The sequence below is a fragment of the Sinohyriopsis cumingii genome, chromosome 17, assembly GCF_028554795.1.
Source record: "Sinohyriopsis cumingii isolate HCF-2022 chromosome 17, ASM2855479v2, whole genome shotgun sequence".
NCBI classification, from domain to species: domain Eukaryota; kingdom Metazoa; phylum Mollusca; class Bivalvia; order Unionida; family Unionidae; genus Sinohyriopsis; species Sinohyriopsis cumingii.
In genome coordinates, this window is record NC_142977.1 from 97917429 (window position 1) to 98061607 (window position 144179).

Sequence of the window (144179 nt, forward strand, 5' to 3'; positions counted from 1 at the left end):
TCCATCACATTACGTATGAAACTGAACTACACTAATTTTTGCCATCCGTCGTGGAACCATCGGGGCTTGAGTAAAACCATCGCTGTATTTTAATGGATGCCCATGACAAGGTATCACTCCTGCTGATCACCATCTATCAGTCTGTGCAAATATCCATTACACAATGTACTAAGCTTAACAAAAGACAAAATACTTGTATAATATTTTTCGGTGTGGTCACTATGTTAAGCCTGCTGGACACAATTGGTGTATATTATTAACAACTATTATGCGCATTTATGTGGAATAGGAAAATCTCACATGACATATCATAACTTGTTGACAGGAACGAAGCTATATTGAGTTATTAACCAAAGTGTGATTTTCCTATCCATTGTCAGTACACATGGCGAATTGTTTATCTTACATTCTGGGGAAAAGTTGTAGAGAATAGGGTGTCAATTGGTACAGATGCAAGAATTTAAGGATAAAGTATCCATTGAACAATTTTGGACTTTAGAAAAAGTGTACAAGATCTTTTTGTTTATACTGAAGCTCAGAATTTTGGTTACAACACAAATCAACTGTAGACGACTAGCCAAGAATATTATGCCATGTGAGTGATGTTGTCCTAAAAACAAGTCAGAATTAGCAATGTGCCAATGAAAACGCTGTCGGGACATTATGTGAGGTAGGTGAACAGCTACGTGTTATATCAGTCCATTCAATACATATGCATTAGCACATGTATGTCACAGATATTGAATACATCACAATTTGTGTGTGTTTTTGAGTAATTTGTGTGTTGTGTTAATATAAATAATTTAATTTTCAAATTATTCTAAAATAATGTCTGTATAATTAAATTCATGTGTATTTACAGTCCTATGAACCATTGTTATTATTTGCTATTATATATTGTGCTACTCTACATTTATCTCTGCTAATGTATCAGTGTTGTGTGAGAACATTGATCCATGTTGTGTGAGAACAATGATCCACGTACAACAGCGAGAACATTTATCCAAATGCCAAAGGAGTTCTAAATTTAACACTTCCCAACTAGTGTTTGGATCAAAAGCTTAATTTTCTATTGACCAAATATTTTTGTAAAACATTCCATGAATCTTTTACTGATGAATAAATGACTAAATGTGTTTGCGTCAACTTATTTACTCTGTCATGTTGTTGACCTAGTGATGTACCCTAAGCCATACATCAAACTCATAGTCCATGAGACAGTCTTAGAGCAGGACAAAACAGGGGAGATAATGGTATGCGACTAGCATTCTAGTAAGTCACGTTTCAATTTCGTGCCTCACCAATGGCTAAATTACGGGTGGTTTACTTTGCAAACAGTGCAAGTCTGTCAGATATAGTTGGTTTAGGTCAATCCAAAGTGTCTTTTATCAACAACTGCTTAAATAGCTCTAACTGAATCATATATGTAAAATATATTTTCGTTCTTCTATCAACAGTGAAAAAATATTCAAAAGATGAACAGATTTCTGTCAAAACAATATTTATTAAATATGATGATAAAACTCATGTTTTTTCATATACAATATGTTCGAAGACCACCTCAAATTACATGGTAAGATCAGCGTTTTCTTGTCAATGTAAACAAACTAAAGGGAATTCCCTTGAAATTGAGCAATATTGCAGAGGGTCATAATGGTTTCGTTCTCAATGAGAAAGACTATCCAAGTCTGCCTTTGATGGCAAGAGACTGCACTTGACAGCATAAACGGGGAAAAACGTCACCACATATGTACTTGCTACTAAACTTTATGATGCAAAGACTCCATTATGCTCATCCATATACCATAGGTAACAGCTGCCAATCCTCGAAGGAAATGCCAGAATTATATTTTAAGTAAATCTTCTTAAACACATCAAAACAATATTTTCATGAAGATGTCAATGACTGTATCCAAATGTTTTATGCTATATATTTTTAAGCATCACTTGCATTTGGCTTCAGTGCAATTTAAAGTTCGTTTTCACCATCTTCCAATGAATCTGATTTCTTTGTATGTCCATTGGTGAAGGGAGTCAAACACTGATCCTCCTCTGTGGTTGCACTTGGGGTCATCGGAATGTACATAGGAGTCGATTCATTTGTTTCTTTCTCTTGCTGTTCATGTTTTTGAGAATATATGCTGCCCTTCCCACTTGACCTTAAAGAATGGGCACTCGGTATCTTTCTCAATGCTCCTTTTAAATGGCCAAGTACCTGAAAACAAATTATAGAACTATAAAAACATGATAAAATGCTACAAGTCAGCACTATTTCATGCCAGACTCTTCTTCATAAAACTGTATTCAACATTTCCAGTAATAAATCTTTCTCCTGACTGAAATCTTGCAGAAATGTTGAAACACACACTTTTGATAGGTCAACATATTGTTGAGCAAAATCTGGAGTCGAATTGAGTTTTGTTACGGAGCAGCCCGGTCCATCAGCGACTTTTCTGTTGCATGCTTGAAATGACCTTGGTTAGAAGCATTTGAAACTTCACTATCAAAACAATACCTTTTGTACAATACCTTTGGTACTTTGGTATGAAAAACAGTTTTCATTGGTTTTCTTACTGGAAGACAGATTAGTAATGTGCATTTACAGTATCCAATCATTTTGTCTGTCAGAAAACCTAGTAAAAGACGAATAAAAGTCTTGAAAAAAGTTACTGAAAAGTTTATCTAAAGGCTCATAATCTGCATCCAAGGTTCCGATATGCTAACCCTACCTATGCCTTGGTTGATCGATCGGATATTTGAGTGCTTTGTTCTACAGATAACAACTGGATTTCATAGTTGCCTTCCTTAGCATGTAATGCCAACCAACCAATAGCATGTGCAACAGCAGTGTTTAGTACATTGGCTGAAAATGGTGGAAGGAATTGACTTCAACAGGATACTTTTTAAGTTTAACATTGAAAGTATGACTGCATACCAGAGATAAGCCATTACAGGTGTATTTGAGGGAAAGCATCTATTTGTACAAACACAGATTGGCAGTAAAAATTGCTTATTTATGAGTCCATTCCAGTTGTGTGCTCTCCTTCTCGATCATGCAGGAACAGTGTTCAAATTTGAACAACTTGATTTTGAAATGAAATTCACAGACCTAAATAACTGAAATATTTAATCGATCCACCAAGTTGTAGATTTGGTTAACATACTGGAACCTTGGCTAATGAAGATACAGTTTTTAATTTAATCCATCGAAGCCAAAGGAAACAATATAATTTTGCACAAGTGAAATGGAGAAATGTAATAGACTATACCTCACACTTTTATTTCCAGTTAATAGAACTATCATAAATCATAGTATCAATTAATGGCACAATAGTAACAAAACTTATCTGTCAATGGACAGCGTGTCTGCCTGCCCTACCGAGAATGTGCCATCATCCGTTAAAAGTCTTTAGTGAGATATCACTAATCGGCTGATTACTGGATTCTGCAAAGTGGTGTATTGCAGAGAGCAATTACAGGACAGGAAAATCATCAAAGTAAATCCGAGTTTTGGACTCGAACTCAGACATAACTAAATAGTAATATCGGTATGTTGTCAACTATGCAAATGGCAAATCTTGCCTTTCATCTGCACTTTGTACTTCTTCAAAACAAGATACAAAAAACCCAACTGATAGCTGGTGTTCTATCTCCAATTTGGTATCTCACATTTGGGAGAAAGATATCCGAAGACTAAAAAATATGCGTGGAAAAACTCTGTCTCAAACTTGAAACTTCCCAACTCTGAACAGATCCTGTACTACCAGTTCTATCAGAGCGGACATAATTAGACCCGTTCCTTCAGCAAATTTATCTATCTATCTATCTATCTATCATCTATCTAGCGTTCTATCTGTCCATCTGTCCATTCCATCCATCTGTCCATCCATCATGTACCTAAAGTTTGTCCAATTTCTGATGTAATGAGGAGGCATGGTGCAACACTTAAACTCTGCGGATTAATTATTTCATTCCCTAAGCTCTGAAGAAAACAAAAATGAAATCATCCATGGACTTCCAGCATTTGGTACTTAGGCTTGAAGCAGAAACATTTGTCCGTTTCTTTTACACTGCAGCACAAAACTCATTTTGTTACGTAAGGAAGCATGGCATTGTTCTCATGCATGAGGTAAAAAGCTAATTTTTTCAGTGCAAAAAGACTAGAATTTCAAGATAAGACAAGTTCTGATTATAAGTTGTGTGTAGGTATTCTACTAGTGGAAATCTGCAAAACTGACCCAGAAATCGGTGGCAAAGTGTAACGAGTACTCCTGATATCAATATTCTACTATATCATACAATAACTTTTTTTTAACATCACCAGTACTGATAACAACGCTAATAACACCTGTCCACTTCAAGTTTTAGGAATTCAAAGGAACTGACATAAAGAAGGGACTATAGAGGGATATAGTAAACAAATGGGGCAACAGCAGGGAGTTAACAATTAGCATTCATAATGTTAAGAGCAATTGTTGCTCTCTATTGACAGACCACGGAGCACGGACCACACACACACACACACACACACACACACACACACACACATATATATATATAAAGATAATTGCTATTACATCAGAGGGGAAGTTTCATGTTTGGAGGAAATCAGAAGAAATTGGAGTGGTTGTTGTCTGGTTGGCTCAAAACGAAAATTACTATAGCATAATCAACAATTACATTGCTTGCCTCTACAAAGCTATCAGTAGTCTCCATTGGCCACTGTAAACATTATTATGCAAAATAACTTCATACTAAAGTGACCCTGACAACAAACTTTTGGTGAGAAGACATAAAATAATGACATCAAAGCATATATACAATAAAGAGTTATAAAAACTGGAAATAAGTTTTGTTTTCTTTTCTTAAAATAATTGTCCTTAAAAATGAAAGTAATATAACTGCAAGTCAAAGGTCCCTAAGTCTCTGTTTACATGTCTCTGCCAGCATGCTGTTCTGTGCACGAAACATTTGCATGCATTGTTCACTACAATCTACATCTCTCGACTGTTAGCTACCTTCACTTAATGCCATTTGCTCAGTCCATACAAATTTTCTAGGATAAACATTTAAAACTTAAAATGGAACCAACATTAGTGAATTGTGAAATATGGGTCATGATAACCTACTTTTGTGATGAGTCTCATGTGCATCAATATGCTTCCTCACCAAAGTTTCATGACTCTAAGTATAACAGTTGTATTCTGGATGCAAGAAAACCTAGTGTGTAAAGAGATAAATGCACCCTCATTTCATCCTACTGTGTTATACCCACCAGTCATGGCAAATTATTATATCCAAGGAGGGTATATGTATATGTATGTACATGTGTGTGTGTGTGTGTGTGTGTGTGTTTCCATCCTTATTGTACCAGTGTGTCCTATAATTCATACCTTATCACTGTATTCCAAATTCCCAACAACTAATGCTCGACAACACTATTAGGATCTGTGTTTACGAACATGAAAGAGTTTGTCTTGATGAAATAGTAGATTGATGTTGCACATGAATAAATTTGTTTGAATGAAACAGGGAACTTGTGTGTGTGTCTTCACTTCCATTTTACTCTTTTAGTTTATCTAACAAAGTGCTTATAACACATGGCTTACCTCTCCATTGAAGAAGCAAAATATCAATGCAACAACAGCTCCCTGTAAAAATAATAATAATAATAATAATGATAATAATAAATAATAATAATAATAAATAATAATAATATTAATAATAATAATCATAAAATAATAACAATAATAATAATAATAAATAATAATAATAATAATAATAAAAATATAAAAAATAATAATAATAAAAATAAAAACAGTTAAAGGAATTCTGTCGTTAACGTTCTTCCTCTTCTTCATGATGATAATACCATTCAACAATTTAAATGGATAGCAAGACTTAAATACATTACTTTATCGTATCTACATAAACTGGTATATAATCTGTTTTTCTGAAAAATAGTTGTAAAATTATCCTTAAGATCATTGTTAGTAACGGGAAATCACATAAGTGTTTTAATAATCATTTTAAATTCATATATGTAGTTACAAGGTTTAAATTATTCAGCCCCTCTCGTTTGTGACAAAAGAATTTAAACTGCCAATTGAGTGAAACTTCATTCATTCATACTGAATTAGAATCCATCCTTATTATACTACAGTGTCCTACATTTCATACCTCATCATTCTGTTAAAACATGAAAGAGTTTGTCTGAATGAAATAGGGGACTCATGCTGCTAATAAAAAAATCTGTATGAATGAAACAGTGGACTTGTGCTGCATATGAATGAATTTGTTTGAATGAAACAGTGGACTTGTGCTGCATATAAATGAATTTGTTTGAATGAAACAGTGGACTTGTGCTGCATATGAATGAATTTGTTTGAATGAAACAGTGGACTTGTGCTGCATATGATAGAATTTGTTTGAATGAAACAGTGGACTTGTGCTGCATATGAATGAATTTGTTTGAATGAAACAGTGGACTTGTGCTGCATATGAATGAATTTGTTTGAATGAAACAGTGGACTTGTGCTGCATATGAACAAATTTGTTTGAATGAAACAGTGGACTTGTGCTGCATATGAATGAATTTGTTTGAATGAAACAGTGGACTTGTGCTGCATATGAATGAATTTGTTTGAATGAAACAGTGGACTTGTGCTGCATATGAACAAATTTGTTTGAATGAAACAGTGGACTTGTGCTGCATATGAATGAATTTGTTTGAATGAAACAGTGGACTTGTGCTGCATATGAATGAATTTGTTTGAATGAAACAGTGGACTTGTGCTGCATATGAATGAATTTGTTTGAATGAAACAGTGGACTTGTGCTGCATATGAACAAATTTGTTTGAATGAAACAGTGGACTTGTGCTGCATATGAATGAATTTGTTTGAATGAAACAGTGGACTTGTGCTGCATATGAATGAATTTGTTTGAATGAAATAGTGGACTTGTGCTGCATATGAATGAATTTGTTTGAATGAAACAGTGGACTTGTGCTGCATATGAATGAATTTGTTTGAATGAAACAGTGGACTTGTGCTGCATATGAATGAATTTGTTTTTATTGATACAGGGGATTCCAAGTGCAGATGAACAAACATGCTTTCAATGAATCACGGGACTTAAGTTGAACGTGAACAAATGTTTTTGTTTTCAATGAAACAGAGGATTCAATTAAACTGGGAAATTGGAGACCTTGTAATATTAATAAACCCATGATTACCTTTATTTATCATACATATACTGGAGGAGTTTACAGAGAATCTTGGAGTATTTTGGCTCATTTTATATCATAATCTTTCGTTTTTCAAAACAAAAAAAAGAGTTGTTAAAGGGATATGATATTTAGAGCTTTATGTGCTTTTCTGGATGAACAGTTTTATCTTAAGCACCCATATGTGCCAGAGTAGCAAATTCTGTCCAAAAACATTAAATCAACGCTGACATCACTGGAGTTTGTCCTTCCCATGTGATTGCATAACTATATGATGTATTTGGCACCTAAATACCAATTTTAAATAAAACATGCAAACAGCAATGTTCATGAAAATATAAATAACAGAGTATTAGAAAAAATGTCAATCTGGTGTCCTTAGTAAGTTCTCAAATATCGTAATTATATACCAAACAAACTAAATTCATGTCTGTCTATTGAAATTTCAGTTGCAAATCACTGGACTTTTAACACCAACAACTTGTACAAAGTATACTGCAGTCATTTGGAATGTTTCAGTTTATAACATGATTCCCTGTTCACCCTAAGAATCTCTATAAAATGGTGTATGGGGAAACGGTATGGACTTTATAGTCATGGTGCACTGAGCATTGTCGGTTACAGAGTATATATTTTGGAAGGTTTGTTTAAATTACTTATAGAAAGGATGTTAAGTTCAATTCATACATTTAGATAGGCATTTCAAAAGGTCGCCTTTGCCTCAAAATTTAATTATTATTATTGTTATTATAATTACTGTTATTGTAGTAGTAGTAGCAGTAACGTGCCTTTGTATTTTGAAGAATACTTGCAATTATTTCATACACAAACTCTGCAGATTTCTCATCTGGTCGATAAATCACTACAAATTGCTGTAATCCAAACAAGGGGACCAGTAAAAATGTGGCCTTCATAGCTTTTCTGAAATGAAATTAAGAGACATAAATAAATAACATCTACATCTGTTTACTTAAAACATACTCAGATACCCTACGATATGGAGTTAAAGAAATTGTTTTCTCACCTGCTTTTCAACTGATTTTTGTAATACTTCCAAATCACAGCAAATGAATGTGCGATTAAACATTATTAAATAAACCTTTTATTGCAGGTTATCTAGTCACATTAAATGTTATTAAATAAACAAGTACGTTATTCAGTCAGATTAAAAGATATTAAGTATACATCTAATTATAGGTTATTCAGTTTCATACTATGTGTAACTGCTAATATTTCACTTCATTGGGTTTTGATTAACTGGGAACATGTTGCATGTTCCGAGTTTTACGCTGTTTGCACTTCTACACTCCCAAGATCAAAGTTTGCAGCTCCATCATGGATCAGACTGCACCATCTTGCAAGATGTTCCCAGGACTCGGTAAATGCTGAAGTTGTTGGAGTCTTTGAACCACTTATTTTCACCTCCCTGACAAGCAACCTCCATCTTGTCACAGTAGCTCTTCTTTAGTAGCAGTTTATCAGACATCCTTATATGTCGAACTTTCGAAATTCTTTCTGGGATTTCCTTACTGATAAATTTCCCCTGAGCCTGCACATTACGTTATTTAATGCAGAAGATGAGCTGCAACTACAATATCTTTTAGGTAAAAGGTTACCATCAGGAGTAATCGACAAAGAAAACTCCAAGCTATTCGTCCTGTATGCAGCATACTTTGTCATACAGTGTGCAGCTATCTTCTGTAAATAAGGTACTGAAACTTGCAACTTATGAGTTGACGAACACTTTGTTGATTGATATTGTGTAAGAATTTGTATTCCAATATAGAACATTTTTTTTTTTTTATTTTTTTTTTTTTTTTTTATATTTATTGATTGTATTTAGATGATTTATTCTTATATCATGTAATCTTCCATGGAAGGAAATAAAGATGATGATGATGATGACCTCCCTGACAAGCAACCTCCATCTTGTCACAGTAGCTCTTCTTTAGTAGCAGTTTATCAGACATCCTGGTGATGTGGCCTGTCTATATCATCTCTGATTTCATCTGTGGCTTGTGGGTGCTTGGAATGCCTGCCCATTCTGAGAACCTCAGTGTCCTGGACCTTACCCTGCTATCATATCCTCAGGCAGCCAAGTCGGCAACACTTTGGTTTTGTAAACCTTCAGTTCCAATAATGTTTGCACTTAGTCAGTCAAAGGCTACACATGCTTTAGCAATTCTGGCATTGGTCTCATTCATCACTGATGTGGACTGCACATAGCAGTGTACTATTGAGATAGGTACATTTCTCCACTAACTAGAGGGTTTGGCCATTTACTGTGATGACATGCTCCATGTAGGACTTTCCTAGTGCAGGTTGGATCATCAGTTCTGTCTCCTCAATACCGTATGTGTGACCAAACATTGTCACAAGCTAAAGAGAAATGGTCCATAGTCTGTTACATGTCACTTTTAATCTCAATTTGGTATTTAGGAAACAGTAGTCAGCAAAGTAAAGATCAAGAAAAACCACTTCTTGTAACTTCGTCTTTTCCCATAGCTTCTTGGGTTGAAGTGTCTGATGTTGATCCTATTGTTACAGTCACAATCACATCAATAAGCATGGCAGAGAATGTCACCCTGAAGAGGGATGGCTGGGATCGAAGACTTGCTTGACCACCCTGATGACTGGGAATGGTTTAGATAACTTACCATCATCTACGATCCAAGTGAACAAGTCATCATGGAGTTACCAAACTATGATCTTCAAGAGGACCCCACACTGGCCTGGTAAAAGGTTTATATCAGGTCAACAAATGTCATGGAGATGTCAGAGTTCTTTTACTGGCATTTCTTCTGGAGTTGACGAGCTGCAAACACAATGTTTATACTACCTCATTCTTTCTGAAGCCACATCGACACTCAGGCATGAGCCCATGATCAGTGTGATGCACAAGATGGCTCAGCATAATTCTGCTCAATTACTTTCTCAGCTTCAGTCAGCGTGGAAAGATCAGCATTTCAGGCAATTCCCAAACTGCCTACTCTTCACTGACAGATGACTGTTGCTTGAAAATGTTGTATTCTTTAGCTCATCTTTGTAACATCTTTTCTTTGTGGTGCTATCAGTACTCAGCATTGGAGATATCCCTGATGACTGTGTAACACAGCTTGTCTTCAAAGAATCATCTGTTCAGGATCGAATCTCATCTGCCTTGCTGCTCAGCCATGACTCTTGCAACTCTCTGAGTTTGCAATGAAGAGTCCTCTTAGACAGTGAAACGCTGTCCTATAAACAGACCTTGCCAATGCTTTTGATGAGTAGTCTTCATGTTTATATGTGGTGGGACCATAGACCTTGCCAATGCTTTTGATGAGTAGTCTTCATGTTTATGTGTGGTGGGACCATAGACCTTGCCAATGCTTTTGATGAGTAGTCTTCATGTTTATGTGTGGTGGGACCATAGACCTTGCCAATGCTTTTGATGAATAGTCTCTGCATGTACACATTGCTCTCATCAATCCAGTCTTCATGTTTATGTGTGGTGGGACCATAGATCTTGCTAATGCTTTTGATGAATAGTCTCTGCATGTACACATTGCTCTCATCAATCCAGTCTTCATGTTTATGTGTGGTGGGACCACAGACCTTGCCAATGCTTTTGATGAATAGTCTCTGCATGTACACATTGCTCTCATCAATCCAGTCTTCATGTTTATGTGTGGTGGGACCATAGACCTTGCCAATGCTTTTGATGAATAGTCTCTGCATGTACGCTTTGCTCTCATCAAATCAGTCTTCATGTTTATGTGTGGTGGGATGATAGACCTTGCCAATGCTTTTGATGAATAGGCTCTGCATGTACACATTGCTCTCATCAAACCAGTCTTCATGTTTATGTGTGGTGGGACCACAGACCCTGACAATGCTTTTGATGAATAGTCTCTGCACGTACAAATTGCTCTCATCAATCCAGTCTTCATGTTTATGTGTGGTGGGACCAAGAGTTTTAAATGCAGCTGAGTACACAAAGCCTAGTTTTCCTTGATGCTCTCGGTGTTTCCATCAATTGCTCCTAATCAGCTGAAGAAGTTTTTTTTCTAAGAAATTCCTGTTGCACATTCTACTGTTTTAATTGAAGACATTAAGCTTTGGTAAGCTTTTTTCCTTGTGGTCATCTGCTAGACTAATACCAGATACTGGACTTGGAGACTGTTAGTATGTGGTATTAGTTGAGTATTCTGCATTTCTATTGGCCACTGTCACTTGGACATCCATCCCGTCTCCTTAAGCTGATGTAGTCAACAAGATGCTAGTGCTTGGAGCACAGGTGCATTTACAATGTTTTGCTGTGATTTGGCAGATAGAAGACAGATCTGTGTTGGTGATTAAGAGTCGTGAGTTGTATACTATGGTGTACTATACTACTCTCATGTTTTTTTCAGTGGGGAAGTCCACTGTTATTGCATTTGATAAAGCCATGTTTGCCGCTGATGCCTGGCCATGTCTGGTAACGTGCACCAATTCCAGCATTTAAGTTATCAAGGGTGATGAGCTTGTCTGCCTTCGGCACTTATGCGATAACAGACACCACGTTTTTATAAAATGTGTTCATGATTTCTGGATTGGTCATGGTGGGTACATAAGCGCTGATGATTGTCATTTTCCAGACAGTGCAAGTCTCATTTGCATGAGTCTGTCATTCAGAAATTTGTAAGCTTGCTGACTATATACGATCTGATGGTAAAGCCAACACATGATTCATTTTGCTCTCTTCAGACAAAGGTGTAGTCAACGTGTATTTATGTACTAACTACTCATAAGTCAGTAAAAAACCAGCAATAGTATATACTTATGTAATTACAAACTGGTGATGATATACACCATATGTATTGACTATTCATAAGATAGTTATAACCTAGTAATGGCATACTCTATATGTATTGACTTCTAATAAGACAGTAATAAACTAGCAATGATATATACTATATGTAATGACTATTTAAATGTATTCATAAGATAGCTGTAATTTAACGATGGCATACACTATATGTATTGACTTCTAATAAGACAGTAAACAATTAGCAATGGCATACACTATATGTATTGACTTCTAATATGACAGTAAACAATTAGCGATGGCATCCACTATATGTATTTACTTCTAATAAGACAGTATTAAACAATTAGCAATGGCATCCACTATATGTATTGACTTCTAATAAGACAGTAAACAATTAGCGATGGCATCCACTATATGTATTGACTTCTAATAAGACAGTAAACAATTAGCGATGGCATACACTATATGTATTGACTTCTAATAAGACAGTAAACAATTAGCGAGGCATACACTATATGTATTGACTTCTAATAAGACAGTAAACAATTAGCGATGGCATACACTATATGTATTGACTTCTAATAAGACAGTAAACAATTAGCAATGGCATACACTATATGTATTGACTTCTAATAAGACAGTAAAAAATTAGCAATGGCATACACTATATGTATTGACTTTTAATAAGACAGTAAAAACTTAGTGACTGTATATTCTGTATATATTGATTGACTATAGTCAATCACTCATGAGACAGAAACAAGCAACTGTAAACACCATGTATTGATTATACATATAAAGATAATTACAAGCAAGCTATGATGTACACTGTTTATTGACTACACTATATATATTAACTCCTCATATGACAACAACACATTGTTGTATATACTTCATATAATTATTACTCAGAACAGTTAACAGTAGTGTGCAACCTACATCTCTTGACTGATGCAGGGTCTTGAAATCACTGATTATATTACACATGTCTAGCCCCGTTCACCAAATACTGTACAAAAATCTTAGTCTCCTTTGCCCATAAATTTCCACACCTTTCGTGAAAACCGTTAACAAATCTAGTCTCTTTTGCCATTAAATTTCCACAAGCCTAAAACACCTTTAGTGAAAACTGTTCACAAATGTAGCCTCCTTCGCCCATTAATTTAAACAAGTCTAGCACAGTGATCTTCACCATAAGGTCACTAGATATTTAAGGATCAGGTGACTCCATGTCTTAGCAATTTCTAATTTCGATTCCAGCTGTGATGTTAAGACCGCAATAAATACCAAGTAGATACATGTCAAAAGTGTTGACAGACTCCTTCACATTCAAGCCACAAAATGTCGTCCATCTTGTGTAGTACTATTGTAGTTATGCAGTGTACACAGTATTACCTCAGCAGCGATGAATTTATGTCTATACTAACCTTGCTAACAGAGCAATGTGAATAACACTAAAGATAGTATCAGGCAGTCTGCCATATGTACTGATCCTAATAGAACTTTTTCTCAAGCAACAAATACACATTCAGCATAGTTAGATTCAATTTTTTTTGGTAAGTGAAGAAGAATCCACAAGTTTAAATAATTATAATACTAACAGGTTTTTACTGATGTCATCCTTAGTAGTCTCCCTTGTATTATATTCTAACCTAGCTGTCTCAGAGTCATTAACTAAATTATTATAGTCCTTGTAGCAATATGTATATTGCAAGAGACAGATATGTATTGAAATATAAAGTAATTTAGCAATAGAAACAATATTAAACAACTGACCCAAGAGTTCATGCACTTGTTCACTTGCCTAATAGCCAAATGGCAGAGAAAACTTTGTCAACAAATATGTGTATGTGGGATCGTTTCTTTGAAATTTTTTCTAATACTGTTAATTGCATATGATATGAAAATTCGTTTCAAGGTATATTGTTTTATCTTCATTCACATTCGAAGGTACATGAGTATGATTTGTCAAATACTGATGTTTTGTGACAAAGCTGGTCAAATTCTGATAAGCGGGTTTCATTTTCAAGTTGTCTAATGTTGTTCTAGTTTCAGTAATGGTGGTCATATTTTATGGTGGGCCGTCATTATTGTTAGGACATTCAAAGGTTCTTAATGATGAAACCTTTCTATCGAATCTGGTCAAATTCTATTTAGGGATTTTGAAGAAGATTTTGCTTTAAGTTCTTTTTCTATATTAGTAATTGCTGCCACACTTGTATCCAATCAAAGCTCTCTGCACTTGGATACTCCATATCTAACTGAGTTGAACTTTGGAAAAACCCATAAATAGCAAATAGCAGAACATGACCTTTAAGCTGATGCTATCAGATCTACATGTAGGGCAGTGGAGATCTGATTTTAATTAGACTGCATGCGGTCTGACTCTTTGTTCTCTTGCTGATGTTCAATGACTGTATTGATAAGGATGTGATTTTCTACAACTGCTCTGGTGGCCTAGTTGTGGAAGGTCATAGGTTCGAACCCCAGCTGAATCATACTAAAGACTTATAAAAATGGTAGTAACAGCTGCCTCGCTTGGTGCTCAGCATTAAGAGGTTAGTGTTAGGACATGTCAGGATAATGTGACTGGGTGGGACATCATGTGATATATGTCTGTGGCATGATGTCCAAGTGCTAGACATCACAGACTACCACTGCAGACATCATAGCGATATGACTGAAAAATGTGATTTTGTTTCATTCTTCATTTCCACTGATTTGAATCTCTTTAAAAGTATCCTTTTTAAATATTGCAAGTCAGTCCTGGGTACATTTTCAAACTGATTATAGGACTTGTACGACATGAGAGTGACTGTCAGTCACCAGCCAGTGTTGTAATAAAATGATTACAACAGTCCTTTCTTGTTCACAGTAGATCACTGACTACTGTATATGTAGTGCTAATCTTTATATAGTGAAAATAATTTGGTGTCATGAGATACTGTCAGAGCCACATACTGTGTCCATGTCTGTCTGTCTGTCAATCTGTACTGATTTTTTTTTAATTTACCGCAGAACGTGGCTTCTTACCTGTAATTACTTGGCTCATTCGGATGACTTTGTATCTGAGTTAGAAGGATTCTTAAAATGTTGACTAGAAATACGAGATTTGCCTGAAAGTAGAAAGAAAATATACAACTAAAATTGATTGAAGACTGTATTATGACAATCTGATAAGTTAGTTTGATTCTGTGAATCCTTTGCTTGGTTGATTTTTAGTGTGTTAATGGGTTGTCTATGAAATTGGCACATGGAGTAATGTAAATGTTTTAATAGTTTTGGGGTTTTTTTTCTCCTAAAATTAAAACGTTAAAACCATCTCATATGTAAAAACAACACCAAAAGAAATTTTCGGTGATCAAAATATCTTGTCAAATATGAAAATTCTTCGTAAACAGTATAGTCTGTAATTGTTTTATTTTCATTTTTCCTTCCTTCCTTTCTTTTCTTGCTTGTTTCATGTTGTAAGTGTCTATGAATCGTGCTTTGAGAAGCTCAGCATGAAAGATACCAAAGATAGTGAATGTCATTAACAGTTCTAGCTCACATATTTAGTTTGCCTTTGATAATTATGTTTTTTTTTCGGATGATCATATCCTTATCACTGATATGAACTCAGGATACAATGACTCTGCTCAGATTCCATGGACTATGCTCAAATTCCATGGACACTGCTCAAATTCCGTGGACTATGCTCAAATTTCATGGACTCTGCTCATATTCTGCAGACTGCTCAGATTCCAAAGACTCTGCTCAAATTCCACAGACTATGTTCAGATTCTGCAGACTCTGCTCAAATTCTATGGATTATGCTTAGATTCCACAGATTATGCTTAAATTTCACTCGGATTACATTCGAAACATGACAGTGTGCCTGTCAAAGGCAAATCCAACTTTTGGAAACATCTGGAATTAAATTTAAATAAACGTCATTTTATTTTGTTATTTACTAGCATAATGTTAATGTTTTATGTACATGTACTCCTTTGTAAGGCCATAAATCATATCTATTCTAAGTTGTTTTCTGTTTGAATTTTATGTAATTTCTGTAATCCACTAAATATTTTCTCATTTCTTGAGCCGGTGTGTTTTATTTTGTCCCAGGTTATTAGTATCCCACTTATATTTTCCCTGCCTATTATATAGATTGCGTAGCTTTTCCAGTTGTAGGCTTGAGTGTTGACACTTCCTATTTTTATTCAACATGCTTTGTAATGTCAGCACTTCGCCTTTTACTGGCTTTCAGCAATAGTGTAAACTTAATCATTCTCCTTCAGGAACAGTTTTTAGATGACAACTTATATGACAGCTTAGAACATAGCAAATTCATCTACTCTAAGTGTAAGGTACTGAAGGGCTGCGATTTACTTTTGAAAATTATGCACACACACATGGAAGTGATGACTTTTCCATATGCATGGACGACTCATTAATGTATAGATTATAGCATGGGGAATCTGTGATGGTTTATAAAATGAACAAATACCCTAGGAAAATGTAGCAAATTTAAATGACTAAAGTTACATTGTTAGTGACAGATCAAAACAAGGAAAAATCAGCACAATTACTAGAAAAAATATGAAAATCACAGCATATTCAAAAAAGAGTGAGATTTTGGTGAACTCTTAAAATATTTAAGCCACAATGAAAAACAAATATATCAACTCCTAAATCAAAATTATTGATGATAACTCATCAAAAATAAGATCTAGTTCTCTGAACTGTTGCACGGAGAACCTTGTCACATTTAACCCATTTTATCAACCATACTGCTGGGTTGTATTTATTCTTATTTTTTCATGATTATTTATCCAGTAAAAGATTAAATAAAACTCCAGCATATGTAATTCCTGTTCAAATCTCTGTACCCTATGAGAGGGAACAACTGAATTTTGACATATTTCTCCTTTTTTTCTCTGTCTTTCCTTGCCTTTCTTTCTTTCTCGTTGGTAGTTCAAGTGACTATGTCAAATTCAAAATGGCTCCTCTGTCTGTATAATTGTCTCCCCTCTCCCACTCTGTCTGTATGTCTGTCTGTCTCTCTCCATGTCTTTAATATGGTGGTGCCAAAACATGCAACATGGCTCCCATTAGACTGAAGCTAAAAGTAATAATATTCCAAAAGTGCAATGGAATTTAGCAGAGACAGAAATCGGAACATTTTATTACAATGGCAGAAAATAAATAAAAGACTTAAATTCCTCAACAGACACAGAATTTCCCTATTAGTAAAATAAACCCCTGAATATTCTACAAATATATCACTAAGACTGAAAGTAATACTGAAGTTACAAAATGGACACGGAATTCAGCATTCTTAAATATCCCAGATAATTTAAAAAATGGCCGTAACTAAAAGTAACATTAAAATTCCAGTACAACATGGAATTTGAAAGAACTAAAAACTATAGAGTATTATGTTACAAATATGGCTGTAATTCAAAGTAATGCCAAATTTGTCTTGGAATTGTAGCAGAGACCAAAAACTTGAATATTTTTAACATAAACGACCAAGTCTAAAATTAATGCTAAACTTATGAAAGTGACACAGAATTCAGTGGAGACTAAAAACAACCAGAATATTGAACTTAAAACAAAAAGCACAGACAAAGAGAAATACTAAAATTATGATAGTCATATTTGAAAATTTTGTAAAAAGAATTCAGAAATCCAAAAATTATTTTTAAAAATGTACAGATAAATTTAACAAATGTAAAACAAAAAAAGTTTTAAAATATTAAAACATGTTTATTCACCAATCAAAAATTAAATAATTAGAAAAAGAAATATAGCAGACAATCAATCTTTTTTAATGTCAAAAAAAGAAAAAATTATTTTAAACAAATAAAAACAAAAGCATAAAAGAAAAAACCACAATCCAGAAAGCAAAACAATATAACAAAATAATTAAAATGTGAACAATTAAGTAAAAATTAAATGGTATTTCTTAAAATTACTAAAATAAAAAAGGATATAAAACAAGAAACAAAATAAAATCAAAGCCAAAGTTTCAAAACTAATTTTTTTTTTAACTTTATACAAATTCAAGATTCATTTTATTAATTTTATGAAATTAAAAGAAAATTTACAAAACTGGCAAGACTTAAAAACCTGTTTTGTTTGTATTTGTGTTGTTAGATAGTGTGTGTATGTGTGTGTGTGTGATTTGGATCTTTAGCGTAGCTTTAATAATTTTTCAGGCATATTGTTATGATCTCTGCAGTGTGGCAGTTTAAAGTGATGGCTAGCACTGGGGCATGTAGCATCATCTTACATTATGTGTGCCAAGCGAGGCAGCTGCTAGTACCATTTTTATAAGTCTCTGGTATGGCTTGGCTGGGGTTCAAACCAATAACCTCCCACATCCAAAGCAGATGCTCTGAGCACTTAGGCAACCAGAGTGGTCTTGTTGGAAAGCAAGTGTGAAGTGTGTGTGCATTTGTCAGAAAGTGTGTGTGTTTGTCAGTAAGTGTGTGTGTGTTTGTCAGTAAGTTGGTGTAATTTATCCTCACTTAATCTTATTATTATTATTCTTATACTTCTTGTTTTCATGCCACTACTTTGTTCATACAAATTTGTTTCTTTGTTAGTAATGATGTATGTTTCTTTTTCCATAGGCAGGTGTGAGTGACACTCACCCATCCCCTTTCCATTCTGATTTGTCTGTATGGGTGGGTTCTGGATTGCGATTATGCGCATTAATTAATTATCTCATATATCTCCTTTACCTCGTCTCTTTTCTTGGTATATACGTCTGTTTTCTTTAAGAACATGTGTGGGTGCATGAGGATTATGTGTTTTGAATCATAACTGTCCATATTATTTACATCCCTTTACACAGGTGTTCAAATATAGGTGCAAGTGTTGGTGAGTAAAGATGAGCATTGGTTTTCAAATTTTGAATTTTGTTATTTCAAAATTTCGTGTATCTTTATGTTTCAGTTTTTATTTTTAATAATTGTATCAATATTTTTCATACATTTTTATTTCATAACTGTATGTCATATTTTTAAATTTCTTTTAATATGTTTTCTTTAAAAAAGATTGTTTACATTTTGTCTCAATTTGATAAAATTTGTTCTGATTTTTGTAAATTTTTGTTTTACAAATTTTGTCAATGTAATTTTTATTTGAACTATTTAAGAAAGCTTATTTAATTTTAAATATGTTTAAGTTTATAACTTGTATTTTAAAAATTTTCTTTAATCATTAAGCTTCTGCTCTTTATTTATATTTTCAATATTTTGCTTTAATTTTCGAAATATTTTGTTTCCTTTCTATCTTTGTAATTTTGTTCATGTAGCATGTACATTTGTAAAATAAAACATTTGTTGTTCATCAACATTTTTAATTGTATGTTTTCTAATTTTAATCCTCATTTTTTGTAAAGCAAATAAATAAAAATTCTTTTGTAATTTAAGACTATTTTGTTTTCATTTAAAATTGATATTACTTTTTCCATTTTTTTCTTCAGTTTAATTTTTTTACCTCCAACTGCAATTTTAATATTTTAGTTTGAGTTTAATTGTTGCTTTTATAATTTGTCAATTGTTTTTTTTTTTAATTTTTAAACCTACTTAAGAGTTTTTGTTTTTGGTCTTTAAGGCATTACTTTTGTCTGCCCCATTTCCATCATAACATTTTTTGTTTTTGTTACTATTCTCTAAATTCCATGTCAGTTTTGTAATTTTGCAATGCTTGCAGTAAGTGTCATTTTCTAAAATACTTCAGGAAATGAATTCTTAGTTTTGGCTAAATTCCATGTCAGGTTCATAATGCTAGCATTGGTTTAGTCATGGCCACATTTTTATCATAATATCCTGGATTATTAAGTCTTAAATGAGTATTGTTTCATTTCAGAATGTTAGTAAAAGATTTAGGCCATTTTAATCAAATATTCAAGCTTTATATTCTGGTCTGCACTAAATTCATTTTAGTGTTTGTCATTTTAGTATTCCTTTTAGTGTAGGCCATATTGTTTTATATGATATTCTGGGTGTTTTAGTTTCAGGTAAATTCAGTGAGAATTTCAGTATTAATTATACATTTAGTCTCACCATTTAAAAACAATATTATGCAGTTTCGTTTCCCTGAGTCTGCTTAATTTTGTGTCAGTTTTGTAATTACTGAATTGTTTCTTAAGTCTTGGCCATATCTTTAAAACAATTAGTCATGGTGTTTCTGTAGACTCTTCGGTAAATTCTGTTTCTATTTAAAAATTTAATTAAAACAACTTTATCACATTTAGCAAATATTTCAGGTTTATCATTTAGGCTCCTCTAAATTCCGTGTCTAGTACATCTTTAGTTTTGGTCTAATGGCAACTATGTCGGGTATATGGACCTCACCTTGTAAAATTTACCCTTCATCTGCCATAAAGCCACATTATAGACTCCACTTTGAATTTCTGCTGGTAATATGAACTTTTAATATAAAGTCTATGGGCACCCTTGTTGCTTTATATCACCATGGTATTAAGGATATGTGTTTAATTACCATTAAGTGTATTAGATCCACATAGGGACCCACAATGTTAAATTTTCATTACATCCCATTTTGTCCCATTTCTTGCTAAATGTTAGCTCATATTAAATATCCCAAATCATATCATCAGCTTATTAAACTTGTGCACATTTTTAACATTAAATTCCCTTTTCTACCCCATAGATGCTAAAATTTCCATATTAAATCCAATGTTACTACTGTAAATGGGCCCACTATCACCCCACCCCCATAATGGCTCCCATAACTGACATACCATACGCTCATAATAGTCCTACCTTAATTTCTGTTTGCAAATCATGCTTAAAACTTTGATACGGCCCAATTCTGCTATTATTCAGCTCCACATTGGTGATTGTTATCGCCAGTGCTATTATGACACATATTCGATGCTACCAACTAGACAGAAGTTCTGGTCATGAAGGTAAACAAGAAAATGATGTCTGGCAGACACAGATCTGCTGTCGCATGATGTACATACAAGTAGATTCATTTTTCATGTTGTATTTTTGGGTACCATTTCTGAGCTTTTCCTCAATTATTTATTTATTTTAATAAGTCAGCATACATTTTTTAAAGGAATGTATAACTTACCCCTATACAAAGCAGCTTTGGAACATATATAATCCATTCCAAATGTTCTGCATTGTACACCCAGCAGCTAGAATAAGAATAAAAAGAAAAACTAAATATCTCACGTAATCTGTGTGATTACCAAATTAACAAAATAATTTTGTTTTGTTTAAATAATCAAAATTAATCACAGATACCAAAATTGTTGTTTCAATTATGCTCATCCTAAACTAACTCTTAAAATATATAAATTGTACCATGTACAGAATACATGTTATTGTTTTGATTTTGGATTAGGCTCGATGGTCATACAAATTTGCTTGACTTCAACTCTTACTGAAAAATATTATGACAGGTCAAAAGATGCATTGCTATATTTTGCGTAATATCTTCAGGTGTGAGGAAAAAGTTGTTGTTTTTGTTGTTGTTGTTGGGTTTAACACCATTTTTCAGCACAGGCTATATACATGGTGGCCAGTATAACTGGTGGAGGAAGAACCCTTGAAAACCCCAGGAAGAACCACTGACCCACGAGAAGCTACTGGCAAGCTTTCTCTCATACCCACGTTAGCTGAGCCTGAGACTCAAACCCACACAGACAGAGATGAGATGGCAGTGAACCGGAACAGTAAGCGCTTTAGACCACTTGGGGCCCCAGGGTGGTATGTCTTAATCGAAATGTTGAATAAAGTTTTAAGATGAAGGAATTAAAGATAGTAGAAAGAATAAAAAATATATTAATATTTTCAAAGCATTGTACCTGGAAGTCATTTTCTCACATGCCTATATGTATGGTGGCATTTTCCAGTTTAGAATATCGGTATGGTGCACATGACCTTTATCCCAACTCAAGAACTATTTGGACCTTCTACTGTGAGCATAGTGCACACAAAGTAGGAAAAACATACCAATTTCAATAATCAAAGATAAACATTAATTACAACACATTTATGTACTGACATGAGCAGTGGTTGAAGTTAAGTCATGCATTAAGGACGTTTCGCACTGACCAACATTGCTATATACATGTATATGACATCTTTAGATGAATTTCAAGTTGGAAAAGTCATTGTTGTAATTGTTCTATTTTAAAATTTACAATCTCATTATTTTTCTGAAGAATAATTCAATTTCAATTCTAGATAAAAGATGAATTGAGGACTATTTCAACATTTTCTGTCTTCCTTTTTTTTTACCTGTTCTCATTAGTATAATTGTGCAAGCTATCTTCAGCATGTATTTTGTATACTGTGTATTACTATTACCATAGTCATACTGTTCTTTAAAAGGTAAAAGAAGTTTCATTGTCACTTAAGACATAAACTAAATATTTCAATTTTTATTTTTTACACTTTGTCTTTGGGTAAAAAAAATTCAAAGGGTGTTTTGCTGTTTGAAAGTTTCGCAATATGCTGTGTTGACTTTGACTTTCATTTTTCATTCTGAAATATAAGAAAAGAATCCTTGATTCTCCTTCAGTGAAGGCAGGGAAAATATTTCTCAACCCGAGTAATAAACCAATTTCTAGGAGCAGATGTAACGTATAATATTCAGAAGGTATTTGATAGGATTAGCTTCATAAAAAAGGAACATCCTAATTTCTTAACATAGTGAATTCTTTTCATATTTTTAGGTTACTTGTTTAATGATTTGAGATGGGAATAAGTCTTTGCATTGGATCATGTTTTATATTGCATGGCGCTAAGTAATAATAGTCATACCATAGTGTGTATCACTCGTGTCCAATCACACAACACACTGTTCATTGAAATGAACATTGAGAAACAATTCACGTTTGGTTGTACTCAAAGGTTTGAATATTATCCGAATGAAAGCTTGATCCAAAATATGCAGGTCAACTATATGACAGTATCTCACAGATAAAAATCATTATTTGAAAATACAATCACTTCACCAGCATGGGTTACAAAAAGTATTATTAAAGCAAGTTATTGGTGTGTATACTACTTACCAGCAAACATCAATGCCCATTTGTATTAAATATAACTACAGATGCCAAGCAAATAGAAGCCCAGATGGTGGATAAACACAACCAGCAGTGAGCAGTAAAGTCATTGTTTAAACTTACCGACAGGACATCAGAGACAAAGGTTATTTGTATTACAAAGCAAGCCGACCTAGGAAGCCAATTTTGGATACTTTTAAACTGATTTTTTTAAAAAGGATATCAATACAAAGGCTATTTTATTACAAAGCAAGCTGACATTGAAAGCCAACTTTGGATTCTTTTAAGTGTGCCGATTTTTTTTATATATATACAAAGCCAGCAGAGATATGGAACCTAACTTTGGTTCCTTTTCACCAGTATTGCTGGGAATCTTGAAAATAAATTGAAACAATGGAAGTATTTTGAAAGTGACACAAATAGTGCTTTATGCACAGATGTCGATGACCCATGACCACCCAGAAGGTCTGGAGAAAATAAAATCATGTGATGAATTCGTGAAGGCCAGAAGAGAAGCAGATGATTTCACTGACAATATGATCATTAACATGGAGAAAATTCTAGTGTACTTTGATTGCATTCATGGACAGATTGATGTTAAGATGGAGGTTAAAAGTGTGAGAATTAACAAGACTGGTGCAGATTTTTAAAAAATCTGACTTTAGTCCTTGCAGGTTCCACTTCAGGAGTTACCTCTAACGATAATTTTTCATGGCATGAGAAAGCTATAAAAAAATATGTGTGCACCAAAAGAATGGATTATACATGTTTTGACAAGAAGGGTTGTTTTGACAAGATGCTGCTGCTGCAGTGGATTAACGAGTTTAATCTCAAGTGCATAGTTTTAAAAATATAAAAATAAAATTTCCGTTGGAGTGCATTTTTCGACAAATAATTTCCAAATGATTGAAAACATGTCCCAGAACTTATGACTGGAAAAAACAATTGTCCCAGAACATGCAGTGCACCAAGAGTTACTTTAAAAATTAATTCATCGTGTCCCAACAAATATGGTGTCCCAACATATATGGTAAATACTTACTCTACATTGTAACGTTCATCAGTTGACCGAACTGCAGCGTACACAGCAACTGGAACTGATGACAATGCTGCAGAGAAAATATAATAATAATAATAATAATAATAATAATAATATAATAATAATAATAATAATAATAATAATAGAAACACGAATGTCATTCTTAATGAAACCCACATAAATATTAATGAAACCAACATAAAAAATCAGGGTTGGATCCAGAGAGATCTTTTAATGGGAGATATGGCTAAGTATAAAATCATGCATGGGCAACTGGATGAGGACCCTGAACTAAACAAATAATATTAAGAAGAGGGAATGGCAAAAATAAAGGAAAATTTTACTTGCTTAGCAGGTAGGATTTGGGGTTTGGGGCAAAGTTAAGATCCCTTGTTCCCCCACTCTCCATCTTAGTTAATCTAGTACCATTAAAATTATGGCATGGTTGCAAGTATGTTGTTGTTGTAGGGCTTAATGCCATTTTTCAGCACTAGATAGGCTATACATGGCGGCCAGTATTAATGGTGGAGGAAGAACCCGGAAAAACCCCGGAAAGAACCACCGACCCACGAGAAGCTACTGGCAAGCTTTCTCACATAACCACATTAGCCGAATCCGAGACTCGAACCGACGCAGACAGAGGTGAGATGGCAGTGATCCGTAACGGTCAGCGCTTTAGACCACTCGGCCACTCGGGGCCCCCTGCAAGTATGTAGTGAAGATATTCAGAGTTTTGGATCACCTTTATTATAGTTTCATCTACTTAAGAGAATGATGTAAAAGTTTTGTTATTAAGTATTTTAAAACAGCAACAGAAAAAATAAGGAAAAAAAAAAACATTTATCAACACAGGCCTTAAAAATAGATACTGAAAAGAGATCTTTCATTTTGGATACTAGAAGTAATCAGGGATGATTGTTTTTATTTACTTTCTTTCCTCAAAAGGAGATTCACCTAAACTACATCGTTTCTGTACCATTTGTTCCCCCCTACAGCTGTATTTCTAATTCCTAAAAATTCTCCATTACTCTTCTTTCCTCTTATAGTTATGGTCATTATTTTCCCAAGAAGTTAATCAATATAAATGCAAAAACATTTCTGAATCACTTTCTTTATTGTTTTTGGACCATTTTCCCCTGCTACAGTGCTTAACAAATGTGGTATGATTCTGGATAACTGTTTATTGCTATTGTGTGTGAACTAATCTTCCAAATATGGCATTGGGCAAATAAATCTGTAAAAATACTGTATCACTATTTTATTATATTCTTGGATCACTTACCCCTTCTTCTGTGTTTGACAATAAATGCAAAGACACTGTACAGTAGAACCTGTCTTGAAAGACCTCTTTTGCAAAAACATTATGGTCTGTCAAGAAAGGTGGACTCTCATAAGAGGTAACAATGCTATACAATTATTAAATTTGTGCACTGACAGTGTGGTCTCTCAAGACAAGTGGCCTCACATAGCAGTAGTCATTCAAGATAGGTTTTAATGTATCACATTTCTTTAATATTAAAAGACCACTTTTCTATGCAAAATTTTTAAACAAGGAAAAACAGAACAAATTAACGATCATGAAATTGACAAAAATGTTAAAAATTACAGGTTCACATTTCCTTATTATTAAATTCCTCTACTACTTTTCTCAAGATATTGCAAAGTTATATGAAGTTTACACAGCTACACTAGATCGGGGGATTAGCCATCTTCCAATGACTCTTTTAAAACTATTTTATTTCTATATGAAATTTTTAAACAACTGGATATCTGTATCACTTTTTCTATTGTTTGTCTGGATCACTTTTGTTTTCTGTATTTTCAAAAAGCACTGACACATGGAGAAATATCCATGTCAATTCCAGGCCTACACACTTTTCCTTTTCTGTATTGCTATATTTAAAAAAATTCTGAAAATGGCAAAAATGAAAACTTTTTTAAAAAAGTGATATTTTTTTTACTCCAGTGAAATATCAAGATTATTTTTCTCTGAAAATTCTGTAAGTTATTGCCTAGCTTAAAATAAATAGTATCAATAAATAATTTTACAAGATATGTTATATTTCATGTTTTCTATCAGCATGTCCAATTAGGTCAATGCTGAAATTACTTACCATGACAGTACTTAAGTTTTTAATTTTTTTTCCAATTCTTTGTAACAATGATCCTTTAGCAATGTAAAATTTACAAACAGAAACTTCTGTATATTTAAAATAACTGCATTTAAGTTTAAAATTAAAAATGACCCTTCATCGTTATGTTATATTGTTTTCATTTGGTGTGTGAAATTCTTCATTAAAATGAATTTACTTTGATCTTTTCCCTAAACCAGGCCAAAAAATTAACTAGTTTCCAAAACTTCCATTGCCTGCACTATTGATATCAAAGTGTTTAGTTTCTGTTGAAGAGAGTGCAGATACGCACTTCTCGCATTAAGCTTGTGGCAGATTGAGCCCAATTTTTACTTCGTTGTTTAAATTTTTGTTTTGTTTTCCTTCTAAACTGTCTCCAAACTGGGGCTTTTTACAGACAGCAAAGTGATCAAAAAAAGCAGATAAAGAATTCCATTTTTTTTTTCTTCTTCAGAATCTATCATTAGGATTATTCATCATCATGATCTCATTTAATTAGAGATGTTCGTCTCTGTCTCATTTTAACTGCAATAAACCATTGGTACTATGCTTATGGATTAGTCACTACTTACTGGTGGTGGTGTCAATGAAAATTGAGGGACACAGAAATTGCACGTTTCCATTTAATTTCTTATACACACAATGCCATATCCTCTCAGTAGACCATTCATTTGAGAGAGGAAAATACCATATCCTTCCAAAACTTACAGCAGTCTACAGTAAACATTGATGAAACCCTCTGGTAAGAAGCGATACATTGTGTTACTCTTTGATACTGTTTCAATTTAGACTACATCAGTTAATTTCTTTGTTTTCAAAAAAGTAAGAAACTGGTATGCAATGACCTCTTTAATATGTGTGCTAAAAAAAAAAAAGTGCAGACAACGATGATGATGATGATCATCATCATCATTATCATTAAGCAAATGATGATGATTGTTATTATTTTTTCTATTAAAATTGTTGTTGCTGTTATTGTTATTATTATATATGATGATGACTACAGCCAAGATGTCAACTCACCCCACCCACTCAGATAGTACGGCAAAAGGCTTCCAGGAGCTTCAAAGGCATGCACAATCAATCGATGTAGATAATAGCCCTCACAGAACATCCACATAACGTTGGCTGTGCTAAAGTACCTTGTCAGACTGTACAGAAGCCTACAGCCAACCTACAATAAACATCTTTGGTAATGACATGAAAATAAATATAGTATTTTAATATCTTCAGTCCAAGATAGCTAATTTTTCAACATGTTAGACAGTGCCAGAAAATTAATTAGCTGTAAATGCTATCTTCTTTTGTATAAAAAAAGAGTGAAAATACCAGATCTTTATTTCAAGAACTTCAACAAATTCAGAAGAAGAAAAAAATTCTGAAATAACTGCAATTGTCAAAGCATTAACTGTAATGATACATACAAAATTAAATATTTTAAGTTAGTCCAAGAATAATTATATCATGTGCGAAATGTATGTTACAACAGTGAAATTTTGAAAACTCCATCTTCTCATCTAGCTTTACATAAGAGGGATAATTAGGGACTGAGGGCATGATGCCATAAGGTTAAGGTAGACCACTCTGATCGGGCTCTCACATTTCACAGATTAAACAAATTAAACATGGCTGCAAGTGCTTTATGCAGGAGTTTTGCATTTTTATCATAATTTTTTATGACAACACTCATGGAGTTTTGCATTTTTACCATAATTTTTGTTATCACAACACTCACGGAGTTTTCATGCATAATCGTCAGCTCCTTCTCATTATCTAGGCGGTCTTTATAGACAATGAAATCCCACAGTATGTCTACGACTCCTGACAGTAACAGGGAGAGGAAGAGTGAAAGGTGCAGTCGTATTCTCTTCTGCACAAACAGCTGCCTGCAATGACAAATTACTATATGTATGTATGTATGTATGTGTGTGTGTGTGTGTGTGTATATATATATATATATATATATATATATATATATATATATATATATATATATATATATATCTGTGTGTGTGTGTGTGTGTGTGTGTGCATTGTTGGCATAAAACTTAAAAACTAAACATTAATATAACCAGCATTCTCCTCCTCTTTTGATATTTAGTGAATAGCTGTTTGGTGATTTCAACCCAAGTCTTTTCTGATCAGCTCTCAACAAATGTGGGACCAATAATGGAGAAACCCCTTGGAGCTTCAAATGATTCTTCAAAATATTAAAACAGCTGTCGAAATATTGTTTGTGATTATAGAAAAATTTTCATCTGTATACTGAAGGTCTTCATTCACTGCCACATTCACAGTAGCCAATACCCACGCTATCGTAGACAATGGTCCTCCAGAATATGTGTCATCTTTCATTGATTTGTGACCATCATTAAAACGAAAAATCCACCTAAAAATGCTAAGATATGACCGAGATTTTCATCAGGTATCAGTACAATAACACATGGATTTTACAATATGCTCTTTGCTGCTAAACAGTATTGTTCTCCTTCTCCCCCAGGTTTACGCCACTGCCATGTACCTATGGCACATCACATGCATGTATCTGCAGGTGTCTTGTGTGCTGCACCTGCAGATAATTAGTAGTGTCATCATGGCAGTTTAGGATATTCTTTTTTCTTTCTAGGCTACAGCCTCTATCCCCCCCCCCCAACTTTTCTTATATAGCAAGCAGGCCACACACGTTGTGCAACCCATGGATTTTTAACATCAGTAATGTATGATAGATAAAGTGGCCCCAAAAAGCAACTAAAGTCATACAGTGAAACAGAGCAGTGACCTGCAAACAGCCCATGACAAATTGTTTTTTTAAAATATATTTTATGTACTCGACTTTATTTTATCAAAATCTGCAAATGCACAGTTTCTTATCTGTGCTCTGAGTTGTTGATTTTCCTTTTTGGCCAACACAGTCTCAAACTCAGCCATGCAAATTATTTTATTCTTGATTGCTACTGAGATAGTTTATTGATCATGTTGAGACTACTTTGTACTGCTGCAAGTTGTTCTGAATAAACACATATTCGTGAATGTAATCCTGTCGAAATTAATTTGCTAGCACCACAAGAGACACCGGTTACTATCGATATAGCCCCAACAATAATTCTGATTGGTGCACCTATGATGGTTATCATGGTTGCAACTCCAGTCACACCAAGAGAAACAGTTGTTGCTTCAGCAAGCTGACAAAGAGCATATACAACCAAACAAGCGCATTTATATATGATCAACATTGTTCTCTCGACCATTTTTTCTACAGCTGTTGCTCCGCTTCAATTATCTTGTCATATTAGTAAAATTGAAGATCCTTCATAGTTCTTTTATTAATAATACAATCCATTAGTACAGTTACACAACAGGCAGAACCTGTTCTGACTCATCATGCCCAGGTATCACGAGCACACGCAATTCTAACTAATTACTATTTTTACTGGCACAACTTTCAAATTTTGTTTTTAAAATCTGAAGAATATTTAAATTTTCAACAATTCTACATTATGGGGATCTAGCATTCTTTTCATTTAAACATATACTGGTTGCATCCGTGCCTGGTGTATTAAACAAATAATGTAGTGTTATATTGGACATAATGTTATATTTGTTCTATGTATTGTCTTGCCAGTATATGTTTACAGTGAACAGCCTGCTAGACTGTGCATTACTATGTGTAATAGAATACGTTTGTAGAGGTCTACTCAAAACACCCTGCAGCATGTATATGTAAGTAAGTAGATCAGTGGAGTGAGGGAAAGAATAAAAGTGTTCACCATAACAGCACGTCCATTGCATTCTGGCGTGCATTTCCTGACAGCCCTTAACGACGCAGCTTTTGCAATCGTTGGAGCCGCTGCTGCTACCAACGCTACAATCGCTGCAACGAATGGAAATATTCCACCGGTCTTTTGCAACTGTAACTCTGACTTTAAAATTTTTAGAACTACTGAGGTGTTATTGTGTTTGGCCGTATTAAGCTGGGCAAGATTTATTTGTGTCAACCACACGGGGATATTTCCACTCAACTTTTTTGTTGAAGAAAATTTCAATGTCACGCCACAATTTTCTTTCTTTAAATTGCGTTTCTTTTTTTTTTCCCCAGCTGGTTTTCACTAAGCCCGACCTTCATTTCGTGATAAGACATCATTATTTAAATAGGTAACATGTTTAGTTATGAATATTTCACAGGTGCATCTAGGACCCTCATTCGATCACCAACACCCACCAGCAACACAGTCTTGTCAGAAAATGTCACAGCATAACATCTGTAATTAACACCGCCAGAGGTAGCTACACATGTATAAAAATACATCTCAGCAATGGGCTGTCTGAACAATTCCAAGTGTTCTAATTAAATTTAATAAACAAAGTACAGTGTACAAAAGTCCTGTTGGGAGATTTGCAAACCAGTGTCAACTTTATTTTATGTCGGACCATATACGACTATATACGACCAAAGATTGTGGTATGCACGTGTAATACGAGGAGTGGCTTCTGCATAATGAAGCTGAAAGTTCCAGATGACCTTTAACCTCCCTCCCCAAAAAAACTTCGTCACTCCTAAGGTGTCAAATATCATCTCAATATGCCCTTGGCTATTATCTCGAGTTGCATTTTGAAACGCCACCAACACGTGTTTTGTTACAGTGAACCACGTTGTGTAATTATAGTACAAGAAAAAATGTTGAGTAAATCGCAGGATTCATCAGACGTGAGCGAGGAGAGTTACATAAGTTACTTTTCTGATGATATGAGCAAATGTTCTAGCTGTAATGATGAAATTATCCAAGAGTACATCAAGTAAACAAATGTTTCTTGGTATTATATAACAATGACATCTACGTAATGAACGTTACATATTTTACTAATTGTTTCCAGCGAACTCGAACAAACAAAATCTACTATGTTGCAACTGTAGATTCTACACCTATAAAAGAACATCCTTACAAGATAAATTCTCTCATGCAGCAATATTTGAAAAAGAAAATTGAATATTTATTGGAAAATGGTTTTATTGAACCAAGCAAAAGTAACAGGTGTTAATCATGTATTCTAATGCTGACATCTGATAATACTTTCCATGACTATAGAAAAGTGAAAAGTGTCACGACAACAGATTAATTTCTAGTACAAAGAATTGATTACTGTATTGACAGAATTGGAACTGGAAAATATGTCATCAAGTTAATCAGGATAAAATGCTTCTGGCAGATCCCACTTACGGACAGAGCAAAATAAATTTCAGCCTTTGCAACTCCAGATGGACTCGACCAATATAAATGCCATTTTGTATGAAAACTTCTCCCTCAACATTCGAGCTTTTAATGAATATGGTATAGAGAAGGACTGCATGAAGACTATGAGGAAATTCTTTGTTCAGCTGAGTGAGGCAAATCTGACAATTAATTTATGTCAAGCTAGTTATGACGACATTTTAAAGACATATTGTGGGACACGGTCAAGTTAAGTCTGCAGAAGTTAAGGATAAAGCTACCTTTGAATTCCCAGTACCTATCAGTACAAGAAGTGCAAGAAAAGCTGACATATTTGCTATATTAAATGCGTTTGAAAATGAACAAAATAGTTGTCGTATTACAATTGAGGACAAAACAGTCGTTGGGATGAACAAAAGCGTATTGCATCTGCTATTGCTGCTGAAGCTGCTGACTGAAAGTTTTGAAGTTTCATACGCGTAGCGGTGAATTAGAAATCACGTGGCAGTTATTCCAGACATATTCAAACCACGCAAAGACGCTCGACAACTATTAATAAATATGATTCATATATAGACGTTGCATGCATGTATTTAACATCCAACAACTGCTTGACGATCATGTCCTTTACTGTAGTGGGATCAGGGATCAGAGAAAAACCGCAGCAGACAATAATGGCACAAAGATGAAAAACACATTTTTAAAGCTACTACACTGCAACGAAAGATAACAGCTCCGCATATTATCTACGTGGACTTTGAATGTCTCAACGTTTTTTGCCGATGGTTCTACCAACCAGGACCTGAACAATGAAACAAATAATACATCACAAATTGCTGCTTTTGTTATGCATTAGTTAGGTAGGTAAACTGGGCCACCGATATTGTATTGTGGCCTTGATTCAGTTGAGGGGTTTATTAAATCGAATAAAGTTACGGCGAAACGGATTCGACAACAGCTCTATTCACTCGCGATCATTATTTTGATCCGCAATAAAATCTGTCCCCTTTCTGCAGCCACTCATTGCTGGATCTGTGATGGTCCATTTACTTCCATAGCAACTGGAAGTTCTTGTAACAAAGTCCGTGACCATTGTCACATCACTAGCGCGTACAGAATAGCTGCACACGAAGTATGTATTCAGCAAGTGAGAATTTACCCAAATGGAACAAAAATCCCAGTAGTGCTTCATAACCTGCATGGGTATGATGACCACTTAACCATTAAATTTTATTCTAAACCACATGGAAAAATACATAATGTTTAGGTTCGGATATTACAATTCATCGATTCGTTACAGTTTCTGAATTTAACCTTGGAGAAGTTAGTGAGCAACCTAACGAAAGAAAACTTCGCAATCACTCATAGGCATTGTGCCCAAGGCAATAGCGCTCCCAGCAATAGTGACCTGTTAACGAGAAAATGTGTGTATCCTTGCGAGTACATGTGGGACTCGGACAAGTTTGATAAAACTCATTTGCCACCGATTGAAGCGTTTAATCCATCGTTGTCACGTGAATGTATTTCAGTAAAAGATTATGAACACGCAAACAAAAGTTTGGTCCACATTCGAATGCAAAACCATGGGTGAATATCGCCATCTGTACTCACGCACTGATGTGTTGTTGTTCGCTGACGTGCTTGAGAAATTTTATTATTCTGCCATGCACGTATGCATGTTATATCCAGCACATTAGTTCTTATCCTTGGGAATGGCAAGGGATACGATGTTGTCAAAAACCAAAATCTAGTTGAAATTGTTCACCGACATTGACCAGAATCTGTTTATTTAGTGAACACTTCCTGGCGGAATTTCTATAATGAGTCACATATACGCTCGCACAAACAGCACAAACGCGGAAAGATATTACCCCCCACCCCAACAGTTCCAGCATGTACCAAGATACCAATAATGTTTAGGTATGAGCAATGGTGCAGTCGTTTCCTGTTTGCGGGTTTCAGTGGATTGATCTTGGATACAATGACGTACAAAAACATGACTACAACAGCAACAGTGACCACGTATTCATTTTTTGAAGCTGATCTAGAATATCCGGAACATTTACATGCTGTAAACAGCAACTATCGGTTCACCCCCGGAAGCTTTGTCGGTGCCTGGTACGTGGTTGTCGCCGTATCAGTGCGAAATCTTTCATGAATCCGGAAGTAAATTTACTGAATGCACCGAGCTTGTACCAAGACTATGGACCAAGCACAAAGTATACACTGCACGCGAGCAATACACATATGTGTGTCACGGATCCATCGAGTGCCTGAATTTTGCCAGCATGGTTGGATGGCCCCATACATTCAGATGAATACGGATCTGCGCACAGCGGCCATACATGTGTTTGAGAAAGATTTAAACCCATAAAGAATGCTGTGTTCAGAAAAACCTATGGTGAATCTGCGCAAAAGAATTCGAGTCGATCTTGTCCGTAAGAGTGAACAAGACTAACTTCAATGGCTAAATAATGACCCAGGATTTGATTGTAGGAAGATATTTGACGGTGGACATACTGCTATTCATAGTAAGAAATCGAACCTGAAGCTCGAGAAACCAATCAATCTTGGATTGCCCGTGCTAGGTTCGTCGAAGGTGCTCATGTTCGAGTTTTATTATGACAAGATCAAACCATTTTACCAGGATCAGATCAAGATGTGGTACACCGACAGTGATTCGCTATCGATGCATATCACAGCCAATGATGTGTACGCGGACATGGCTGAATCAAGTTTAGTAAATGAATTTTGATACCAATGATTATCCGAAAGAACATCCGTCGTTTAGGAACACTAGTAACAAGTAGAAAGGTTGTTGGAAAGTTCAAAGACGAATGCTTGGGTAAACCAATCAAAGAGTATGTGGGACTTTGACCTAAATGTATTCAATCGTGGTTGGACCCAAAACATTAAGAAAGCCAAAGATGTTCCCCGGTTTATTGTGCAGAAGGTTATCCGGCACGATATGCATGTGGAATGTCATCAAGACCGACGTGAATTCGCACACACGGCAAATATGATACAGTCTCATAAATATCGCATTGGTGTTTACCGATGCACCAAGGTACGTTTGTCACTGCTTGATACCAAGCTATGGATACTCACCACTTATATGTTTGGCCATCGTGCTATTGTGAAATAACTTACAGCCGTTGCATGTTATCGTAATACACTAGTGCATCAGAATAAATCTTAGTTGCAGTTCTGTATTCACTGTAAGGACTTGCAATGCCTCTCGCACAAAAGTCCTGCTAGAGGTCTTCGCCTCCCATAGTTGGACCGCTTGTTCATTAATAGGCCCCAAATGGCAATGGGTCAGTAGCACGACGTTGAACACCTTCTATGCTGAAATAACCGTTCCGCAAGTGTGCTATTAAATCATTCTATAACAGCCTGGGCCCCGTGCAAATTAGTATGTCCAACACAAACTCGCACAGGTGTTTCATTTGCAGCGCAGCAACAAATTCCAGAAATTCTTTACCAGGATCCACTTGCAAGAATCGATGCCATTTTAATGGCAAATGTCTATAAATGCGCTAGAGTGCATCTATGATACTTGCAGAATCTTTTGGCATCAACGACTCTGCTTCTCTGTATCTCCTTGTAACATCAACAATGATTATCACGTACTTGCAGGTGTGCACTCAACCTTGTCGATCAATGAGATGATCATATGGAAGAAATGAGATCAGCCTTATGAACTTCACTAGGTGTTTGGACATCAAATCAACCACCTGAACATTTTCTTGGCATTGGTACTCACATTTGTTACAGCGCTTGCTTGGCCAACTATGCTCTATCAACCCCATGATTGAGTTTTTCCATGCTTGATAACGTTTCCACGGCTGCTTCACCTCTACAGTACACACGCGGAATGTATTATATACACTGAAAATATCCGGATGTGTGTGTCCATGTTTCTTTCTATTGATTCAATTTCCTTTAAATGAGTGGACTTTTGTCCAAGAGAGGTAAAACCTCCTGAAACAAACTTGGCATTGATACCTCATTTGAAGATCCATCTGCCAATTCATTGGATTAGTCTCATTCGAGTCATGGATAATACCCATATGAGCACACTGACGTGCCGGAATATCTTTGATCCTTGGTACGCAAGGTCATGTCGGTAATATTCAGCATCAACACGATTTACTGGTACTTCACCATGCTTTGGCTGTTTGTTGGAATCAGGTGTTATATCAAGCCGTGTACCGGGCTCATATTAAATTTATACAGGGAGGTGTTTTTACCAGGATATTTACTCCATGGTGTTCCGGGTCGCTTTGTTCATGCAGCAGAAACATCAGCGTCAACATTTATTAAAACCTCGACCTTGCGAGTCCACGGCTTTTCCTGACAGACCTGGAACGTAAACTTCTTTGCTCCACATCGGACACCAGTTCCCTTTATTGCTGTTCGTCCAGCATTGTGTTTGAACTCGTATTGGATTTGCGGTACACCTTTTTGTGTGGCATCGCACATAATATAAAGACTTACTGTATTATTCAATGGAATCCCGAAAAAGAAAACGAACTAAATATGTTAACGATTTTGCTGCCATGGACTTTCTCGTACAGGCATCATCTAAACCATCCATGCCTAGTGATGTATTCCCAAACTTAGTTCAAGCACTGGTCATTGTCCCTTTTGGATCAGGAGAATCCCAACTGTTGCTGAATATGATTTACGATGGTTGAAGTAGTATCAATGATCAACCGTGTTATTATGTTTTAAAAGATTTTCAAATCGCGTTGAGTGATAATGGATCATTTAGAAACTTCAACTGTGGATTTTTTTTTCTACTATTGATGAAGCACCTACTATTGGCAATTTGGATGCAAACGAAAACAATCATGTAGTGTACGACGATGTGATCACTTATCCCCAAATCAATCCCAACAAATATTTTTACGAGGTCGACACAAAACAGAGATGTGATTTATCTGACTCAAAGATGTGCACATGTGCCTAAAGTAATTAGTTATAACTGTATCATTTTGATGATATTTCGTGGCGCTGATGCGCATGGTCTTGCAAACTGAAATATTAATTGGACTTGAAAATCTATAATCAGATGCAATTAGTTGTTGTAAATACAACCCAGAGGGTTACCTCGATGATCACAATCTCATCAACAAAACCAGAATTCAGTGTAAATTTTTTTGCACCTGTTACCGAAGTGAAATCACGTACATGTGAAACTGCTCTAGCGTGGCTGAGTGTTTATTACAGTAAGCCTAATATCCGATTACACCCGTTTGGTGGTCTGCCCGTAAATAACACATCTCTGTTTTCACCTCATACCATACTTGGTGTATGGTATAACTTCCTACAGGTACCTATGATATTACCTCAATCAATGATGAGGTCCGACGAAGAATTTCGGTGTTGACCTGGTAAAGACTCTAAAATGTATATACATGAACATGAACCCACACACAGCTCCATCATCGCAATTGAATATCTACACTATTTAGTTCAAACAGGATAGTCATCGATGAGAACAGTTCTTGGTTGTCACAAATATATTCCCAAAACTCAATGATTGTGTGGGACTGAATATCATATTGTTCCTGACATGGTCCGAATTATCTCAGCAACACAGACCAATTTTGCATGTGAAGCCATCAGTGGTAGTTATAAAAGCAGGTCTTAATCACACGCTTAGGTTCAAAACTGTTTGGGTTTTCACCAACATTCGAACCAGGTGATCTCATATCGATTACTTCCGGCTGCACCAGTATATTTTTCATGTCATATTAATTGGTTGACACATATTCGTTTTACTCTTGCGGATCAAGACGGGTACACTACAGATCTGCGTGATGAAATAATGATGATATTAGTGTACATCAGAGATTGATCTGATATTTAATATACTAACAGTCATACGTGAACGTGTGAGACACGAGCGTGTTGTATACGTGAGCCTGTTTACGCGAATTATTATGGAACTGGCCTCGGTCAAGTTGTTCGTGAATTGTTTACAGGCGCCCCAAAGGTGCTTGCAGGATTGTCTTCACGTGCTGCACCAATCGCCAAACAATTTGCAATGCAAGTTGTTGATAGCAGCAAAAACGTGGATATGGACCGGATGAAAATAGTGGGATTACAAGCGGATCAGTCACTTCGTGATTGACTACAACGATTAGTACTCAAACACGATCCAAAGCATTTACGATACCATCAACATAAACTACGCCGGCTGCGGTTGGTAACATTATTAAGGAAGCAGCGCACCAACGACTGTAAGATTCTGTGATTGCAATGGGAAGTGGATTACGGTTGAGAGCGTGAGTGGAGTAGAGATACAATGTTAGTTTTGCCCGTTACTGTTCTGCAACACTGTATGACTAGCTGCGTGCTTGGGCCACTTCACTTTAATGGATTATTTATGCTAATAATCCACGGGGTTCACAACGGGTCTGGTTTGCTTGCTAAACAAAAGTGAGAGTCATGGAGATAGAGGCTGTGACTCAGAAAAGTAATACAAATCCAAAACCGCAGTAATGACACTGCATCATTTTACAAAAAGTTATTTTATTGCCAGGTTCAATGAAACAAAAATGTTATGAGAAAATCTAAAAAACTTTTCAAATATCCTTCATATTTAAAAAAACCCACTAACATCCAAGTTTATCATTTCTGGAACAAAACCGTAGCCACCAGAGTGGTAGGAAGCAAATGTTTACGGGTAGCGAACATATTATCATTTCAAAAGCTCATTAGGCCTTACGGCCGAATAAGCTAATAATAATAATAATAATAATAATAACAATAATAGGTTCCGAGTGACCTGAAGAAATCTAAAGACATAAGCAATTAATTCCCATTCCAACCTATATTTCATGTGTCCAAAAAATAAACCCTTTTGCAAACTCAAAAAGTGACTACCAATATATACGCTGAAATTAAAGTAGAGCTTTAATAAGAATCGGTGCCAGTTTATGATACTTTTGCAGGTAGCAAGGCAATTTTGTTTGTGACTATCAAAGAGTTTTTATACCTTCTCTGTAAAATAGATAACCCTGGAGGGCATACGTATTATTGACAAATCTGGTCAAACTGGTACTGTACTTTGAAATCATGCTTCCATAAACAGGTACTTTTAAATCATATTCCATTAAACAGGTACTTTTAAATCATATTTCCATAAAACAGGTACTTTTAAATCATGTTTCCATTAAACAGCTCCTTTTAAATCATATTTCCATTAATCAGATAATTTTAAATCTTGTTTCCATTAAAATCGTACTTTTAAATCATGTTTCCATTAAACATGTACTTTTAAATCTTGTTTCCATTAAAATGGTACTTTTAAATCATGTTTCCATTAAACATGTACTTTTTAATCATGTTTCCATTAAACATGTACTTTTAAATCATGTTCCTATTAAACAGGTACTTTTAAATCATAATTCCTTTTGGTAGAGGTGAAAGCGGAGCCAGAGTCAACAAAGGTATTGTAGGTGTATGACCTTGATTCCGATTGTTGTTGTTGTTGGTGGTGTTTTGTGTTGGATTTTTAACGTAGCTTTAACAATGTTTCAGTCATATCACTACCATGTCTGCAGTGTGGCAGTTCATAGTGATGTCCAGCAGACATGTAGCATGATGTTCCACCCAGTCATAATATCTTGACAACAGGCCCACCAGTCCATGCACTAACCTCTTAATGCTGAACGCAAACTGAGGCAACTGTAAGCACCATTTTTATAAGGCTTTGGTATGACTGGGCTGAAGATTGAACCAAAGATCTTCCGCATCCGAGGCGGACGCTCTAACCACTTGGCCACCGGAGCGATGATTCCGATTGTACACTGAATCGCATTCTATACTATAGTGTCTGCACTATCACCCAGATAACTTCTTTTCTTCCATTGATAATGGAGATATATACACTATCTTACATTACAGTCTGAGAATACAATACCCCAGCACCTGTTATCATCCACACGTTTAATCGAAATAAACTGTTATAACGGTCTATATGATTTCTAAACGTGAAATCTCACTTTATTAAAGTTTCTGGTTTACATTTTAAGTGGATAAAATGTCACGGTTTTCTCCCCACCCCGGCCTATCTTTAATACAACTGATTTATCATGTCTTCTGGTACTGATCTATGTTACTTGTTAAACGCTATGTCATCGTAATTGAGAGCATATTTGCGATCACGACGATCGTAATAAAGCCAATTGTGAATTGTTGACGCCGAATTAGTCATGCACTACATCCCAACAGTCCCCGTTTATAACCTCTGGTAACCCCAATAATATCAAATTGTTCCGTCTTTGTTGTGCTTCAAGGTTAATTGATTTATAAGCCAATGTTTTGATTTTATTGGAGTTTACGTCGGCCATATCACTAGTTGCACGTGCAACATGCTCCTCAGCAGTGATCCGTTTGTCGGCATTTTTGTGTTCATGGAAATAAACAAAAATCATTCAGTTGTGAATGACAACAATAATCGGGACAAGGTTGAGTGTACTAACTCTCCTAAATTTCTTTTCTTATTAGTGTTTCCTATAAGAAGCGAAAGTCTCCTTGAAAAAACAGCTCACTGTACAATTACTGAGTGTAAGATGATAATGTGCTGCATGTGTACAAGCAAAACGCCAGTAAATATCGGGGTAACTTTTCACTAACGTTCTTTATAACACGTAACATAAAAAGGTGAGAAAGGCATGTATACTTATGTATAATTATTTCATTAAAAAGGCATATATTATTATTTTATTAAAAAGGCATGTATTATTATTTCATTAAAAAGGCATGTATTTATCTCATTAAGTCTTAAAGATAATAAATCAAACTTCTTAGGATATGTGTGGTTCTTTGCTTGGCAAAGGTGAATTCTCTTAACATATCAAACTCTACTAAGGTCATTCAGGGGCCCCGAGTGGTCTAAAGCGCCCTCTGTCACGGATCACTGCCATCTCACCTGTGTCTGGGTGGGTTCGAGTCTCGGGCTCGGCCAATGTGGATATGTGAGAAACCTTGTCGGCAGCTTCTCGTGGGTCGGTCGTTCTCTCCGGGGTTTTCCTGGTTTCTTCCTCCAACATTAATACTGGCCGCCATCTTGTGCTGAAAAATGGCGTTAAACCCTATAACAACAACAACTAAGGTCATTCATCCTCAAACAATCACCGCAACTGCGGGGGCAAAGTGACCAAGCCCTGTGGGGGCACAAAATTTCTATCACAAAACCTTTTTTATTGGGAGAGGGTCTCAGAATTATATTTGGTCGGGCGGGGTGAGGGGAGGGAAAGATTTTCTTGATATGTCAATGACAACCGTAAAAGGCTTTCAATGATCTAGGTGGTACGGTAAACATGGAATGATCGCATAATCCAATTCTAAATAGGCTATTTCACACAGACCAGCAAATACGTACAGATATATCGTCTTTGACAACTTCTATAAAATATGAAATGATTGTTTGCTGGCACCTAACGTTCAAACATTTGCATCTAACAATAAAAATTAGACTCATGCATCAAAGAAAAAAAAATACAGATGGAATTAAAAAAAGACGTACCTTATTCTAAGGAAAATAATGCAGGCTGGAATGAGCAATAAAATGGTGAAGATGTTACAGGCAAAACTGACGTACAGAACCGTACTGTAATCCTGTAAAACAAGAAAGAGATTTATAGTAAACATTGGACAAGAAGTGTCCCAAGAGTGTATGACGCCACTCGTCTGTTCTTAATGTTTTTGAAAAACTCTAATATATAGGTAACGGTACATTTGCTCACATATAGCATGGATTTTGACTAATGCCACAAACATAATATATTCGCAAAAAAACAATCTGGCAAAATATTTATCGCAAAGCGGATATTTTACAATGATACATATGTAACATTTAAAACGTTGAAGACATCGTGACCTACATTACCACAAAAACAAATCACATACTGATTAGGTTATGAAATTTCTGTTCTGCCCACTCCCACCCCTTTAAAGCAAAATCATACGGAACAATCTAGGCGCAGTTTAGAGGTAATATGCAGTCAAAATTAAATGGTAATGAGTGTAATTGAAGATCAGATTGCGCAGGATACATATCTCGCTGACACCGATATTAAAATACCATAAACTTCGTACCCTTCCAAGATATAATACAGAATATCATTAATATCGTAACACTTCACGAGGGATATCATATAGAACATCAAGAACACCATTCCCCTCCATGTGACGTATCATTCAGAATATCTGAAACATCATGCCCTTATATTTGACGTATCATTTAGAATATCAAAAACACCATACCCTTCCATGTTACGTATCGTATAGGATACTTATCGTACTTATCGTATATCACAAACATTATGCCCATCGACGAGACGTATCATAGATAATATTCCAAATATCATACCTTTTCATGCGATGTATCATACAAAATATCATGAACAACATACACTTCCATCAGATGCCATATATAATATCATAAATATAATACTCTTCCATGGGATATGTCATACAGAATATTATAAACATCATATTCGTCCATGAGACATGTCACACAAAATATCATAAATATCACATTCTCCCATGCGACATGTTTTACAGAATATCAAAACATAATACTCTTCCATGAGACATGTCATACAGAATATCATAAACAAAATACTCTTCCACGAGACATGTTATACAGAATATCATAAACATCACTCTTCCATGCGACATGTTATACAGAATATCATAAACATCATACTCTTCCATGTGACATGTCATACAGAATATCATAAACATAATACTCTTCCATGAGGCATGTTATACAGAATATCATAACATCACTGTTCCATGTGACATGTCATACAGAATATCATAAATATCATACTCTTCCATGTTAAATGTCATACATAATATCATAAACATAATATTCTTCCATAAGACATGTCATACAGAATATCATAAACATCATACTCTTCCATGTGACATGTCATACATAATATCATAAACATAATATTCTTCCATAAGACATGTCATACAGAATATCATAAACATCACTCTTCCATGCGACATGTCATACAGAATATCATATATATCATATTCTTCTGATGGGAATGACCGCTCCGGTGGCCTAGTGGTTACAGCGTCCGCCTCGGATGCGGGAGGTCGTGGGTTCGATCCCTGGCTGAGTCATACCAAAGACTTACAAAAATGGTACTACCAGCTGCCTCGCTTCGCGCTCAGCATTAAGAGGTTAGAGTTAGGACTAGTCGGCCTGGTGTCAGGATAATGTGACTGGGTGGGACATCATGCTACATGTCTGAGGCATGATGCCCCAGTGCTGGACATCGCTATAAACTGTCACACTGTAGACATCGTAGCGATATGACTGAAAAATTGTTAAAGCTGCATTAAAAATCCAAATCACACACACACACACACACACACACACACACACACACACACTTCCGATGGGAGTTGACCCAGATTGGCCGCACGGTGTAAAACGCTTGACTTTACCAATCACTGTCATCATTTGAGTATTGGGCTTGGCCTCATTGTCCCAAAATGCTACCTTGATGTGATATTTGATCACTTCAATATTATTCATATTTCCTAAATGCTCCTATGCAATTTATTTAGAATCAGAGACTTACGGAGAGACGTTGGGTACAGTTCTCTACAAACAAATTCTACCTGTCATCATTGCTATCTTATGTAGTAAAACAACACTATCTAATTTAAGCGTATAGTCCACCTCGGATGTGTCAGGTCGCGGGTTTGAGCCCCGGGCGAGTCATATCAAAGTTATATCAAAATGGTACTAATAGCTGCCTCGCTTGGCGCTCAGCGTTAAGAAGTTAATGTTAGACTGGTCGGCCCAGTGTCAGGATAATGTGACGTGTGGGATATCAAGCTACATGTCTTTGTACTAGATATCACTATAAACTACCACACTGCAGAAACTGTGGCAATATAAATTAATAAATTGTTAAAGCTATGTTCAAAAATCCAAATTACATGCAAATTAAGCGTATGAGATGAATTTTGAAAATACCTCTTTGATTACACATCCCGTATAATTCGTCCATTCATTCTTTGTGAGAGGATTCTTGTACCACGTGCCATTCTCTGTGCATTCTTTGTAAGCATATTCTAAAACGAAATAATAATAATAATAATAATAATAATAATAATAATAATAATAAATAAATAAATAAATAAAGTCCATTCAACAGTAACTTTCATTCCTAATATAAATGCAAATTTTGTGCAGATGTTCGTCATCATTATAAATGGCATTATCATCAGTAGCAACTAAAGTAGAAATGGTAGATATAACGGGCATTAACATCCGTGGCATTTAAAACAGAAATGTTGATTATAAAGGACATTAACATCAATGACATTTACAACAGAAATGTTTATTATAAAGGTCATTAACATCAGTAGCATTTAAAGTATAAATGGTAATTATAAAGGGCATTAACATCAGTGGCATATAAAGTAGAAATAGTAATTATAAAGGGCTAAAACATATGGAACATTTAAAGTAGAAATGGTGATTGTAAAGGGCATTAACATCGATGACATTTACAATAGAAATGGTGATTATAAAGGACATTAACATCCGCGGCATTCAAAGTAGAAATGGTAATTATAAAGGGCATTAACATCAGTGGCATCTAAAGTAGAAATGCTGATTATAAAGGGCTATAACATATGAAGCATTTAAAGTAGAAATGTAGATTATAAAGGGCATTAACGTCAATGGCATTTAAAGTAGAAATGTTGACTATAAAGGGCATTAACATCAGTGGCATTTAAAGTAGGAATGGTGGATATAAAGGTCTTTAACATCATTGTGGCATTTAAAGTAGAAGTGTTGATTATAAATGGCATTAACACCTTGATATTTAGAGTAGGCATGGTGATTATAATGGGCATTAACATCGGTGGCATCTAAAGTAGAATGTTGATTATAAAGGGCATTAACATCAGTGCCATTTAAATAAAAAATGTGATTATAAAGGGCATTAACATATGGGGCATTTAAAGCAGAAATGGTGATTATAAAGGTCATTAACATCAGTGGCATCTAAAATAGAAATGATGATTATAGAGAACATTAACACCTGTGTCATTTAGAATAGAAATGGTGATTATAAAAGGCATTAACACCAGTGTCATTTAGAATAGAAATGGTGATTATAAAGGGCAATAACATTAGTGTCATTTCAAGTAGAGTACGATAGTGACAATATAAATGGCCAATTCTGAACATAATGTAAGAACCAAGCATTTAAAATGAAAGAAAACATACTTGTCTGCTTGATCCTATTTAAACAGACTTAAATACTCGTTCAACATATGCAATCAAACTCTTGTGGAAAAAAAAGAAACCATGGAAACTATAAAGGACTCCACACATAAATTAACTCAGGGGTCTCAAACACGCGGCCCGCCAAGCCGTATCCTGTGGCCCGCAAAATGATTGGTGTCACAAGGTGTCATGAGATGTAGGTGTGGTATGGCCCCTATGCTATCGGGAATGCCCTCATGCAACCCTCGGGGTGGTTTGTGTTTGAGACCCCTGTACTAACTTGTCTATTGGTATTACCGTACTTGCTCCTCTAAGATATTACTAATTTTGTGCGCTCTCTCTCTATAAAACCCAATCCATTGAATGGCACATTCTAATTGACGATAAAAATGGTTTCTAGAGCCCTGTTTTGAAGACAAAGACAGGAAATATTCTACTAATTGAAACTGTTCATTTATCCATCCCGCAGTGCGTAGGCAGCTATATATATATATATATATATATATATATATATATATATATATATATATATATATATATATATATATATATATATATATATATATATATATATATATAATTGACTTTTCTTAATGATTATATGTTATGTGTCTCTGTAGTGTGTACTTGACCTTTGTTCAAAAATCAAGTGAATTTATTTTGTAAATAACATAATACAATGCTAAATATTTATCTAAGAGTGGATTAAATATTCAGATCATTAATTTTACTTAACTTGTAGGTTTCGATTTTTCTATTACCAAGTTTAAGAGCAAAAAGTCATTATAAATTGCACAGGGGAAAATAAAAATTTCAAAAACATAACAGAAACTTACAGTATTGTGAATTGGACCAAAAATAATTCTAAAACTTCTACCACAAGTCCAAAGTATAAAGTGTTACGAATGAATTCTGGTGGTGTTCGAACGAATTCCAATCTTGAATGTGCTGATGTACCAGTAGTCCTGAATGTGCCTCTTTGATAACAGTCTTGATGTTCACAGCGACATAATCATGAAAGTCTTTAAATGAATTCACAAAAATCCCTAATCATGTCAATGAGCACTTTGTAATTCCAAAGAAATAAATAATTTTTAAATAAATGATTCCAATCAAATTATAATTTAACACAATTAAAAGACTGATGTCAATATAGGAATGAAGAATTATTAACCTCTTTTTTATATACAGACTGTCACCTGACTTATGACACAAGAAAATGCTCAGGACCAGGTAATTTCCAATGGAATTTTCCATCGAATTCGTAAACAAGGTCAAGACTGTTTACATAAATTTGTGAATGAACCTGACAATCATCAGGTAGACCACAGACTTTCCCATGGAAGAACCAAGGCACTTTACTCTAATACAAGTAAGCATGCTGTTTTTACAAACAATCATTATCTTAAAGTATAATCTACACTTAATAATAAAAGTTAGTTATATAATGTGTCGTTTACAAATGGCCCTTACAATCATGGACAATAGTTGAACATGCTATACATATATACATACCTGTAAACCACGCCAACTCCTGGCCTTATACACATTTTTCAGTTTGCTTTCGCTTTCGTTTATATATTCATTCTGTTTAAACTGGCTTTGTGGCATTGTTCGGTTTTCGAATGAAATGCACTTATGTGACAGAGAATTATAAAATTTTCCCAAATAAATCAATGTAGTTGCAATGATACTATGAGCCTTTTTGGATTACATCTTTTGTTTATATATTGCTTATGTTTATTATGTTGATAAATTGATTTATCATCTGTTCGTTTGAAATAACCTTTGACATTTAAACTTTTTTTTGCCATTTCCTCTTGAATTTTGGGAATATATCATTAAAGTTAAACGAAAATAAAACTCCACTGTAAAGAAACTTCAACATGGATTCAGATTTTATTTTGAACATCAAACAAGACATTGCGGAAGAAATTCTAGAAAAGCTGACAGAATTCAAGAATGTGATTTAGAACGCCAATATATCGACAAAGGTTAATCTTTAAGTTTGATTTCTCAATGGTACAGACTTCTTTATTTTGCTGTTATGGCATAAAGACTTGGATCTTCATTTACATGTAGTTTACAGAAAACCATTTTTAACTTAAACAATTTTGAAAAGTCAGTGAAACAGAATTCATCACAGATTATGCAGTAAGAAGGAATTACTGGAAACCAAATTTAAGAATCCTACAGACAATAACACAAGGGAGACTCTATGGCCCGAACAGTGAAAATAACAGACTGATTCCTGCTATTTGAGTGCAAAATAAAATTCAACCGCGATTTAAAGTCAAGAAAGAGTGATCGGATTTAAGCTTAAGCAAGGTGCCCTAGCTTGATAATATGCTGAAAGGAATTTGCATGGAAAATATATGGCAGCCTTCAAAGTGGGCAACATGACGAGTTTCGATTTTGAGGGATTAACGCCATTTTTCAGCACTTGATAGGCTATACAACATCAACATTTTCAATGCCATTTCTATGTTTTTGCTATCACTCAAAAGCTTGTAGGGTTCTATCAGCATTCATCATATAGTGAGTGTTCTGATCCATTAGAATTGCAGGTCCGCTACCCTATTACATGCAGACACTAAAAGGGCCAGCATTCTCAAAGCCTATACAGCTACATTTTTGCGACAGTTCAGAAGCAATGGCCTTAGTGTTGCTATTCGACGCGCATATTTGTGTGTGATTTGTGTGTGATTTAGAATTTTTTATCGTAGCTTTAACAATTTTTCAGTCATATCCATACGATGTCTGCAGTGTGGCAGTTTATGGTGATGTCTAGCACTGGGGCATCATGCCGCAGACATGTAGCATGATGTCCCACCCAGTCACATTATCCTGACACCAACCTCTTAATAATGAGCGCCAAGCGAGGCAGCTGTTTGTGCCATTTTTGTAAGTCTTTGGTATGACTCGGCCGGGGATTGAACCCACTACCTCCCGCATCCGAGGCGGACGCTCTAACCACTAGGCCACAGGAGCGGTTCGCGCATATTTAGTATTATATATGTACTGTCTGTTAGTTTAAAAATCAAGGCAAAGGTTGGATATATATATATATATATATATATATATATATATATATATATATATATATATATATATATATATATATATATATGTATGTATAATAAGTTGAAAAAGAACCGATCTAAGAAAAAGAACCGCTCCGGTGGCCTAGTGCTTCGCACACTCTTGATGATGTTGCAGCAGTGTTGATCAGTCCCGACCCGTTGGTTGTATTCAGCTGCTCATTTCCTCACGCTTTATTCCCAGTGCTTGAACCGTCACACTGAGGTTTCTTCCTGTTATTCCTGGTGCAACGAGTAGACAGACCGACTGAGCAGGCAACCCTCTAATTCCCAGCTTTACCGACTACAACCAAGTACTCCATCCAACCTGTTGAGGGTTTCTATCAGTTCGACATACCTAGCCGCTTTTCTTTCACGAATTTCCACGTATCTTCACTCACAAGAAACCATCAACTAATGGTCACAATCTTTTACCTCTACTCTGAGTAAACCGCCATATCCGAACTGAGACATCTAGACGATTTCCGTAATAAAACATAATTTCATTTCCAAAATCCACACGCATCTCCCAACTCATTGATTTGTGGAGGATTCCACTCCTTTCCGATGACGTTTCTCCCTCTTTGACAAAGCTGATGAATTCTGACGTAGTGATTGGTACTTGTCTTTTCTTCTTTCTCTCCATCTCTCGGAGGACCAGGTCATGTCTCCATCTGATGCGGCTTTTGTGTTAGTGCAGTCTGATATGCTGCCATGATTTGCTCTAGGCTACCTCTTTTACTAGAGAGGCCACGGAGGGTTCTCGACGAGACCTCAACTGTGCAAGTTTACGAGAGATCGCGAAAGATGACGTACTGATCTAAGCAGAAACTTGATCCCAAGAGTTTTGCAATTCCAGATATCGGACCACATTAGTTTCCTCTCTGGCGGTGATCACTTGGTCCATTCAACTTGGCTTCCCTGCTGCACAATCTTCGATCGTTGACTTTCTTCCTCTACTTTCCGTTGCGTGTCCTGTATTATTGACCTTCACCTGACCGATTAGAGATCACTATAAACTGTCACAACGCAGATATCCTAGCGATATGACTGAAAAATTGCTAAAGCTACGTTAAAAAATCAGACACACAGACACACAAGCCTAATTGCAGGTTTTATTCGGATTTATTAAAACAGTGTAAAATAAGGCATGTGGTTTTCATTACATGGTTTAAGAACCTAATCCGGAACCGCGTGGTGATCATATTCCTTCTGATGCACGCGAATTTAAGAGAAGAAGGGAAAAAAAACGCTTTTAAGATTCAGATTGTAGCACTAAAAACGACCTAGATAATGTGATTATAGACGGAAATGCTGGTAGATTTTTTTCAAAGGTCATGAGGAAAAATAATAAGGAGGATACGTGTTCCCTGTTGATATTGTAAATCAACATACTATCAAAAAAATGACCTTGAACTAAAAACAACAATGTAAAGAAAATAAAAAGAAAGATATTCGTAAAGAACAGCATTCAACTAACCAGCTTATTTAAATGGCTTTTACAAAGTTGGGATGCTTAAGAAGAACAAATACATCGTCATTTAACAGAAATAAAACACTGTGGAGAAAATATTAATACAATTGGGTCAAAATTAGGGACATATAGTATTAGGTGAAACACTGAAATGACGATTCAAAGAAAAATGTGGCCACTATTTCTGCAGGTATTTCTATTATAGCAACAACTCTTGGCCTAACCATACTAAATTTTGTAAAATTAGTAACGATGGCATACGTACTGTTTGCATGTTCGTTGATAACTTCAAAAGCGGTTTGAGAAATATTGCAGAATATTTGTTTAACAAAGGTAAACAACAACAACAACAAAAAAAAAAAACAGTAGATAAAGAATATCATCATTTTCCTCTACTACTTTTTAGATGGCCACAGTTATTATTCAGGTTGTTTTCATCGTTTTAGTCATTGCCATCTTCGCTGTCTGCCATTTGACAAATTATTTTAGACTTTGTATAGTCCGATTATCTGTAAGATATTTAGTGTTTTCCCAATCATGATATTAGCAGTCACAATTAGGAGAAATATTCAGGTTATTGTTGTTGTTTGAGTTTAATGCCATTTTTCAGCTCAAGATAGGCTTTACATGGCAGACCAGTATACTGGCGGAGGCAGAGTCCAGGAAAACCACGGTAATAACAATCGATCCATGGGAAGCCACTGGCAAGCTTTCTCACATACCCACATTCGCGCCGAGCCAGAGATTCGAACCCACGCGGACAGAGGCGAGATGGCATTGATCGGTAAAGGCGATGGCTTTCGAACATTCGGAACCCTTCAAGTTATTACACGCCATGTTAAATTATTTTAGATCTATTTCGTGGTGCGCTGAATTAAATGCTTCGTCATCAGATAAAGATATCGAGCATTCAGACGACGCTATGAATGAAACTTGCATATTTATTTTCCTAACTACCATATAGTTTTATGTGATACAAGTCAGTATGGTATTCTGCACCTCGATGTTGCCATCCACACTGCCCATTTCTTTTATATTGCCCAAAAATGATTACACCGAGGAAAATTCATACCTCGCAAACTGGCGAAGTACACAAGCTAAAAATAAACTGAAGACAGGGTCATATGAAGTAACAAATATTCGGCCTCGTATTCCTGCTTACAAAATTACATACTTAAATCTTCTAAAACATACCTATGATATCCTATTACACTTTGCTGTAAAGAGTCGTACAAAGGAGTTAACCCTGTGACCGTTGCGACAATGTTATGGTTCGCTTATTTTTCTAGGTCAGCACGATTTTATTTTCTGATATCCTATCGGTATATTAGAGTTTCGGATGTAACAGTAGTACAATAAAGCAGTTTTGTACTTATATCTATTTATATCCACCTGTCTGTTTTTGTATCAGTTTACTTCGTTTCCTTTCCCTCCTATCATTGTTCCATTCTATTTGTCGGCTTTCGGGTGTGTTCATTGCTATCAACACGCACCGAGCTGAGCTACCAGAAAATATAACGAAATGTAATGTACACCAAGTCTTTGACGGGTTAAATCCTCCGCTAACTTTAAACAATAAGTCAGTAACGTCACTATTATTATTATTATTATTATTATTATCATTATTATTATCATTATTATTATTATTATCATTATTATTTCCATCAACAAGATAGACATATTAGTTTAACTTAGATAGGTAGTACAAATCAACCTCCTTACTTGTGACCGCTTTCATCTTCACTGTGGACCAGCAGCCTACAGTAAAGCATAACGTCCACGCTCTTCCCGGGTACATACATAAAAAAGTGTCATTCCAAATAATATTCACGCTCAAGGGAATTGATCCAAATTCTAAAACCGTATCTAAGAGAATTTTGTCATGTCTGATGTTATGATGTCTGAAGTCCCTATCTAAAACTGTGCTAGCTCGCACGTTCGGACGATCAAGGCCACATAATCCCCATATTTTCTTCGAAAATCGCAAGATAAAAAATATCAGCTATTTATAACCGTACAATAATAGCCAACACTGCCTTAAACACGTCTCTTATAATAACTGTCTTACAACGAAAGCTTCATGAAGATTTAAAAAAAACCACAAAAACAAAGTAGCTGGAAATTAAACCTCCACTTAGCAACTCTGTGATTCATTATTTCCATGTCTCCGGGATCGTTTGAGACATGTGTGATGTTTGACTGCATAGAACACTTTTACGGGAAATATCGTCCGAAGTAAAACCTTTATTCAAACAAGCCAAACAAAAGCATTCAAAAATTTAGGCGTATTTCAAAGCCTTTCAAGTAATCATAAGAACATTAACCACACACACACACACACACACACACACACACACACACACACACACATATATATATATATATATATATATATATATATATATATATATATATATATATATATATATATATATATATATATATATATGGCAAATTTCAGCTCCAGTAAGCGGTCAACATAAAATATAATGAGAAAACATAACTGTTTTATGCGATGATTTTGACATAGTCATATGTTAAACGTCAGAATGGGGAATACAGAAATTAATTACACTCTGTGTCCTTTACACTGTCCTTGTTCAGCCGGAACAGGATAATTTTTCACAGGAGTTGACAGCCATGGCATTTTGATGTCACAACCTGTCCCAAAATGAAAACATTCTTTTCCATTACTTTCCCATACAATTGTGAAATTCAGTGCAAATAAGCAATCCTTTGCTTTGAAGAGTTGTTCCTGTGAGTAGATGCCAGTGGCAACAAACAGCGTCGCTTATCACTCGTGCAGTATTTTTAAAACCCTTACTACATGTAAAATATATATATATATATATATATATATATATATATATATATATATATATATATATATACCGCTCCGGTGGCCTAGTGGTTAGAGCGTCCGCCTCGGAAGCGGAAGATCGTGGGTTCCATCCCCGGCCGAGTCATACCAGAGACTTATAAAAACGGTACTAACAGTTGCCTCGCTTGGCGCTCATCATTAAGAAGTTAGTGTTAGGACTGGTGGGCCTGGTGTCAGGATAATGTAACTGGATGGGACATCATGCTACATGTCTGCGGCGTGATGCCCCAGTGCTAGACATCACTACAAACTGTCACACTGCAGACATCGTAGCAATATGTCTGAAAAATTGTTAAAGCTACGTTAAAAATCCAAATCACACACACACACACACACACACACACACATACACACACACATGTACAAAATATTTAGATCTTGCCCACACAGATTTTAACGCCAATATGTAAGATCAATGTAATAAAGATTTTTACAATGTCTAAGACCAAAGTAATGCAGATTTTTACGACAATATGTAAGACCCATGTAATGCAGATTTTTTACGACAATATATAAGAACAATGTAATGCAGATTTTTACATGTAATATCCATGTAATTCAGATTTTAAATCAAAAATGTAATGTCGACTGCGTAACAAGTTTTAACTGATTCAACACATCATAAACATCTCTAATGTCTGCGTGATGAGTGTCGTAGATTTAAAACTTAGTTGGTCCCTTGTGTAACTCTTTTTCATAATCTCTTATTTACATTTTCAATTCCTCTCATACCCAAGCGTTATTATAAAATGAGTAACTGACATGTTTTCAAGGAAGCAATCTCCGTGCCAATCGGAATACCGCTGGCTCTTTTCCGTTTTAGTTAAGACGACTGCAGGAAACTGCAATACATTTTCATTTGCTGTCCCGTTTTATGTCTTATTCAAAGGTAAGAATTGTAGATCACAGCAAAGACTTCAAGCAACTTTCATTTTATATCTCGCCAGCAGGCCTAAAATGTATGTGCATGGGGGGAGGGGGAGGGATGAAGAGGGTATCCCCTTGATTTTGCCCCCCCCCCCCGTAAAAATTCCGGCTGACTCTCAGGGTTTTTTTGTTAGAGTGACACTGAGACAACACACCAGACAGTTGATTGGCTTTGGTTGATTGGTTGGTTGGATGGACTGTTGATTGGTTGGTTGGATGAATGTTGATTGGTTGGTTGGATGGATGGTTGATTGCTTTTCAACCGCACTTTAACGCATTATTAGCTATACCATCAAAACTACTACACCTAAGCGCGTGCTAAGGCTTAAGTCCATACTTTGGTCATTGCACCATATATTTTTGGCCATATGACTTCAAATGGACACAACAAATAGTAACCATTGCAGTTATTTTTTAAAAGGTAACATTACCTAAACAGCATTACGGGTTATTCGTAATGTCTTAAAAATAAAAAATAAAAAACTGTCGCTAGATCCAATAAATTATGTTTGTTAGTGTCTAAAACCAAAACGTGTCCAAGTCCTAAACACTGAATTGAGTTTTGAATTGAACCTTTTAGTCGTAAAAGTTGAGATTACTCACCCATAACATCAATGGGTATTGTGGTTTGAATACATGACCACTATGTTTTGTAGACATCTTCTATTGGGCATTTACACTTATTGTGTTTCAAAATGGCTTTGAAATCTGACCTAGTCAAATATGAGTGACGTTTTTGCAATTAATAAAGGAAAATAAATAAAAAAAATAAACAGTTTGTTAGCCAGTGCTGAGTGAATGAGTGAAGACTTTGCAATTAATAAAGGAAAATAAAGTGATAAATAAACAATTTGTTTAAATGGTAGTTTATTAAATATTCTTTATTTATTATCAATTAACAAAGTGTAATTTAGGTACTACTAACGATCATAGGTAATTGTAATGCATACTTTCTGGTGTGCTTGAACTTATTGGGACAAACCACATGGTGTAATGACCAAAGTGTGGACAAAAGCATAAAAATAAAAAAGTGATTCCCCTCCTCACCATCATAACAAAATATGGTCGCAAAGAAAGTAAATGTATCTTTCTGGTCATGATTGTAAATTCTTCCATTAACCTGTGAAGACTGTTCTACAATATCTATGCAAGAAAGATGCAGATTTCAGGTAGATATGCATTCCAAAAGGAAATACCAGTACCAAAAGTGTAAACGCTTTGTCCTATAATTATATACTTGCAGAGGCAAGACTTTATTTATTTCTAACATTTTAAACAGAAATTAGTTTACGTGTTAAGATCCAGCCCAATCTAAACGTACTTAACACACAAAGATGATTGGCAAAGACGAGATGCTACAACGCAGTTATTGCTATGGGAAACTAACTTAATGTTTATAACGCTAACTTAAGATCTCACATGATATTGAATAATATTAATATGATAATTAATATATATGAATGCCATAAAAACTGTGATTATTGCGTTTCTCTGTCATTCCTTTATGTTCTGACAGGGTTGACGTTATGCCCTCTTGTGACGTCAACTCTAGTCAAACAGCAGAACTTCATTAGCTGCGTAAGTGTGTGGTTATTGTGGTGTTAAAAATCTTTTCTCTATTTATGTGGAATTTAATAAAATAATATAGTCATTGATCTATCAAGAATAACGTTAATGCAAGGGACGCTGCGTGCAAACATTTTCCGGAGCACTTGGAACAAATTTCGAACCTTCGTGATCAAACTCTTTTCTTGTAATTCGACAAACGATTGCACACAGCAAACAGTGCATAGCTCTCTCTCTCTCTCTCTCTCTCTCTCTCTCTCTCTCTCTCTCTATATATATATATATATATATATATATATATATATATATATATATATATGCGTGTGTGTGTGTGTGTGTGTGTGTGTGTCTGATCGCTAGAAAATTACAACCATCCAATTCATCATATCATCGTTTTCACCACAACCACTTCCATCATCGTCGTAATCGTCATCATTATTATTGTTCTTGTTACTGTTCTTGTTTGGCCTCCAGTACTATTGCTGCTGCGCCATTACTACTGCTACTGATGATATCACAACAACAACAATTACTATTATTAATACTACGTGAAGCAGATACAACTAAATACTCGGTGAAGATGTATAACCCTCTTCTCTGAGTACATGTTGTCCCCTATTAAACAAATATTATTCAGATCACGACAAGTAACTCCATCAGCTTATTTAAAATCAGATGATAAGGTGTGGTCATTTTTTATACTAACAAATTAAACTGATAACATAAAATGTAATAATATTACAGAGGAAGAAGTGTTGCAGCATATCAAGTCTCTAAAAACAAAAAAATCACCAGGCATTGATTGCATATCGAATGAACACTTAAAGTATGGTGGAAAATATTTAATCAGACATTTAACTGCCCTTTTTAATTACATGATCCAGTATGAGTATTTGCCTAATGTATATAGATGTGGGATGATTATACCGATATACAAACAAAATGGTAAAGATAAAAAGGATCCAGTGAATTATCGTGGTATAACATTGACATCTTGTCTGGGAAAATTGTTTGAAAAAATATTGATGACTAGAATTCAAAAGTATTTAGACAAAATAAGCTTTCCACATCCTTATCAATTTGGATTTCGTAAGGAGGCTGGATCTATCTCCGCTGCTTTTACTCTTCAAGAATGTTTGATGTACTTTAATAATCATAACTCTAATGTATATGCTGTTTTTCTGGATAACGAAAAGGCATTCGATAGACTGTGGCATTGTGGACTATTAAAAAAACTAAAAATATTAGGAATTAATGCAAAAATATGGAGAATAATCGCCCATTCCTACACACAGTCAAGTGCCTGTGTAGCGTGTAGAGGATGTATATCTAACACATTTCCATTACGGAGAGGCGTTGGTCAAGGGCGTGTAATGTCGGCTTTTTTATTTCTCGTGTACATAAATGACCTATTGAATGAGCTAGTAATGACTAATTGCGGGATAACAGTGAATCAGATGAACATACCTGGCATGCTTTTGGCAGACGACACTACTCTACTAAGCTCTACGCTGAATGGATTGCAAATACTCGTGAATACAGCTTATCAGTATGCACAGAAGTGGAAATTGAAATATAACTCTAACAAGAGTAATTGGATGATATTTAGTAAAAGAAAGGAAGTGTACTCATCAAATGGAATTACTCTGGGATCACAGAATATTCCTAGAGCAAAAAAAGTGAAATATGCAGGAGTTACCTTTTCGCAATCAATGAAAACTAATGATCGTATAATCTATTCCTACGATAAAGCTAAACGTGTAACAAACTCACTATACTCAACTGGATTAAATGCAAATGGAATGAATCCTATAGTCTCTGTGAAAGTCTGGGAAAGAGTTATATTGCCATCTGCTTTGTATGGCTCAGAACTCTGGTTTAATATGTCATATCAGGGCATTGAATCAATGGAGAAAATACAACGATATTTCGCCCGGAGAGTACAAGGTTTCCCTCAAAGATCGCCTACTGGATCTACGACATCGTGCTTGGGGATGATATCAATGGAAGCTCGCATAGATAAGCAAAAACTCGTATTCCTTGGTCGCATGTGTAGAACATCAGCAAATTTAACGGCTAAAAAGGTTTTCCTCTGGGCTGTTGGAAATTTTATTTTTGACCCCCAACATAGCTACAACTCTTTTATATATGATGTAAATACTGTACTAAAAAAGTATGATTTAGAAGACTATCTCAACGACTTTATTTTCACTGGAAAATTTCCAGACAAAATAACATGGAAAAACTTAATTGGGACAAGAATACAGATATTAGAGGAGAGAAAACATGAAATGAGTATCAGAAATCCATCAGAGGGATTTGGTAGATTTTTAAAAATTAATCCAGGATTAAAAATGCATCATCTATGGAAAATAGCTTACACTGACTCAAGCAGAAAAATGGAATATGGGACATTAATTCGTATTGGAGGAATGCAAGCAAGACCTGGACTGTGTCCCCTATGTGGCAAAATGAGTCATGACCGTATTTTGCACATTTCGATGAATTGTGCCTTAACCTCAGACGACAGAAACCACTTGATGGAAAGTCTATTTTCGTATATGCCTCCAGTGATTTACCGTGATTTCTGTGATCAGATCGATGATGTTATACTGATTATACTACTTGGTGGTTTAAATGACATATCAGAACGTTTAGAACTTGAGGCATGGATAAATATGATCAGACTATCTACCAAGTATTTCATTAAGATAAAGGATATTATATATTCGATTCAATAGAGAACTCACTCAAAATATAAGGAAAGAAATACTTGTACTGGATTGCAAAGAGAGTAGGAAACTATTTTTGTTGTGAGGATACATTTTCAAATGTTTTATCGTATATATATATCTATCTAGATTAGTAATGATTTTAATTTATTTATTCGTTTGCTATTGGAAATAATTCAATAAGTAACGAATCTACTATTTTTGTGATTCTATGTATTTAAATGCATTTCTTTTTTGTCTTAAAATCTTCAGAAAATGGAGGAATAAAAGAATATCATCATCATCATCTCTCTCTCTCTCTCTCTCTCTCTCTCTCTCTCTCTCTCTATATATATATATATATATATATATATATATATATATATATATATATATATATATATATATATATATATATATATGCGTGTGTGTGTGTGTGTGTGTGTGTGTGTCTGATCGCTAGAAAATTACAACCATCCAATTCATCATATCATCGTTTTCACCACAACCACTTCCATCATCGTCGTAATCGTCATCATTATTATTGTTCTTGTTACTGTTCTTGTTTGGCCTCCAGTACTATTGCTGCTGCGCCATTACTACTGCTACTGATGATATCACAACAACAACAATTACTATTATTAATACTACGTGAAGCAGATACAACTAAATACTCGGTGAAGATGTATAACCCTCTTCTCTGAGTACATGTTGTCCCCTATTAAACAAATATTATTCAGATCACGACAAGTAACTCCATCAGCTTATTTAAAATCAGATGATAAGGTGTGGTCATTTTTTATACTAACAAATTAAACAGACCCTGAAGTCACAGTCTTGGAACCTTTGTGACTGGATTTTCTCATTACCATTACATCTGTCCAACCTTTGTCAGGTGTTAATTACAATCGGAACGAAAAGAAATGATAAAGGTGGCGCTCTACATTTTCGTATTTTGCATAGGGTTTGAATTTTAAAGAAAAACAATTTCCCCGGATTTCCTCATTGGTTATACTGGCTATTTAAAAACGATCTTGCATATCTTAGGTGTTGTTCAAAGAACCTTTAATTCCCTTTCGTTTGGTATTTGATTGATGGGTGTAATATGGGTTATAGTTATAAAGTATACAGCTTGGCCTTACTCAAGATGTGCACCTTTCAAAAAAGTGCTAGTTCCACTTGGTCATTTTCACTTCCTAAACTTTCTTTTATACATTTTATATATTTTGTAATTCATTCATTGCACTTTCAGAAGCTGGTGTTGTCTAGTCTGGCAAAATTCATTTTCCCTATTTTAATAGCTGCTACGGATAGTGTACTTTAGACTAATTCAGGCTGCTTTTTAGCACAAGGAAGCAGACATGTTAGCAGTGTGCTTAGATCATGTACAATTTCCAAAAGTACAATATCCAAAGAAATGTCAGCCACATTACTTTAAAGTAGCATAGAGGTATGCCAAAATTCTCTCCCCTGTGCATGTTTTAAACGCAAACAACTTCACCTTACATACGTCGCTCTCTCAAAAGTATATCATAACTGGTGAGCGCCCCCTTAAAGAGAACATATGTATTAATATTGTATGATTTACTTTTGATTGCATAGCTGAAACATTTAATGTCGCAAGCACCATAACAGTCCTTTTGAATAATTCTCCTGTATTCCCCCCGCCCACAGAACAGTATTTATTAGTGTCAGAGTCTCTAACAAGTCCACCCCACCCCCAGCCCCGATAAAAAGTGAGATATTTCAAAAATGCACATTACATTTTGTCAACATAGCAACCAATGCTATGTTTAAAGACATGAACATAAAACTAGCCAGAATTATTCCTGAGATGTCAACAATAAATTTTACAGTTTGAAAGGGGATGGAACAGATGAGGTTCATAAAGGTGAAAAGTCAAAGGGTAAAATATTTGCCTATTCTTTAATATGGATGAAGAGAATTTGCTTTTTCATCATTTATTTTTTAAATTTCATTACAAATAAATGAAAAGAAACATTTGTACTCTACACTTCTTTTACTTAGTGCAACATTTTTAAAATTAAGTTGACACTATTCCTATATTCTAAGACTTCTAATTTCCACATAATTAAGGTCACTACTCACACAAATATACCTCATGGCAAATTATGTAAGCAAGAGCAAAATGAGCACAATTATCTTATTTTCATGATTAACATCAATATTAATGTACCATTTTATTCAGAACATCATACATAATGATATTAAAATAAGACAAATAATTGCATATATTTTTATATTTCTTTTAAGGTGGCGCACTACAATTTCGAGTTTTTCGACGTTAAAATTTTAAAGAAAAAGAATTTCCACGGATTTCCTCAGTGGTTATACTGGCTGTTTAAAAATGATCTTGTATATTTAGGTATAGTTCAAGAACCTTCAATTCCCTTTATTTTGGTGTATAATTGATGGGTGCAATATGGGTTATAGAGTATACAGCTTGGCCTTACTCCAGATGTGCACCTTTCAACAAAGTGCTAGCTCCACCTGGTCATTTTCACTTCCTGAACTTCAGAGGTAAATTGTTTTCAAAAAGAAGCCGATAACTTTTGCGTTACATTTTATATATTTGGTAATTCATTCATTGCACTTTCAGAAGCTAGTATTGTCTAGCCTGGCAAAATTAATTTTTCCTATTTTAATAGCTGCTACGGATAGTGTACTTTAGACTAATTCAGGCTGACTTTTTTAGCACAAGGGAGCAGTCATTTTAGTTAGCAGTGTGCTTAGATCATGTACCATTTCCATAAGCACAATATCCAAAGAAATGTCAGCCATATTATGTCAAAGTACCATAGAGGTACCCCAACATTTTCTCCACTATGCATGTTTTAAATGCAAACAACTTCACATTACATACATCACTCTCTCAAAAGTAAATAATAGCTGGAGAGCGCCCCCAAATGAAATCACAGAAACAAATAAGAAAATAAGACAAATTAAGCTGAGGGTGTTCCGAAAGAGGAAACAATTAGCTTTTTATAATACCGGCAGGCGCACAAATTACCGGAAATAAAGGCACGATAGCACAGATTCTGACTCTGTGAAGGTCAGGTATGTTAAACACTGTAACTGTCAAAATTACTTGAAATTTCAGCACTAATCACCAGGAACAGAAATGGGTGATCCATAACATCAAGTCATTGCTATAAAAAAATCCAGACAGGTATCGTAAACCTCCGATGTTAGAATCTTATGTTACGTGTTTTGGCTATAATAAACAGTAACAAAACAAAGAGCGAAAACAACAAGCTTTACAAAATTTAACAAATAATTTATTTCCCTAGAAAAACACTGTAAAATGAAAAAGAACTTCCAGTTTTTAACAATCAAATCGAAAAATAAACCAAGAATAATCCACGAATTAAATTTTAGAAGTCCCAGTAATGAAATGATCTAATGAATTCAAATTGAAATCACGACGAAGAATCCAAAATGGAGGGCGATGACGTATACTGCAGGCAGTATGGTGTTATATTGTCTACGGTTCCTTATTATTCCACATTCAATAATATTCCGGTGTTTGAATTTCCGAATAAAATTTAAATAAATGTATTTTTCCAAGAATTCTGTGTGAGCACTCAAATATTTCCAGGGAAAAGAATGAATCTTTTAGAATCCAAACAATTGGAATAACAATTATAATGTAATTCCCAAACTGATTATAAACACACACTTTCCAGTCTAAAGAAACAGACACAACTAAGAAATATCTCTATAAACAAAGGTTATGCAGTAACCTGGAACGCAAAATACATTCCCGGATGAGGGTCAACTCTCCAGAATTTTCGAGAAGTATTTACGTCTAAAAGCATGTAATCCCAGTATGACCTAGATAAAAAAAACAATCATTGTACTCTAAGAATAAGATAAAATTAAAAAGATGTTTACTTCTCTCACTGATTTCTAAAAGAAGGTCGGGAACTAGGTCAGCTTTAGGTGTTTACAACTGAAGAGTCAAGGTGAAACTGTTTTTTTTTTTCTCTGAGAAAATATCGTTTTCCTAGATACCAAAACTACATTACTTTTACATGTAAATAAATTAAAAATAAAGATTTTAAAACTTAAAAACAATTAAATCAAATCAAATATAAATTAAATCAAATATACGTAACACTTCCCCCATAAAGAAAAAGAGAGATTTATATGGTAAAACTTTCTTTTTACTATATATTAATAATACATGAAGTTAAAAAGAACTCTAATGAATTACAGTGTACATTAAATAATGCATTGTTAAACACGGGAGAGTGCGTCTGCTATTAAATTATCTTTTCACCTGATGCGCCTGATGTCAATATTATATTCCTGTAACAACAAACTCCTTAATAGTCTTTGATTTTTATTTATCATCTTGCCGATGACAGTAAGGGGGTTGTGGTCACTAAACACAATCATCGAAGAAGGAGCTGAACTAATGTAAACTTCAAAATGTTGTAATGCCAATATCAAAGCCAAACATTCCTTCTCGATTGTTGAATAATTTCTTTGGTGCTTATTTAATCTCTTAGGAAAAAGCACACTGGATGATCAATACCATTTTTGTCTTCCTAAATCATAACTGATCCAACCCCAACATCATTTGCTTGAACAGACAGATTAAATGATCGGCTGAAATTTGGAGCTGAAAGAACTGGCGCGCGTTTAAGAATGGCATTTAAATTGTCAAAAACCTCCTGACATTGCTCAGTCCAAAGGAACTTGTTTTTCTAACTCAATAAATTTATCCGGGGTTCAGCAATTATATAAAAATTGGAACCAAATTTCCGATAGTATCCAGCCACACCTAAAAATCGCATCGGTTGCTTTTTATTTACAGGCACAGGGAATTTAGAGATAGCCTAGATATTAGCACCTATATGTTTAACTTGTACATGTCCCACGATATGTCCTAGAAAGGTTATACTAGCACGACAGAACTCACTTTTGGATAAATTAATTGTCAAACTTGCATCCGTGAGTCTGTCAAATAATTTCCTAATTGTTCTTAAATGTTCTTTCCAGGTATCGTTGTAGATGATGCCATCATCGACGTAAGCATCACAATTGTCTAGACCAGAGGTAATCATATTCATGAGACATTATTATTATTTAACTCGTCCGTTTTTGTTCTTAACTTTGTAAGGGCCGTAATATCTAAACAGAAGAAAATTTGAAGAATGAGCAAGAGATACAGAAATCTATTACCAGACTCAAATGTTCTCTCCATTGTAGTTTTGTCAAGCCATAATTTTACTTTTAACTTGAATTGCTGGATGCCAAATTCAAGCATAATTGGCTGGAAAGTTTCAGACATAAAATTTGATCCTTGACCCAATTGTACAGATTTGGGAAAGCCAAATTGATTATAAAAAAAACTGTATCAAAGTTTTAATATTCCTGAAAGGAACTGCCTTTAGAAACCTTGCTGACGCACACATAATGGTAAACAGGTATTGGTTACCTGACTTCGTATGAGGTAAGGGACCAACACAATCAACCATAATTTTACTAAATGGTTCGTCAAAGGCAGGAATAGGTTGTAGATGGGGCCTTGGGTATTTCCATATTGGGTTTTCATACCTTTTGACAAGTATAACAAGATATACAGTAATTACCAACATCACGTTTGATTTTTGCCCAAAAAACGTGACTCAACATCTTGTGATAAGTCTTATTAATCCCTAAATGACCAGTCAAAGGAGTTTCATGGGACATACTAAGTATTTCCTGTCTGTAAGGTTTTGGAACTACAATTTGATAGTTTACTGACCACTCATCACCAGCAGGTACCTCGGGAGGTCTAAATTTTCTCACAAGAATTCCATTTTTAACGAAATAACAGACAGGGACATCATTGGTTTCAGTTTTACTAATGACCCTTTGAAACAAACAGGAGATCTCAGGTTCTTTTTCCTGTTCGACGACAAGTAATTGTCGTTTGTCACCATGATTATAATAAATAGAATGAGTCGTTAAAAGAGGATCCCTGTGATCAATTTCTTTTTGACCCAAACAAGGAGTGAAATTGACCTCATCAAAAACCTGACCAATACATGTGTCCGCTAAAGGAATAATTTTCTTATCAACATCATTCTCAAGAGCTTTCTTGGCCATAGCTCTGGTAACTGCACAAGCAGGAAATAAATCTGGGAATTCTTTTCCAACTGGACCGACTTTCTGATCCAAGCAACGCTTGTCAGTTACAACAGTTACAAGTAGAATAACCACAACCTTGTCTCCAGCTAGGTCGTTGCCTAGTAATAAATAATTGCCCTCAACGGGTAAAACAAATACTGTGTCGACTGTCACGGGTCCTCAGACTAAGTCTGATGACAAATTTACACAATGGAGAGGAACATTAACAGACCCGCACTCTACTCTTTGAATAAGAACTCTCTCAGTAGAAGAAGACTTCTCAGAAAAATGCAAAGTACCTGACAAAAAAAGACTCCGAGAAGCTCCTGTGTCCCTTAAAATTTTAATAGGAATATGATTGGCCGAATCACCCAAGAGTGATATAGAACCCTGCGATATGAATGGTTCATAATTCTCCATAATCAAATCAGGCTGGGGTTTATTAGACCCAACGATTATATTGCTTTCAATACATGGCAGTGACCTTGACCTCTTAGAAATAAGAGCATTTGGAATAGGTCTGTCTTGATTCTGATGCCTATTTTTCAATTTGTAGCAATCAGAAATAACGTGTCCTTTTTTTCTTGCAATAGGTACACGTAGGAAGAGACAATGATCTTTGATCAAGCTTATCTGAAGCTTGATTTTTAAAAGGTGTGCCAGTCTGAGATTTAGAAGAGCTTGTATTAGGCTGAAATACTTTTCTGCCAGAAAACTGTTGAGTGGAAGTCTTATTTACAAAAGGAACTTTATGAGTTAAAGAATACTCATCAGCAGCACGAGCAGCATTTTCCAAGGTTTCGATCTGATGATGCTCGTCAAGATAAGTGTTAATGTTACTGTGGACACAGTTCTTGAACTCTTCAAGTAATACAAGTTGTTTGAGACTTGTTCAACTTTCTTGGCTAAGCATCACCTATCAAATAACTGCTCTTCTTCTATAGCAAATTCGACATAAGTTTGTCCTGCCTCTTTTCTATAGTTTCTGAATTTTTGTCGATAAGCTTCAGGGACTAGCTCATAACCCCTTAAGATGCATTCTTTAACCACATTATAGTCACCAATTTGGTGAATTAATAGTGAATTATAAATATCACTAGCCTTACCAGTGAGTACACATTGTAATAATTGAGTCTAATGCTCCCTTGGCCATTTCAAATTTTCAGCAATTTTTTCAAAATAAGGAAAGTATATGTCTACATCTTTTTTTCTCAAAATGGTGGCACTAAGCTAATATTCTTTGCAACATATAAACTTAAGTTTGTGTTTGAAGTGTGAATATGCATTTCACTTGCCAGCTCCATTTCTTTTATTCTAAATTGATATTCCCTCCCTTCCTTCTCTCTTTGCATTTGCTTCTCTCTCTCTCTCTCTCCCTCTCTCTCTCTCTCTCTCTCTCTCTCTCTCTCTCTCTTCCTTATCTTATTGCAATTGCATTTGATGTTTTTGTAATTGCATTTCTTTATTTCTCTCTTCCGCTTGTAAATGCATTTCTATTTGTTTTTTTTCTCTCTTATTTTCAGTTTGTAAATGCATTTTTTTTGTTTTTTTCTTTTCGTAATAACAGTTGTTCTTTCTCTTTTTACAATTGCAACTGCAATTGTTTTTCTTCTTTATCTTTCTGAAGTTCCAGCTTCCTCAACTCCAATTCCATCTTGTATTTTAGTTTTAATTCCTTTACTTTTATGCCATGGTCTGATACAGACTTATTGATCGAAACCAAAGCACTTTTATCCAAAACATTCTTTTCTACCAAGTACTGGACCACACTATTTTCAATTCTTGCTTCGTTAAGGAAGCTTTTACCTCAGAAAGATCATATTTTCGGGCAAGTCGAATTAATTCATCTTTTTTGAAAAGTTTTAATTGGTGCTGGGTAGGACTTGAAATAAAGATTTCCACTTTTGATGACAGTTTAGAAAAAGCTTGCAGATTTCAAAAACTTGGTGAATTCAAATTTTAAAAACGGTTTTCTGAAATATTTAGCCAAAATCCATAAATCCGAGGACGAGCGCCCAGTTCTTACCTTACGAGTTTAGGTTCTAATAAACAGTACCAAATGAAATAGTGAAAACAAAAAGTTTTAAAACACTTAACAAATAATTTATTTCTCTGGGAAAACACTGGAAAAAAATATATAAGAACTTAGGGTTTTTAAGAATCAAATCCAAAAATAATCTAAGAATAATCCACGAGTTAATTTTTAGAAGTCCTAGTAATGACAAGTTCAATGGATTCAAGTTCGAGTCCCGACGAAGGATCCAAAATGGAGGGCGTGACGTATGTTGAAGTCAGTATGGTGTTGTATCGTCTACAGTTCTTTTTTATTCCACAGTCAATAATACTCCAGTGTTTGAATTTCCGAATAAAATTTCAAAAATTGTCATTGTCCAAGAATTCTGTAAGAGCACTCAAATATTTCCAGGAAAAAGAATGAATTTTTTAGAATTCAACCAATTTGAATAAAAGTTATAACGTAAATCCCAAACTGGTTACAAACACACACTTTCCAGTGCAAAGAAAACGCACAAAACAGAAGTATCTCTATAAACGAAGGTTATACAGTAACTTGAAACGCGAAACAGATTCCCGGATGAGGGTCAACTCTCCAGAATTTTCGAGAAGTATATACGTCTAAAAACACTTAGTGCCAGTATGACCCTAACAAAAACCAATCATTTTACTCTAAAAATAAGATAAAATAACATGTTGTTTACTTCTCTGACTGATTTCTAAATCAAGGTCGGGAACTAAGCCAGCGTTAGATGTTTACAATTGAAGAGTCAAGTCAAACACTTTTCGAGAAAACATCGAGTTCCTAGTAAACAAAACTACATTATTTTGTCATGTAATGAAATGAAAAATAAAAATATTTAAAAATTTACAAACAATTCAATTAAATCAAATATAAATTAAATATACGTAACAAAACATACAAAGAGAGAAATAAATAGATCCGGTTATAGATAGATGATTAATATTATGCCCCGGAAGCACTTGAAAAATAACAAAAATGTGCATAATATCTGGAAGAGAACAAAATATTGCTAACTGGATATAAATTGAAAACATGATGAGTGTTTAAGTTCAAACGTGGCTATTATATTCACAGCAAGATGAAAAATGGAAGCATTATCAAATTTTGCTACTGTTAATTACGGCACAATAAACCCCTACGACCGCCTGTATGATCGGAGGACCAATAGTTAACAGCCTAGCATTTACAGAAAGCATATACCTGTTTAAATTCCTAACGGGGTTGATGAAGAACAAATCAGAATCGACAAGTGTTTTGAGGATAAAACATTGGAGACTTTAATTACTATTTGAATGTAAGACTGATAGGTTTGGTAACTCAGTATTTGAAACACATGACAACGGTATGCATGCTTTAAAAAATAAACCAAAACTTCAACAACAAACACAACCGAAAATTAAATATTTTTCAATCTTTAAATAAGTAAATCAAATATGAATACTTTTCATTGCTACTTTAATGGTACTGACGTGAATGTTGCTTGCAGGTTTTTCTGGACTTTTTTAGCACAATAAACAGCGAGTGGAGCAGAGTTAAATACCTCAATCAAAAACATTGTTGTATCGCTCAAACACTCAGGAGAGAGACAGAGAGAGAGAGAGAGAGAGAGAGAGAGAGAGAGAGAGAGAGTTAAAGACAACTTCATCTCAGATCATACAGAAAGACTGCAGACAGTGAGCATGAAATTTTCAGAACTCGGTGAGGAGAGCAGGTCTGCCAAATATGGTTTATTTCCAGGGCTTACAACACTTTACAGTGATCATTAATTTGTCCTCGAGGAGACACATGTCAACTATTTATTCACTGATACTCATTGCATCCTGCGTGGTTTGAGTAGTGCTCACCATATCAGACTACACAGATGCAGTCTAAAAGTAGCAAAAGACGCTATCATTTTCAAATCGAAATTGAATTTTAAAAAATTGATGCTCGCAAAATATATATCTCTTTCGTTTTAGATGGTCAGGTTAACATTCAAAAGAAAAAAGAAACTCATTTTATACTTTAGACATGTGCGGTGTATTTGTATTAACATTAAAGTACAATCCTTTGTGTTGTAACTAAAGACATTACTAGCAGTACATTTTTTGAGACGGAATTCAAGGGTTATCATCTTTCACGTCGTTATCATCTTTCACATCGTTATCATCTTTCCAATTTTACCGGTCACGGACGCATTTTATAAATAAAAATGTGATCGTTCTATACCCAAAACATAAATCGGATGAATGGTTTCAACTACTGGTTGAAATCCACCAAATTTATGAATGCGAGAATCATGATGACATAAACAGAAAACAACGCACTTAACTCATCTAACTTTAAGTAGGAGACATTTTAAAATATATGCATGGGTGATCATATAGAAGTACAACTCAGTCATAACAATTTCAGAGAGAATACGCGGTTTATTGATTCTGTTTGAGAGCAATGGAAGCGATGTTTTGATGAAAATCATTTAATTTCAGATTAAATGAAATTGGAGGCTGTATATATTTTGAAACATAATAAATTAAACAATCTTTTGATGAGGTTTGAGTTGTCCTTGCAATTCAAGGTAGTGTATGTTTATGTTGTCAATGGAAATGCTCTTGTTATCATACAATGGCAAAGCTACTTTGTTAAATGACATGCCATACATGTATGATTGCATGAACCGAGCAAATTATCTTGTAATTTTCATAAACGTAAAGATATCTACAAATCAAATCGTTCTTATTCTATCATTAACATGCCATACTTCCTGTACACACAAACTCTAAAATCTTGACTGAATTAAATGCAGATTCGTCGTTTTTTTGGTAAGATTATGAATTCATCATTTGAATCAATTTTAAATGTCTCCACGAATTGACGACTGCAATAACGTGACAGCATATGAACGAATAGTGGGATGTATCTGGGATGTCTGAAATTCGAATGACAGTTTCCATCTGCAGGGCCTCTGTACTTGTCTGTTGAATGATCACGGTTTTAAACAATATTTCTATTATTATTATTATTATTATTAGTAGTAGTAGTAGTAGTATCTTTCTTTCAAATATGCATGACATGTACTGGCTGGCTTAAAATGTTTTCCACTTTCAAATGTTAATTTATTTTACAGAGGTACGTCTCTCCATTATGTTTGCTTAGCAGCAATGAGACCAACATGGAAAACTCTGTTATGGCAACACAATGGTAATTTTCAATTCCATCAAACGGAATCAACATATCAGCATGCCTATCATTGTTTCCCCGTCACTCTAAGGGCCCTAATATGTTAATTTCAACTATTTCATACATATTCCTTGAAATGTTCTATTCGAGTTCAGTTTGTGTGATGCACTGTAATGTTATTAAACATCTCTCAAACGAATCACTATCTAAACAGTGTTTTTATGCCCTATCTACGCTGCCCTCAGTGTATTTAGAACAGATTCAATGACGTAAAAGAAACATCTGTCATCATATATCACAATGCCACAATCCTTTTATTGATTTTTGGGTAAATCTGTATCAGCTTTATTTTACCATTTGATAAGAATCATCGTACTATGTCTAGAATTCAATCTTGTCAAACACCCAACTCGTTTACTGATGATGCATGAAAGGTACAGTGTCAACAATTCAATCCAACTCGTTTAAATCATGGACAAATTTGGAATGCAAATGTCAATGATATGTACATTTACATCATGCTTTTTACCATTGTTCATTTATTGTCTCTCCAATCTGGGCTGGCACCTTCATCCTTCTGATATTTTAGTCAAACTGAACCTTTGTTGAACCATATTACCAGACAGTTTGACTTATGCCACTGTTTTCAATGGAATTCAATACATTAGTGTTCATGGGAATTTAATGCCATTGTGTTCAATGGAATTCATTGTCATTGTGTTCAAAGGAATTAAATGTCATTGCGTTCAAGAAAATTCAATATCACTGACGAATTCATACAAGTCTTGATTGTTACCTCGGTATACCTTGTATTTGTTTTCGTTCTCTTGAACGATTTTCAAACCATTTCGTAACGTTTCTGCTTACAATGTACTTCGTGTTTACTTGAGGAATTAGGTTGTGTGGTTTTGTACAAACAACAACAACAACAACAGCAACAATAACTTATCAACAAAACAATATAATTCAAAAACAATAATATATTCCTTCAGACTTTTGGGAACGGCCAAATTTTAACCCCGCACTAAAGTCTTCCTGAATTAACAAAGCAGCATGAGGAGAGTGTTACCACGTTACAGGCAAAGAATACAATGTACCCCTTCATGAAAACGTTCTCCAATTGTTGCGAATTTGTGTGTGTGTGTGTGTGTGTGTGTGTGTGTGTGTGTGTGCGTGCGAGTGTGTGTGTGTGTGATTTGGATTTTTAACGTAGCTTTAACAATTTTTTAGTCATATCGCTACGATGTGACAGTTTATGGCGATGTCTAGCACTGGGGCATCATGTAGCAGACATGTAGCATGATGTCCCACCCAATCACATTATCCTGACACCAGGCCGACCAGTCCTAACACTAACATCTTAATGCTGAGCGCCAAGCGAGGTAGCTGTAAGTACCATTTTTGTAAGTCTTTTGGTATGACTCGACCGGGAATCGAACCCACGACCTCCCGCATCCTAGGCGGACGCTCTAACCACTAGGTCACCGGTGTGGCGAATGCGAATTTGTCCATAGGGCATAATTTCAAAGCTGAATAATAACTTTAGAAGTAATCTATTCAACAAAATTTTGAATACTTTTTTATTCAATATTAAAAGGTTTCGGAGACAGATCACAGGCTCTCATGTGTGCACATACTGCATAGAGACCACATGCCAGTGCTAGTGTTGCACGCGGGAAATCATTACGAATTAACTAGGTTACTACCTGAGTATAAGTGAAAAGGTGCATAGATCGGTACAGTCAAAAGAGATATGCAAATGCTGTTAAACAAATTCGGAAATAATTGTTATTAATTTTTTATGCACATAACCCTAATTTATGTTTAGCAAATTTTAAAAGTATATTTACATTGTAAACTGCGACAAGTTAACGGAATTGTTTATTTTGTTGTTTTTTTTCTTCTTTTTTAATCAAATGCGTGTCAACGTTTCTCCGTTATATAGCATGTAATCGGGCCAGAAAATAAATAATAATAATAATAATATTAAAATTGTGCATTTCTGTGATCTAAATATTTGATAAGAACGCTGACTACTCTGACAACCAAATCAGGACTTAACACAATTTAAGTAAACCTCATTTTGGACGACGCCATTGTGTGCACAGGCCTTTGGTTCCTCTTCAAAGTGTTGGAGCAACGTTGAAAGTGAGAAGACAATGATAAATATAAAGAAAATTGTACTAAACTTGGACTGACAAATATTGCATTATGAAATGATATGCTGTCTGAGGCAGAGAGCTGATGGAAAGAACTGCTTCTGCGTACTTGGGAAACGTACTTGAAATAGTACAAAATGCAAACAGCTACATTCTGATAAGAGCCAAGTTAAATATAAAAAATCAATGCGAAATTTTCTTAAAGCAATAATGTCTACCCAAAACATATAAAATTAACTCGTTACCGAGAATTCCGCGAGATGCCGTGTCTCACAAGCTCCGCTACAGAATGATCTTTCAACCCCATTTCTAGCCTCGACCCTTGTCTTGACAAAAATAGGCCACCGTGGCTACTATTGCAATGGGTGAATAGTAGACCCGAAAGATGAATACACACATTAAACTTCAGCATTGCATATTTAAAAGGAATTGGATGGAGCTTAGTATAAGAATGCTGACACCTACGACAATGACATTGACGGCAAAAACTACGCAAACAGTTTCTTTATTGTTCGGTCTAGAACAAAAAATAATGAGTCTGTTTAACGACTAGTCATCACAAAGCCATGGAAGAGGATTTCATTTACATACAGCATCACAATATATAGTCTGAGGAGTCCCGTTTTAATTCCCGAAGCCGAATAACGCAATTTTAATGAAACGAATTATGATAAAATCTTCAGAATCATAAAAACCGTACACAGTAAGATTTACACTCTAAAATTGATAGTTACCTTGTTGCAACAGGTCGCATAAATATATCACATAGCAGAATGGTTCGGATTCTGGGGTAAACTGAAATTCACCTAAAAGAGTTGTCTACGCCGACTATGTACGCAAAAAGAGACATGTCGACGTGGGAACATTAGTCTCTGTCTGTCTGGAATCTCAAATTAGGCGTCTGTTGGAGAAGAGGCTTCAGTTTTGCTGATTATCATAATTTCATTTTCTTAAATTCATTTAATACAATGCATCTACTTATGTTTATTAGTATACGTTCATTTTTAATTGTTTTACGAAATGAGATAAATAGCAATGTATTAGATGGGTGTGCGCATAAGTTAATTAACGCGTCATTTATTATTTTTGTGATTTGGGGTTAATTTAATTACAAGATGAACAAGGTGCATTTTAAAATTTGCAATGTATAATATTTAAGTTTGTAAATTAAATTAATGTACAGGTTTTATGCTGGAAACAGTGCAGGTAATCTGCACTATGAACTGAATATATGTGATAGCTTTCTGTGAAGGTAGGTCGCTAGGCGGGAAGAACTTACACCAGGTGGTAGGTAGGCAGGAACGTAGGACTATTTGCACGACTAATGAGGTATGCAAGGAGTATGGACAAAAGAGCATTATGAAAAAGGAGTGGAGCGGATTGTCGCCCGAGGCTTGCGACGATGGAACATATCTGGAATTCACCGACCAGTATCTTATATAATCAGACGAAATATCTTCCCTTGATGCCAACACTCCTAAAATGAACTTCTGCTAAATACAATGAGATTTTAAATTCTCGTCATCTGAAATAAAACGATATCCCATACCACTGATTCCAACCGTTTACCAAAGACAACTTACGACGGTAAAATGGGCCTATTTTCCTTAAGAAGTACATAACAGCTTTACATGCGTACTGAATATTTATTTCAAGTTATTTCTATTAGTTAACTGTAATGTCCTCATAAGGGTCTGCTATAAGGAAGAGACAACTCTAAAGACGTGTATATTGGTTCATTGGTTAGTCACTCTTTACTGTTTCCGTGTTCTGGACAATATTCAAGGACTAATAAAAAGCATATATTTAACTAAATGGATTCGAATAGTTTACAAGTGACATCTCCTAGGTGTCAACTGGCATCCGTCTATCTGCGTATGAAGACGGATATGCAGTAGCCATTTGGTGACGATTTCTTATTTTATCCAAAAGTGTTAACATCGTTTTGTTATAGAAAAATAGCCTAGCTGGCACAGTGTTGTGTAGTCCGTGCAGCCACTGTTTGCTATGATATTACACTCCAACCGGAAGCATGCGGCACCAGTTGTTTTTGCTGCTTGTCAGTGACTCGATTTCTTCAATGCTGAAGACGTCATGCTGGTCTTTTGGCACTGACAACTTCGGTGTAAAGCATGTCCTTTAGGATGCACCCATCTTGCATTCTGTGCACGTGTCTGCACGGTGCAGCCATCTCTTCTTGATGAGTGTCAAAATGATGTGTAGATTGGCCTGGATAAGGACATCCTCATTGGTGACCTTGTCCTTCCATATTGTACCAAGGATGCGACGCATGCAGATAAGGTTGAAACTGCTGAAATTTCTTCTCCAGGTGTTAGAAGGTGGTGATGAGATTATGTGTTTGATCTCCTACTTGCTATGTGTTTTTGGTTATCGATATCTAGGAGATGATCTAACACAGTGTCATTGGCCTGACTGAGTAAATAATAACATAAAATATGAAATTAATGGCTGGAATAACAGTGATCTGAGGGGCCCCGAGTGACCGAGTGGTCTAAAGCGCTCGCCGTTAGGGATCATTGCATTCTCACCTCTGTCTGCGTGGGTTCGAGTCTCGAATTCGGCGAACGTGGTTATGTGAGAAAGCTTGCCAGCAGCTTCTCGTGGGTCGGTGGTTCTTTCATGCCTTTTCCCGGGTTCTTCTTCCCCCATTTATACTGGCCGCCATGTATAGCCTGTCCTGTGCTGAGGAATGGCGTTAAACCCTAAAACAGCAACAACAGTGACCTGAGCAGAGATATAAAGCCCCTGTACGCAAAATAGAACAATCAACTGCATAATCAAAATGAAACTGAACATAACATTTGAATGATACACTTTCTTTTAGAAATAGCGTTGCTAAATTTGTGCGAATTCAATTAGCTGTTGTTATGCAGATGGAACTAACTTCATCATATGATCGAATAACTGATCGAACTCAAACTGCCGGCATAACAGAATCACCTGGTGCTTCCGGGCTTTTCCAATTCACTGTTGGTGATAGTTCGATGTTACTCTCTCGCTATCTTTCTCTCTGTCTCTCTCTCTCTCTCTCTCCTTGTCGGTTCATCTTTTCCCATAGGGCAATACAGTACGGAACTACATTCTCTACTTCATTCGAGGTTCGCACCTTTCAGTGAAGTCGAATCTCCCTCCTTTCGTGTCCCTCACTTACAGACACGGGTCCTTTAGACAATTTAACAAGAATAGGAATGTTAACTAATTCTCAGAACAAAATTCTGACTTGCCTCAGAAAATTAGTCTGACTCATTTCGCAAGGCGAATTTCTTAAAAGCCTGAATTCTGTCTGGGAACGCACACACCCTTGTTCAGCTCAGCCAATCAGGATTAATTTCTTTACCCTCCAAAACCTGTATCAACCACATTGAAATCAGAATAATCCTCTATAGCCCGCCTTTATTAATAACTCCTCTGGGAAATATCATTCCATGACATATGTTTCAAATGGTCCAAGTTTTCCTGACATTTTCTCTAGTTTGTCTAAGCTCTTCTCATTTACCGCTTATACTAACATATCAATCGGACCGTTATGATCTGTTATGGAACGGACCCTAATGTACGCAAGTTCCACGCATGAAAAAATATCAACATATTTGGTATTATTACTGTATTATCATATTTAATCTATGGATGTTATATGAAAATAATAAGTAATTAATATATTTTATACGGTTAACTTATAAGTTTCATCGGTTCTCATTTGGAAACAATTCTATGGTTGGCCAGGGTACTATACATTAAAATACTGGGTTCAATTCCATGAATTGTGTAGTGACTGAAAAGACTTCTAATTTGTGACTTTGCTGGAAATTTATATTTTATATCCCGGAAATACGGCAAGTATTGCTACTACTGGTGCAATGATATGCTACATGGAACGTTTCTTGTGGAATAGCGTGTGGACTGATGAATGAACCACCCTGACTGGAGAGTGCAGGAGTTTTGCTTTGTAATGTTTACGTTTCAACTGCGAATTTATGCCCGTAGTTACAAACACAGACTGTACCAATGTATGCCTATAATTACAAACATGGACTGCGACAATATTTGCCTACAATTACAAACACAGGCTGCGACAATATATGCCTATAATTACAAACACAGACTGAAACAATGTTTGCCTACAATTACAAACACAGACTGTGAATATATGCCCATAATTATAAACACAGACTGCACCAATGTACGCCTATAATTACAAATAATTACAAACAGAGACTGCGACAGTGTATCCCTATAATTTCAAATAATTACAAACAGAGAGTGCTGCAATGTATCCCTATAATTACAAATAATTACACAGTCCACGACAATGTATGCCTATAATTACAAATAATTACAAACAGAGACTGCGACAGTGTATCCCTATAATTTCAAATAATTACAAACAGAGAGTGCTACAATGTATCCCTATAATTACAAATAATTACACAGTCCACGACAATGTACACCTATAATTACAAATAATTACAAACAGAGACTGCGACAGTGTATCCCTATAATTTCAAATAATTACAAACAGAGAGTGCTACAATGTATCCCTATAATTACAAATAATTACACAGTCCACGACAATGTATGCCTATAATTACAAATAATTACAGAGACTGCGACAGTGTATCCCTATAATTTCAAATAATTACAAACACAGAGTGCTACAATGTATCCCTGTAATTACAAATAATTACACAGTCCACGACAATGTATGCCTATAATTACAAACAGACTGCACAAATGTATGTCTACAATTACAAACACATATTGCAACGATGTATCCCTATAGTTACAAATACAGACTGCGACAATGTATGCCTATACATTCAAATAATTATAAACATAGACAGAGACAATGTATCCCTGTTATTACAAATAATTATAAATAAACACTGCGACAATGTATCCCTATAACTACAAACACAGACTGCGAATATATGCTTATAATTACAGAGATGCGACAATGTATCCCTATTATTACAAATCATTACAAACACAGACTGCGACAAAGTATCCCTATAATTACAGACCGCGATGTATCCCTATAATTACAAATAATTACAAACAGAGACTGCGATAATGTATCCCTATAATTACAAACACAGACCGCGACAACGTATCCCTATAATTACAAACGCAGACTACGACAACGTATCCCTATAATTACAAAAACAGACTGAGACAATTAATGTCTATAATTACAAAGACAATTTCCTTTCCACACAAAGAAATTAAATCTGAGGCGTATCAAGAACTTCGAAGTATAATAGTCCATCCATTTTAATTAAGTTATGCACTCGACAACCAGAACTTAATAGTTTTAACTAATTATTCGTGATTCATGAAAAATTATAACGGTATGCTTGTGTTTATTGTATCAATACACTGATACATGTTTAGATATTGGTTGGTCTAATTTATTTGGACCACTTTATACAATGCATCAATAATACATCGACGGACTTTCATACCATGCTGCACATCTACACTGAGGACATTTCTGTCAGTTCATAATAGGATTCAATAATAATGGTTGAATGATTATCAGAGTGTACATTTGTACCTAATAACTCATCTAATAAATAAAGTCCAACGGATTTTACGCTAACTTAGTGAGTTATTAGGCAAACCATTACACTTCGGTAAATACCCAGCCATGATCTTTTAATCCTTGTAACTCCAATTTTCCTCCTTTACGTCGTTAAAAGAATATATTTCATCAACAAAGCATTAGAGTTTAGGTAGGTCGCAGTTTTCTTTTAATAACCTCTTCTCGCTGCATCGAAATAACTTGCACCATTTTGGCTAGCCAAGGGTCAATGACTGTATTTTGGGGCAGAGTGTTAGAGCCGGTCATAGCTGCGAAATGAGGACATTTTGTCACTCGGTATATTTCTTTTTTGCTTTTTTTTTACCAGGCTATTTGCATCTTTCATAATTCAGTGTGTGTTCGGCGCCAGTTGTTTTGGCATTCGTTCTTCTTATTTATACTAATTTCGATCTTTCAAAACCAAAATAATGTCCGTTTTAATTGCCATCCAATGCTCCCGTGTCATATGACGATGGACTTCAATACCAGCTTGTGAAACATATTGTAGAAGCAAAAAAATGCTGTAATTTATGACTGTAGGTGACTCGTATAGCCTGACATACGCTTTGTTTGGTTAGATAAATGATTAATGAAGTGCAGGAGCGACTGGTGCCATGACACTATTTCAACTTCTGATCGGCGATATTATCTGGGGTTGCAAATTATGATCTTAAGTCACGGGGATGGGGGTAGAGTGGGGTAGGGGACTGTTATTAATATGGTATATGGCGCTGACGTGGAAAAAGCTTCACCTAAATTGCACTGGAAACTAACTGGGAACAGAAAGTAGTCCACAGAATGAACCGATGTGTAAAACAATGCCAGAACAGATATCACGTGACCGTTTATATTCAATTACACTGAAAAAAACTAGGTCAGCTCATAACAACTGAATCAAAAACTTTTGAACTGCTTAGCCTCCGAGTGAAGGCTGTTTAATAATTGTGTCAGTCTTAGAAATATTTTTTGTATGCTGGTGTTGTTTACATCTCACCCTATAAGCAATGATGCAAATGACAAAACAATGACGTCAAATTATTTGTTTACAAAAATAATTTAAAAGTATAATGTACGTACCTCAAAATCATCCATGAAATGTCACATTAGCACTTGAAGGAATGAAATACGAATAAATTACCAACTTCCTTTTGAATTAAAATAGAAAATCTGTATATACCACATACATTAAAAATAACATGGCATTTAAAGTGCTGGTATAAAGCAATTTGATATACCAATATTATTGATATATCAAACTGTGATCCACCCATGGCGCAAAAATAGGCATATATAAACATTCTCGCGATCGTCTGCAGTTGATTCTAGATTAATGATCAACTTCCACACATTAATCATTAGTGTGATATGAAAAATATGATAAAAAATATTAATAATCCCCATTTTCTAAATGAATTTAATATGGTACACATTTTCATCACAATCCTTTCTGCTTTCTGTTCTCCCTCCACTCCCATGCATAACGGACAAATTACGCAGAAATGTGGAGTGAGAGAGAAAAGAAATTTCGGCTGGATTAAAACTTTGAAATAGAAATTACACCAAGTAACCTACAAGAATATGGTCGTCGTAACGATATGTGCGCACTTTCCTTGGGATTTATCTTCAGTGTTTATCAATAATACAAAGTTGCAAACCGCTTGGGTGGCCGAGTGGTTAGAGCATCCGCCTCCGATGCGAGAGGTCGTGGGTTCGATCCCGGCCGAGTCATGTCAAAGACTTATAAAAATGGTACTAACAGCTAAGTCGCTTGGCGCTCAGCATTAAGAGGTTAGTGTTAGGAGTGGTCGGTCTGTTGTCAGGATAATGTGACTGGGTGGGACATAATGCAACATGTCTGTGGCATGATGCCCCAGTGCTAGACATCCCTTTAAACTGACATACTGCAGACATCGAAGCGATATGAACATTGTTAAAGCTACGTTGAAAATCTAAATCACACACACACACACACACACACACACACACAATAAACTGCCACACTGCAGACATCGTAGCGATATGACTGAAAGATTGTTAAAGCGATGTTAACAATCCAAATCACACACACACACACACACACACACACACACACACACACACATGTACAAAATACACAAACTGAAGCATTATGTTTACAATATGAATTTGTAAATAGCCACTGCCTTAAAAAATATTGCAAAATTTCTTAACTTCTTTATACCGATGAAGTACTGCAGCTGTGAATCGTATTACGCAGTGGAGAAACAAATCCATCCAAAATGGATGATTTTTGCCTTAAAATACATAAAAAAATGAAACTTTACTTTTATTATTAATTATTTTATTAATTATGTATTATTTTCGTGAAGTGGAAGCATTTTGAATCGTCACTCCTAACAGCCCTGTGTTTCCACTTCACTCGCGCGGTATTTCCTAATATCTATTCAACCACGTAGATATTCTTATTCCTACGAACACACTTTTCATAATAAAAATTCTAAATATTTAGTTATAACCTTTTTTTATTTGAACCTGTCAATAAATTTAATGTCGATCGATACGCAAAATAAAAATTCAAGAAAATTATCTGCAGTACACATATATGACCTAACAGGTAAACGCCAGTGACGTAATAACGTCGCTGACGGAGAACAATTACATTACTGTGCTAAGACCTTTACTGTCAAATCCGATCGCCCTCAAATCCGATCGCCCTTTGGGTACTTTACAACTGATATCACGACCGACTTGGATAAAAATTTACGGATGAAATTCTTTCTCATATCCTGCAGTTGTTAAGATGGTTTCATTAAAAGATGGTCGCGAATCCACGGAAGATGACTGACATTCTGGAAGACCGTTGTCTGCGAGTGGTGAGCTGGAAGTGGCTACTGTGCAGGGGGCAATTGATACTGATAAGTTCTGTACCTGAACAATGTGACTACTGTGTAGTAAGCAATTGATACTGATAAGTTCTGTACCTGAACAATGTGACTACTGTGTAGTAAGCAATTGATACTGATAAGTTCTGTACCTGAACAAAGTGACTACTGTGTAGTAAGCAATTGATACTGATAAGTTCTGTACCTAACAATGTGACTACTGTGTAGTAAGCAATTGATACTGATAAGTTCTGTACCTGAACAATGTGACTACTGTGTAGTAAGCAATTGATACTGATAAGTTCTGTACCTAACAATGTGACTACTGTGTAGTAAGCAATTGATACTGATAAGTTCTGTACCTAACAATGTGACTACTGTGTAGTAAGCAATTGATACTGATAAGTTCTGCACCTGAACAATGTGATTATTATCTGTACATTATAATATTGTTTTAGTAACTGCAAAACGCAAGCTAAAATTTTGAAGCAATATATCAGTATAAAAATACATAAAAACAGTATTATAATCAAACAAAATAGTGAATAGAAATTATTAGTGACGAACGATTTCCGAGCAATCATATAACAACATTTTTTAAATAAAAAACAACAACTAGGCTTTACATCTGTATCGGCGTAGACATTTCAGCGGTTGGCCTCTAATAAGTTGCTTATATAGAAACCTTATAATTTTTTAAAATAACTGACAGTCTTTAAAGTACCATAGAAATTACAATCTTGTGTGTTTATTGAAACAATATGTCAAAATGTACCGCACAGTGAAACGTTTAGCCTTCAGTAAACCTCGGGGTGACCTCCCCGTGTGCTGGTACCTCGTAGTGGTGGGGAGGCTTGCCTGTCCCAGAAATCCTGAAGGCTATGCAGGCGATGCTTTTGACCCTTGGCAGGTTCTGGGGGAGGGGCCTGACAAAACCCAGCATCTGGTCCTCCGGGCTGGGGTTGGGCGCAATGCCATTAACCCCACCCCATGAAAACAAAACCGTTACAGAAACTGTGCAACCTTATGTCCCAGAATGGATGACGCGGACTAACTGAAACCTCAGTGAAAATAAAAAAATTGCACAAGAACAACACGATTGACAAGGAGTTACTGCGTATGCTTTTCATAATAGACGCAGATTACAATTGGATCTGTCGTTAAATTAAGGTCAATATATTTTTAATTACCTTTCAGGAATCTCCACTTTGGTATCCGACAAATATGATATCCTATAATGTACTAAATTTTCCACGTTATGATATACAATCGGTGGGAACTTTATCTCAGCTTATCTTAACATGCAAATTTAATTTTGTTTGTAAGGTACCAATTCTCACTAATTTTGTGGTATAAAAAAAAAACAAGCAAAAAACCCCAACAAAAAACAAATACCATTTAATGACCCAAACGAGCAATAATACATCTGTGAGGTAAACATATATAGACAGAAACATGCATATATACATACAGACATACACACATGCAGACACATAGACATGGTCAATTTATAAATTTGCAATAATTTTAAAAGCATGTTTAGTATGCATCTTCAAATGAAATAATACAAAACAATTTGTTATGTTCTGGTTTGTAACTGTTTGCTAAATATGACTATTTTTAAACAAAATTTCAAGGTGTTTCAATGTATTCTATCACTGACAAGCGAATCTCTATTGAGAATGCTTACTGACGATTTTATGAGTAAACAATCAAATTTAAGGATTCGCGTACGTTCAGTGGCAAGAGTGACGTACTCGCCACCAGAAGGATACGGGTTCGAATACGGTGATCTGATCAGCCCATATTGGCTACCATGGTATGTCCAAGGACAAGGTACTTTACTTGATATTGCCTCTGCATGATATAACCTGTACGTGTTGCCGTGGCGTAAACACAAAACTAAACCACTAAATGTATCCCATAACTGGTTCAGGCCTGATATAAATAAAAGCATCTCCTAAATCGTTTGACTCATTTGCCAACACGACTCAAACTGCGACAATTAGCGAATATATTTGAAAGTAAAAATCCTTATGGCTTCGTTCGAAATGGCGTTAATATCAAAATTTCATAAATTTATTTACGACTGCCAATCTGAAATAATTATCCCAACGGCTTTTAAAAGCATCGAGGATATTGTGATACACTCTATCTGTCTGTTCGTCTGTTACCATACTCCCATCAACCGCTCCGGTGGCCTAGTGGTTAGAGCGTCCGCCTCAGATGCGGGAGGTCGTGGGTTCAATCCCAGGCCGAGTCATGCCAGAGACTTACAAAAATGGTACTAACAGCTGCCTCGCTTGGCGTTCAGCATTAAGAGGTTAGTGTTAGGACTGGTCAGCCTGGTGTCAGGATAATGTGACTGGGTGGGACATCATGCTACATGTCTGCGGCATGATGCCCCAGTGCTAGACATCACTATAAATTGCCACATTGCAGACATCGTAGCGATATGACTGAAAAATTGTTAAAGCTACGTTAAAAATCAAAATCACATCACACACCATACTCCCATCCTAAAAAACCCGACTAAAATTCATTTAAATACTTGATCATATAATATTCATGTGAATGAGAGGTCAAGGTCAAACATCAGTATGTGCGCAAGTAGATTTCCTCCACCAGTTATACTGTCCGCCACGAATGGTAGGTTCATACGATATCGCGGGTTCTTTGGTACTGCAGTTTTCGAGATTTTCGGTAATTTTATGCACAGCGCCGCTTATCTTATATACCCAGGATGATCATATGTTAGTAGTCCTGCATAACCAGTTTTAGTTCGGGAAAATGTCGGAACTGCTGGCGAGCACGCTATTTTAAAAATGTGGCCAAGAATTTCGCTTTTTAAAAATATGGCCGTACCCCATGTTCTCAGATAAAATCTTTATCTTCTTAAAATAGATATCACTACATGTAACGAATCGGTTAACCTGTTTGTCCTGTTTGTCGTCTGATACCGTCCGACGATGTTATGCAAGAGTCAGATCACATGATTACCGTATTTGTGAAGATGCACGACATCCAACCTATGGTAGCAAATAAGAGTCAAAATATGAAGGATTTGTTAATGTTGTTGTTTATTTTCTTTATTTATTGCGGCTTTCGCAAATGACAGGTGTTGACTTAGGAACTTTGTGGTACGCGATTTATTACCTCTGGTTGTAACATCTGGTTTTGTTTAAACAGTCTGTGGTCGACATGTACTTTCATGCTTATGTTGGTGTGCTCATTTTCACCGACAATCCTGGCGCCACCCTCAGTCACAAGTGATTACATATGCATTGTTTCAATTTTCTCAAATAAGTTTATGTTGTTGGGGGGTACAGATGACATAATGAGAGCCTCTGAAGTAGCATCCAATTTTCAAACTGATTTACAATTTGTGCAGCACACTCACCAAGCTTCTAACATCAGGACAAATATATGCCATCGTCAAGATATTTTTCCGTGTTACCGCGATATCAGAGTAACGCCATTTTACATTACCTGGAATCTACATGGCGTCTGTTTATGGACCGTACACACAATCACCTGATTTAAGCTGGAAATTAAATCCATGTTAATAGAGAGCAAAGGACACCAAGTAGACATATAAACTATCTTGTAGGTCGGTGTCTTTACTTATACGCCGATCTCTAACTTTAAGACCCACGATACCATAGCAATCCTGTATATACAGTCTAGCATGCGCTGAAAAATGGCGTTAAACCCAAACAACAACAAATATACCACAATTTCGATTACATTGATTTATAATATTATTATTAAAGTGTTATTTTTTATAGATTATAGGCATAGAACCTATAAAACAAATGTTCCGTTACGAACCCATTCGTTCTATTCGAAGTGCGGGTGTTTGATGGTCGGAGAAGGAAGTACATGTACAAAAACAATAATTTTTCAATTTACGCAAGGCGTAGGTTTTGCAACGGCGGGCCCCGGCTTCGAGGATAAAGTTACTTTTGCTGTGCCGCATTTCCCAATGTGAACATTTGCTTAACTAGATGGCCACAAGTAATTTCCAGCTACTGTACAACCTATAAACGCCCTCTGTAATTTTACATTTAGTATTTTTTTTAAAAAAGAAGACTGAACAAATTTAAAATTCTGAAGGAAGAATACACTGAAATGCACAGCTGCTCAAACAGTTTAGCGTCCGGTAATCTTAGCATGAATATATGACAATACTAAGAAATTGCAGAAATTACTAGCCATGTGGTATCCCCGAACGGCCGAGTGGTCTAAGGCCCCGAACAGCAGTGTAGTCTAAGACCCCGAACGACCAATTGGTTTAAGGAGCTCGCCTTTACATATCACTCACACAGCTCAATTATGTCCGCGCGAGTTCGAGTCTCCGCTCGACTAATGTGCATATGTGAGAAAGCTTGCAGGAAGCTTCTCGTGGGTTGGTGGTTCTTCCCCGGGTTCTTCGTCCACCAACTATACCAGCCACCATGTATAAGCCTATCATGTGCTGAAAAAATGGCGTTAAAGCTAATAACTGAAGCAACAACAACGAGTAATGTCAACCGTAACAACGCATTTATGAGGCGGATTAAGGCTCACTGGTGCCCTAAGGACTGACAAATCTTGGTGTCCCCCTCCTTTCCACGCTGACCCAGTCCATTTTAGTTGTTGACCTGTCTGACCAGATATACAATGCAGGTTGCAGCAGTACAAAAATTTATTCATATGATAACACAATATACTGTACAAACTAAGCCAAGCTCAACTTTGTGGTGCCCCCTTTGGCCCTGGTGCCCTAAGCACGTGCTTAGTATGCTTAATGGTGAATACGTCCCTGGGCGGATGGCTATGGGATCTCTCGTGTACGTTTAACGTTTATAACTTGCATTGCCTTTCCCGAAAACGCCTGAATGATATCTGAAAGATATTTGCTGTTCTAAAATATTATTGATTTCTAAGGCAAATATAAAGGATGCTCAACTAAAAAGAACTTATAATATCAGTAATGATCGTGATTTTTAAAATCGACAATCCAATACATTGAATTTACGCATCCATATTTGACATCTAGGCTGGAGCAATGAAATGACGAATGCTAGGGACAATCTTTTAAGGGTGACTTACGTTCACAGAATTTTGATTTTCTTTTAAATTAATGTAGCTGAGAGTTTAAGAAATTAAGCTTCCTGATCTACAGTACCCGAAACCCCAAAATACATTGTTTTACTTATTTTGTGAGTTTTATTTTCAGCAAGTAAATTTGCCACAGTCGTCATCTTAAAACTAATGTTCTCTAGTCTAGGTTGCCGCTCGATGAGAGGCACCTGACATTGATGTTATATATATATATATATATATATATATATATATATATATATATATATATATATATATATATATATATATATTCATGCTCAGTCCATCACACATATTTCCAAATTAAAATTTGCTTCCCACAAGAACGTATTTTTGGATAGTATATATTCTAGTCAAACAAAGTAAAATATATTTTCGTATTGTGTGGTATTTACTGTGTGCATTATCAGTTAACATTTTTATTCATAATCTTCGGACGTCATTTACAGCCGTATCATATCTGTATTCAGTAATTCTTGTTTGATAATGCCAATTTTAAATTCTAACATGGTAAATTTATTGCCATATACAATTCCCACGGTTACTGAGTATACACTGGCACTCAATATACTATTCATAAATTATGATGTACATAAAACTTACCCCACGGTGATGCGTACTCAACATACAGAGGACAGTGTATATGTACTTTCTGAGATGCGTCTGTGTCTCCGAAACAACCAAACCCATCCCATGTACGCGGGCAGAATAGTTCAGTAGTATTTCTACGGGGTTCACTTAGCTGTCTGTCACAACATCGTATTGCAGCCTCACAGCATCTTGTCCATCGTGAACAATCTTCCGAGTTTAGGGTGCTGCATACGGATTTAACAGCATCCTTGTCATCAACATCCGCTTTAATGCAAGTTCCTTGGGGGTATGGCCCTTGGGGATTTTTAGGAACTAGATCAATGGGTGAAGTCACATTAGGGGTCAGCTGCCCCTTAAGCCGAAACAGATACGAATAGCACATTGAACATGTAAACAATTTAAACACGTCTGGTGGGAACAAGCCATATCTGTCCCGACAAAGTGCTGGATCAGCCAAACTTTCCATACTAGCTCCCAAATTGTGTTTTGGTAACGAGCAACCAGATCATAATATATTGTTTCTTGTTGTAGGTAATTACTGTTGCCCTTTAATCAACGTATGCAGCAAATATCATTCTATACTATTGCAAAAAGAATCCGTTTCCCGCAAATTTGGCATTCTTTAATGTTCTCCTAATAAATCATTTAAGAAAACTGTTCTGAAACTAAACCCAATGATTTCTTAATCATAAATACAAAACTGGTAATGAGCTATCGGACTAGCATATCCTTAGCCAACCAACTATCAGTACGTTTGTCCTTCTTATTTTCACCAGCACAACGAGAACAGCATAGCACGTAAATATTCCATATCAACATCCATCGTCCTGAATTGAATTTCTTTACCATGTATCAATCATTTCATTTATTCACTCCACAAAGGGTAGCGAGAACTCGATCGTGAAATTTGGCGCTCCGCTTGAGAACTTGTACGATAAAACAGCGACGCTTTTAGTGAGCTGTATTTTGACCGCGGCCTGAGCGGACCATGTGATTAGTGACAGTCTCCGTAGCAGTGTATCTTTCAGAATATCTTTCACGCACCAGATAGCACGACAGTACGCGAAATATAATATATTGCACTGTTTTGTAAGATTGTAACCAATGTAAGTAAACAGACCTACTTAATTTCTGTATAGAATAATGACTTGGTAGATACTAATAATAAAAAATATAAAAAATGGACTCTCATTTTGCCCGCTGCGAGCAAAAGTACGTGAACTTCAATAAAATCTCTCGAAAGGTCGAACTGAACAGACGTAGGAATAGATATAGGCCTAACTAGAGCGAATTCATAGTTCGCCATTGTAAAACTCCACCATTGTTGCTACATATTCTTTTCCTAGTCCCTCTCACAAACTCTTCCACCCCTCTCCCACGAATGTAATTCAAGGGTCATTACCCAGATCGTTGCCATCTTTACCTGTATACATGTCCGATCCAATCGCAAATTGCACAGACCCAGATCTAACGTATCGTAATGCACCGGCATATATGGGTGGCATGCAGTTTTGATGTGACCCATCAGTAGAGCAAAAAAAATAAAACAAGCAACAAATACCTGAACTTCTGTCTGCGCATTATGAGAGAGAGAGAGAGAGATTTATTGAAATACATATTAATGGGGGGGGGGCAAACCTGTAGTGGTCAGCTATTAAGTTTTACACATGTAAGCCAAAATATATTTAGAAGTGAAATATGCCCCACCCCGCCCCTATGTGTGGGCGCCCTTATTGTGTGCCCATTTTTTATGTTGTTGTTGTTGTGGGGTTTAACGCCATTTTCAGCACAAGATAGGCCAGTATTAATGGTGGGGGATGAACCCGGGAAAACCCCAGAAAGAACCACCGACCCGGAAGAAGCTACTGGCAAGCTTTCTCACATACCCACATTGGCCGAACCCGAGACTCGAACCCACACAGACAGAGGTGAGATTGCAGTGATCCGTAACGGTGGGCGCTTTAGACCACTCGACCACTCAGCCCCCCCCACCCCATTTTTGTATCTTTAATCATGTAAATATGCCAGTAGAATTGTATGATAAACAACAACGAGAAGAAGAAAAAAGCTGTGTTGCAATGGTTACCTTCGCGAAGTACCGAAATGTATTCTAGACAAATTAGCTTAAAGCGGGTTCAGGCGAACTCAGCCAGTTACTGACAGCGTGTTTCTGACTCGCATCCATACTAATATTAGTGACGAAAATACAATAAATTTATTAATGAAGTTTATCTATAATTTTAGGATTTTAAATTAGTGGATGGATATTATCCAGACGATAAATCCAATATGTTTCTTTTAACTGACGTTCCATTCCCTAATTATCAATACAACTGTTTTATATAAATAAAATCTTGTAAATTATGGAAGTCGTCATTAAAGGACGTGGATGCAGGAGATTAGAAAGAGGGATCGAAAGAATTACAAAATAAATAACTTTTCAGGTAGTTCAGATATCGTCATAATGCTCCTAAATGCTTAATTGGCATTATTGCTACTTACCTAATTATATTCATTAATGAAAGTAACATGTAAACATCAGGGTCTATTATATTTAGACGATGAACCATGGCTTTTAAACAACATTGACTCATTTTTATATTGAAATATACATACATTTTGAAATCTGATGTCACAGCCAACATGCCCTACTGTCCAGTTATAATTTTCATACTTGATATACATATAATATTTCATTTTATGCTTATATACATATGTTAAACTCTTCCATTATGCCTTATTTTAATCACTGTGTTCCTTACGGAATAGGTATCCATTTGCAAGGCATTGTAAGTAATAGGTATCCATTTACAAGACATCGTACGTAATAGCTACATATCGATTCTGTAAATACATTGTTCCTGTTACTTCTGCTTCTATCATACTCTTTTTATACAGTTATAAAACTTTCTCTATCAAATATCACACTTTTCTATACCATACCACACAGCGCCACCAATTCTTAAAATACACTTGAAAACAAATTATTCACCAAATTTAATAAGAAACTTTTTTTTTTACATTTCATGCACATTACCTGGCTACAACTGTTTTTTCAAATATATATCCCATCACTTTTTTTCTTAAATAGAGATGAATCCTGACCACCCCGGTGGCCTAGGTGGTGTGGGAGGTCGCGGATTCGAATCCCCGCCGGGTCATACCAAAGACTGATAAAAATGGTACTTACAGCTGCATCGCTAGGCGCTCAGCGTTAAGAGGTTAGTGTTAGGACTTGTCGGCCTGGTGTTAGGAAAATGTGACTGGGTGGGACATCATGTTACATGTCTGCGGCATGATGCATCAGTGCTAGACATCACTATAAACTGCCACACTGCAGGCGTCGTAGAGGTATGACCAAAAAATTGTTAAAGCTACTTTAAAAATCCAAATCACATACACATGAACTCTCCATAGGTTTTACCGCAGTGAAAAAATTTCTCCTTTAAAGTCTATGTATGAAGTATCGTTATATTTTACTTTTTAAAGGGGCTCGTATCAATCTAAACATTTTTAATGTCCTGGTGTAAACGCAGGCATATTATCAACCAATGCATTCCTTTCAAAACAAGCTGCTATGGTAAATGTCGCCTCGGTATGCACAGAATTAATATGTATACATAAATTCATTAATAAAACTGACTACACTCAGAAAAAGACGAATGTCTAATGCAGTCTAAATTTAGCACCTAAATGTCATTTCTGTTTTGTGACATACACCATGGGAACCCGCAAACGCCACTCTGAATATACCATAGTAACCATTAAATGCCACAGTGCCAAACTTAACCGCATATAATTGGACACCCAATACAAAGTGAGAGAGAGAGAGAGTGAGAGAGACGCGCGCCCACTTCTAAACATCGTAGACGCGCCCACCTGTAAACGTCGTAGACTTCTTTCTAGCGTTGTATACTGTGCTGGCAGATCGTTCTGTTTGCTGTTAAGTGCGATGGATAAATGTGTTAAGTTATTAGGAGCAAAAAGTTGGAGCGTTATGCATGGGTAAATGTGTCATGATATTGCTATCATATTAGGAGCAAAACGTTGGAGCGTTATGCATGGATAAATGTGTCATGATATTAGGGTCAACAAGCTACAGAAAGAACAAAATGTCGATGCATAATGTTTACCCTCCGATGGTGGAGAAAATATGTCTCAGTGTCAGGAATATATAAAACGATAATTTAATTAGAACTAAAGCTTCTACAATTTTCATAAAATGCAAAACTTTCTTATAAATCTGTTATAGGACATTCGGTACTAATGGTATGGAAAACTGGGAATCATGGTGGAAATGGAAGATAAAATATAAAATAGAGCATATATTGGTTTGGCTGGCCAGGATTGGTTGATAATGAACATCTTAGAAAAATAAAGAATCTCTCGAGAGCTTGTCTTAGTTGTAACTGAAAAATAAAGACATTATTTTATTGATGGAATGTCAGTCCTTTAACATTCTCGAGTTTGGAACACTCGTTACTGAAATTAGCACCTGACTCTTTGGTGCGAAATTGAAAGCACATGTTTCAAACAAATGCAGGTCCAGAAAACGCCGCAGCTCATATCCTTTCCTCAACACAGAAGATGACACCCAGGTTTCATCTATACTGATAAATATAGGTTTGATCATGAGCACTCAAAAATTTTAAGTTAATGAATTTTTAATGTCATGATGTTTAAATAGGTTTACTATGGGATTTGAATTAGTACAATGAATCCTGTAAGGAACTCTCGATTTTCTGTTCGCTTTTGTAACGCTTCACTCTATAAACACAGTTCGAACACGTGTACGTGCTTGCGTAGCTAAATATCACCTGACCACATGCTGCTTCTTCATGGATTCACTCAAGCATCCCCTGCAAATGCGGGAGAAGGTGGTATAATTAAGTTTACGGGGGGGGGGGGGGGATGGGGTGGTAGGCGAATTGCTATGCAGTTGGTATTTGGTTTAGAATCGCGTTAATGTGTGAACGTTAATACTCAATAAATCAGATAATAAATTAATTAATTTGCCTAGTTTGGAAAGATTTGTCTTTTCATTTTAACTGATGGCAGTAGTTTGACACGGGTAATATTGCATTCAGAACTCGAAGAAGATATTAAAAACAATTAAACTGTCCTCGCATGGCAGCTCTGATGCATTGCTTCTTTTATGTAATTATACAATGTGGAACAAACATACAAAAACAGCATAAAAACTGTCCTGAAATAGACGCAATAATAATAGAGCATTGTTACTATAACGAAAAGCTTGTTAATAGTACATTTGACCAATATTATCGTGTTTTCTTAGCATTACGTCAAAGTAGGGTCAAAATATGGCAAGAACGTATGCCTGTAGCAAGTCCTTGTTAAGCCTCTTAAATCAATTAATCATTGTTCTAAACATGTACATGGACTTCATTGTAACAAATTTGAGCGATGTAACTTTACACATCTGGCAAAGGATATGGTGTTGTTTTGTGGGGTTTTTTTTTCTTTCTTTGATGAATTTGACAAGAATCTTAGAAAAATTAAAACTCTTGTGTTTGGGATTCTCTGGCACTAAAGTTTACATTGATTTCAGGTGACAGAATAAATTTTTTTTATTACTTTCAATCAACACTGATGCTTGTCTTTAAAAGCTTCACTTCAAAAGCATCACTGTGAATACATTCACGTCACCGCAACTGATTTTAAATAAAATCGTTAAAATACAATTTTTTTATTTTTTTGTTGATAGTATAGTTATAATACGAATCTTTTAAATATTATCATTATAAAACAACTGTTTTAAAATAGTATCGTTATAATCGGACTGTTTTAGATAACATCGTTATACTACGACTGTTTTTAAACAGTATCGTTATAATCGGACTGTTTTAGATAATATCTTTATACTACGACTGTTTTTAAATACTATCGTTATAATATGTCAAATTATACGATTGTTTTTAAACATTGTCGTTGTAATACAACTATTATTTTAAATAGCTTCGTTATAATACGACTGCTTTTAAATAGCATCGTTATAATTCGATTGTTTCATAAAAATAGTATCGTTATAACAAGGCTATTGAAGTAGTATCTTTATTAAAGGACTGTTTTTAAATAGCATCGTTATAATAGGACTGTTTTTAATATCATCGTTATAATAGGACTGTTTTTAAATAACATCGTTATAATAGCATGTTTTTTAAATAGCATCGTTAAAAAATGACTGTTTTAAACAGTACCATTATAATATAACTATTTTTTAAAATTAAATAGCATCGTTGTAACAGGGCTGTTTTTAAATAGTATCGTTATAAAAAGTTGGGTGATACGACCGTAATTTAAGTGTTAAGTTCTTTACGTAAGATGCTGATTTTGCAGTATAATAAAGTGATATAACAGCTTAATATTGTACCTTTCTACGAAATTACAGCATCCAGTCGAGCGATACAAGATTCTCCGGATAAGGTAAAGGTTAAATTGTAATGACATGATTGAAAAACGTAATTACAAAATTGTAGTGACATGATTGAAAAGTAATTACAAAATTGTAGTGACATGATTAAAAAATAATTACAAAATTGTGATGACATGATTGAAAAAAGTAATTACAAAATCGTAGTGACAAGATTGAAAAGTAATTACAAAATTGTAGTGACATGATTGAAAAGCAATTACAAAATTGTGGTGACATGATTGAAAAGTAATTACAAAATTGTAGTGACATGATTGAAAAGTAATTACAAAATTGTAGGGATGTGATTGAAAAGTAATTACAAAATTGTAGTGACATGATTGAAAATTGTAGTGACATGATTGAAAAGTAATTACAAAATTGTAGTGACATTATTGAAAAGTAGTTACTGCTTGTCCATCTTTATATTTAGCTGCATTATATGATAAAATCAGAAAGTGCAATAGTTACCACAAAATAAGAAGACTGCGAAAACTATGGAGGGTTGGGGAGGGAAGCTGGGGGAGGCACAAAATATTAGACAAAGAGTCTTCAGAATGAAACCCCTAGTGAAGCTAGTAGAAACCGGGGGTGCGGTGGGGTGTGGGTGCAATCCCTCGGAAGCTCCTCTAATTTTGGCATTTACATGGCATACTTTAAACAGCCTGGCTGTAATAAAAACTTATAGTAATATAAGAAACGTTCCGGTTGTTTCGCGCCCATTTGACAATTATTTATTTATTTATTTATTTTTGGGGGGGGAGGGGGGAGACCACGCCTGGACAAGATCACTAATTCCTAATTTAAGAAAACCTATCACTCTATGCCAATGAGATTTTTAAAAAAAATCATAATGCACGCAAATATCACATTTTACACAATATAATAGACAGATAAAAGTATTTGTAATTTACTTATTCTAGTATACTGGCGAATTATACGGATGATTCCTGACAGAAATATTCCAAACATTTATTTTTGCCCTGATTATAACCTTTCCTAAATGCATTTTCTAAAGATTCATATAAAAAAAAAACGCATCTAAATTTTACTAAGATTTCTTAACGCTTATTTCACCGGTAGTTCCATAATTTCGTTTGAACAGAAACAAAAATTTTCCAGAGAAACGTAAGTGACTAGACTAATTGCATATCTCGTCTCATACTAGTCTCTGAAATAAATTTGGAAATGATGTGATGGAAAAGTTTCAAGGACGTTGTTTTCTTGTTTCTTAAGCTAGTACCTTGATTATAAAATTGAAGGACGTAGCGTTGTTTGTTATCCTGAATACACATGGCAGATTTGTCTTGCTGTTAGACTTTCACGTCTCCTTAAATAAGTAATATATGGGGGTGGGGACTTATGCCAGTCAAGTCCAATGCAAATTTTCAGAATATTGGCATATCACTGTTTTGTGCAAAGTATTGGATTATGTTTACTCTCTTCAAACGTTTATTTAATTTTCGAATTCATGAAGCCGTAACATAATTTAAAATTTGCCACTTAGTTGCAAAATCATCACATTAGTAATTACGCCTTCAGAGGGTTGAGTTCACCAATTTACAGTCACATTCTAAAGTATACCTTCAAGTTCATTGTACCATGTACGACTTTGATTAGTCAGGTTTGAAAGTATTTATAAAGTCAGTAAATTACATTATATATATATATATATATATATATATATATATATATATATATATATATATATATATATATATATATATATATATATATATATATATGTATGTATATCCAGTACGGTATATAGCTCAACAGCCAGTACCTTATATAGATCAATATCCAGTACCGTATATAGATAGTCAGTACCAGATATAGCACAACTGCCAGTACCGTATATAGATCAGTAGCAAATACAGTATATAGATCAAAAGCTAGTGCCGTTTATAGATCAATAGCAACTACAGTATTTAGATCATTTCGTTAGGAAAAATAAAATAAATGATTCAGTTAGAACTGAAATCGATACATCGCATCGCTGCCATTGATTTGCAACAATGATATTGAACTGTCAGAAATATAGTCTTTCTCCTTTCCTTTCCTTTGCCACTACAATCGCTTAGGCTGTTTTCCACTATACCTTTTCTTTTCCATATCCTGTATATTCCCTATGGAAACTTCCATGCATGTTATTCATTATTTTTACTTGCTGTATGCTATTTTGCTTGCATAATGAAACGGAACCTGATGTAAGTAGTTAAAAACTTGTTTCCCGTAACTCTATATGTTACTGTCACTCGGGTTTGGTAGCTCACTTTGTCCGGCGTTTTATAAAGGACTTTGAATCAAAGTAAACAAATGTGAGAAGAGCAACGCATTATCAACGTAACTGCAGGATTGCTATCAACTTATCTGAGAACATTGTGACGGAGTAACGGTACAAAAAAAGCAAATGACTCATTTACCCTGGTTTGTACTAACCCCTACAGAAGCCATTTTCCCAGGTTGTACCAATCCTTACATAAGCCATTTTCGGTCTAAATGGGCATTAAGATACTGCTCTAGTTGGTTAGTTGAAAATGTCGTATAGGAATGTCGATTTGGGATACATTTAATGTATGCAATATGTCGTGTCGATGTTCTTGTACACATCATACTAGATAACTGGAAATCATTTGTATGAGGAATGGTCACGTGGCTGAGTCGTGCTTATTACCAATATGATTAAAATCAGATCTCCGTTGTCCTACGTGAAGATCTGACGACGACCGCTTAAGGGTCACGCTTTGGTGACCTTTGAATTAGCCACTGGAAATGCAGCTTTGAAAAATCTGAATGTGAATCCAATCATTCAGTAAACATTGGTGCTCTTGATCCACAATGCTCTTTCTCCAAACACGAGGATATAAGACTTCATCTGATTGGTTGATAAAATTAGTGATTATGGTAATAACATAGGTTACCAGAATATGACCCATGAGCGGTCGCTGTTTGTCCTTCATGTATAACAGCGGAGATCTGATTTGAATCAGATTGTGCTTATTGCTAACTGGTGACGTCAGATTTAAGAAACGTTATTATTCTCAGTTTGATTCCTTGATCCAAATATATAAATAAGCAGTTCAAGACCAATGCAAGACTTTTTACAACTTGTCATCATTGTTTTGGCTCAATAAATAAATAAAAATAAATTCCAGAACAGTCTTTTGGAATAAGTGAGACTTTGATAGTTAATAACACTGGTTTGATCGGAGTATGGCGAACATCAGATATCATATTGTGTTATGTCAATATTTAGGGATTTTTGCAGTGTGAGTAACTTAGGTCAACTAGTCTAGATATATATCATACGGTTTCAAAACGAAGAGTGTGTCGTTTGGTATCTTACTATAACTTGAGCGTACTTGTTCTCTCTCGTGGAATTCGTCGTAAAGTATGGCAATCCATTGGACTGAATAGCTTGAATCAATGCATGGGTGACATCAATTCGGTGTCAAGTGACTTAAATTGATATTTCTTTAGTCATATTTGAAATTCCTGTGCACCTTAGACCTGTAGAGAAAAGCTTCGTATGTCATGTAATTGAAGTCATATGGCGACTTCAGGGCTGACTGGACACAAGAAACCTGCGGCAACTTCACTCCCAATTCACCGGAAGACACGAACTAGTCCTGTCCAGGTCAAGTACACCCAAAACGGCTCACAGGGAATGACAGATTGGCTCATAGTAAAATGTGATAAAATTATTTAGTCAGTATAGCATGAAAGCAACAATGTCAGTATCGAGTGATAAAGACAAAGTGCTTGCAGTACTGATGTACATGTTGGCGTTAATGATCATGCGAAAGAAATAGCGACACCAAGCCCTAATAGCAAGATGGTTAAAACAGAGAAGCGCAAAAAGGAATAAAAGAAGCATTGGATTTTTTTGGTAAATACACAAATTTGTGTTCGTACTTGAAGATCTTTTTAACGTTATCAGGTCAGTCTGCAACGATTCAACATGTACAGAAACGGAGTTACGGAAACTAAGTTTTATTTATAGAGCACTCGATGACTCACTATATGATCTAGCTGTTTGAGATTCCACGAGGGGAGTGGCCAAACCATGACGTTTGAAAACATCGAAGAAACATTGCCAATAGCTGCAAATGAAAGTCATATTTTCAAACCATCTTCCTGCTGCATTGTTGATAACACTTGAATAAAAATTATAAAACATAAGATATTTTCCGTATGATAATATACAGTTGAAATTAAGTGGAAAAAGCAGTAATTAAGATATCTTTACTACCTTACCGAAAGTTTAATTGTTGGAATAAATTAAGCGGTAGAAAAAATACACTGACTTTTTAAGGAATGGCTTACTGAATAATTTATTACGCATTGAACAAGCCAGTGAGAAAAAAGATGTCCATACAGATGGGTCTTTTTTAGGCAAGTCGATGACCAATGGCAGGTAGATAGTATTGACATGCAGGCATAATGCAGCCAGTGACACTGAAATCAATGACATGACAAGCAAAGCGGTCAGTGATAATGAAATCAAGGACACAGCAAAGGGGTCAGTGACAATGAAATCAACGACATGTTAAGCAAAGTGATCAGTGACAACGAAATCAACGACATGTTAAGCAAAGCGGTCAGTGACAATGAAATGAACGACATGATAAGCAAAGCGGTTAGTAACAATGAAGTCAGCATTAAAGAGTTAAGTTTTGTCATCAAAGAGTGCAATAGATGTGAAAAGAGCACAATACAGTCAGAATAATAAACACTACAGGGATCCAATATAGAGGAACTGGAAAAGACATTAGCGAAGAAAGTAAGAAATTGAAAGAAAAAGTGATTTTCTTTTCATAAAAGTACCCTCCTTCTAAAAGAACCAAATTAGGTAAAGTTTTAACAACAAAGGACAATACAATCAGACAATAAACAATACAGTGATCCAGTATAGAGGAACTGGAAAATATATTATCGAAGAAAGGAAGAAATTGAAAGAGAAAGTGACTTTCATTTTTTTTAAATAGCCCACACCCCAAACCAACTTACACGAAGTACAGTGGTTACAACCAAGGATACAAATTTATCAGAAAAGGCCATTGCATTCATATCAATTCTTGTCTGTTTTAAATTTTTGTGTACATGTAGGGAATTATTTACAATCGACGGTATGAAAGAAAACAATCTATTTTACCTATCCAAAAGTAAGAAAAGTTAACATATCACTTTAATTGTTAAATGATTAATTTTGTTGTTGAGTTTTTCAATATTTCTGAGAAAAAATGATATTTAATTAAATAAGTGACAAAGATGAAACAATGTGTTTTAGTGCACGAATCCTTGAAATGCTATATGTAAAGAGAGAAAGACTGCAAATGACGATAACGAAGAAAGTATATGTCCTGAATGCATGGAACACAGCTGAGCAATTACAGTTTATCGGATTGATAAAGGCATAATTTATAACACCAACTGTACTGATAAATTGTTTCGATTGGTACAGCTCATTTTCTGTTGAATGCCAAACATGTATATATTTATCTTGACCAAGGTAATACCAACAATGATTATCTCAGTGGTACATATTTAATATTGCTGGAGTCTCTCAACCTCTTACAATAGCTTTTCTCGATTACTTGTTTCGTGCTAATGGTCATTATAAATAACAAAGAACATCAGCATCAGAGATAAAGGTGGAGAAAGTAATCGAAATCCATATTATGCACGTAGCGTAAGCTAGTAAAAACTATAATAATAATTACAATAATAAAATCATGACATAAATGTATCTGAAAGGATCTAGTGATATTGGTTTACCGTCAAACATTTAGCCAGAAGAAGAGGAGAAAAATGCCACACTGGGTCAGTCAATTAACAGTTACTTTGACCTCAAGAAGAACAGTACCACTAACCTCACAGATGTGTTACGAAAGTTTGGTAGAGCTAATAAAGACTGTGTGCATAAACCAGTTGATAATCAGGTATTTGCGGCCTTTAAAGATAATGATTTTAAAGATATTAAAACATGGAGAAAGAAAGAAAGAAGAAAAGAAAAACGTTGTCAGTAAATTCACCACTGTAAAGAGAGTGTTAATGAAAGAACTAATTTAAACAAATCTCACAACTACAAAACTAATTAACGACAACATTAAAACAATACATATTTTAGATGCACTGTAATGTTTCATCCAGAGATTCCATACATTATCTATTGTTATACCAACCTTGCAAACAATAAAAATAAGCGTAGATGATGTATCCTACAACATTTACGACTAATTGATGCTTTGCTAGAGACACAGATAAAATAAAATAAATATAATGGGAAGACTGTGATACTTAAATCTCAGTAAGAACAATTACAACAAGACTTAAATAAAACCTCCAAACAAACTAATCAAGAAATTTAAACGATAATAAATTAGTTTCGTACCAAGAGTACTGGGTTGAACAACAAAATGACAGCTCATAAATTTCCTGTCGGAATTGCCGATAAAGAATGATTTAAGAGAAATAACTTAAAAGATAGGGGACGTCAGGAAACACAAACAAAACAAAACAAAACGAATGTGAGTCGCAGCAACGTTATATCTTTGAAACGAACTTGCGATTGAGCTATTACGTATTTTCGGTGAACAGATCAAAACGATAAAATATGTTACATTTATTCGATGTTACAGCAAGTCATGCGCTTAGGGTGAATAGTCTAAAACAGAAGAGATTATGTTGAAGTGGTTAATACTGTCTGTATAGTACAAGGGAGTTTTGCTGAAACAGAATAAAGGATAAAACCAATGGAAAAAGTTTTCACTGATTTAGAACACAAATTTACAACAAAGATGCAGTCAAAACTGAAATAGATGAGAAGATTGTTGCATTAATTGATAGCAATGATTAAGTGAAAAATTAACTAACGAAAAACATAGACTCATTTAAAATCGACTTTAACTCTAAAATTGGCCTAAAAAGTCGGGCATTATGGAGTTTGAAGAAGACCCCCCCCCACCCTCCATTGATATTTGACTTTTGCATAGTAAAAAGTATGGAGTAAATGGATGATAAAATGTTTTCTACAATAGGCCGCTCCGGTGGCCTAGTGGTTAGAGCATCCCCCTCAGAAACAAAGAACGTCCTCCTCGGATGCGGGAGGTCGCGGGTTCGAACCCCGACCGCGTCATACCAAAGACAAAAATGGTACTAACAGCTGCCTCGCTAGGCGCTCATCATTAAGAGGTTAGTGTTAGGACTGGTCGGCCTGGTGTTAGGATAATGTGACTGGGTGGGACATCATGCTATACATGCCTGAGGCATGATGCCCCAGTGTTCGACATCACTATAAACTGACACACTGCAGACATCTTAGCTATATGACTGATTTTTTTTTAAAGCTACGTTAAGAATCCTAATCACACACACAGACACACACACACACACACTTTCTAAAATATCTGAAGCTTGTGATCCCATATGACGTCTTTTGAAAAATATACATACCTCAGGCTTTGTTTTTGTTGTTGTTGTGACAACAGTGTACAGTTTCAAATAAAAAGGGACTCTTTGAATAACGTCAAGGTTACTTTGTAGCAACACTATGGAGCAAACTATAATTCTATGAAATATTTCTGACATTCTTCCTTTCAGAATGCTGTTCGAAATAATTCCATCATAAAATCAGAATGCAAGCGATGGTGGAAGCTGAACAACATAACCATGAAAAGAGCACTACTGGAAGAAAATGTAACAGTACAGTATTGGGACATGAAAATAAATACAACTGTATTGCCTCATACTTGTGACACATTAATACATGGCAGTAAATCATGGTAGAAAATGTTTCTCTATTTTTCAGTTGATTATTAAATATATATATTTTTTAAATCAGGTTCTGAATATTCCTTTATAAATTTGATTTAGAGCAAATATAATGCCTAAGCAAGTCCTTCCGATATGCTTCCCAGTCTGTCTTTGCCACTACTCTTATTAAACACAGGACTTGTTGTCATTTGTTCCTGAGGTATATGTGTAAAGGCCAACTCCTGGATTTAAGACATTTTACTATGCTGTTAACTTTGATGCTGAGTAGGGTTACACTATTCTGCCATGACGTACAGGACAGCTGTCAGAAAGGGTGCTCCGGTGGCCTAGTGGTTAGAGCGAGAGTTTGCGGGTTCGAACCGAAGACTGATAAAAATGGTACTAACAGCTTGGCGCTCAGCATTTAGAAGTTAGTGTTAGGACTGGTGGGCCTGGTGTTAGGATAATTTGACTGGGTGGGACATGTTGCTACATGTCTGCGGCATGACGCCACAGTACTAGACATCACTATAAACTGCCATTACGAGATTAAAAAACAATTTCGATCCCCACCCCATACCATCAACATGCAGACATTGACGTACTGCGGTGGTTCCCACTTTTTTGAGTATGAAAGAGAGAAAAAAGTCGCAGATCCAGATACTAATAGTGTATTTTAAGGCTTCATTAATTGAGAAAATACATAATGACAAAAAACTATTATCAACTCAGTATCGGTTATAATTTAATTCAAAACTCAAAATCATTAATATCCTTTGTTTAAAGATGTTGGGCTCTGAAATTTGTCTGATGATGTCTCCGCAGAATCCCCACCCCAATAATGTTCACTGAAGAAATCGGGTCAAGAAGCATGTTAACAAAAGAACTCTTAATTTGTATTCGAAAACAGTCATTTATAGTACAAAATAAACATTCTGAGTCATTATTAGGATAAGTTAAAGTTGTAACAGGATCAGTGTCCTATAATTATTGTAAAATTTAGAACTTCTTTTCATCGATGTAGTAATGGGGCTGTTAATCACATTGGCACAGAATGGAGAAACAAATCCATGCAAATCCACATAGATATGAGGAAGAAATTTACGTTTTTCTTTATTTAGTAGACATACAGAAATATCTGACTCATTAAGTGGTAGCATTTTTTTGTTGAACTGTATCCTTTTATTTGCTTAATAATTATAGATACCCTCTATTTATTTTATGCTAGTTTGTGGGTTAAGCAATTTTCCAATAGAAATAGTTTTAATACTTCAGTGCACCCAATAGACATCAATAATATTATGATAATTTTATTTTTTTATCTGACAATCATGTCACTTGCTTGGTCTAGTGATATGTAGGGTAAACCGTTATGTAGGAATACCCTGTTAAAATCCTACCAAATACTTATTTTTCGCAAGTTTTTGTTGATCCGTTACTTAGCCTTGAATTAGGAAAGAGAACTTCGTTACTACAGGAATTTTCCATGCAAATATACACATAACCTAAACGGTAAACAGCTGACATTATCGCGCGGGATACCGTACGAAATCAGCTACTTTCGGTATGATATCCATATTGCCAGCTAGTAAGTTTGAACATGTGATAAACAAAAAGAGAATTAGTTTGTTCCGAGAAAACAGGAAATATAATTCATCTCGTGCCTTCGCCACTATTGAAAATACGGACTGTTTCTTGACATTCACTGAGATATACCTGTTATTCGTTCGATTCAAATATCATCCATGTGTACCAGGAGATTCTTTGCCCGCTGAACCGACCGTTTTCCTTCCCGTGACACTCTGAAGTTGCTGTCATGCAAAATAACAACACTGTCCTTAGATATCATAAACAGGAGATGCGTGCATAACAATTTCTTTTACATGACATTATTATATATTGCTTGTGCACACCTGCGTCATTAGTTTATAAAGGGCAAGTTATTACTTATTTCAACCTTAGTAAATAAAAGTTTGGTACTCGTAAACGTTTAAATATTCGGGATAGGTTTTGCTTAGGCCTGTTTATTGGACTCTGTATTCTGATAAACGTGAAGCTTGATGTTTGCATACGTTCTCTTCTATTCTTGCAGAACAGAAAGTACTATGTGTATTATCTTTGTTTGTGTCTGTTTATCATGGAATTGGATCCGAAAGGAAGACAAATGAAGCATATAAAAATGTTGCATTTGCACATGTTCCTGTGACTTACATGTTATATGAAAAAGTTCCTAACTTTCTTACCACATTGTTTCCGCAAAGTAGCCTAGATGACTTCAATCATCGTCTAAGAAATGGTTTGTTAATGTAAATTTGAAACAAATGCCAACATGCATTACCGATTCAAAATTATGTCACTGTGGTCTACGTTTCACGCTCCTATCACCATGCTCGAGTCTATGTGTGGTGCAGTTATTTAATCTTGAAGAGTGATATACCATGAGTAAAGCTACAGGTGGGTCACTGTGGCCTATAATGCATGCCTCATATTTACTGTTTAGTGCTTCTTCTGAAGAACGCTTCCTTCCATACATAAACACATAAACAACCTTTTCCAAACAATGTCTTAGCGAAAAAGAAGGAATCAATAATTTCAGAAACTGCCAACTAGAATTTCGCTAACAGTCAGACGGATTTGTCTAAAATCACACTATATATCGGATTTATACCCAAGTGAAACGGCCTTGATTGAAATCAAAACAAATTCTACTCAACTGTTTACGAAGCTAGCTTTTACGAAACGGTTGACAATAATAAAAAATACATAAGCAATGCTGAAAAACCGTGAGTGCAAAAAGTAGACATAAAATAAAAGTGAAATAAGGCATGACATATGGTAAACGTGAAATATTTTTTGCCAATACAAAAGAGTTTTGCTTTTGCTTAATTAAACATTTAGCAATGGTGTGTAATGCGTACCCTTCTCAGTTACCTTGACTCAGAGATCTAGGTCACATACTTACCTAGTTCTATAAACCGATAAATCAACCCCACAAATCTGTGCTGATACTGATGGACGATATGTGGGTCTGATGTCACCTGTGTTCATTAAAATGTGCAATTTTGCTGCATGCAAATCATTCCAGAACAAACTCGCGTACACTTTCGACACATACATAATTGGTAACAGCCTTATCTAGCGCGAATTCCAGATGAGCACAGGACAAATGGTTGTGCTATTCCACGTGGATTTAGAAGTCGACAAACAAAGGATTTGCTCCGGAAATATAATGAACATATCCTCAAAAAGAACACTTCAGCCGACAGTAGCTCCATAGCCACGAGAAATACCGGTAGTGTATAAAATGTACACCGATGTGTGCAGTAAAATTTGGCAGCAGATAATTGCAGCTTTCAATGAATAGGTGATATCAGCCCCCAAGTCGAATATTAGTATCATCACGGGCGAGGGGTTGATTTATCGGTCTAATCCTTACAATGCTGTGAACTAGAAAATATATTATGATGAAATTGAATGTAGATCTGAAACAATGCTAAAGGGCGTGTAACGAATTAGATCTAAACCTATGGTCAAAGTCAGGATAAGATCAAAACAAAGATCACTTACCATGTCACGATCATGTAATTGAAACCAGGGGGGCCCGCATCATTTTGTTTTTTGGGGGTGGGGTAGTGGTTGGCAAACATGTTTTGGTGAAATCGGGGTGGGGGGTGGGGGAGAAGTGCCCCAGAGAGTTATAAGAAATCATCACAACCAATGTATCCGCGCTTTAACGTCCACATTACTTTAGATATTTAAACATTAAGTATTATAATGAAACATTATTGTTTAAACAATAAATCCTACCCTACAATATTGTTTGAACATTTAATATTATACTACAATATTATTGTTTAAACAATAAATGGTATGCTAAATAAATTACAGATATATATATATATATATATATATATATATATATATATATATATATATATATATATATATATATATATATATATATATATATATATATATATATATCTGTGTGTGTGTGTGTGTGTGTGTGTTTCAGATGTCTATGCCTGAATAGTGATATCGCGTCCACTCACTATCGTTTGTAAACGGTATTTGTGTAGAATGATCCTGTTGTTTCGTTACTTTGTTTCTTCTTTGTGTCATTTGCATCACAGCTTAATCGAAAATTTATATGCCGAGTACGACGTCAAAATCAAATCCTGGAAGGATATGTAAGCACGTGTGTTCTGCACGGACAGACTGCATGTTAAGCCGCATAGGGCATTGTTGATTTGAACGACGAATTTTTGCTATGTAACTATCCAGATTGTCTCTGTTTTGGCATTCAAAAACAAATACTTTCCAGTCACATTTAAAAAGAAAACATGACAAACATAATATTAACCATTGCCTATGGCACTAAATCAGATCGCAAACACCCTTAAGTACTTCCAGAATTCTGCCCACTGTACCACTATGATAAACGTTTCATACTTACTTGGTAAGTAAAAGGAAGCAAAGTTTGGAAGTGGGGACAGTACAGTACATGTACAATGTCTGCAATCTTGGTTGTAAAAACCGCAATCTTATGCATGCATGGCTGGCTTCTGTAAGCAGATATCGATATTTTGGCATATACAGGAAATGAAATATCGATCAGTCCAAATTAAAATAGGACATTCAAACTCAGTATATTAAAAGCCCTGTAATAATGTTTTCAAGATGAAATAGTCAATACGAGTATCTTGAAGAAAATTTAAGTTGAGTACATGGCATATAGCATCCGAATTATTTCAACGGTGCATAACGAACATATGCCTACGTCATCTTGTTCAACCTGCGTCCCACCTTTCTTGTTGAAATGAAATAGTCCATGTTTGTTAACGTGGGCAATAATTTATCTGTCGGCCTACACTTTGCACAGTGTAGTGTAATTTTAGGGATGAAGACGCTACCTGTATCATTTATACATACCAGAGAAATCAACTATGCATGCTTTTAATTCTTTTGCCACTTTCAATTGAATCATTCTTCTCATATGGTCATTTTTATGATATTCTCATGCCAGATAGTGTATTATCCACCTTTATTGAAGTCAGGTCATATCCGAACTCTAATGACGAGGAACAACAACAACAACCAAAACTAACAATCAATAATATGCATCGAGCAGAAGGTGTTCACTTACTATTGTATAAAACTATTGTTTATTAAGGTATGAATATGAATCTAATGGTATGAATCTAATGTCTTGCTAATTACTATATGAAAGTAATGTCTTGCTTATTACTGCACGACTCAAGTGTTTTGCTTAAAATTATATTACTCTAATGTTTTGCTTATTGCTGTATGACTCTAGTGAATTTCTTATTACTGTATGACTAGTGTTTTGCTTATTACTGAATGACTCCAGTGTTTTGCTTATAATTATATTGCTCTAGTGTTTTGCTTATTATTGTGTGGCTCTAATGTTTTGCTTACAGTTATATTACTCTGGTGTTTTGCATTTTACTGTATGACTAGTGTTTTGCGTATTACTGTTTGTCTCTAGTGTTTTGCTTATAATTATATTACTCTGTTGTTTTGTTTATTCCTGTATGACGCTAGTGGTTTGCTTATTACTGTATAACTGTAGTGTTTTGCTTGTAATTATATTACTTGTAACGTCGCCCTCTTAGTAACAGGGGTGGTTAATTGGATTTGGCTGGCATTATCTAGAGGATGACCTCCCTCGATATTATAGCCCGGTGGGAGTGGAAAGATAGAATTTCAATAGAGAAACTGTGCAAGACTATTGGGAAGAAATAATACAATACGAGCCTCCTTAGACAAGAAAAATAACAAAATGTAATCAATAACAATTAAAAGCGGCAATTCAAGTTATGTCAGAAAAATTTAATAGCAGTGTCTAATTTGGATTTATTTCATCATAATAACGGGAGGTGAAAAGATTGTCCACGACTGATTGCATCACCTTCCTCCATTGAAAGCGTATCAACGTCTTCCTATTTCCTCGAGCCTTCCTATTCTCTATGCTTCACCCCTTCCTGGACCTCCTAGTCCTTTTTCTGAACTCGTCACTCCTTTTTCGGACTTCCGTCTTAGGACTGTCCTGTCTATCCCAGAAAGTTGTTCCTTAATGCTGTTCTCTTTCAGAAATTGTGCGTCCTAGCACTAAACCCTATCGTTTCTTACAAGACAGCCACCTGGTTCTCTTTTCATATTTAACGAGGAAAGCACTATTCATTTTAGGATTTTTCGGAGTTAAACTACTCTCTCTCTCTCTCTCTCTCTGGACTTTAAAGACTAACGAATTTCGACCAAGGTCGTCACATTAAATTCACATTACTTCTAAAGTGTACGCCCTTATTTACTCTGGCCAATCGTAAGCAGCGGTTCCTAAATTATCCCAAGATAATCATTTCTTTCGTCAGATTTTAGACAGCATAGGATCTGTGAACTACGGTGCATATCAATTTCCCTTTGAAAATGATAATTTGACATGGGTTCCTATCAAGCGGTTATGGTTGGTAGCTCAAATGTTTGTTTTCTCAGACAGCGTGGAAATGCCCTGGTCAATCTCACTGAGTCATAAATGCTAGCCTTTCAAGTTTTAACGCTGACACGGTGGGGGGGGGGGGGGGCGGGGGGGGAGGGAGAAAAGAAGAAAAGTCTGGCTTAAATGTGATAAAATGTTTAATGCTCAATGCATTCCACTTTAAGGTTCAATACAGTTCACAATCCGATACTTTATATAGGCCTACCCGCCCCTTTAAGAGTTAAATCTGGGATTTTGCTTTCCGAATTTTGAAGTTGCATTTCAAGTTATTGTTTACATATCCTGAAGTGACCCCTTCACCTCAGAATCAATTAGTCCACTCAGCCAATATGCTCCTACATTAGCGCCTTCCATTAATGTAACGCAGCTGAACTTGAGACTGCTGAAGCAATAATGACCATCTCATTAAACGTCCATTTGTCGATTTAGCTTGGGCCAGATAAGCAAGTGGTTGGTGATCAGTTTCCAGAATAAAGATTCGCCCATACAGATAGCGCTGAAATTTAGAGATCCCAAAGTTAATCGCTAGGCATTCTCTTTCGGTAACATAATAATTACGCTCTGCTGCCGACAACTTCCTGCTACCATAAGCAACCGGAAATAAGTTCCCATCATGCTCCTGCAGTGAAACTGCACAAAAACCTCTGTCAGAAGCGTCGATACGTAAGACAAAGTTATTTGTCACGTTCGGTAGTCTCATTATGGCGTCTGACGTCAACCTCTCGTTCAACATCTGAAATGCTCTCTCATAAGCGTCTGTCCAAATAATCTTCATCGGAGCCTTCTTCCTTGTCACGTCAGTCAACGGACTAGCAATAGCGCTGAATTTGCGACATACGTGCGATAATAACCTGCAAGTCCTATAAAAGATCACACTCCTGTCTTCGTAGTTGGACGTGCGGAGTTCCGAAGTTGGTCGACTTTAGCACTGTCTGGGGTTAATGTATATTCACTGGGTGTGTGTCCTAGATAAGTCAGTCTCCGAACACCTGTGTGACATTTAGATGATCGGACAGTAAGCCATGTCTGTCTTAGTCGTTCCAGAACTTTTCTCAGTAAGACCACGTGTTCTTCCCAAGTAGGTGTCACCAATAACAAATCTTCCATGAAATTTAAAACTCCGGTCCCTCTTAAAAATTCTGACAGTTTCCTTATCATTCGGGTGAAAATGCTTGGTGCATTCTGAACCCGAACGGCATAACTACCAATTGGTATTTCCCATCTGGTGTTGCAAAGGCAAGTTTTGGACGGTCTTCCCTACGAACTGGAATTTGCCAATATCCCTTGGACAAGTCTATTTTAGAAAAATATTTGGCGTTGGTTACTCCGGCAAAAATGGACACAGGATCTGGTAACATTTCGATCTGAAATTCTGTGATCCTGTTTAATTTCCGATAGTCGACACAAAAGCGGTGATCACCATCCTTCTTCTGGACTAAAACAACCGGTGAACTATCTGTAGATTCGGCTGGTTCATTGACCCCTAAGTCAGGCATAATTCTAATTTCGTCCCGTACAGTTTCTAACTTCGCATGAGGTAGTGGATAGGGTTTCAGTTTCAGAGGCATTTCATCCAGCAACTTCAAACTGAACTCTTCCAAATCCGTCATGCCTGGTCTTTCGGTCAAGACACTTGAGTAGTCGTGGAGTATCTCCTCTGCCTCTTTACGTTGTTCTGATGTTAACGTTAGTCAAGAACAACGTCGACGTAGGTTTCATCCCTCGCCAAAGGACAACATGGAAGTACTTCTGCCGTTCCTCCGTTGTCGTTGGGTTCTTCAGTCACAACTATATCAATCACAAACTCAGTGGGTGTCTCCCTTTCATGATAGCGTTTAAGAAGGTTAACGTGGTACAACTTCTCTTTATCTCTTACCTGGGCACGGTAGTTCTGTCCACCCTTCCTTTCCGTTACAACGAACGAACCCTCCTGGATACTTAGAGTTTGTTGTGCTCCAACGGTAAAAACAAAAGCACCTTATATCCCACTTCAAACTTCCGTTCCTTCGCCCTCTTGTCGTAGGTCGTTGTACTTGGCTTGACGTTCCCGTGCGTCACAGAGATTCTTTTTGGCCAAATTGCAAACTTCCTGTAGCTTGTTACGGAGATCAACAAAATACTGATACGTTGTTCGTACTTTCTCTGATGCTTTTTCATCCGTCCATAACTGTTTCAATACAGCCATGGGTCCTCTCACTGTCCGCCCATAAACTAGTTCGAATGGTGAAAATCTTAGACTAGCTTGGATATTTCGTGGTACGCGATAAATATCGCGGGAAGGTATCGATTCCAGTCCTTGGGTCGACCTTTGCACAACTTTTTCAGAGCTTGCTTCAACGACCCATTGACACGCTCTACTAGACCATTGCACTGCGGGTGATAAGGAGTAGTACTCAGGTGCCTAATGGAAAGTAACCGGTTCACTTCTTCCATCACCAGGCTAACAAACTGCGTCCCTTGGTCAGTTAGCATCTTTTCAGGAACACCAACTCTGGACCAAACTCCTAACAAAGCCTCATCCACGGTAACTGAAATCAATGCTTTTGAACTCAACGGCATCCGGGTATCTGGCAGCGTAATCAAAACTTGTTAACAAATAACAATTACCACTTTCTTACGCAGGCTTTATCGGACCTGTCAAGTCGATCGCTACCCTCGAGAAAGGTTCATCAATCAGAGGGGTGGTTCCTAGTGGCACTGGGCGATGTGAGGTCTTAGGTGCCACCCGCCTACACTTGGCACACGACAGACAAAACCTCCTTACATTCCCATACACACCTGGCCAGTAGAATTCACTCACCAACCTATCTCTCGTCTTTGCCACGCCCATGTGACTACCAAGTAGACTCTCATGTGCTAGTCTAAGCACTTCTCTCTTAGATCGAGATACAATCACTTGCTTATACCTCTCTGGTCCTTACTGGGCGTATCGATACAAGATACCCCGTTTCAGTACGAACTTTACCTCACCGTCTGGCAAGTTCCGTACGGACTCCTCCTTTGCATACCCGCGTATCTTGTTAAGGGTAGAATCTTCCTCTTGATGCCTCCTTTATTCACCAGGTAGAACAATTGTCTATGGGTGAAGTCAAGGAGTTCAGCGGCTTCGACCCTGACCTTCGCTTCATAGACCTCGTCTCTATGGACCACACGTGTACCGGTGTACACGTCATAGGATTAGGCTGTGGCAACACATACCTACATCCTAAAATTACGTCGTGCGACAATCCTGACAAGCCCGCTGCTTAAATTCGTCCTTTCACATACGGCAAATCAAGGTCGTTGTAGACAACCGGGAGAAAATATTTAGTCCTATTAGCAAATTGGACTTCACACTGTCTCACCTGTATAATCAGCAGATTTGACAAATTTGCTATCCACCAAGGCTGGATTACTACAGGTGGTGTCATACAGTACGGTAGCCTTCTCTCCATTTACCGTAGCTGTTGCTGTATTCGACCATTCTACTTGTTTGCACCTTCTACCAGTGCCTGATGTCACTGCATTTATCTTGGGATGATATATCCTGCAGTCTTTGAGAATTTGGCCAGGTTTCTTGCAGCCAAAGCATACAACTTTATCCTTCTTACTAGAGGTACCCTTATCCACCCCTTGGGTCTTTCCTGTGCCACGGAACTGATTACGGCTGAGATTATCAGCTACTAGCTTCCCACCATTTTTACCATTCCGCCTATAAGGTGCCAAACCGTTAGCTCTTCTAAAGTCAGTGACGCTGGGTCGAATCCTGCCACTCCAGGTGGTTGGACGAGAGTGTGTACTCTCATATCGCTCAGCCATCACAATGATATCTTCTAAGGTCGCGAAATCACGCTCCTCTAAAAATGCAATCAGAACTTTCCAATACGTACTGAGGAATTGCTCTTTCAAGATCACCTCCCGTATGCCTTCATAAGTGAGCGCGGTGCCTGTCATTTTAATCCATTTATCGAAAAGCACGCGTACGCGAGTATGAAATTGCACATGGGGTCTCCGTTGTTAGCTTAGACGATTCTCTAAAAAGTTTGCGAAAACTTTCAGCCGACAACTCGTAGTGCCTCCACAGCACTTTCTTGAGAACGTCGTAATCTTCTACTTCAGTCGGTGCCATATTATGATAGACATCCTTGGCAGCTCTTTGCAAAAATGCAGAGGTATTATTGGTCCACTGATCTTTGGATATATGATGATTTAACCTAACTTTTCAAACTGAGTTAAAAAGTTATCGATGATTTCGTCTCTGTCGTTAAACTTCGGCATTGTTATCTGGATGATACGTCTGTTCGCTGATCTTTTGCTTGTGGGTACTAAATGTTCATTCAGTTCTTCGCCCCTCCTATATTCCGCTTCGATCCTTAGTCTCTCCATGGTTAACATATGTTCTCTCTCCCTGGCTCTTTCTTCGGCCCGCAATCTGACAAACTCGATTTCTTTTTCTCTTGCTCTTTCTTTTTCCTCGGCTTGTCTGATTCTTTCTTTTTCCTCGGCTTGCCTAACTCTTTCTTTCTCTGCCACCTGCTGTTCTCTGTATTCCCTGTGACTCCGCTCTACAAAGTCCGCTAATTGGGTCCCTTCATTACTTAATTCGTCTTTACCAATAGATTTAAACTCTAAGTGACCGTTCACAAAGACTTTTCTGGCTTAAATGTGATAAAATTTTTAATGCCCAATGCATTCATTTTATAGGTTCAATACAATTCAATTTTCGACACTTTACATTACTCTAGTGTTTTGCTTATTACTATATGACTTTAGTGTTTTTCTTATATTACTCTGTTGTTTTGTTTATTACTGTATGACTGTGGTGTTTTGCTTATTACTGTATGACTGTCGTGTTTTGCTTATAATTATTTAGCTCTAGTGCTATGCTCATTACTGTATGACTAGTGTTTGCTTATCTCTGTATGAATCTATTGTTTTGTTTATCACTGTATGACTAGTATTTTGCTTATAATAATATTACTCTAGTGGGTTTTTTATATAATAATTTTACTCAAGTGTTTTGCTTATTACTGTATGACTGTCGTGTTTTGCTTATAATTATTTAGCTCTAGTGCTATGCTTATTACTGTATGACTAGTGTTTTGCTTTTCTCTATGAATCTAATGTTTTGCTTATTACTATATGACTAGTGTTTTGCTTATCTATGTATGAATCTAATGTTTTTCTTATTATTGAATGACTCCAGTGTTTTGCTTATTACTGTTTTGCCTATCACTGTATGAAACTAATGTCATGAAAATAGTTGTCTAAATCTAATGCCGTGCTTATTAGGTATGAATGTAATGTCTTCATTTTTGCCGTATAAATCTAGTGGTTTGCATATGTCTGTATGAAACTATCGCGGTATGAAATTAACGTGTTGCTAATTACTGTATGAAAATAACATATTGCGGTATGAAAGGAATGTCTTTATAGGTTACTGCATTTGTATGGGAAAATATGAATGAGTTTTTCGGATGGAAAACTGCAGGACCTTGCAGTAACATTTTTATTATATGCTCATTTTCTTATTCTACCTAAGGCTTAATTATATAACACAATACACTACAAGAAACAAAGTAAATGAATTTATGCCGTATTCCAAACTAAATACACAAGCGCAGATTCTTCATTACACAACAACACCATTATTAATGCGCACATAACTCCGCCCAGATAAATTTGAACTTGTCGCGCGCTAGACATAAGTTTAAGAAAATGGCGTTTTCGTCTACTCAAAATTGAAATTTGGAGTCATATTGTGAATGAATGCGCATTGCAACAAATTTTCCATTTGATCTGGAATGAATAGAGTTTGGTATTGTGCAAATAGTACATGAAATACATCGGATTGAAGCAGCGCGGGAGAAGCGTGTTGACATCTGCAAGTGTGTTTCTTCTGTCATTGAATATTTGAAATCATAATGTGGGATAAACATGAAGTCTTTCAATAGCAATTATCAAAAAGACGCTATTGAATTTAATGTTTATTTCTTCTTGAGTGCAGTAAGAAGGAGTGTGATTTGGATTTTTAACGTAGCTTTAACAATTTTTCAGTCATATAGCTACGATGTCTGCAGTGTGGCAGTTTATATTGATTTTCTAGCACTGGGGCATCATGCCGCAGACATGTAGCATGATGTCCCACCCAGTCACATTATCCTGACACCAGGCCGACCAGTCCTAACACTGACCTCTTAATGCCAAGCGATGCAGCTGTTAGTACCATTTTTGTAAGTCTTTGGTATGACTCGGCCGGGGATTGAACCCACGACCTCCCGCATCCGAGGCGAACGCTCTAACCAATAGGCCACCGGAGCGGTCGTAGTAAGGTAGATGTATCTGCACTTGGAATATAGTAGAATTTACAATACAATATCGAAATGTGTAATCAAGCTTGAGAATTCATGACATGGCTCATGTAATTCGGATTTGCAGAAATAAGAAAGTATATTTTTTTTAGGAAATTCAGGATGTAAAACTGTAAGTATATTTTTTGCCATTCTTATTACCAGCTAAAGAAAACAAGTTTATGCCTTGTCACTTGCATGCTATTTGTAAGGACCCTGTCTGGCGTCTACTGTATAGATAGCCTAAATCCGAAACATTGTATCAAAAAAGTTAACGCGGAATGTGCCAAAGCAGCTGGTATGTGACAGTCCACGAAACATCTGCTTTAGTTCATTCAGAAACAAATTTTATCAATCAAAACGTAAAGCGCCTAAAAAATGCTGGCGTCTGCGTCCATTGTTTGTTTACAATAGAAAGTAGTTGCTTTATGCACGTGAATGCAATATGAAGGTGTACAATATCGTAAAATACTGAACGATTCTGGCAATATAAAGTTAACGGGAAACAAAATGAGCATATAATAATGCCTATTACTGTATGACTCTAGTGGTTGCTTATTACTGCATGAAAATAATGTCTTCTTTAGATAGAATGTCTTTTGGCACTTTTACCCACAAGGCAAATACATTATTAATTTACACAGCGACATACACATATCAGAAAATAGAGCAAAACCAATCTATTTACAACCTAGTCCGATAAATCAACCCAACAAATCTGTGTTGATCGTGATGGACGATGTTGTGGGTCTGATGTCACCTGTTCATTAAAATATGCAATTTTGCTGCATGCAAAATCATTCCGGAACAAACCCCTGTACAATTTAGACACATACTGGTAATTGATAACAGCCATATCAAGCGCGAATTTCAAAATAGCCACAGGACAGATGATTGTGCTATTCTAGATGGATTTACAAGTCATCAAACAATTGAATTGCTCAGGAAATATAATCTACATGTCACCAAAAGAACCCTTCAGCCGACGGTAGCTGCACTACCGGTAAGTGTATATCATATACATCGATGTCTGCAGCCAAATTTGAATGCAGATAATTACAGCTTTTAATGAATAGGTGATATCAGCTTCTCACCCGAAAATTAATATCATCACGGTATATACAGATTAGTATATTTTATGTTAGTATGTACAAATTACTATGCATATGTTAGTAAGTAAACATTAGTGCGTACGTGTTAGTATATATATATATTATTATATACATATTAGTATATTTATGTTAGTATAAACATATTAGTATATACATATTAGTATATATGTGTTAGTATGTACATATTAGTATGTCTATAACAGCACGTACATATTAGTATGTATATATTAGTATGTACATATTAGTATGTCTATAATAGTATGTACATATTAGTATGTATATATTAGTGTGTACATATTAGTATGTCTACAATAGTATGTACATATTAGTATGTCTATATTAGTATGTACATTTATCGGACTGATTTACAGTCATCTTTCGGCCTATTTACAACCATCTTTGGTGAGAAAAAACCTAACCTGATTTACAACCATCTTTCGGCCTATTTACAACTACCTTTGGTGAGAAATAACCTAACAGGCATTTTAGGTCTTATCTAAGGCGTCTGTATTGTTGTTATATTGTTGAAAATGTTTCAATAATTCACTATTTTTGTCGACCATAGCCAGTGTACATTCTGCATCACTTGTCCACAACTCAGGAAGGTGCTTTGACTCAACGTTTGCAGGGGATTGAAATATCTTGCAAAATCGTCAGACGGTAACGTGTCAAACCTCATAACAGAGGCGTATGTGAAAAAGCTTGTCAGTAGCTTCCCATAGGTCAGTTGTTCTTGACGTGGTTTTCCCGGGTTCTTCTTACTGGCCACCATGTATTGCCTATCTTGCGCTGAAAAATGGCATTAAACCCAAAACAACAACATACCAGAGGTACCATTTGCCCGATTTGCACCAATGCATTCTGCTACCTTTAAAGTACATCATATTTATATGTTTACATTTATCACTTATGCACAAATAGTGTTGATGGTTTTGTGGTTAGCGTGTTTTTCGGATAGAAGAAAACAAAGAAGGAAAAACGAAATGAAGAAAACATATCGAAAATAAACCAATCAGTAATATCATAGGACGGTAGCTAGTTAAATCTGTCTCTCCAGATAAGCCGTGTAGCGGAGTACGTAGCAGCGAGCATACGAAAACGGGAACCAGACTAATGTGCGATGTGCATGATGGGAAAAAACTGTTAGGAGAAGATTCAGTACTTTCACTAACTTGGAGGACCCAGGTTATCTGGAATTTCACGCATTTGTCAGCAAAGTAAAGACCTTTATCAGACATTCGGTTGGACTCAAATCACAGCTATTTTCCCTATTTTTCCTATCTAGTCCCTTTATTTATTTGTCAATATGGAACTTTCTCGTGGGTCCAGACCGCAATAAATTATATATTAATCTAAATTTTCTTCAAACGTGAACTTATGGTGATGTCCTTGTCATATGTTAACCGGATATTGTTTTGAGGGGCTCCAATGAACACAAAACATCGTGTAGTGGGTCACATATTTCAACTCTGGACCAGCATAAATGCCCCATTACTGTACATCGTAGCCAAAATACACACTGACAAACACACCATAATGCTCATATGGTAAAGTATGACCAATTTTCTTTAGATCAATACCAAGAATGCCCAAATTTAACTATTCCTTACCACCAAAATAAGAGATGACAAATGCTGAGACTACATTTATGGATAATGGCCCGGAAGTAAAAATGTTATGCTCAGTCCCACTGGCGCAGATGTCTCAAAGTCACGTGAGAATCTGGTTGAACGACACTTACATGTTATATTTTACAGTCGCGGAAATGTTCGATAGTTTATGAGTGATACAACGATAGAAGCTATTTCGCTTCCAAGCCTCATCACGACAGGCGTTCATTTCTTTGATCGCTCGTGCTTACCTAACGTAATCAATTCAGTCTTTCTTCCTACAATAAGAACGAAATTAAAATGTCTCAACAAAGTGAATTCAAAAATCTCAGTTTCAGAAAGATTTTGAGATGCTTTGTTAAACGGTATTTGATTCGCTGAGAGTTGGTTGCGACAAATTGGATATATCCGTTTACATCACGAAAATCTCAGACGAATGTTATTACGAGGTGATATTAGATCGGATGAAGACGGTACCACTCTTTGGGCTCTTTTATGAGCAAACGTTGACATGCAGCGATATATAGGGAGCAACATACATGTAAGTTAAAAAGGAGGCATGGCATCTAACTAATTGAACTTCGACTCATATCTAACCTGTTGTTTTTTAATATTCGTTTAGATCTAACCAGTATACATGATTTTATCTTTATGACCTATTTTTCTGACAAAAATGCATTTGTTGTTCACAGGTTAAAAACAGAAGACAAGTATTTCTAAGAAAGTTATCTTTGAGAGCTTTTCCGTGCGACGAGAAATTTGTGCGTGATAAAAATAATAAAGAATGGGTATCGCCTGACCGAGTTTCTTCATGGGAGTTGACAAAAATGAGCATTTCTTGACTGTGATATATCATTGCCATAAATGTAGAAAATCTGATCCATCGTTAAAAAAAAAAAATTAACAAAAATCTTGAGATGGAGTTTTTGGAATACGTTATCCATGTAATAAGCTATATATTTTTGTTCCAATAACAGTGTAATTATTCAGAGAGCTGAAAACATGCTAAGAGATTGCAGAAAACTGAGAGGTTGAACCATTATTTAGAAAATGAAACTAAAATAATTTATGTGCCAATTAAGCTGGTTATTGGAATTTTTACCTAAATCGATTATAAGAATTATACACGATGGCATATAAGTATCAGGCTTAAGCGAACAGTTAGAAAAATACGGTTTTAGCTGAAAACCTTTTAATTACTTGCATTTTTTTTAATGTGCCGATCTTCTTTTCGCTTACCTCGCCCGCTTAGATAATCGTTGTTTTTTATGCATTACCAACTTAACATGATGTAACCCTTATTCATCAAAGACTTAACTTAGTACACGCTAGTATAACCTTTTATTTTTACACTTACTTTTCCTAAAAAAATAATCGAAATACCGTGTTGATACCGTATTTTGATGATCTTTTATAATATAGTAAATATATGTTAGTATATATATAATTATATTTATGTATTAGTTATGTATGGCAAAACCCCTCTACATTATTAGGGCTAATACGCAAAAAGGTAGACATTTAAATTTTGAATGACTCACGAGCCCCATGTCAGCAGTGCCACAACCTAAATACATGAACAACTCAAGGTAAAATACATAACAATTTAATCAACATTGATAATAAATAAAACTATTCAAGAAATTTCTGGATATAAATCTTTTAATTACACTCCGGTTCTCCCCATACTCATCTCGTACTCTACCACTCTCTCGCGGACTTCTCATCAAAACAAATGGCGAACACTTTACGAGGCCCTCTTCGCACACGAACGTCTATTCATTCTATTCATGCCTTGCTCTACATATAAATAGTATTACCTAACGAAGTTTCGTAATAAACGCACACACAATCTAAATGTAAAATTCTGACATAGCAATCTGAGATATTTCATGTCTGTAGAATTTTTCTATTTCTTTCCCAGTTCAGTTCCTCTCTCTCCGTTTTTACAAGTCTGTCGCTCCGAGTGGTCTTTCTCCCAGAATTAGTTTTCATCATTCCTTGCATTCTTCGCTCTTCTCGAAAGGTCAGGAAACCACGCATTAATTTTTCCACAGTATGGCTAATATTTTATTGTCCCCATGTCTGTCTGAGACACTAGCTCCTCCTACTGGTAGGTTTTTTAATTCCTCTTCTTCGATTTGCTGGTTGGCATCATTTGATGGTCGGCAGCGATTGGACCCAACTCTTTTACCATGTAACTGTGAGCGCAGAAATCTGGCTTTCTTAGCGACACAAACAGCTTAATTCCTTTGGAAGCGTCTAGCCGACTCAACCGTCTATATACTGAAAAAAACCACATAGTCGGACATCTGTTGTTGGCCTCACACATTTAGTTGCTTGTCGAAAACCTTACCTAACCCTTAGCCATCAAGAAAGTTAAAATCACTGCCGTGAAGATGGACAAATTCTGACTATATTTCCAACAATGAACATATTAGAATGTACATGTTAGTATGTATATGTTAGTGTATACAATTTAGAGTGTGCTTGTGATTTAGATTTTTACAGGAGCTTTAACAACTTGATTCATATCGCTACGATGTCTGCAGTGTGACAGCTTATAGTAATGTCTAGCACTGGGACATCATGTGGCAGACATGTAGCATGATGTCCCACCCAGTCATATTATCATGACACAAGGCCGAACAGTCCTAACACTAGTCTCTTAATGCTGAGCGCTGAGCGAGGCGGATCTTAGTACCATTTATGTACATGTTAGTATGTGCATGCTAGTATTTAATATTTGTATGTATGTTAGTATATACATATTAACATGTATATGTTAGTAAGCAAACATTAGTATGAACATTTAAGTATGTATATGTTGATATATACATATTAGAATATTTTATGTTAGTAAGTACAAATTATTATGTATATGTTAGTAAGTAGACATTAGTGAGTACATATTAGCATGTATATGTCATTATGTACATATTAGTATATTTATGTTAGTATATACATATTAGTATATATGTGTTAGTATGTACATATAAGTATGTCTATATTAGTGTGTACATATTAGTATGTCTATATTAGTATGTACGTACTAGTATGTCTATATTAGTATATACATATCATTATGTCTATATTAGTATGTACATATTAGTATATATGTGTTAGCATGTACATATTAGTATGTCTATATTAGTATGTACATATTAGTATGTCTATATTAGTATGTACGTACTAGTATGTCTATATTAGTATATACATATCATTATGTCTATATTAGTATGTACATATTAGTATATATGTGTTAGTATGTACATATTAGTATGTCTATGTTAGTATGTACATATTAGTATATATGTGTTAGTATGTACATATCATTATGTTTATATTAGTATGTACATATTAGTATGTCTATATTGGTATGTACATGTTAGAATGTCTATATTGGTATGTATATATTATGTCTATATTAGTACATATTATTATGTCTATATTAGTATGTACATATTATTATGTCTATATTAGTATGTACATATTAGCATGTCCATATTAGTATGTACATATTTGTATGTCTATATTGGTCTATACATATTAGTATGTCTATATGTGTGTGTATTTATTAATATGTCTATATTGGTCTGTACATATTAGTATGTCTATATTAGTATGTACATATTAGTATGTCTATATTAGTATGTACATATGAGTATGTCTATATTAGTATGTACATATTAGTATATTTATATTAGCATAAACATATTAGTATGTACATGTTAGTATATATGTGTTAGTATGTACATATTAGTATGTTTATATTAGTATGTACATATTAGTATGTCTATATTAGTAAGTACATATTAGTATGTCTGTATTAGTATATATGTGTTAGTATGTACATATTAGTAAGTCTATATTAGTATGTACATATTAGCAAGTCTATATTAGTATGTTTATATTAGCAAGTACATATTAATGTGTATATATTAGTATGTGCATGCTGTTAAAATATTATAATGTATATGCTAGTATCTACATATCAGTATGTATATATTAGTATGTATATGTTAGCATGCATATATTATATGTATATTTTAAAATGTATATATTACTATGTGCTTGTTAGTATGTATATATTAATCTGAATATATTAGAATGTATTTGTTAGTTTGCATATATTACATATAACATATATTTTAAAGTTTTGGTATATCAGACTGTGACCCGCCCATTAACACATATATCAATATAGTTTCAACATTAGATAGTTTTAATAGTAGGCTAACCTATGATGTATTTCCATTGATTAATCATATATATACTAATAATTTTCATCTTCTAAATGAATTAAACATGGTGTAGAATTTCTTCAATCCATTCTGCTTTTCCTTAGCCCCCTCCCCCCCCCCCCCCCCGTGCGTAAGGGAGAGTGTCACGGAATTGTGTATGAGTTATATCAGTACGTATATGTTGTCAAAAATGTACTCGGGTTTCGTTGCCGCGTACAGCGTCATCCGAGGGTGGTATATTTTTTCGGCTCTAGTTATTTCGAAATATTGAGCGAAACTCAGACCATGCTGCACATGCGAAATGCCTGCAGCGGGAAAACCCTAGTACCTAGCTGCGCATATCTGTCACAGCCAGTGTACATATAGGGCAAATTCTCTATAACCAAATTACATTACGACGAGTCTTGTCAGGAAGCTTACCCCTTTACGGGAGCAAATCTCCAGCTGTAGAGCTGCCTTATACATACTGACATGCCTTATACATGCTGCCATGCCGTATACATGGTTTGATGTGGAATCACAGAACTCTGTGTGGTTTCGTGTGACGTATACGCTGTGTTATGGTGACGTTGGATCAGAAGAGTGTATTGGTTTTCTCGATGCGAGGGACCAAGGCTTCGCGACCATCGGGTCTGTGTTAAATGTGAGGGCTCTCGAGTGATCCTTCAACAGACTGAGAGGGCGGACCATGCGTAGGCGCTTCTCTGACCATTAACTAGAGCGAGTGGAACGGGAGTTACATCTTGGACGTCAAATGCGCGCCACGATAGTTATATATATATATATTAGTGTTCCACGTTGTTATTTTCACTATTGCTATTTGAGCAAATTTTCATTCATTCCTATTGCAATATCGTTATATGAACGATCGATAGGTTCATAATTTCATGCATTTCAATATCGTTATATGAACGATATCTTCAAGTTTGTTTATATTGGGGTGTAGATCAAATACTTTTATTTTGTTGATCGGTGATAGGACTTAATTCACGTTTGTTTGAAATTCCATTTGTTAAATTCATGTTTGAGTTTTTTCTCGTTGAGTTAATTGTTGTTTATAGTTCAATGTTAGGAACTTTATAATTTTCCTTATCTTTTTGTTTATAATGGTGTCAGATTTGTTAATATTTAAATTGCGTTTATTAAATAAACATCTTGTAAACGCAGTTGCTTTTGGTGTCTTCCCTAATCCAGTCCCAACCCGGCTTCATCCTGTGACAAACAGAATGATTACGTGGAAGTATGTGGAGTGAGCGAAAAAGGAAAACTGAACTTGCGCCAAGTAACCTTTACGAACCTGGGACTTCAAACGGTTAGGTGTAAACGTTCCATGGGACTTTTATTTCAGTGTTCACAACACCAGTACAAAGTTGCAAGGGCCTGTCGAGATTTGTGCGGTACACTTTTTTGGCTTGGAGGAAGACACATACTGTAACCTATTTAATGCCATTTTTGTTTTAATTTTTTTCTTCCTGTTTTATAAAACTCATGTCATGCGACGATGTCTCTAGACCTATGAATGACGGCAAAATATCGTCACACGAAGCAACGGAAAGGGGCAAGTTAGAAATGAAAGATAAAGAAAATTGTATGGTCGGTAGCAACGTTAATTAAGTCATAATAGTGACTTAGGTCAACTGTAAACATAGTTTAAATGTTTGAATTATCTCTTTCCTATTCCCCAATTCTCTTAGTTTATATTTCCAAATCTTTCCAGTATGCTAGCCGGTATGTGAAAGCCATCGCTTTCAGTGTTTAGGTAGTTAATCATTCTGTGCTTGTAGTCCACTACTTTCTCCATTGCCTAAGTCATGAGTGTCTCTCATATTAATTTAGCCAATATAAACGAGAATATAAGTTCAAAAAAATTAAAGAAGAAACTAATCTATTTGCAAAGGCGATTGCTATTACTCGCACAAGGTCAATATCTACATTTTGCAGCGGACACACTGGACTCGGCTAATACACATATGAATGTAGTCAATTTGATCTGTGTTGGAAATGCAAATATGTGTATTTGTATGTGATATAAATAAAAATATATGTATAGTATGTATGCTGTATCTTTGAATATCATTTGTTATATAAATTTTCTTTAACGGAAACTCGGCAAGCCTCGTTTCTATTCAATGAAAAATGTACACATCTCGTGATATATCAATGACACAGGGTACATACTATATTCTATATCTTAATATGCATATATTAGGCTTATTTTGGCTTTGTGAGAAAATTGATTTTGTGGGGGTCATGTGTTATCATTTACACTAATTAGAATATACCTGTAAAAAGTAACAGTTGACTATTTATACTCTGAAAAAGCCGTAAATGTCCCAAATCTGCGCAGCGAGAAATATAACTTGTCATTATGTTCATTATTATTTGCTTGTAAATTTGTCATTTAATGCTTTTTCTTTGCTTAGGAGACATTTCTTCATAAGACACTTTTATTGCCATCTAATTGACACGTTATTTTTTTGGTTAAATACTTGACCATAACACATTATAGGAGTTTTTGTATTAATTCCACCACCTTCAAACAAGGTTGTATGAGGAAACTGGGCACATCATCTTTAGTAATGTTTTATTCCAGCTGCATCTCATGCTCCTACATAAGAATGTATTGCCCACGCGTTATATATGTATATAAGAGAGAGAGACAGAGAAAGAGACAGACAGACAGACAGAGACACGGAGAGTTCTTTCTGCTGTTAATACAAATGTTAATGCATTGTTAACTTAGGCGTATTTAAATGAAATGTATTATCATATATATTTTGTTGGTATTTTTGTTGCTTTTTTTGATCAGGCAAGGTGAAATAGGTATAAGTGTAAAATTATCAACACTTTGGTTTGTGAGTATTGCTACTCATTAATGAAATACGCTGTGGCTTCTTCAAATGGTATCATCAACTGGAAATCCAGCTTAACTACAGGTTTTCAATTGCTAGTAATACTTTTCTTAGGCTGCGAAATTATACAAACGTTTTTGTGTAATATGTTCTACTCCTTATGCAACCGTTATCCAGACACCCTTTTAGCTCTTTTAGGGCAGAACAAAGTTTGAGGTACGTTGTATTAGCTGTTATGTACGTAATAATCTTACCTAGCGATGTAGGAATAAAACATGCAATGCCACTTAGATACCCGTCAACTTTGTTATGTACACTGTGAACTGTACATCTTTAGTACAAGTACTTGGATCATTCCTGTCTCTTGTTGTAACATCAGTACAAGTATTTAGCGTATTCCTGCCTCTTGTTGTAACATCAGTACAAGTATTTAACGCATTGTTGTCTCTTTTTGTAAAATCGGTACAAGTATTTAGCGCATTACTGTCTCTTGTTTTAACATTAGTACAACTATTTAGCGCATTCCTGCCTTTTGCTATTACATAAGTACAAGTATGTGCCGCAATTCTGTCTCTTGCTATTATATCAGAAAAAATGTGTGGCGCATTCCTGCCTCTTAAAGATGTATCCAGCGCATCTCTCTCTCTCTCTCTCTCTCTCTCTCTCTCTCATGTTGTAACATCAGCACAAGTATTTAGAACATTACTGTCTCTTTTTGAAGTATCAGTACAAGTATTTAGCGCATTTTTGTCTCTTGCTATGATATCAGTTCAAGCATTTAGCGTATTCATGACTCTTCTTGTAATTATCTCAATTTTTAATTCATACGACCTTCTTCGATCCTATGTAACCGAAAACAGAGTATGCGATGAATAAGTTATAGTCATTCGATTTGAATGGCAAGCATAAATACATGTGACTATTTAATTGACACAAAGTTTTATGAACTGCGCAAAATACGATGTTACACCGCTTTTCATTGCCCTTTGAATACAATAAAAGACACAAGACTTGTTGTTGTACTCAGAGTACGAAATTATTCAATGTGGCCTGAAAGAATGGAGGGAAACTGGGGAAGTGGGGAGGGAGAGGAAGTTGGTGGTAGTGGTGGAGACGGTAACCCAGACAAAAGACGATGTTAACTTCGCTTTCTTTGTGTATGTAGGCAAAATGACAATCACTGGGGCACCTATTTCGCCTGAAACACACCTTGGCGTGGACCCTACTAAGTGAAGATAATACTAGATAAATATTTCCGCATTTGCAAATGAAATGGTAATGTGATGACGTGCTTCCCCATAAAAATATAATGGCTCTGTCCTAGTCCAACGTATTTTCAGCTGGTACATGTATACCAAAGTGTTATGTTACACGCTAAACAGCCTATCTCACGATAGGTTAGTCAATACAATACGTGCTTGGCTTAACGTTTCGGAATTATGTACATGATTTGGCTGAATTTATGTCCTTTAAGGGGTATCAATGACGATTTACTGTTTGACATTGAAAAATTTCGCATTCCAAAAAATGCAAGAGCCGGAAATCTCAGCACGTATTTTCATAATCACCTCGCAGTTTGCGAGCATTCAAGCATCAAATGCGAGCCCCGTGTACAACTTGGGATTACCTTTCGAATTGTTAACTGTAAAGTTCGCGCATGTTTAATGCTGCAAGGGATTTATGGGATCCATTGGCGTGTTGGATTGACGTACTTAACTCGGTGATGTGTCATTTTCTGCGTGTGCGGTGTTACGCATTGACCGCAAAGTACGTTTTTCTTTGTTAGAAGTCTAAAACAATTAAAAGGCTAAGGTCCACACATTTGTTTTTTGCGCTGAAGAAAATAACTATTTCCTTCAAAAACATATTGGCAACATACCTGCAAACAAGTGCAAAGAACACGTAATCATGTTTCAATTCATCAATATTGAACGATGGTGAAACTCATTAAATTTAGGTTGTCTCTGTTTTACAAGGTTTACATTATTTTCTGGATGAACACAAGCGTGTATAGCAAATTAATGTTGTTGTTTAAATTCTAAGTCACAAGACAGTGTTTTCTCATCTCTAGTACTCCGGTGACATTGATATGTTTCTACTGGTTCATTGATCCTAATTCTTTTTTCGTGAGTTCCATGATATCAAATTACTTGACCATATAGCTACTGCTGGTTAGTGTTTGACTCCAATAATTACTGTTAGACTCCAAAAATTTAATACTCTCAGACTCTAATAATGACTGTTAGACTCCATTAATTACTGTTAGACTACAATAATTTAATTACTCTCAGACTCCAATAATTATTTTTAGACTCCAATAATTACTGTTAGATCCAATACTTGCTGTTAGACTCCAATAATGACTATTAGACTCCAATAATTGCTATTAGACTTCAATAATTTAATTACTCTCAGACTCCAATAATTACTGTTAGAATTGCTGTTAGACTCCAATAATTGAATTACTTTCAGACTCCACTAATTACTGTTAGAATCTAATAATTACTGTTAGACTCCAATAATTACTGTTAGAATCCAATAATTGCTCTTAGACCCCAATAAGTACTGTCCAGACTCCAATAATTACTGTTGCTGTGGCCACTTATTTATACAATGAAGATAGAAAACATTTTGAAAGAATAATGAAACATTTGATAAAAATTTCCATAAAAAGTGATGGGCTAAAACTATTATTTAAATGAAAGGTGTAACAATTGCTCGATAGATACAACGATAGTTATGACTATATCAACTTTTTCATCGTCTATATCAACTTTTGCTCCGTCTATATCAACTCTTTCTCCGTCTATATCAACTAACGCTCTGTCATTTTTAACTCAAGCTCCAACATTTTCAACTCATGCTCTGTCATTTTCAACTATTGCTCTATCATTTTCAACTCAAGCTCTGTCATTTTCAACTATTGCTGTCATTTTCAACTATTGCTCTATCATTTTCAACTCATGTTCTGTCATTTTCAACTATTGCTCTGTCATTTTCAACTCATACTCTGTCATTTTCAACTATCGCTCTGTCATTTTCAACTCTTGCTTTGTCGTTTTCAACTCTTGCTCTGTCGTTTGCAAATTTGGCTTTAGGTTTTCTAAGCTGGCGTAGAAACAAGTGACTAACAGCTGAAATACGTGTCAGTAAGAACATCGGAGTCCTTTCAAAGCAAAACATCGTGATAATACTGTTTCTTATTTACACAGTTTTTACGCATTTTGTCTTTCTATTTTAGCCTTTTTCGGATATTTTTTGTCTACACGATACAGATTGCTCTATCAGCTTTTCTCTAATACCTTTCTTGTCTATCTTTGTAATAATGAAATCATTTAATTAAAGTCTAAATTTAATTAAAATTTCAATTAGTCTTTTGGTTTAAATAATTGTTACTGTATCCGAGGACACTACTTTAAATATGCAAATTAAATAAGACCGTATACTTTGATTTAACATTACAGTTCCTTCGGCTATGAGGTCATTCAAGTCCCACAGATAGAAGTAAGTCCATCCATCATCCATGCCTGTCATAATATTAATTTGTCCCCATGACTTAAATTTCAAATGCTTTTTCGATAACATCAAGCGTGTGAATGATTTCACATTTATGTCAAAATTTGCTCTTCTCATGGTTAATTAAAAATCAACTTTATTTACTGAATCACCATTTGGTGCGTTATGATATAGCTTTGTTCTTCATAAGTTCTAGACATTTTTGTTCAATAATTGTATAATGAACTTGTAAAATATTACATCCTGAGGATGTTCTGTAAATTTAGGCCCCCCAAAATTATTTTATTTACTCACGCCAAATACGTAATGTATTCCTTTCGCCTGCCTTTCTGTTTCAACCATCTTGCTATCAAGAGTCATACAGATTTCATACCTATTCTTGATTTGTTTCTCTTTCATTTGTTTCTCTTTCATGTTTGTCAAATATTTTTCATTTACATTTGCATCGGTTATCTCCTTACACGTTCCATTTGCAATACCGATGTTCAGTTGTTGTACTCTTCATCGTCTCAGTTTGTTTTCGATTAATTACAATACTTAATTATCAAATTTAATATGTTAAATAGCATCTTTTCTAAAACACTGCAGGATATATCTTTTGTTGTCTGGAATATAAAATAACCTACATTTACATTCTCTTGTATTTGTTCAATTCTAGAGAATAATTTAAATAAATAAATATACACAAATAAAACACTGAACAAAACAATAAAACGGATTCAGTTTCGGATGTTAAGGCAGGAATCAAGTCAATAAGTTTAATAATTTCCAAGTGAAAAACTAACATTCTAAACATGTTTGCCTCCATGAATAATGACTGAATATTTAATCTATAATATAGAGAATTATTAGCTATGTGTTATGTTTGCAAAATAATTATCACTGGTCAGGTAGACCATTAACATGATTTTTTTCTAAGGTCCTTTACAAAATACAGACATACACAACATATAATCGTTGAGAAAAGCCAAAAAATTAAATATACCTAACCATATTATGAGCCAGGATCTTGGGCGTTTATTCGTCTTTAATAAATAAAAACAAATTTGTGGTACAGACATTTTCTCGCATATGGAAACGAGATTTTAATTTTGAAAAATTGCTGTCGTGCGCAGACCGGTTCAAAATGGTGTGAGTGGTCTTACTACTTCCTTCTGTTTGTACGCAGGTCCGGTAAAGGTGTATGTATGTATGTATGTATGTATGTATGTATGTATGTATGTATGTATGTATGTATGTATGTATGTATGAATGAATGTATGTATGTATATGTGTATGCATGCATGCATGTGCGTGCGTGTGCGCGAGTGCATGCGTGCGTGCGTGTGTGAGTATGTATGTATGTAATTATGTATGCATGCATGCATACATGTGCGTGCGTGTATGTATGTATGCTTGTATACATGCATGTATGTATGTATGTATGTATGTGCGTGTGTGTACGCGTGCGTGCGTATATGTGCCTTCTTTTTCAATTTATAATTGAGCAGTTAAATTTTGGTGGTTTTGCTATCTGTGTATCCGTCTGACGTTAATTCTGGGCAAGGCAATCGTTTGCTTTGTAACAGCGTTTGAAATATAACGCGCTGCTTGGCATGTCCTATTATCAATAAGACATTTGTCCATTTAATAATTATGAAATCGCCAAGCTTCACCTTTGTTCTGCCTGCTTTACGTATGTTGCTTTGAAATTTTCATTGGAACCGTATCCATTGTGAAACTATTTACGTTAGAATACCTGTTGTGCTTATGTTGTCTAACCGTAGTTCGGCCTGGCTCATTTTTATTACACGTCCAACATTTTCAAATTCAAACTGGAATAACCTAATTATCTTTCAGTGAATTTTCATGAAATTTTACAATCAATCGAAAACTCCTATTGGTGACATTTTATTTTAAAATTTGGAAGTTATGCAACTGAATTTATTTTGTATAGGGTGTTACTTATGGTTCAAGATTTGAGGGCAATTAACTATTCAATTTACATATGAGGAAAAGGAATACAATGTATTCAACCTTTACAACGAGAGTCTCAGAATAAACAACCAAAGGTTATCGCAGGATGCTAATTATAATAAAAGAACGGGCTATAAAATATGCGAAAAATGAGACATAATGACATTTACTATTTTGTTTTTTAAATATATGGTATCAACTTTCTGTCACGGAATCGTGGAACGGAAAAGGTTTTAAAGCGTGTTTGTAAACTCAACACTTTTACTAGTTGATTAGTATTGTTTTTAGGTTATTGTGACCGCTCCGGTGGCCTAAGTGATTAGAGCGTCCGCCTCCGATGCGGGAGGTCGTGGGTTCGAACCCCGTTAGAGTCATACCAATGACTTATAAAAATAGTACAGCAGCCTCACTAGGCGCTCAGCATTAAGAGGTTAGTGTTAGGACTGGTCGGCCTGGTGCCAGGATAATGTGACTGGGCGGGACATGATGCTACGTGTCTGCTGCATTATGCCCCATTGCTAGACATTACAAATTGAAGTTATCTATAAACAACTTAGGTATATTGCCGATTCTTTGCAATAGTGTTTGTCTCCACATAAATGTATTCATAACATTTTCATTCAATTTACCACAGTTGCTCTATAACCGAGTGGCATAAAGTATGTTGAGCGTTATAACCACTGTGAAAATGTATTATCATCACCTATGTTCTCCACGCCATTGGCATATGACAATGGGATCTTTCTTCAACGAAAAACAAATTGCACAAAATTAGCATACAGTAGCAGCTACAATCTACATGATACGAATGACCACATCATTTAAATGAACGGAAAAAGAGGCCTAAAAACACGAATCTTGTGGCACTCAGCTGGACACAATTATGGTCGTACACGGCGGTATCATTACGAACTAGTGATAATGCTAGCCCGTGTCATTATGATATTATAATTGGCCTTAGATGCAGCGCAACTATAAATTTCCGTGTGCCACTGTAGTGGAGCCACCAACTTAATCGTCTGTGTGGTTAAACCAGGCAAGTGAATTAAAATCATATCTTTGATCCGATCACTGTCAACATTGCCTTTTAAAAAATCCTTTGTATTAACTACTATAAAAAGTAAAAGAATGTCCAAAACGTTTGTTAAATAAAGACTATCAATTGATTTTATTTCCTTCTTTGACATTCTGTTGCTTTTCCCAATTCGTTTCATTGCATTTAGCTCTGTTCATATTACTTTTGATATGTTTAGGTACTATCTTTAGTTCCTTCTTAATTACCGTCTAAAGATAATAAAACACAATTTAAATAGGCTAGATACCATAAATGTGTCCTAAATGTAGCCATTATAAATGAAGAATATGCTGATTTTGCATTTTTAGCCATGAGAACTACGCTTCTTAAGGGATGTGTTTCCGCTAATGTGTGAGAAGGTGTTCCAACGAGGGAAAAGCGAAGTGCCAGAGATTATGAATAATTTTATGAAAGTTATGCATTTATTAGACACGACGTATTAACAGTTGTGTAGTTTAGAATATTCACATTTCAGCTCGGTTTGGCTTTATGTAATAGTGTCAGTGAAGGAACTGCATTTATGCGTCCTCATGTTTCTACAAATTATTTTACTGTGTGTAGGCTGGGCCGCATGTCGGGAGAGAATTTGAAGTTTTTGTCGAGTTTATCTATATGCATATTGGTGCTAATTTACTTACCTTTCTGGCAAATGTTTAAAATATTTGTGGTTATGTGTTTCTTTTTTAAATGACATTTGAAGACGTCAGCTTGGCTAGTTTTGATGGTGAGGTACTCATTGGTAACAGCATGGAGTTCGCAAGAAAAATGCTTTAATGACGCTGGTAGTCAACAAAAATCTAGCCATTAAGGCAATTATACGTTGCAAGAGATGATACGGTTGAACAATACCGTAGTCCTACGATTAGGTGTCTGCTATAACTGTTGATACATAATAAAGAAATACTCGCTGTAGAGAAAGTAACCAAGATTGTCGTGTCTCGCGTCACCCATTCAGCTTAGTATTAAGCTAAACAAAACTAACGGGTTAATACAAAATTAAACAACATGCATCCATTTGAAAGGTCACCTAATCATAAACCCCTACTCTTTGAAAGACTATATCACTATCATAATAAATGACTGTGCTTTGTGAGATGGAGGCAGAAAGCTACTAGCCAATGGTTGCAGTCCTATAATATTGCATACAGAAAGCTACTAGTCAATGGTTGCAGTTCTACAGTATTGCTTACAGAAAACTAATGGCCACAATTTACAGTTCTATAGCATTGCGTACAGAAAGCTAATAGCCAATGGTTGCAGTCCTATAGCATTGCATACAGAAAGCTGTTTGACAATGGTTGCAGTTCTATAGCATTGCATACAGAAAGCTAATAGCTAATGATCGAAGTACTATAGCATTGCATACAGAAAGCCAGATAAATATAGCATTTTAAGGGCTGCTAGCCAAGGTTGCTTTACAACACTGCCAATTAAGACCAGTCTAAGACTTACAGATTCGAGGACTGGGGGTGGGGGTGGGTGGGTAATAATGTACATGTACTTAAAGATCAGACGGCTGCGGGGACATTAATGTAAAAGCCATATATGAGGCAATGTGTAACTTGAATGAATAAACTCTTTGCTTTTGCAAATCCTAATATCAGTGTAAAAACATTTTTTCTGCCTTTTGCACCGAGCTGGGACATGGTCCTTGAGCAGGAAATTATGAATGCCGGGACGGAAGATACGAAACCTACAATAGAACGGGGATACGTTATTAGACTGAACCAAGGATAACAGAGGTTCACGATGAAGGGATGATTTGGTGTCGTATTAATGAAAGAAACAAAGAAGTTATTGTATTTAGGAGTACACACCACATATTGCTATATATGCTGCAACGTTGTCATTCACCAAAATGTATATCGAGCTGATTACATATTCCATTTTCCTTCATTCCGATTTTAAAAAAAGATGCTAAATGAAATTTGAACACTACTCAGGGCATTCCTTGCTAGGGTCATCCCACGCCACTATAATGTTGCTAGGATCTTCTTACACAACTATAATGTTGCTAGGTTTTTCTTACACCACTATAATATGGCTAGGATCTTCGCACACCTCTATGATGCTGCTAGGTTCTTCTTACACCACTATAATGTGGCTAGGATCTTCTTACACCACTATAATGTGGCTAGGATCTTCTTACACCACTATAATGTGGCTTGGATCTTCGCACACCTCTATAATGTTGCTAGGATCTTCTTACACCACTATAATGTGGCTAGGATCTTCGCACACCTCTATGATGTTGCTAGGTTCTTCTCACACCTCTATAATGTTGCTAGGATCTTCTTACACCACTATAATGTGGCTAGGATCTTCCTACACCACTATAATGTGGCTAGGATCTTCGCACACCTCTATGATGTTGCTAGGTTCTTCTCACACAACTTTAATGTTGCTAGGATCTTCTTAGACCACTATAATGTGGCTAGGATCTTCTTACACCACTTTAATGTTGCTAGGATCTTCTTACATCTATATAATGTTGCTAGGTTCTTCTTATATCACCAATTCTGGATTATCCTAGTAGCAAAAGTAGCACTTTCAAGGGTCTCGCGCTAAATACTTTCAAGCTCTCAATTACCTACATGTAAATAATATTACCAAAATGTCGACCTCTCCGGTGGTCTAGTGGTTAAGAGGTACTGGGTTCGATCCCCGGCCGAGTCATACCAAAGACTTACAAAAATGGTACTAACAGCTGCCTCGCTTGGCGCTCAGCATTAAGAGGCTAGTGTTAGGAGTGCTTGGCCTGGTGTCAGGATAATGTGACTGGGTGGGACATCATGCTACATGTCTGCTACTAAAAACTGCCACACTGCAGACATCCTAGCGATATGACTGAAAAATTGTTAAAGCTACGTTAAAAATCCAAATCACACACACACACACACACACACACACACACTTACTAAAATTTCAGTGTTACGTATATTTTATTTAATTTATATTTGATTTAATTTAATTGTTTGTAAGTTTTAAAATCTTTTTATTTTTAATTTCATCACATGTCAAAGTAATGTAATTTTGTTTACTAGAAATTTGATATTTTCCAGAAAATTCAGTTTGATCTAATAAACACCTAAAGATAATCATCTAATAATAAAAACAGTTTCTTTTTTTGATTTAGTTTCCGACATTGATTCAGAAATGACTGAGACAAGTAAACAACTTTCTATTTTTATTTTATTCTCGGAGTAAAGTGATTGGTTTTTATCAAGGTCATACTGGGAGTACGTGATTTTAGATGTAAATTGCCTCTATTTCGCAATTATTGGTTTTCCGAAATTGCGCAGTATTTAGGTTTAATAGTGATGTTTGGAGAGATATTTCTCAGTTTGGGATTTTCCTTTGACACTGGAAAAGTGTTTGTTAGTGACCAGTTTGGAGTTATATTTTAATTTTTATTCAAATTATTTGGATTCAAAAAGATTTTTTTTTCTTCCTGGAAATATTTGAGTACTCATACAGAATTCATGGACAAAGACATTTTTAAATTTTATTCGGAAATTCAAACACCGGAATATTGTTTATGAATCAACAAAGAACTGTAGATACATCCGCAATATAAAGGCAACAGTATAAGGATGTCCTCCAACAGCATGAAATGTTTAGACCCACAGAAATAGTACTGGCAAAAATTTCAGAAGGAAATTAGAAAAAAGTAGGTTCCTGATGGGTACAGGACAGGTTTAGGAGGTATAGTGGATCGATGCTATGAGCAATTTGCACCGGATGGACCTCATCTTAGAGGACTTTGATTCAAATACCTGTTTGACAGTTTCTAGACAGGGATCTCTCCAACAGTAGGAACAGTTTACGGAAAATGCGTTTGGTGGATTTGGCGAAATATTGGACAAATTGTAAGGAAGCCATAACGGGTACAAAATCTTGCGGCAACGTATGCTCCATAACACACCATTTGTCAAATAATTTTGATTACAACCCTTCTTTGAGATCTTGTATCTAGGGGTAAGTTTGACTCCGAGAAGAAGCGGAATAAGGGAAAAACGTGAATTTAAGGGGATCATCTATATAAAGCAGGTGCACTGTGGATCGAATCACTCAACATTTTGCACGATGTGAACCCTTACTTAGAGAATATTATACTTCTATCGCTCTTTGAAAGTTGCTAGTCAGTGACCCGTTTCAATACTAATTACAAGTACTGCTTCTTCAAGCTTGAAAATTTTAGGAAGAGAACGTGCTACGTTGTAAAATTGTAATAATTCCAATGTTGACACTGATGTTTTGTCATTATGTATAGTAAAGCTTTAAAACATAACAAAGAGTCTGGAAATTGGACACATTTAAGTTGAAAAGCCATTTTGGTACTCGGCATCAAATTTTTGACCATCTAGTGTATCAAGTCTTTGCAGTTTATATGAAAAATAGAAATATAGCGCAGCCTACTTTCTTCTGAGTGAAAATGGTTATTAATAAATAAACTATCGCCCAATCAAAAATGTTTTTCTATCCATAATCAGGTAATATATTCAAAATCATTGTCGCATAGGCGTTTAAATTTAACCATTTTCTATGGTCAAAGAAAGATAACTCTGTCAAATATAGCATGGAAGGAAAGTGCTTCTACCTTTAGCAAGGATAACAGTTTTCACCTAGTTAGTAACGTTGAATGCATAATTTTTAAGTGCACATTTCCCGTCAAAAGCGAATGAATTATTTAATATTCAAACATCTTACATATCCCTGAGGAATTGTTAATTTAAAACTCAAATGACAATCTCACCTCTAAAATTTGGTCAACTTTAACCGCGTGGAGAAGTGGAAGACAATGAGAGAGAGAGAGAGAGAGAGAGAGAGAGAGAGAGAGAGAGAGAGAGAGAGAAGGAAAGCGGTCAAGGGGTAATGGAGTATCGAGAGAGAGAGTGGGAGAGAAACTGATTGGCGGAGGAAGATGGAGAGAGAGAGAGAGAGAGACGAGAGGGAGTGGGAGGGGAGGAGAGACACAAGATATACAGAGAGAGAACGATTGAGATTGAGAGAGGCATGGAAAAAGGTGAAGGATGGAGTGTAGAATCCAGAGAGAGATGAATGTGGGATCGGAGTATTGAATAAACGAGTGAGGGGGAGAGAGAAGAAGGGTTAAGAGAGGTGATGGTGACAGACCTGAAGAGAGGGATAGAAAAATTAAGAGAGAGGTGAAGGGGGGGGGGGAGAGTTATATAGACAGGAAGGAAGGAGGGAGAGAGATAGAGATCGAGAGATATAGATAGACAGGGAACAGGTGACGAGGGATTGGAGAGAGGTGCAGGGATGAGTAGAAGATATGGAGAGACGTGCAAAGAGGGAGACGAAGATGGAGGGATAGAAACAAGGAGAGGTGAGGGGGTGGAGCATTTTGATATTATTGGTTTAGATCTCGAAAAATATTCTTCACAGTTTGATTTAGATTCTTAGTCGACCTGAAATTCAATTATCCGTGGGAAATGGGAGGAAAAATGTCATATTAATCTATTTAAAGAAAACTTAGACTTTTAAATTTCAGGTATTAATTCAATTTTGTTTTTCAGTACAGCGTAGAATTTCGTATAAAATTGCAATTAGTTACTAGAACCAGGGCGACCATCTGTTTCTTTCTGGATCCCAATCGATCTGCAAGTGATGGCATAATCAGAGTTAATATCAAGATCACTTTATATTTTAGCACGGTTTATTTTCGCGCTTTTCGCAAACAGGTTGCTAGCTGTAACAATGTAGCCAACCGAAAGTGGAACAAATAAAGTGAAATTATAAAATCGATAACAGAGGCATGTAAATTCCGGAAAATTTCTATCCCAGACATTTTTCATCCAGGAAATTTTCGATCTTGGAAATTGTCCAGAATGCGATTGTATCTGGAGTTGAAACCCTTTTTCCTTTTGGTGTCATCCATAATGAAGGGTGGGATAAGAACTACTAGTATTTGACTACTTCTTTGGTTGATTAATACGCATGGAACTAAGAAAACGAGAAAAGTCTTAAACAAAGTAAAACATATTTGATTACTTCACACTCTGTTTAAAATTGCAACCGCAAATATGCCACAATAAACGAACTTATAATAATAATAATAATAATAATAATGACAACAACAACAACAATAACCTAAAAGTGAACAAAATAAAGAAGAGTTACAAATATCGATTACTAGGGGATTACTTACAGTGGATTTTTGTTATACTGTTGGTAGTGTTAGTTGTAATAGTAGTAGCAGTAGTAGTAGGAATGACCAGGAGGAGAATTATAACTATTTCTATTAGTAATTGTACTAACATTATCAAAATTTCTATTTATATCTAAGTATTTCTACCTAATTAGTGGCCACTAACTATGAAATAAAATATTTGTAGTAAAGGAAACAAACGATGCAAAGAAATCTCCTAAAGAGGCAACAGTTGCAAGTAGAGCTGCGTGCCACGAAAAAGTTTGTACAATGGTATATCGCGGTATTTCAGAATATACCTCGATACTTACCACGGTATATCGCGGTTTTTCAGAACACGCCCAAATACATACCACAGAACATAGCGGTATTTCAGAACGCACCCTAACACGTACTACTGTAAAGGTCTCGTCGTAGACTACCTTAGGTTGGGGTTGGGTGCTCCCAGTATTATCTTTAATTATTACAGAAGACCCACCCGGGCCCGTTTTTGTTAGAAATTGAAGTAGTGATAGAGATGCAAAGCTCCGAGCTCCCAGTCAGCGATGTCCACAGTTAAATTACTGAATACAAAAAAGTTGAAATTCAAATAAACAACAAATTTAATGCCATTCAATTACAGATAGTCCTTCCTCAAATGAAATTCAATATTCAAAACCCTATCACTCGTCTTTCACTATACCAAGTGACGGCCTATTTCATCATCTGACTTAGTGTGATATTTTCCTCCTGTCCTGTGTTTCTACTCATCTGTAGTATTTCTTGACTGGTACCCAGTACCCCTTCAGCCCAACAACCACGTCCTTCACCCTTCCACTTCCTCCACTTCCGTTCTCTCCTTTTCTTGTCTCCAAGAGACTCGGGACCAACTGTATCAGGGTATTTCCCTTCTCTGTCTCCTACAGCTCCTCCGGTCCCTAAAAGCTTCCTGTCCTAACACACACACAAGGACATTAATATATACCTCTTGCTATCTAGTCTCACACTAAACAACAATCTATCATCAGATAAGCCATTACCTTCTTTGGTCACGCATTCGTGCATTTCGAAATACCCATACTTTCTGGTATGGTATACACGGTATCAACTGCTTATCATGCGTATATCAATATATTTCATCACATTGGCATATATAGATTCTCAATCCTATTATACAGAACAATATCACATAATCAGACGCATTTCTGTACATTGCACTTCTAGAAAGTGTACACAGATAGTCAAATACCCCTATGAACTAATGTTGCACACTGCAACCATTATACAAAGTTATAATTCAATTAAACATTTTCAAATTTAGAATATCACATGAATAAATGCACGAGGTTACTACGAATTAACCAAATAGCGAATTACAATATTAATTCTTTACATAAACATTGCTCATATCTCACAATATGCATGTAGATCAAACACTATAAATGAATCAAACCTTACAAATGGTAATTCTACTTACTAACGATTCTAGTAATGAAGTATACATACTGCACATAATTAAAGTACAATTATCTTGCCGTAATAGATTGCGACAATCGAGCAAATAAGTCACTGACCTTTCCGAAGCTCCTTTGTAATTCCCAGAATAACAACGTTTCCCGCCAATTTCGAACGACGTCGGAGTAGCTTATAACTTCCTTATGTAATTCCCGCAAGAGGGTTTAGCGACTACTGACGTTTACTTTCAAGACACTAGATTTAAACTTGAGATTCCAATGGTGGCCACGCCTTGCTCTATTCCGAGTGGATGTCGATTCACCCGTGGTCTACATAATTAGCAGACATTGCCCCCTCCCCCGGCAGTATGTCAAGGGTGGATTTACGATCCCCACTTGATATTCCTTTCAGCCAACACCGGCAATTCATGCCACTTACCTGTGAATCGCACTCAGCCAAATAAGGCGCCAGTAACAAGTTCCTATGGCCATGTTATATACAACTGGCTTCCCACCCGTTTTTTTTTTTATGTCGGCGTACACTCGCAACATTTATGAAGTGAATAATTAGCCTCAGGGTCTAGCATATACATGTTGCAATCTGGCTATTGTTCCTTACTTATAACGTGACAACCACGGTATATCGCGGTATTTCAGAACACACCCCAACACGTACCATGGTATTTTAGAATAAACCTGATACAAGCACGATATACCACATTTATATTTGGAACCAAGAATTTATTACTCTGCGGTAGGAGCCTGACAAGCTTTTTTTTTAAAAGTCGGCCTAATTTATAGGAAAATAACACCATATTATATCCATTTTATTATTTGAAATAACAAGTTAATTATCTTCAGATAAAAGAAAATAAAATATCTCAGCTCAGAAGAAAATCTCAACACCACTCCCCACGTTCCTGAAAATTAAATGATCGGTACCTTATACTAGATGAATTTGCTATGAGTACGTAAATTGTATGAGTTTGTAATCTAAGACTGTAACTAAAGTGGGATGATTAAGACTACACTATACCTGACACCTTCTGAAAGACATTATGCTGACATTAGACCTTGCTGATTAAAATGGAAGTACTGAAAATGAAGCCTACAATTTACTAGCTAACACTTTTGATATAACGGGCAGGGAAACGTTGAGTGTGATGCCGTCACCTGGCCAAGAAATCTTTCGGATAGGGTCAGTAAACATAAATCACACTTACTCAACAAAAGAGAATACTATAATCTGTCTTGGCTCCAGCACCTCGACAAGTAAATGTTTACTGAGGGGTTATATTATTTGTTTCCCCACTCGGCAGAGCCTCCAGGGGAGACAAATAATGTAACCCCGCTACTGGGATTTTCCTTGTCGTGGTACAAACACCGACATAATCTTTTTTTCTCCCCCAATATTATTGCAATTAAATTAAAATAACCCTGCAGTTTTGCAATATAGTTAGCAGATTCAACACGTACTGTATTAATCAGGTATTATTATTGCTTCTCTCTTCATATAGAGGTCACCAGGTCTTGTACTCTTACACGACAATCTAAATAATTATTTAAGTAAAATCTAGTTGTATATGCCGCTCTTAGAAAAGAAAATAAAGCAACAAAAAAGTTAAGATTGTTACGTGTTCGAAGTAATGCATCATGTACGTCTCGAGCAACGTGCTATTGGTTGCAAAAACAGCGCATTACTACGAATATGCTAATTAGGCAAGTGGGGTGACCTGTCCACCCTATGTACATCTTCTACACATGAGAAAATAAACACATAACAAATCTGACATTATTACTATATTATCAAATTTAATCAATGGATGTCATATGAAAATAACAATAAGTAGTTAATATTTTCTATAGCGTTATCTTTTAACTTTCATCAGTCTAATTTGGAAGACGTCTACAGCCATATGGTGCGATATAATACTCGCTCACAAGTCTAACGAAATATGTAGGATATTTCTAATTCATGATTTTCTGGGAAATTTATACTTTCAGTCCTGGAAATACAGCAAGTATTGCTATTACTAGTGCAATGATACGCTACATGGAAATCTTGTGGAACAGCGTGTGGACTGATGAATGAACCACTCTGATTTGTAACTAGGAGTTTCATTTGCAATTGCATTATTATGTTTCATTCGGCTGGGGTGGATTGGGGGGGGTGGTGGTGTTTGTATTTCGTGTACATGTGCCTGTCTGTCTTTCGTAAAATGTTCTGTATGGTGTGTTATCAAAGTTTAAAGGACATTACGCTGCTTTATGAGTGAAGTTATTTTTGCTATATGTATGTTGTTGTTGTTTGAGTTTATAACAAATACATCAGGCACAGCAGAAGACAAAATGGTTTCTTCTTTTTAAGAGTAGTTCCTAGCGCGTGGGCATTATGAATGAGACAATCGGGTTGAGACAACCAGACTGAGATGAGAAAAGTAAGATCAGCAAATCAGGTAGATTTTTCTGTGGCACATGGGTGAGAAGATATTTAGTGGACTTGAGATTGGCGTAAAATTCAGACAGAAAACAACTACTCTACTGAAAATCTTAGGCCGATTCGCAGTCTTACAAAGGAGGCATGTACTTCAAGCATTAACATATGCTAGTAATTAACTAAAAATGACACGTAATTAATAGAAATTCTGATTAGGCCCGAATATCTTTTGCAACTCTCCAGTTTCCACCACGTTATCCTAAAATTGGAAACAAGCGTACTCAGGAAATACTAATCAGTCCTTACTGATGGAAACTACCGAAGTACCGGAACAGTGAAGAAAGTACCGACTAACGGAAAAATACCACGGTAAATCGGTATACCTGTAATACCGCACAATTCTAGTCGCCAGCCTTGATGTTGTTTTGCTGTTGATGTTTCTCAGCACAAGATAGGCTATAAATCGCGGCCAGTATAACTGGTGAAGAAAGAATAAACGACCTACGGGAAGCTAATCGCAGCTTTCTCACATAGCCACATTAGCCAAGCCCAAGACTCGAACCCACGAGGACATATGTGAGATGGCAATGATCGGTAAAGACGATCGCTTTAGACCACTCGGCCCCGTGGAGTCCCTGCAAGCTTTGAACTAAACACCTGGACAGTTTCGACGATGTATGCTTGTTCGCGAGGGAATGCGGAAAATCTCATTTTACTGGACTCTTTATATACGAAGACTATTTTAGTTAATACAGTAGAAAAGAAAACGTGCAGTGCGTTTTGTGATCAATATCAAAGCATCTGATTTATTAAACTTTACAGGTGAAAATAAGTACCAAAACAATTTCGTTGAAATAATCAACCCAAAACTCTTCCTTTGAAATGCATTGTTTTCAAACACATTTGAACGTTATTATTGTGAAAATTACAACATAACTGCGTGTCCTAAATGGCACAGTTTTATTTCAAAACCACTGAAAGTCACACAAGGCCGTACCTTCTTCTAAATAATTTCTTCTGAATAATTTATTTATTGATCAGGTCGCTAATTTAGCTTAACGGAAACGGAAGAAAAAAATATTTTATGACAAAATTGTCAGCATTCTACATTGTTCATTTAGTAGTGAATTCAGAATAAATTAGATTATTATCCAACGACTAAGACTCATTAACGTTGAAAAATCGATTAAAGAATCGCCACAGATACATCAGTTAACATCAAAACTCGTCCTTATCAGGCGACGAGTGCTTTCTGCCTAGAAACGAATTTGTTGCCAGGATTCGTGTGATATGCACCCATACGAGTTAAAGGGTCTCGCAGCGTGAAACGTCCCATTTTTGCCTCACAAATTATAATATCCAGATTTTGTCTCGCAGGTCAAAATGTCCAGACATTTTCTCGCAGATTGAAATGTCTAGATATTTTTCTCACAGAAACGAAAATCACTTAAATATTAATAAGTTAATTCCTTTCTTTTCTTTCATTAAATATGTGTATTTGTTCCTCCAGAATCTGACATTAAATGACTCAGACAAGAAATGAGATACTTATAAGTGGTTTTCGATGCTGTGTTCTTGGATTCCTTTAGAAAATAAAGATTGGCAACCGTATATAAATCTATAAAACTTTGGTGTCAGAAATATTGTAATAGAACATGATGAGCTTTTTCGTCAAATGTATTGTTGTTGTTGCTTTTGTTGTTGTTGTTTTACCCATGATATATTTTGATAGTAATTTGACACTTAAATGATATCGGACATAAACATTTTCAAAAGTGAGAATCTGCCATTATAGCCTTTATCAAATGTAGTTGACATTTGTGTTTATTAAGGGATAATAGAGCCATAAGGCAACTGTACTTTCCGAGGCCTCCTCTTTGCTTCCATCTCGTTTTCTCAGGCGCTATTACCTACGGAGTCGCATAACTCTCTCTTTTATGGAGGGCGATTATCGACTTAATTCTATGCATTTATTTTCTATTCTTCTTTGATGCAGATTGTAAATGGTTGCTTGCAAGTGCTACTTTCATAATTCTATAATCCCCCTAAAAACTCTCTCTGTGTCTCTGTGTGTATATACATACATACATATATATATATATATATATATATATATATATATATATATATATATATATATATATATATATATATATATATATATATATACCATGAAATCAATCCGTTCTAATATATTCGGCTTAAACAATATAACTGTATTTCTTTTGTTACATGGTCAAAGTACAAAAAATGCCGTTACGGTCATTAATAGATATCAATAATTTTGAGGTTGCTAGTAACAAACTGCTGTAACATATAAATCTGTATTTTGAAGCTGCGATTTTTTAATGATTTAATTTGCTTCTGCAGAGTAGAGTTATTAAAATATTGAACGCAACCACATTTAAAGAAAGGTTTCCGGAGTAATTATATCTTTTCCATTTTCGTCACTGGATACTTCTTGTAATTTTTTTCTTAGGTTTAACCACGTGACGCCTCGAGCAAGTTCGCTCTGCTCTGAGAACGCCAAGTTTCCTTTGCAGGTCCCATAACTTAGACTAATCAGGCAGGAAAAAAAAAAACACGAAAAAAGTAAACTAAAAACAACAACGTCGACTATTGATCTTCAGCCTCTAAACCTCGTAATTAATATGGGGATTCCATGCTTAAGCGAAGCCTTCCAATGAACGTGTGATGAAAATTAATCTTTATTTATCATACAAAAAGGAAAGATCACAGCTTCAGCTCAATTAAACTTCAGTTTAAACTTAGCGGGACCACAACAAACAAATCTCTGCCTTTGTTCATGGTTAGCCACGTATGATGTTTGAGAAAGAACAAAAAACAATATTAAACAAAAGTTATCTTAGGAAAACTTTGAAAGAATAAAGTTGGCAGTTTTTTTTTTCTTCTAAAATGCTAAGTATTGTTTTTTTTTTTTTTTTCAAGAGACTATGAATTCTCGAATATTTAGCATATTATATCTTGCAGAAACGGTGACAAATAGAGCACATCTTACATTTATCTGATATCGTAGGGATGCAATTACGATTTGTAATTACCATCTTTATCCACTTATTCATTTGCAAGCAAACTATACCCTGATCTGGCGTCACATAATGCGAATGTAGATCAGGATCTATGCTGTTTATTTTATTTATTAGTCCTTACAAACTTCATATACCCAGTTCTGCCGGCGCATAATACTACGGCAGTTCCGCGCATGTGACTTTTAAGTGAGTGAATACGGTCATAGTTTTTTTTTTTAAAGAAAAGCTTCAAATAAAGTGTATCTTCGATAACTATATAATTATTTGTCGAGCTATAAGTTTTTATTTCAAAGGTGGTAAAGATTACGTACGACTGGAATAAATTTAAGCGTCTGGTGAAGTAGAAATTTTAATTCTGGAAGAAAAAATAATATTGCTAGGTTACATGAAAATTTTAATGTATGATATCGCTTACCCCAATTCATTCATACTTATTTTGGAAACAATACGCTTTTACCAATCAAAAATTTACATTTTAAGGAATATTTTTAAAAAAAATTTTTATTCGTTTCATGCGTTTAATAAGTGCAGATGGTAAAATATGTCATAATTAAGTTTTAAAGTGCAGCATCCATTTCAACGATACTTACTTTCTAAACTGTAATAATCGTTTCACCGAAACTTGAAAATGAGTCGCCTCTTTCTCATGAGGAGCTTTAAAATATGATAGTTATACTCATTGGCAATTTATATTAAAATTGACCATATCTATGAATTATTGATATTAACACAAATTATAATACGAGGGCGTGTCTTAAGAGAAGAGCACATGATTATGATATTCCTAAAACAACAGTACAAATGTATGTAAAGTTCAACCTCGTATAGACAGTATATATATATATATATATATATATATATATATATATATATATATATATATATATATATATATACATACATATATATATATATATATATATATATATATATATATATATATATATATATATATATATATATATATATACATACATATATATATATATATATATATATATATATATATATATATACATATATACATATATATATATATATATATATATATATATATATATATATATATATATATATATATATATATATAATACGTACATGCACACACTTCTTGTAATAATGAATGTATTGTGGCAGAGTTGGAAGTAATCGGAAGCGTTTAATTTGTTATTGAAAAATGAGGGGATCCGATTGTAGTACAGTCACACGAGTGAAGACGACTTCACCCTCTCTCTGTGGCATCAAGGAATTCATATAAAACAGGGCTTCCAATCCAAAGATGAAACAATTTAACAGACCCAGCAATCTTTACTTGTAAAATTTTACACTTTTAGGTCTTCTCTTTCTTCTGCGCATTCTTCAATGTGTGTTTCAGAAAATAAAGGCAACAGTGTCATTAATTAAATGCTGCGAATTTCATTTGTAACATACCGCATATAACCATAGCTTTCTCTGTGACCTTCGACTGTTTGAACCCCTATTTACAGCTTATAAAATAAATACACAATATTGCTCCAATCTGCACGACAATGATTTAATTATTTCCAATATTTGACTTGTTGAAGATAAACCAACCTTCTGTGTCTAAATACAAACACTGTCGTATCCCCATTTCCACTTCAAGTAAACAGCTTTCACAATGCTAATTATGCACCATAGATTTGGAGCACAAAATATCGTTTTGGTCATCATGATTAGCTGATTCTTATGCATATAGGATGCTGGATGAGTCTTCTGAGAACAGATGAATTCTATAGAAACAACCCTATCTGCTCCAAGGTCGTTTTCGTTAAGGGACTTGTCCGAAGTCGCCCTAACAGTATGAAACAGATCACGAATAGATGCGCGCGATGGATCCACATAATTAAAAAATAAGCGTCGAATTGACCTAGACTAAGATTCCGCGGGGTTAACATCATATTTCAATGAACAGTCGTTTTTATGAATTTTCATCCGACAATGACCTATTGCAGAAAAATGATAAAACTTTTACATCAAAGAGACAAATAAAGACTAACTAGTGATTTTTGTTGAAAACATGCTTGTAGAAGTTTGATTGATGTATTCAGCTTAATTCCTTATACAACTGATGGCTTTTATGCTGATCCGACACTACCATCAACCCCCTCTTTTTTACATACGTTTTTCACAGCAAAGAGCTATTTAAACATTTTGCTATGACAAGGATACTAAAGGAATCAGTATGCACCTTATGTATGATCATAATTCACTAGTATATAACAGATTAGCATACTTTTCATCACTCCTCATCCATCTCTATTTTTTGCTATTTACCTCAGTAGCAGATATACTCAAATACGTAAGCCAAGTCAACTGTTCATTTGCAGCCCAAGTTACGCATTTGATCTCCAATGCTAGTCTAACTGTGACAGGCAGTCACCAAACAAGGCAATCTTATTTTCAAGGCTAACTCAAAGTACATGTTAACTACATTACATATTAGCTTCGGTGTGAATTTATAATGCTAGGCTTATGATAATTAGGCTCATGCCTTCTACCTTCAAAATTAGGATGGTGTGGGTGGGTGTCAAAACACTAAACTACCAAATGAGACCTAAGCAAATCCATTCACTTCGCGAAACAATGCATTGTGACAGTAGTTTACACAGACAAACAAAGGTTGGTTTAGATATTCAGAGTA

General features: G+C 35.5%; 1 protein-coding gene across 2 annotated transcripts; it reads right to left on the reverse strand.

Moving 5' to 3' along the window:
• Positions 1 to 1484: 1484 nt before the first annotated feature.
• LOC149779511 (calcitonin gene-related peptide type 1 receptor-like) lies at positions 1485 to 86077 on the reverse strand. 2 transcript variants are annotated; one of them, XM_089940221.1, is made up of 11 exons: positions 85039 to 86077; positions 43465 to 43562; positions 40984 to 41075; positions 27968 to 28118; positions 27256 to 27406; positions 24104 to 24170; positions 21117 to 21183; positions 15051 to 15133; positions 8041 to 8149; positions 5610 to 5651; positions 1485 to 2215 (listed from the first exon to the last, which is right to left on the reverse strand). In XM_089940221.1, the coding sequence occupies exons 1-11, from the start codon at positions 85490 to 85492 to the stop codon at positions 1970 to 1972; spliced, it is 1560 nt and encodes a 519-aa protein (XP_089796347.1). In that variant the 5' UTR covers positions 85493 to 86077; the 3' UTR covers positions 1485 to 1969. The 2 variants fall into 2 exon arrangements, with proteins under 2 accessions (XP_089796347.1, XP_089796346.1); XM_089940220.1 differs by having other exon boundaries at positions 8017 to 8149; positions 85039 to 86073.
• Positions 86078 to 144179: the final 58102 nt, after the last annotated feature.

Bases quoted from the DNA above. Each gene is read 5' to 3' on its own strand.
- LOC149779511 (XM_089940220.1), bottom strand. From the start codon at position 85,492: ATGGAAAGTTTGGCTGATCCAGCACTTTGTCGGGACAGATATGGCTTG. The intron at 27,407-27,967 runs GTGAGTGTTGTG...TGTTTATTGTAG, and splicing joins CGATTATGCATGAAAACTCC to GTTGGCTGTAGGCTTCTGTA. The intron at 5,652-8,016 runs GCACGTTACTGC...TTATTTTTACAG, and splicing joins GTATTCTTCAAAATACAAAG to GGAGCTGTTGTTGCATTGAT.